We start from the raw sequence: 144,179 nt of genomic DNA on the forward strand, positions 1-144,179 counted from the left end.
AAATGACTTACTGTACAAAAGACATTATATGGTGAAACACTTCCTTGACCTACGAGATGAATGTCTTACAAACTAATAATGGCTAAAAGTTTCTTATTGCTTTAGAACGTGTCCATTTTAGTCCAAGTACTTACAGACACCAGTTAAGTGGAGTATGGTAGAGAAGTCTCCTCACCCACTGTGCACCTTGTCCTGAGTACCCTGTTCGACAGCCCTTGAGCCTGATAGTGTTCAGTTTCTCCAGCCCTTCAGCCAACCTTGCTGTAACCATTTTCCTGGCTCCCCACCAAGACACTACAGAGACACCTGGGGGAGACAATTAGAGGAAAGCATTGAGATTTGGTCATTTGGATGTTAAGTTGGATAAATCTAGAAGGTCTAAGTCAGTTGGAGACTTTCTTAATACTCCTATCCAGGGGTAGAGTTTGAATCAGACTGGGCAGGTTTCTGTCCTTGCCATCCATAGAACTTGATCATATTGTTAGCTCCAGAGCATTCTGCCCCATCTGCAGGTCATTCTTGACCCCTGGGTCAGTGGTGGGCAGTCTTGGCTGTCCCTCAGTCACCCATGGGTGTTTTAACTAGATAAGCCCAGTTCTTTTCCTTAGAGATTCTGATTTAGTCTGGGACTTGTGCTACAAAATCCATGTGTCAGGGTTGAGCTGAAGACCAGGCATCCAGTTTAATGTAAGGCGAAAACTTCAAACAGTTATAACTGATCAATTATATGATCCTTCCTGTGAACTCATTGTTACTGAAAGTTTTCCAGCAGAGGCCAAATTTGTGAACAATTACTTCTCTGTCTCCATCATAAAACATAACTATACCCTAAAGCACCTTTCTACATTATCTCATTAATCTGAGCAAATGTCCTGTGGGAGATGTGTCATAATTATTCTCATTTTGCAAATGAGAAAAGTGAGATGCAGGGAGTGTAAATTATTTTTAAGATCAAATAGTTAAGAGAAGATAAGGGCAGAACTACTGTGAAGGTAATTCCTGATCTATTACCCTGTGTGGCCTCACTTCTGAAGACACACCCTGGTTCAGGGAGATGGCTGAGAACCTAGGCCACTTGTCAGTCCATTCAGGGACCCTTAGATCAAATTGGAGATCAGAGCGGGCAGGGATGGGGTCACCACAGCCAGAGACTACTGCTGTGGGTTTTCTTTGCAAATCCCTTCTGCTTACCCATCTTAGGCCCTTTATCTCTTCTGCTCAGTAGTCACTGAGGAAATAATTATCACCATTTATGAAGGACTTACCATGTATTCAGGATGTTGTGAGCTGATTTATATGTGGTCATTTAATCATTACAACCATCCCAGCAGGAAGGTATTAGATCCATTTCACAGATACAGAAACTGAGGCTGAATGTCTTGCCCAGGATCACATAGCAAGACCACGAATCAAATTCAGATCCATTTGTTGTGAAAGCCTTTGCCCGACAAAGAGGTCACTCTTTGGGCAGTAATGTTTGAAGGGCAGGTAGGATCTGTAGGAATTAGTTGCACCTTTGGAGTCTCCCATTATCTCCCCGTGTACACTGTGGGCATTGTGTGGCTAGCCCAAGGGAGCACCAAAAGATGACATTTCATTGGGGTATCTCCAACGGGAACCGTTGTTAGATATAAGAGGCTCTAGGATTCCTGGAACTCAACTGGCTGTTAGGGTGATAGCAGGTACGGATGCAACATGCTCAGATGGAAAACGTAGTATGTGCACATGCAAGCATGTGTGCGCTCACACACACACACACACGTGTGCACACGTGCACGCACACACACATGATTGTATGATGTAGAGGATGTCAGGAGCATGGGGTTCGGGCCCTGTCTGCCACTGTACATTTAAGAAAGTCCTGAGAGGAAGTAGAGAAGACCTAGGGCTTTTTGAGGACATGGTTTTACTCTTCAGATGAAGCCTTAGATCTTCTAAAAAGCCTTAAGATGAACTCCTCTTCACCTCATCCTCCAACCTTAAGCACTTCTTGGCAACCATGAGTCTCCTCAGGCCATATTCACATCACCAGCCCCTCTCCTCTCTCTGAGTGGCCTGGAGCTTCCCCGATGGGATCTGGGGTTTGCAGCACTGGCACGGAGGTCCATGGGATGCCATAAGCTTCTGCTCCTGGGGGCATTTAAAGGCCACTGCCACCTTTCAGAGCTCAGAAACACAGGAAAACCCAGACTTCCAAAGGGCACCCTGGTCTTCCCTTCTATCCCTGGGAGTATAGCCTACATCAAAACATGAAGTGGGAAATTGTGTCCACTTTTGGTGCTAATTGTACTTTGAGTCCTGAAAGGTGTCATTTGGTGTCCTACTCCCATGCTTTCTACCACTGATTGTGACATGTGTGTGTCATATTCTCTGGCTGGGTCCTCCCCAGAGCACAGAAGCCTTTAGGAACTAGGGGCTCCAGAGAGGCAATGCACGATGGCACAGACCTTTAGAGCAGGCAGCTGTCTTCAGGGGGTGTTAGTTTAGGACATGGCTTTGGACTCAGACAGACTTGAGTTTAAATACTGACTCTGACCCAAGTAGCTGTGTGCTCTTGGGAAGGTCACATGCTTCTCTGACCTTTACCTTTGTTTCCTCCTCTGGAAAACAAGGGCATTAATGCCTGCTGTGCAAGGGCCTGATAGAGCCTGTGCCCCGGACCTGGCAAGTGCTGAGCGGCACAGAGATGGTGTGACTTTAGTGGCACTGAGAAGGACCCTCGGGCCAAAACAAACCCTTTCCCAATCAGCTTCCTGACATGATCTGGACTCTACCCACCTCAACCTCAAACAGGAAGAAAGTTCTCGCTCTGCTTCTTCTTTTTTTTTTTTCTTGTAAGGTTTAATTTATCTGACACAGAGAGAGAGATGTGCACAAGCAGGGGGAGAGGCAGGCAGAGAGAGGGAGAGGCAGGCAGAGAGAGGGAGCAGGCTCCCCGCTGAGCAGGGAGCCTGATGTGGCTTGATCCCAGAACCCTGGGATCAGCGACCTGAGCCAAAGGCAGACACTTAACTGACTGAGCCACCCAGGTGCACCCTTCCTCTGCTTCTTGAATAGCACATGCTTTCTCCTAATGCCAGACATCTATCCCTGTGTTCCCTCTCCCTAGAACTTTGTTCTCCTTGTACCTCCTCCCCATTCATCTGGTTAGTACCTGCCTCTAAATGTCTTCAGATGTCTCAGCCATGTCGTCACCGGTGTGACTATTTTATTAATGTGGGGAAGACAAACATTGTTTAAAGAACAGAAGCTTCTCGAAGGTGCCCATCTTACTCACTGGAGCCTGGCATACACTGCGCCTCAGTAACTATTTGTTGAAAGAATGAATGAATGAGCGATGCATTCCTTTAACTTAAAGGAACATGTTTCTCACAGGGCTAGCGCCCCCTAAAATGTTAAGTTATTCTGAGGGCATTCTGTCCATGGTCAGATACGTTGGGACACTTTGGATAGAACAGAGTTAGACGGTTCTTTTTCTGTGGGACTTCTCAATACTTCAGTGTGCTAATGTGCGTTGTGAATTTCTAGGAGGAGGGTCAAAACCAAACAAGGAGCCATATTTGTCGTTTATACCTCATTGTGAGTGAGTTTAATCCACACCTTGTGAGTGAGTGAGTGATGAAGAAGTAAAGAAGTTGTGGGCTCTGAAAACGAGGAACTCTGCCTCTCGGCCGCCTGCCCCCAAACTCAGAGCTCACGGACTCCTGGGAGCAAAACCAAGTCAAGTCTTATGTGTCTGAGGCAAGGGGACTGTTCACAACTCCCCCCTCACAACGGAATCTTGGCCCAGCAATCCCAGCCTGGACCTGAGTTCTCTTTACTGCTGTTCTTAAAGACTTCTTACTTGCATCAGCTATGGAGGGATTTTATCTGTTTGTCATCTTCAATAAAAAATGACTCCGGCAGCATGGTGGAAGGTTGATGTGTCCCAAGAAACAGAACTGTTCTCTCTCTGGTTTTGTTTTCTTTTATTGCTTTTGAAATCCAGCGTTCCTTCTCTCTTGCTGGCTTGGGCTACAGGGCAGTACAACTTTCCCTGAAATGGAATATCTATTTGGAGATGATTGAAAAAACAAAGCTGGCTAAGGGAAGGGTCAGGCCAGTCCTAAAGAGAATTACAACAGAAATAAAAGGGTGACACATAAGCCAGACGGGTATCCGAAACTTGGCTGGTTTCTATATTCCGAATGCTGACCTCTGGGACACGGTGTTTGAGGATGAGTTTGGGGCAGTGCCCGACGCCTCACGGTGCATGCAGCGTGTCCACGAGGTTGGAGAAAACAGAGCCGACACGAGCCTCTGAGTCCTAGTGCTTCCACCATGCCCCACAGTAACAGGCATAGTATTTATGGGCACGGCAAAACTGCTGGGGAGGAAGAGTTTGTCTCCAGCCCTTCTTTTCCACATCTCGCTGGGAGACTCCGACTGCTTCCTCACCGAAGGTTCCGTTGCTATTTCCCACCTCGGCCTGCTGGAGGCGCTAACTTCTTTCCATCCCATACATTCAGGGTCCTGATCCTGCTTTGAAAACGAATGGTTTAAAAATGCGACTTCCTCCTAGGTAAAGCATTGAATTTTCACAGGGGTCTTCCGGCGGACACCGAACAGTGGGCAATCAGGCACTGGGTGGATATTTCAGGGTAGATGGTCCTCCGGTTCCCTTCGAGGCCTCCGCAGAGGCAGCTGTCTGCTCCGGCTTGGTCGGGCTGGCACGGTGACAGGTCTTTGCTGTGCTGTAAAGGGTGAAAGGGCAGCGGTGCACCAAGTGGAACCAAGAATAGAAAACAGCACATGGACGTGGTATTTTGCCCGTGGATTGGGGATTACTGTCCTAAGCAGCCAGGCTTTTTCCAGTGGAGTTTTACACAATAAAATAAATGTGTTCTGCACTTTTAGTGTTTAAATAAACATGAAGGATTTATTTCTAGCCATAATGTAAATTGGTGATGTGGAAAGTTATGGAAAGAAAATGCATGCTAAAACTTCAGACCTCCTGGTTTCTGTCACTGCTCTGCGTGCTTAAACAACACTGATTTCTACATAAATAACTTACCTCTTATATAAAGTCTGTAAGATATTTTATTCTAAGAATATATATATAATATTTTATATAATAAATATATATATTTCCCCCCACTATATATTTGTGCTTAAAATTATAATTGGACACTATGACCCAGGATGTACATTCCTAAAATGTACCTTGGAAGAGTGGCTTTCCATCCATTTTTTTACTTTGACCTGCAGTAATAAATCTATTTTACATTGTAATCTAACACACACACACACCTGAAATAAAAGTTTCATAAAACTAAGCTTACACTTGTTACATGCAATGCACTCTAGTATTTTTTTTTTAAGATTTTATTTATTTATTTGACAGAGACAGAGACAGCCAGCGAGAGAGGGAACACAAGCAGGGGGAGTGGGAGAGGAAGAAGCAGGCTCATAGCAGAGGAGCCTGATGTGGGGCTCGACCCCGGAACACCGGGATCACGCCCTGAGCCGAAGGCAGACGCTTAACCGCTGTGCCACCCAGGCGCCCCTGCACTCTAGTATTTTTATTCTATCCTCCTCAATTTATTTTTCTTCCTTCTTTTTAAAAAAAATGGATTGGGACCCCCAGTTTGAAAAACACTGCCCTAGGGAAACTCTTGCATACATATGTAAAAATGTTCATAGGAGCACTGTTGGAAATAGGGGGAAAAAAAGTGGGAAAATTACATCCAGCCAATGATAAACATTGTGTATAAAGTAATGGCAGGGGTAAAACTTGGATTGGGGTATTAGGAAAGGACTTTTTGAGGAAATGACATTTAAATTTAGACTAGAAGGCAAAGCCTGGAAAATAGCATTATACACTAAGCAGGTCTTGAATAAGCAAAGAACTTGGCACTCTCAAGGAACTGAAGGAGGCTAATGTGGTTGGGTCACAGTGAGCCAACAGGAGAGACACGTGATGAGACTGGGCTGGTAAGAGGGAGATAAATTACGCAATGCTTGAAAGGCAGCATCGAAGGTAGCAGACTTTTTTACAAAGAACAAACCAATGGTTGCCAGAGGAGAGAAGGGTGGAAAGTTGGGCAAAATGGGTGAAGGGGAAAGGGAAATACAGCCTTCCAGTTGCGGAATGAATAAGTCACAGGAACAGAAGGCACTACATAAGGAACACAGTCAATGACATCGTAATAGCAATGTAAGGGGACAGATGTCGGCTATACTTACGGTAAACAGAGCATAATGTGTAAACTTGTCAAATCACTAAGTTGTGTACCCCAAACTAATTGTGTACCAACTCTATTAAAGGAAAAAAGAACACACTTATAATGATGAGCACTGAGTATTATATAGGATTGTTGAACACCTGAGACTTATTGTACACCTGAAATTAATATAACACTGTATATTAATTATGCTTGACTACAAAATAAAGAAAAAAAACCCCCAAAAGTAGCCGAGTTTTATCCAAGTGCAATGGGTAGCCATTGAAGGGCTATTTTAAGCTGGGAAATGACATGATCAACTTTATCTTTTCAATCATTGCCTGACTCTTGTGTGAAGAATGGATTAGAGAAAGTATGGAGGAAAACCAGTTAAAAGGATATGGTAAAATTCTGTGGGGGTTTGGATTGTGGCTAGGGTGGAAACAATCAGAAGTGAATTGATACAGGGGATATTTTAGAGGTAAAATTTATAAGACTTGGTGATGTCTTATTTGGAATTGAAGTTAGGATTGAAGAAAGGAGGTGAGATGGAAGGTAAGGGCTATGTCAAGCACAAAGAAATGTAAAAACACAATTCATTACTAAGTTTTTCTACAAAGGTTACAAATATAGTGACCTGAAGGGGCACCTGTACCCTAATGTTTATAGCAGCAATGTCCACAATAGCCAAACTATGGAAAGAGCCCAGACACCCATCAACAGATGAATGGATGAAGATGTGGTATATGTATACAATGGAATACTACTCAGCCATCAAAAAAATGAAATCTTACCATTTGCAATGATGTGGATGGAGCTAGATTAAAATTTTTCGGATAATTTTTTTGGATAAAGTTAATCGGATAAAGACATTATCATATGATTTCACTCATGTGGAATTTAAGAAACAAAACAGATGATCATAGAGGAAGGGAGGGAAAAATAAAATAAGATGAAATCAGAGAGGGAGACAAACCATAAGAGACTCTTAACTATAGGAAACAAACTGAGGGTTGCTGGAGGGGAGGTGGGTGGGGGGATGGGGTAACTGGGTGATGGGCATTAAGGAGGCCACTTGATGTAATGAGCACTGGGTGTTATATGCAATTGACGAATCACTATATTTTACCCCTGAAACTAATAATACACTCTGTGTTAACTTATTTGAATTTAAATAAAATAAAAATTTTTTAAAAGGGGGGGCATGTCAAGGTTCATGCACACAGTCTTCTAGCAAGACCATCTGAGAAAATTAAGATGTCATTTATTGATGTAGACGACCAAAGGGGGAAGCACACTTGAGTGGGTAAAGATTAAGAGCCTGGTTTTATAAATCTTATGTCTGAGGTGCCTGTGAGCCCTCCAAGCAGAGAGTCAAGTTAGCAATCACCTGTGCAAAGATGGAGCTCCCAAAAAGTTTAGACTGGAGATAAACATTTAAGAGTCAGCTGCCTACACAGATGAGATCATTCTGGAATGACGAACAGAGTAAAAGAAAAAGAGAAAGGCCAGGAGAGAGCCATGAAGAGAGCCAACATTCAGAAGTGGCTTGAGAAGGAGGAATCAGAACAGGATTCTGAGATGCTCTGGCCACGGTCGTGGTAGTAAGCCAGGAATGTGAGGTCTGATAGGAGACAAACGAGAATGGTTTAAGAACTGGTCAATAGTCAATAGTGTCAAATGCTGCTAAGAAGTTCAGTATGATAAGACTGAGAAGCAACTGTTGAATTTAGTTACATAATTGTCACAATAACCTTAGTAAGAGCCTTTTTTTATAGATTGGTGGCATAGAAGAAGGAAAGGACATCGAGATGGTGAATGAGGCTAAGGCTTGTGAGTCTTGGCTGGAAATGAAAGAATGATAGGAATACAGGCAGAGAAGAATGTATCAACAAAGGAGGTATTTTCTATTTGTAGTTTGTTTGAGGGTGGAATATATAAGAGGCTTTGAATATTGTTTGGAAAGTTTGGGTGGAGAATAAGAGGCTGAAGATGCAAAACAGAGAGGATGACTACTAGAGCGAGAGCCTCGGTTGGAAGGCGAACCACAAGTGGCTGAATGGCTTTCAGTTAGAGGCAAGATGTCTCTTCTACTGGGGAAAAAGGAGAGAAAAAGTGTGGGGATCCAGGAAATTCTGTGGGATTGGGGTTGGGAGGCACGGTCTGATGAATGCAATAGTCTCTCTGAGAAACGAATTAAGAAGGTGAGTCAGTTTGGGATGCTTTGGCTGCAAGTAACAGAATATCCAACCAAAAGCTGCTTAAACAAGTAAAGGTCTAGTTTTCTCCCTTAACACAAAGCCCAGGACTAAGGAGTTAGAATTGTTATAATTGAATATCTTCATCCGAGAGGACGAAGATAGCTTTGCATCCTAGTTTGCATTTAGTGAACTTATTGTCCTAAACTTGTACATAAATAGAAATTCTACTTTTCATAATCCACTCTGTGCAAAGTTACAGAAAATAAGAGAGAAAGAGGGGCAGAAGATAACGGGCCCTTGTCAATTCAGGCTTACAAAGGATCAAGGATTGTTGTCAACGGGACTGCCTGAGAATGGTTCTCCCTGGGGCTGTACGATGTTGTAGCACCAGTTGTTAAGTGCATAGTAGAATCCACTGCATACTTCTGTTGGGAGAGTCCAAAACATGTGCAAGAATGGTAGGTATAAATAAACTAACAAGGGAATGTTTGATGCTGACAGCCAGCTGAAGATGTTCACTTAAGGAAAAATGAATGTGGATTTACAATATTCAAGAATCTTTTGGTAAATAGTAGTGAAAATGTTATCCTCCTAGTCTGAAAAAATAAATAAAACATTAACTTTGATTCATGGTTTTTTACTCTAAGCTGTTATGGTTTACCTGTGGGAAGTCAGCGTAGAACTTTTCACCGCTTTCTCCTTGAAATCCAACAAAATATGCAACCAAGGCACAACTGGAGACACAGATAAAAGAAAAGTATTCACCTGATGCTTTTTCATTCCTGTGCATGGTGAAGATTCAGAGACTAGCTTTCATGCAGAATGGTACTGGCCAGCATGCTTTTTACAATCTTGAATACATGAATTCCAAGATAGAGAGAGAGAAGTTCTGGAACCTTGCCAAAGATAAAACAAGGTACACGACCGTCCACATTTCTTCTAAGTCATTAAATGAAAGTTGTCATCCCTCCCACTGCCACACTCTATATCATAATTCAAAATATCCTGATATAGGGCAAATGCCCTATTTCTAAAACTATGCTTCACTTCTCATGAAATATGTTATAAAGACATGAATTCCAGGGCACCTGGGTGGCTCAGTTGGTTAAGCGGCTGCCTCCGGCTCAAGTCATGATCCCGGAGTTCTGAGATCAAGCCCCATGTCAGGCCCCTGCTCAGCAAGGAGCCTGCTTCTCCCTTTCCCTCAGTCTGCTGCTCCCCCTGCTTGTGCCCTCAATCTCTCTCTCTCTGTCAAATAAATAAATAAAATCTTTGAAAAAAAGTTGTTAAAAAAAAGACATGAATTCCTATCATAAGTTTATGATGCCTTAATTAGAGAAAGCTTCTCTGATAATATTTTGAAATATCCCTTGATCTACTGCCTCAGAGCTTACATCACTGTACAATTCCCACAGTAAGATTTTAAAAAGGTGAAATGCATGAATTTCTTCTATAAAGTCAAAAAAGGGTAATTGCCAGAGGGAAGTGAGAATAGAGGACCAGTAGAGCATTTTCAGGCGGATCAGTGCAGAAAAATTTACTCATATTCCCTTGGAAAGTTTTTGTGTTCCCTTGAAGATTCACATAACACAGGTTAAAAACTGCTGGCTTAGCGCAAATGGGATTCCATGTCACTGAAATAAAATCAGAATTTCATCAACAAGGACAAACATACAATGTCTGCAACAGGTGGTCTTCTGAGAGCAAGGGGCAAAGGGGGTCAGAGAAACAGTAGTTGGGAAGAATGGGAACTCAAACTTTCTAGAGAACAAAAGTAAGATTGCTGGGCCATGCAGACCACCCATTGAAATCTGTAGTTGAGATTTTATTGTGATAGTAACCTGGATTGGTCCTGTGACTTTTATACCAACACTCAGCTGCTCAGGCACCGACACGGGGGAGGTGGATGGTGAAGTTCATTCGGGGCTGGGGTCCTGTAAGTAGAGGCTGTGAAAGAAGAGATCAGGTAAGCCCAGCATATTTGCAACAGGACAATTATAATGATGGGCCCAGGAGTCTAAGCTGGTATGGGGGAAGGGAGGACAAAAGTACAAGCAGAAACAAAAACAAAACCCAAAAGAACCAACGTGGAAGGATCCATGGATCTAAAACCTCAATGAGGCCAAGCAGGAAAGCTGGAAAAGGGAGGTTATGGATGAGAAATGGAATGTTTGAACTTGTGATTTGTGAGGCGATGAATTTCTGATGGTAACGAGTACAGGGTGTAACCAATGGGTGGCTGTTAGAGGAATGGAGATCATTAGGAATCAGGAGGTTAAGGAACTGAGATGTAGGGATGTTATGCCCTTGCATAATGAGATCTTCAAAGGTAAAGGTGGGAGCCACGTAGAGAGGAAGGTCCTTCAGCCGGTGGGAGCAGGAAACAAAGAGGTGATCAGCAGACTGTTATTCTGAGGTGGGTAGGGCATGGTGGAGTCTGTACCGTGTGAACCAAAGAGAAGAAGAGTGTAGGGTGAAGTGGAATTGTCTGGAAGTGTCTCTGGAGACAAGAACACTTCTACTTTCCAACTCTGAGGGGTCTGGCGCTTATCAGATTGTATGAGCTCTCTGTACGGGAAACAGAATTCCACTTGCCTTCCTACGGTTGAAGTAACCTTGTGATTGTTTGTAGGTCTCCAGAGTGCTCTCATGGGGTTAATCCTGAAACGTTGCATACCCAACACCGAGAAACAAAATCAAAATGGAAAAGATGCAGTTGACCCTCGAAAACATGGGACCCTTGAACTGCAGAGTCCACTTATTTACAGACATTTTCAGTAAATATATGTTCGGTACTGTAAATGTATTTTCTCTTCCTTACGCTTTTCTTAATAACATTTTCTTTTCTCTAGCTGACTTTGTAAGAATATGGTACACAAGATACAAACTATGTGTTGACTGACTGTTTATGTTATTGGGAAGGCTTCCAATCAACAGTAGGCTATTAATAGTTATGTTTTGGGGAGTCCAAAGTTATATGTGGACTTTCTGCTGTGCAGGGATCAGAGCCCTTAACCCCTGTGTTGCTGAAGAGTTGACTATATTTAAAAATTTATAGTTTCCAAATGCATGGATGCTTATTTTATAGAAAAAAAGTGCAAAGTTGCCAACATTTTTCAATTTTCAGCCACTTCTTTCGTATTCTTTTTTCCTGGATTTAGGCAAGATGTAGGCCTTCTTACTCTATGGGAAGATACTAAAATACAATTAATTTTTTTCAAATTCTACCAAGAGAATAATTTTGGATTTCATGGCCTGTACTTACTTTTTCCTGTACTTATATGGTGAGTGCCAGGCACTATGCCAGGCACGGACTCAATGGTTTAAAAAATAAAGTCCTTCTGCCCTCCAAGGAAATTTAATCTAAAAAGAAACATAGTATAGATTGCCATTGGATACCTCATTAATTTATGTATCCATCCATACATTGATTTATCATCATTTGTCCACTCATCCATTTGTCAGCAAACATTTATTAAGCATCCAATTTGGGCATAGTCTTGCCTTAGCAACTTTGACCATTGTGCATCTGTAGAGATCCATAAACTGTAATTATAGGTCTGATCAGTAAAGTATTTTCTGGTATTCCTTAAGATAAAAAGTACCTCTTATTAATACTTGACATTTGGTAGGAGGCATGCGACTGATCACCAAAATGCTCTAAGAGGTAGTATTATGTGGGTAAGGGCCTGGATTTTTAGGTCAGGTAGATTTGGATTCAATCAGACGTCAGGCAAGTTTAATCTCTGTGCTCTTCAATTTCCTTATCTGTAGATTGGGAATAACACCTATCTCACAGAGTTGTTGGAATTGAGCACGATACTATCCATCTAGCGCTTAGCAAGTAAGTGCTTAGAAACTGACATGATGGGGCGCCTGGGTGGCACAGCGGTTAAGCATCTGCCTTCGGCTCAGGGTGTGATCTCGGCGTTATGGGATGGAGCCCCATATCAGGCTCCTCCGCTATGAGCCTGCTTCTTCCTCTCCTGCTCCCCCTGCTTGTGTTCCCTCTCTTGCTGGCTGTCTCTATCTCTGTCGAATAAATAAATAAAACCTTAAAAAAAAAAAAAGAAACTGACATGATGCCATTGACAAATAATTATTAAGGCAAATAGAAACAGACAAGACTGTATGGCAGCACTCCATCACTTCTTCCTTGCCTTCCTTATTGTCAAATTCAATAACAACCATCCCGAAAAGAAAGGGTATGAAAACACAAACAAGCACACACGCTACAAATCTGTGAACCCACAGGCAGAGGGGAGAGCCCTGATAGCCCAAGGGATTCCTGTAACCTCTGTGACAAAAGGCTTTTTCCATTTTACTAAGGAATGAGCTGTTCAGAGTGCCAGTCATAAAATCCGATTGTCTAACAGAATTTGAATTACATTGGCAAGATGCTTCACCTGGGGCTGAGAAAGCCACTGTTTCAGATCTGGCAGTGTCAGAATTTTGCCAGGTTTAAGTTTCACGTTTTTGCCATGTTTGCCATCTTGGCTTTGCCTGATCCATGAGTGGAGGTTGTTAATTCCTATAGGTCAACCAATGCATTAACTTCCTGTTGAACAGAGGATTTTTAACCGCCTGTGCATTGGCTGTGAAGCAGTTAAAATGTTCTGATGCCAGGTCCCACCCCCCAAGGTTCTGATTTAACTGATCTGGGATGCAGTCTGGGCATGGGGATTTTTTTTTAAGATGCCCACATGACTGTGATGAACAGCTGGGCTATAGAATCCTGGTCCTAGAGCCTAAGCTCCAACTTAAGCCACAGAGGAGTTCCCATCTATACTGTGAGAAGCTGATGGTGCCTGTACACACCCAAAACACTCTAGCCACCTGCTATCCTCCAACCTCACTGAGACACCATAAAGTTCATGTTTGGTCAGCAAGGTGGGAAAGTGCAAGACTAAGTTTTTCTATCTTGTTGTTCAGCACCTAGGAGCAGCTCAACACATTATCATTCTTAGGCGTTTCTCCCAGGCTACAATTACAAAACTGCCGTAGGCAATGGCAGCTGCTCTTGTCATGTGAAAAGCCATCAGAGTCTCTTCACAAGCTATGATGAAGACAGGACATCGTGTGCACTGGGAGGTCCAGATGAGTGGCAAGGGCTAGGGAGAGGAGTGTATGCTTGCTTAGGCCACGAATGGGAGCCGTCTTGTGTCGCTCAAAGCTAGTCACAGTTCTTTCTATGGTTTACAGTGTGGAAAGCTGCTGATGCTCAGGAGAGTAAACAATTGCTTGAGTGGAGAGTTCAGATAATTGTGTATGTAGAAATCTCTTCGGAGACTTGAGAGTAAGCAGATTCTTAGGCATTGCTCGCCTTCCCATTCTGATTCATTAGGTCTGGGACAGGGTCAAGGAATCTATACTGTAACAGGTGCCATAGGTGGTTTTCATGCAGGTGGTCCCCTGATGCTTGAGGACCCTAAGCAAATTGGTTGTCAATTATATTTAAAAAATCCAAAATATGAAGTTGCATTCGAGGAGCATACAGTCTATTTGCTGTTAGAAGATGTGTGTATATGAGTGTAAGAAACAAGGACCTTGTAACAGGAAATGGGATATGATGACTGCTATACGGAGAGGCAAACCAAGCATGTGGGAACTGAAATGAGAGAGATGTCGCATTTGGCTGAGAGGATGAGCAGCAACTTCATGAAGGAGGTAGTACTGAATTGGACTTAGATGTATGGATAAGCATTCTATAGGTGGTAATGGGATAGAGCAGAGAAGAATATTATTGTACTGGAGATGTTAAGTATTTCCTGTCTAGCCACAGTCCCTTCTAAGGAGACCTGGTCCACTCAAAGCCCTAGCTGACTGGACAGTAGATCATAAGGTCCCATCCTCTGGTCAGCATTGATTGGACCAGGTATTGCCATTTGATTAGGTGAGCTCACTTACAGGCTTGCTAGCTATCTGTCCTTGATATCCTCTGCTCACAAAAATATGCTCTTCTCTTGGGAATAGAGAACTGGGAAACTGAGAGACTGAGTGACTTAAAAGAAAAGTTATGTCAAGGTAAATTGTTTGGAGTTATTAGAAATTATTTTGGAACATAAAAAACCCAATCTGTGTTTTAGAGGAGTTTTACATTATTATTCAGTACATTAAAATATACGACTTTATTAAACTAGGCTTAATGAAGTATAATGAAGTGGAATGGAGGATGGATTAATGATGACAGGACAATTGGGAAGTTACTTTGACAATCCAAGGAAAAATTAATAAGAATGACTAGTATTTATCTTGCATTTATTAGATTGCAGGAATAGTACTTGACAGGTATTATTTCAATTAACCCCAACAACAACCCTATTAGGTAAACACTGTTGGTATTCCCATCTGAAATGGGAAATGAGACTCAGACAAGTTAAGCAACTTGCCCAAAGCTATGGCTTATAAGTAGTGGAGGCAGAGCCAGAGCCTGAACTGATCCTGATTTCAGAACCTCTGTTTTGAACCAGTGCTCTATGCTCCCCAGATTGCCAAGTGGTAAACTTTTGGCAATGGTGACAACAGGGATGGAAAGAAGGGGATGATAGCAGGAGGCAGCATCCACTGCAGCACTGGCATGTATACAATCATGGGCTGTTGGAGTGGAAACAGATCTTAGAGACCATTTAGTACCATAACCTTTCTACAGACACTGAAAGGAGAACACACTTCTCCTGTGAGTTCATCAGGCTACAAGCAAAGACTTAACATGAAAATTAATGAAGAGGAGAAGGGAGAAGGAAGAATCAACAATACTTCTGAGATTTGGCATCCAGATGACCGAGAGAGTAGAGGTAGGGGCAGATCGTGATGCTGAGTTCCATACAGATGGAGATGGCTAAGCTTAAAGATTGGCTGAAGTCACAGCAGAGGGTGAAATCATTGGAGAGACCTGAAATAGAGAAATGAAAGTCAAGACAGAATGAGAGACAATGAGAGAAATAAAATAATCCATAAAAAGTATAGGGAAGGAATAATAAGAGAGATAGGAGGACGTTCAGAGAGTATAGGGTAACTAAAGACAACATAAAAGAAGTTTCAGGAAGGTGAGGATTCAGTTTCAAATGCTACAAAGAGCTAAGGGAGGACGCAACTGAGAACAGTCCTTTGCATGGTGACGAGGCCATCTTTTTTTTTTTTTTAAGATTTTATTTATTTATTTGACAGAGATAGAGACAGCCAGCGAGAGAGGGAACACAAGCAGGGGGAGTAGGAGAGGAAGAAGCAGGCTCACAGCGGAGGAGCCTGATGTGGGGCTCGATCCCACAACGCCGGGACCACACCCCGAGCCTAAGGCAGACGCTTAACCGCTGTGCCACCCAGGCGCCCCTGACGAGGATATCTTTATCAGTCAGGGTTTGTGGTGGCAAACAACATAAACCAACTCTGACTAACTTCAGAAAAGGGTATATTGAGGTGCGCCTGGGTGGCTCAGTCGGTTAAGTGTCTGCCTTCGGCTCAGGTCATGATCCCAGGGTCTGAGATTGGCCCCACATCAGGCTCCCTACTCAGTGGGGAGTCTGCTTCTCCCTTTACCCCTCCCCCTGCTCGTGTTTTCTCTCTCTCTCTCTCAAATAAATAAAATCTGAAAGAAAGAAAGAAAGAAAGAAAGAAAGAAAGAAAGAAAGAAAGAAAGGAAGAAAGAAAGAAAGAAGGAAAGAAAAAGAGAAAGAAAGAAGAGAGAAGAGAAAAGAAAAGGGTGCATTGGAAGAATATTGGATAACTCAAAACAGTAAGAATGAGAACCAGACTAAGAACATTGGCAGAAACCAGAGACGCTGGGAATTAGGGAACATGGTTAGGGTTTTGCCCAAGGAACTGTCTGGTGAAGAATTGCTGTGGGGTCCACCCCTCTGACGTATTCACTGCATTAACCAGAAAGTTCAACCTCATCTCTGCTTCTATGAATAATTTCTAACTGACTCTGTGCCCTTGCTTCATTCTCTCTGAAATCAAAGTTCCTTTTGCCTTTTTGACCAACCCCATTGGCCAGACCTAGATCGTGTACTCACACTCTCACAGGGAGAAGGACAAGTCTGATCATCTTCAACTTGAATAAAGGGTCAAAGAAATCTGCATCCACTAAGCCTCATGAATGGGAGAGTTCTCACATATGAAGGTGTTTCTTTGCTGCATATCCCCAAATGGTCATCACATCACTTGGGACATCTGAGACCAGGATTGCAGAAAAGGCTTTAGTGGCAAAGATTGTTTAAAGAGTGAATGAATACTGAGCAAGTTTTAGCTATAGTTATAAACTATTCCCCAAAATGGGAGAACATAGTTGAAGCAAGAAACCCTTTAGAATGGAAAACACAGGGACAGTTTGTAGGTTCAGGGAGAAGGCATTCATTAGAGACAGAGAAGCGATAAAAATCTCATTGGCCCCTGGATTTTCAGCACCTAGGATAGGAAGAATGAATGAAGGAAAAGGAGGGAGCAAGGATAGAGAGAAAGAGAGAGATGCAAGAGAACAAAGATGTATGGATATACGAAGTCTGCTGGGGAGGAGAGAAGATCCAGTTGATGCTAGGCACGTATTTATTGGGTTCCCATCAATTTAATTTGTGACTTTCTTTAGCAGCCACATCCCAACACTGTCATGGATAATCGTGGCCCTAATCTCTGCCCCGGACTCAGCACATTTTCTATTTCTATTTCCTTTTTTTTTTTCTTCTCCCATTGATTTTACAATAGGCACCATGCCCTGATTCTCAGCCCAGTCCAGCTCAGCCTGCAGTCCATGAACTAAGCGTAATGCATTCTAATTTGCTCTAATGTTATGCTGCTGCTTTTTGAGTGGGGCAAATAGATCTGCCCTGGTACCATTTATATGGTCTGGTTGGGCTTCTCAAAATCTCCAGCTCTCATGTATTAAGTCTGGCAAGGTTTAGAGGTGCAGTAGGCACTGAGGAAGAAAATGCAGCTAAGTGGCCCTGCAAGAGATTACATCCAAGACTTTGATCTCTTCATACAGTGTTCAGCACAAAGGGAAAGGGTAGTCAATTGGCGTCAGTAGCTCCTTCCCAGAATATCTCATGCAATCCAATATAATCAAGTCTAAAAAAGTGCACTTTTTCTACCTAGCTCATTTTCGCCAAAATGTTCATAAGGAAGATTTAATTACATGGCAATGAACACCAAGAACATACAGCCTCTGTCCTTTGTTGTGGCTGTCTTCTCATGTAGACTTTTCATTTGCCAAACAGCTTGATGTTTGATGCCCATAGAAAGATTTCTTTGAGACCTAAAGAATAAAAGATGCCCCAAATATGAGAACCTGTGAGTTCTCCATTAACCTAACACACATTCTGTCAATTGTGAAATGGAATAAGAAACAATAGGGCAAGTTTTAAATGATTTCCGAAAAAAGCTGAATACCGCCAAGAGACATGGCAAAGGATATAAACAAGCGGTGGAGATATAAAAAGGTATAATAAAATTTAATATAGCTCATATATATTTATATAATATATATATTTATGTAATATATGTATACTCCCTCCCAGATATATATATATGTGTGTGTGTATACACACACACACACACACACACAGATATATAGTGTCATTTAGCTTAGAAATTCTTTTTTTAGTAAATTAATAACTTGGGAACAATTAGTACAAGGATAATGTATAATAAAAAGAGACTGCAATGATATAAATGTCCATCAGTTGGGTTTGTTGAATAACTCACATACAGCAGCAAATACTATGGGATACTATGGAGCCATTAATAAAAATGATGGGGTGCTACATTTATCGACACAAAGAGATGTTCACAATATTAGGTTAAGTAAAAATGCCAGTGGCAGAACAGTGAGCTGCCATTTTGAAAAGTTTGGAAGAGACATACTACAACATGGCAGGGTGAGAGGAGAAGCTTGCTTTCTTCTTCCCCTATGTCATTGATTTTTTACAATAAGCATCCATTGCTTTTATAATCAGCATAACCACTAAACTATTCCACTCACACCTCCCATAAAGCACAAAGAAATGAAAAATATTTCTGTGAGCTAGTAAGAATTTATATAAAAGGTAATGCTATTGAATCCCCCTCCTTTTCCTCCTGGTATGGGATTTCAAGTTCAGCATCACTGTGGCAGTGACAAATGGGGGATGGTTTGGTAGAAGCACGATGTTCCAAGAACTTTGTTGAAGAAATTCACAGCTGCGAGGATTTGAGGAAAGTCTAAAACGCTGTCTCCTTTTATGGTGCTGTTGTGTGTATGCCTGCATGCCCCTACTCATAGCTTCTCAGGCAGCGTTTCCACTGAACCTCAGAGCCTCTGAGTGAATGTCAAGGGTGTGGACTCCTTTCACATTCCCTTCCTCCCTCCCAGATCCCCAAAGGAAGTCCTCCTTTTAGAATGCTCAGCTGCACCCAACCCCAGTCCTGGGAAAACCTTAAGTACAGGAGCCTCTCACCACCTCCTTTCTCTCCATGGGACTCTGTTACTCCTTCCAGTCCCCTCTTTCACTTCTGTCACTTGAAGCTAATGTCCAACTGGCTGGTTTTAACTGTGGTCTCCCACCACGCATACCATACTCTTAAAGTCTTCCTTCTCTCCAGGCTCTGGAATAACATTACCTTCTATTCCCATCTCCCCTTTGGACTGTGACAACTTCTATCATGTCAGGGCTAATTTCTTAGTTAGGAGGAATTGAAATCACGCCACAGTATAGATAACAAATATCCTGACAAGTATTATGTCACAGGGCTTAGCTACACCTTAGAGAGTTAACCTGGAGTAAGGAATCTGTCATAGTGGAATTTTAGTCAGAGTTACAAACTAATAAGGAAGATATTTTTAGTGGTGGTTAAGCTCGTTAGCACCAATGGAAGTACTAGAACCTTTGTTTTCCTGTTGCCCAGTCCAGGGTCCTTCCAGCTATAGTTTGCTACCTCTTCTTTTCTCCTTTGTTGCGATTCAGAATTCTTAGCGCCATGTTATAATGTAAAGAAAACTCCAACCTTCACCACTTTAAAGGAAAAAAAATATATTGCTATAGAATATGCCTATGAAGCTGATTTGAACGGTGTTTTTAATCATCGTGGTGTCTCGGGCTTATTACCTTACGGTATATCCAGTTTAAAGCAAAAAAGAAAAAAAAATTGAGATAACATTAACCCTAGCTATACTGTTTGATAGATGGTGAGCTCTGGAGCCAGACTGCCTGGATTGAGTGACCATGTTACATGCACTAGCTAGCTCAGCCTCACACTAGCTATGTGACCTTGGGCAAGTTTACTTAACCTCCCCATGCTTCCATTTCCTCTTCTGTAAAGCACGGCCAGTGAACAAACCTACCTTATAGGGTCATTGCTAACATTAAATGAGTTGATGCGTGTAAAAATACTTGAGTGCCTGGCACAAAGCACTCAATAGATGTTCTCTGTCATAATTTAGCAGTTGGAGAAATCAAAGTACGGGGCATAATCTATATATGCATTTAGTTCGATGCTCAATAAGCAAAAAATTTGTCAAATATATTGTTGGAAATAGGAAAACTTCTAAAAGAACAATAATAAAATGAATGCTTGCATTTCCAGGCATTACAATATACAAATACAATTGATCAACGCAATCAATAAAACAAAGAGATTATTCCAACAGTAAACAGAACAATGGAACACTACAGAAATCTTTGAAAGCAATCCCAAACACACAAAAATTGAGTATCTGACAAAAATGACATTTAAAATTTGAATCTGAAGAAAAGTTAAGCCACCCAATAAATAGTTGTAAGACAAATGGTGAGCAGTTAAGAAAAGTTGTCATAGGGGCACCTGGGTGGCTCAGTCAGTTAAGTGTCCCACTCTTGGTTTTGGCTTAGGTCACGATCTCGGAGTTGTGGGATTGAGCCCTGAAGCCGGGTTCCTCGCTTAGTGGGGAGTCTCCTCGAAGTCTCCTCTGCTCCTCCCCCACTTGCATGTACTCTCTCTCTAAAATAAATAAATAATCTTTTAAAAATATTTAAGAAAATTAAAAAAAAAAGTTGTTATATATATTTTTTATAATTTACACCAAAATCCAGGTGGATTAAAAAGTCAAACATAAAAACAAAATAAAAATACAAAAAGATGAAAAATAAGTAGAGTTGATGAAGATAACTATAAATCAGCCTTTAAGGTGAGAAAGGACTTTATATATTGAAATTAAAAGGAATAAGCTACTAAGAAGCAGCTTAATTTGAATATGCAAAAATGTGAAATTTCTGTATATTAGAAAAATTAAAGATTTAGGGGGAAAAGTTGCAATTGAGGTTAAGAGCCTTAATATATAAAGTTCACTTACAAGTTAATAAGAAAATATAGTGCCCACTGAAACAGAAAATGGATAAAGGACATGGGAAGTCAATTCCCAAAAGCAGAATCTTAATGGCTAATACATTAAAAAATTTAACTGGACTAATATTTAAAGGAAACAAAGTTTCAAAATGAGATACTATATTTCTCTTATAAAATTTTATTAAAAATTACCAAATTATAATTCTTATTATCTGTGAGAGTTGGAGAATAAATATTTCACTGTTTTAGGAGTGTATTTTGCTACAACCTTTCTCTGGATTTTAGTGGTAAGTGTTAAAGGTCTTAAAAATGCTTATACCCGGGCACCTGGGTGGCTTAGTCAGTTAAACGTCTGATCCCAGGGTCATGGGATTGAGTCCTGTATCAGGCTCCCTGCTCAGCGGGGAGCCTGCTTTTCCCTCTGTGATCTCTCTCTCTCAAATAAATAAATGAAATCTTTAAAAAAAAATAAAATTAAATTAGTTAAAAAAATGCTTATACCTTTGAGCAGTAATTCCACTTCTTAAAATTTATCTGAGGGAAATAATCAGGAATGTGACCAAAGGTTTATCTGCAAAGATATTCACTGAACATTTCTCATAATAGAGAAAAATAGAACAAAACTAGGGATTGGGTAAATAGATAATGGTTTTTCCATATGAAGAATTATATGTAGTCATTAGAAATAATGTTTGTTATAGGAGACTACATAATGATATGAAAAAGTGCTCACAGTATATTAAGGGAAAATACTAGCTTATAAAACAGTATGATACCAATATTTTTAATATGAAATTTTAAAAGGTCAGAAGGATACACTTTAAAGTCTTAACAGTTGTTCATTTCTAGGTGATAAAACTGAGCATTCTTTTATTTGTCCTCTTTATACTTTTTCTTTATTTTCTATATTTCCTACAGCGAGTGTGTACTATTGTTTTAGTTGAAATGTTAATTGAGATAACTGTATGCTCACAGAAAATTGTAAGAAATAATACAAGGAGATCCCAGGTACCCTTTATACAGTTTCCCCCAATGGTAACATCTCACAAAAAATACAGTATCACAAGCAGAAATATTGACATTGATGCAATCCACTGATCTTGTACAGATTTCTTATTTCATCGTACTTGTGTATGTGTGTTGGGGGGTTCTACACAATTTTATCATATCAGTAAGTTAGTGTGTCCACTGTCACAGCCAAGATACAGAACAGTTCCTTTATAGTAAGAAGCATCCCTCCTGTTGTCTTTTATATCCATACCTACCCCCCTCTTCTCCCACCCTCCCTCTTGATCCCTAACCCTGGAAACCACTGATCTGTTCTCTGTTTCTCAAATTTCTTATTAAATAGGGCAAATAAATGTTTTGATTTGTTAAATAATTTAAACTATGGAATGTTAAGTGTTCAAAATTTTAAAGTGTATTAAATATTGGAATGTTAGATGTTAACATTTAAGTGTTAAGTAAATAGAATAATACAGTATATAGCCCTTTAGGACTGGCTTTTTTTATTTTTAACTCAGCATAATTCCCTAGAGATTAATCTAATTTGTTGTGTGTACCAATATTTTCCCTTGCTTGCTTGCTTGCTCGCTCACTCGTGCACTCTCTCTCTCTTTCCCTGCTGAGTAGTATTTATGCTATGTCTGTGTTACAGTTTGTTTAACTATTCATCTGTTGAAGGACCTCTGGGCTGTTTCCACTTCGGGGCTATTATGAGGAACATTTGTGATGAACATTTGTCAACCATGAACATTTGTGTACAGGTTTTCATTTGGACATAAGTTTTCATTTTTCTGGGATAAATGCCCAGAGTGCAATTGCTACATTTTATGGTATTTGTGTGTTTAGTTTTCTGAGAAATTACCAAATTGTTTTCCAGAATGGCTGTTCCATTTTACACCCTCACTAGCAACGTTAAGAGTGATTTAGTTTCTCCATATTCCTTGCCAGCATTTAGTGTTGCCTCTAACTTTCATTTTTACCCTTCTGATAGATGTATAGTGATATATTATCATAGTTTTAATTAGAATTTTCCTGGTAGCTACTGATGGCGACATCTTTTCATGTGCTAATTTGCCATCTTCGGTGAAATATCTGTTCATGACTTTGACCATCTTTTTGGATGATTTTTTTTTTTTTAGTGTTGAGTTTTAATTTTATATATATTCTACATACCAGTCCTTTGTTGGATATGTGGTTTGCAAATATTTTCTCTCAGTCTGTAGCTTGTCTGTTTATCCTATTCACATGGTCTTTAACAGAGCAAAGGCTTTTGTCTTTCTTTCTTTTTCTTCCTTCCTTCCTTCCTTCCTTCCTTTCCATTCCATCCTTTCCTTTCCTTTCCTTTCCTTTCCTTTCCTTTCCTTTCCTTTCCTTTCCTTTCCTTTCCTTTCCTTTCCTCCCCTTTCCTTCCTTTCTTTTCGCCTGTGATTGTCCAGTTGATTTTAAAATCTGTCTAAAGAGGGGTGCCTGGGTGGCTCAGTCAGTTAAGTGTCTTGACTCCTGACTTTGGCTCAGGTCATGATCTCAGGGCTGTGAGATGGAGCCCCATTTTGGGATCCACGCTGGGCGTGAAGCCTGCTTGGGATTCTGAATCTCCCTCTCCCTCTGCCTCTTCCTCTCTCTCTCAAATAAATAAATAAACAAAATAAATAAATAAAACCTGTCTAATGAGCATTTGAAACATTAGGTATTTTTGATAGTGCTGACATAAGATTGCTGGGTTATACAACACCAGTTAATGTCCAAAGGACCACACTGTAATATTTGAGGTTTCCCATTTGCCAGACAGAAATTATTTGCATCTCTACCAGACAAGAATCTATAAGCTCACCTCCACTCTTATGGTTGTAAATCCCCCAGACAATAGAATGTCAAGCTCAGCACTACAATGTAAGAGCACTGAGTAACCCTTTTTGCTTCTTCCCAAGTTTAATAGTGTGCCAGGAACACAAAATTACACTAGAGCCAGTGAGAATCTTCAGGTTTGAGTTTTCAATGATAGACTTCAATGCACAAATAATCAATGCAAACTTCTTGTTCTTGTTAGAATGTTCTGTTTGGGGCAGACCATCCGCTCTGACCAATCAATGGAACAAAGTGAAGGTATTTTGCTTTCCAAGTCACTTTGAGAAAGTCTCAATAGTCTTAACTCATATCTTCTTGGGCAGCAGTTCAAAACCAGGGAGTGAGTCACGGGGCCTCACTGGTCATGGCAAAACGTAATGACAACTCTCTACTCATTACTCTCTCATTCTAGGTTCCACCTAAAATTATTGGAGTCCTGCCTCTAGGCTAATGGTCCCTGAAACGCTTTCTCCTTCATATCAGAGAACTTCCATGAGTCACAAAGCCCTATGAGGATGGACCAGCTTAACAAACATGCCTGTGTTCATGACCCTTCATGACAGTGACGGACAACCCGAATTCAGATCCAGAAGCTGCAACTTGAACTTCTCTGTTGGCTGGAAAAGGTGCCAGCCTGAACTAAAAGAGGACTCCTCCCAGTGCACAAGCCTCCAGGACCTGCAGAGAACTCTCATTTCTGCTGTCTGGAGCCTTTCAAAGGCGCTATTCTTGCTGGTCTAATGCCTTGCCTTGAGGAATTCAAAAGATCACATTTATTTACTAAGTAGTGCTTCTGAACCATGTTCCTAGAGAACCAAATCCTGAAGGTGGTTCGGTTTCATTAAACAAGGTCTGAACTAACTTCTCTACCCTTCACTCCTACTTCAGTGACCTGAAAGTGGTTTCTGTTTCTAGAAAAGGTGATTTCTCCACCTCCTCACTCCTGACACATAGACCTTTATGTTACGGTCTCCTCTCTTTTATTTTTCAAAACACAAACTACAACATACACAAAGAAAGGAGTGTAAAACACGAATGTACTGCTATTTAAAGCAAAATTATGACGGGAGCATCTGCAAAACACCATCTAATCAAGAAGGAACACTTCCAGGCCAGAAGCCCCAGTGTGCCTCTTTCTTAACAGACTCCTTCTTCCCTTCCCTCCCCAGAGGTAGCTACCATCTTGACATCTGAGTTAATCATTTCTTTACTTAATTTTTTTTTAAAGATTTTGTTTATTCATTTGACAGAGAAACAGAACAAGCAGGGGTAAGGGCAGAGTGAGAGGGAGACGCAGGGGCTCGATCCCAGGACCCTGAGATCATGACCTGAGCTGAAGGCACGCACTTAACAGACTGAGCCACCCAGGCGCCCCCTTACTTTACTTTATGGTTTTACCAATTTTGTAAGCATCCCTAAGTGGCATAGTTTAATTTTGTCTGCTTTTAAACTTTTTATGAATGGAGTCATACCATGTCTCTTGCTTCTTTCATTCATTGTCATGTTTATGAGCTTTGGTTGAGTCTAAAAGTAGTTTGTATACATTCACTGTTATATAGTATTGTGTGATTACACCATGTGTTTACCTTTTTAAAAATTCATTCTACTGTTAGGAAATGCTTATATTGAGGGGCTTAAGACTCTCTCTCCCTCTCTCTCTGCCCCTCCCCCACCCGATGCTGGCTCACTCTCTTTCTCTGTCTCTCAAATAAATTAATAAATCTTTTAAAAAAAATGAACACTTACATTGTTTTCAGTTTTTGGTGAACAGGAATGGTGTGACTATAAACATTCTTGTATGAATTTACTGGTGCAAACGTGCCAATAGTTTCGCCAGGGTAAATACCTAGGAGTGGAATTTCTGGGTCAAAGTATGTGGATACTTCTGACTACTAGACAAAGCTTAAGATGTTTGCTAATTTACCCTTACCAGCAATCCCCATTGCTCCAGGTGAGCAGGGGTATTTTTAGAGTTCTGGAGGAAAGGCCTATGTGGCTGGTGATTTCACACAGTATGCCTTTTTCCTTTGGTCCTGCGGATCCATGCACACTGAAGTAGCCAGGTTACCTAAACTCCCGATTGAGCCAAAGACAATAAGTATCAAAGTCATCTTCATTGAGCAGGTGGCTGTATTGCCATAATATCACTGAAACATTGCCAAAGAAAGGATATTATTTTGACCACAAGATAATTTTGTAAAGCATAAAAATATTTGTTGCATTGAATGATATCAGCACAAAACAAAGGACAGGATATTTATCGACAATTCTGCCACTCAATAAATCACACTGCTTTTCTTTTTCCTTCCAGACCCAGCTCAACTCGCTACTTCAATTGTTTACATAACTGTAGTCACTACATGGATATATTTTGTCTTTTGCTCTTCCCCTAAACAAGATAGCATGAGCATTTTTTTTTCCTACCTTGCTACAGAAGCTTTCTAATAATATTTTATTCATGAATGCAATATTCTGCCAGTAGTCGCAGGTATAGGGGGGACAGCTGGGGTTTTAGTGTCCCCCAATCCCATCCTTCATTCCCCACAAACAAGCCCAAATAAATATTCTATCTCAGGGAAAAAAACATATACTCTGTCTAAATGCAGCTTTGAGCCCCCTGGCCTCCCTCCAACAAAATTATATCCTAAACCCTTACCATGTGGAAATGCTGGCGTTCTACTGACTGCCAAGGGCATGCCATAACTGACTTTAGCGTTCCCCTGGTGGAGAGCCTTCAGATTGTTTCTGATGCCTTGAAATTTTAAATTGTGCCCATTCATACAGCCATTTTCCTTCCTTTAGGTTATTTTCTTAGCATAAATTCTTAGAAGAGGGCTAATGAGGGGCACTTGGGTGGTTCAGTCGGTTAAGCATGCAACTCCTGATTTCAGCTCAGGTCATGATCGTGGGGTCCTGGGATTGAGCCCCATGTCGGGCTCATGCTCAGCCGGCTGTCTGCTTGAAGATTCTCTCTCTCCCTCTGCCCTTCCCCCCACTTGTGCACTCTCTCTCTCCCCCTCTCAAATAAATAAATAAATCTTAAAAAAAAAAAAAAAGAAGAGGGTTAGTGAGTCAGAGATGAATGTTTTCTCTGGATCTTGATATATAACACTAAAACACTTCACAAAAGTGGTGTTTCAGTTCATATTTGCAGTAAGGATGTACGAAAGTATATACTAGTCTGTATGTGTATAAACTACATGAATCAGGATTCTTAGTCACAAACTAAGGAATTTATTGGTGCAGAGAGTAAGCCGTGGAGACTCCACAGCCATGAAGGATACCCGCAGCACACTATAGAGAAGACTGTGTTGCTGTCGTCGGGAGAGAGTACCACAGCCCATCTGCTGCGTCTGGACAGTGGCTGATGCATCAACTGCTTTCCTTTTATTTCCCTCTTCTTCTTCTTTTTTTTTAAGATTTTAATTATTCATTTGAGACAGAGAAATACAAGAGCATGAGTAGGGAGAGAGGCAAAGAGAGAATCAGACTCCCTGCCGAGCCAGAAGCCCGATGTGGGACTTGATCCCAGGACCCTGGGATCATGACCTGAGCCAAAGGCAGACACTTAACCATCTGAGCCACCCAAGCACCCCTTATTCCCCTCTTCTATATCAGACTCCTAATTGGATATATTTGTAGGTTACATGTCAACATCCCTGTTGCAAATGAACTTGGGAAAATGAGTTCCGTATTTTTCCTTCAGAGACATGATCCATAATTTGACAACTTTCCCAAATACAAGAAATTTGTTCAAAATATACTGGTGGTCACCAACATGAGATATGTCTGCCTCACCTTCCATAGTTGTGAACCTTAGATAATTAAATTGCTTTTGCTAATTGGTTATAAAATAATTCCTTTTTTTATTTTTCTGATTACTATTTAAATTTCCTTTCAAGCGTCTGTGTACCGATTTTATATTCACTCACAGAAACTATCAGTCCATCTTCATCTGTTAGAAATATTGGAAATATCTCTATCAGAAATATCTGTGAATCTATTTATTAATGTATTTCCCATAGCTGTGTAGAAACTTTGTTTTACCGTAGAGATTAAACTTAGTTGTCAACATTTTCATCTTTCAACATTTCAATGTCATAATCATTTCTATGCTAGGTGGTCAGGTAGGCTCAGTCTGTTCTTTCTGCCCCTTCATTGCCATGATATCATTTATTCTAAGAGGTGGCTGGTCTCTTGATCTATGCCCAGAGAATTCCAAGTAACACCAAAAAAGGGAAGAAAAAATGAATCTGAAACACCAATATTTGTTTTCTGCCTTTGTACATGTCACGGCTCTAGTTACTTTAGGAAACATGAAAACGTTATGCCTGTAAGTGGCTGAGATACTTGTGTCTCAGGTGGTATTTTTTGAACAAGAGAGACGGATGTGACTTTGACATTTTTCTCCTCTCTTCATCATGGATTGATGAAACAGGCAAGGGAAATATTTATTCTTTATGTCTGATCTTTCATCCAAAGGATGTTAGTTTACAAACATTGACCTCAAACTGAACCAAAACCCTAATTCTACACTCTAGAAATGGCCATTTTACATATGCAGGATAAACAGCTAAGGTATTTTATTAAGGTTATAAATACTTTACCACCAGAGTCATAAATTGGATAGTTCTCAGTTTTGGCCCCTTATTATTGTTATCTCCTAAGCCCTTTATACAGAATTGTACAATCAAGTCACATTTTCAAGAGCCAGGGCATTACGCAGTGCTCTTTGGGGCAGTAGGCCATGCTCTTTTCTCCTCCACCAACAGAAGTACAAAAAGTGCAGGTTACCTCATAGACCATTGGGCAAATGCCTAAATCCTTCTGGATCAATGTGCACATGCTTTCTGTTGCATAGGGATTTGCCCTTGCTAATGCTGCCCGTGGTTATAAAGGTCTGTAGAAGCGCTTTGATGGATGAATGGTACTTTCCACTACTTGGTGAACTGTGTGCTCCCATGGATAATAAAAATAAATACAACCAACATGATTGCATTTCAGAGAAGGGGTAGTAGAGCAGGGAACAACCAATCAAAAGTATCTAAAGCACCAAATTATGCCCCTGAGGAGTCATCTTGCATATCCTTGGTTCTGTTTCCATGGTAGTAAGGATTGCTTGGGATATTCAAAGGCAATTTAAATGCATTTAGGCCACAGCTTACAAGGGGATAATCTTAGGAAAATCAGAAGCGAGTAAACATTAACAGCTAGTAAGAGAAGCAGTATTAAAAAACCATACTCCATCTTGCTTGCTTTTTTATTTAGTGAAAAATAAAAATTTTTTGACATCTGGAAATTATGTCTGCTTCTAACTTGGGCTTGGGATGACTCATTTCGAGAAAGTGCCACCATTTCCATATGCTAGAACTCAGAAATTTGAGGCTGCTTGTTTTTTAAATTTAATTTTTAGACGCAAAGGTATGAATTTGCATTCTTCTCCCCAGGCCAGCCTCAGGAGTGTGCAGACCGGGCACAGAAGGACCTCCCCCGCCCTCCATCTGAAAATACAACTCCTCACTGACATGTCAGCATTGCAGATTCATTTCTTTAAGCTCTGGTGACTTTCCAGCTTTCCAGAGTCTCCAGGGGGAATTCAAAGGCCCCTTGGAGAAGCTAGCTGAGACTGGCACCTTAAACATCACCAGTTGTGATCTGCTAACACCCTGGTAGGAACTTGAAAAGGGGACTCAAGATGAACAGAGGAGAAGGAAGTGCAGGTAGGAAAGACAAAATGCTTACTTCTTAATTTTCCCCCAGGGCATTGCTTGATCTAAAACATGGGACAAAAGCTTCAGGAAGCTTTGTTTATTTTATAATTTTGTTTAACAAATACTTGTGTAGCGCTTGCTAGACCTTAGACACCATTCTGTGCGTTTTACAAATCTAGCTCCTTTGTTCCTCATGACTACCTTAAAAAGTAGGCATTTTTTTATTATTTCCAGTGGAAAGATGAGGAAACAGGCACACACCTTCAGGTAAAGGTCCGAAGGGTCCCCAAGAGCCAGTAAGTGGAGAACCAAGATTTTTAGATCCAGGTCCAAATACGGCTCCAGAGTCCCCGCTCTGAACCACTCCACACTACTCATACACAAACCACGAAGTTTTTTCACCTCTCTTGGAAAGCTTTGGTATTAGCGGATGTGGATGAGGAGAGAGGTCAGTTTAATGGAACAGCTAGCCCCCAGAATTCAGCTTTCAGGTGGGGAATGTATATTACAGAGGACTCACGGGAGACTTGGGCTGCTTTGTGTAACATTTAGAGAGCCAGAGCAACTCCCGCCTCTGTATTCATCTTTGAATGGAGATTTTGATGTTGATCAGATAGGAATTCTAATTTTCATATAAAAGAGAGGTTGAACTCCCCCAGGAGGCAATTGGGCATCAGCTTGATAGCCTGTGAAGGAAACCACTTTTTGTGCATTTGAAAGCAGAGAATAGTGGGATGGGAGAAAAAAAGGGGATTGGACGTATTTTGTGGAATCTGAAACTTCTCTTAGCATCATGGGAATTGTCTTGGTCTGTGCTGTGCAGGTGGCGTGACCCCCTCTCTACGAAGGATGTGAGTTATTCACTATTTCTAACCGTACAATTGCTTCATTATGTCCACACCCACATTTTTCTGTTTACAGCCAAAGAAAAGGCCCATTGTTGATACCAAATCACTACCTGAAACAAGCATATCATCATTCACCTAAAATATCTTAGACTGTTCTGGGGAACAGTATTTTATTTGACACTGGAAAGCAATTTTCAATCATCCATTACTTAAGAAAATAATGTTATAATGTTAAATCTTTCTAAGTATTAAAACAACCTAGATATTCAAATGTGTTAAATCTTTGAAGGAATTACAAATAATCCTCCACAACCCTCAAAATTTGTGTTTTACTTTTTAAAATGTTATGTGTTTTTGCATATTCGTAGTTTATCCACAGAAACCTGGGTTTCTGGGCATTGAAAGCTGCGGAAGACTGAAGTGGTTGTAAGCCATTGTTCAGAGACCCTTGCATTCCAACGTCTGGATGGGGAGTGATTTTGGTCCCCCAGGGGACATTTCTTTGGCTGTAAACAGAGAACTGGTGGTGGGATGTTTTTACAGGCATTTAAGTGGGTTGTGTGTAGAGTGCTGCTAAAGATCCCACAATGCACCTGACAGTTCCCTACAACAAAGAATATTGAGACCACAGTGTTCCGAGTGCTGAGATAGAGAAACCCTGCAAGAGAGATTTTCCAAACCTTATTTGTAGGACTTTTTACATAGACCCTTCATTTTATGTTGCTTGCCTTATAAGCCCCCTGTATCCACAGCTAGTCCATCTATCTTGGAACTTACCAGCTTGTGATGGGTGCCCAGGACCATCAGGAACTCCATATTCACAGAAGGTCCGAGAAACACTATTTCAGGGCTTAAGCTTCCAAATTGCACTAAAAACAATTTTGCGAGCTTGCCCAAGAGCCTAACTTTCATGTATAGCTTAGAAAAAATATTTGCAAAGTTCTAGTATTGGAATGAACTTTCGGAATGTACTGGCTTGAAAACTGGGTACGGCCTCAATCGCCTTCCTCAGTTCACATCATCGGATAACAGTTGTGTCTGTGTTGTTCACGTTCACGCTCTCTAGCTCCCGGGAGTACTAAAGAAGGAGTCACTGAGGTTAGGATGTTCTGGTGGCAGAGTAAAAAATATCAAGAAGTGGTGGTACAATGATGGGCTTTGGACCCTAGTGTCATCACCTTTGTGGTCTTCCTGGCTCTAATTCTCAGTATATTCATCTGAAGATACCAACTTGTAGAGATTTGTTTGAATGACATGAAGTGGTTTATTCAAATCATGTGTTCCAGTGTCTGAGCACATAGTAGATGTTCAGTTAATGCTAATTTCTTCTCCCGACCTATTTTTCTTAGGGAGAACTCCTCCCTTGTTCTCCTAGCTCATCAAAATGAAATGACCACCCATTTCACATGGAGCTTTGTGTCCCCTCTAGGTAGATGCAGACCTCAAGGGGTGACCACAGGACTTGAGGAGCATAAAGTATTTTTCTGCAACACAGACTCAAACCAGCATGCACTTATAATTCTCAAAACTGGAAAATGAAGCCTTTTTTTGAGGAACTTTTTATATGAACATATTACTAGGCATGGAGGAATATCCAGACAGCTCAGATGTCCTAGTTTCCATTCGTTTTTCATTGAAATTAAGAGAAAATATCAAAAATCCTATTTAAATCATCTTGGGCATGTTATTTATTGAGTAATAAACACAGATCATCCAGTAGAGGGCAGTGCTGACTTATTTATGAATGCCTTCACTAGAAAATGCAAAATTTAGTACAAAACAAAAGCCTTAAATTTTTTTTTAAATTGAAGTATAGTTAAGACACAATGTTATATTAATTCCAAGTGTACAACATAGTGATTGTATCAATCTATCCCTTATGCTGTGCTCACCACAACTGTCACTGCACAGTAGCACCGTTACAGTATCATTGACTATGTTCTCTAACCTTTGCTTGTATCTCGTGACTTATTCACTCCATAACTGGAAGTATGTAGCCCCCACTCCCCTTCACCTATTCTGTCTATCCTCTGCCACTCCCCCCAACCCCCCACCACTGGCAACCGTCGGTTTGCTCTCTGTATTTATGCGTCTCTTTTTGCTTTTTGTTCTTTGTTTATTCATTTTTTAATTTTAGTGTTTTTAAAATTTTTTTTAAAGGAAGCCTCTGAGAGACAATATGCAGTTTTACCTAAGATGCTTTGAATTCAGCAAAAGTGCCTTTGTTACAAAGGAGAAGCATGGTCATCAGCTTTGCTGTTTGAACATCCAAGTTTCTTTGCTGCCTCAGCTCAGGTACCGATGAAAAGTTTCCTTGTTTCCTTCCTTCCTTCCTTCCTTCCTTCCTTCCTTCCTTCCTTCCTTCCTTCCTTCCTTCCTTCCACCCATTTATTTGACAGAGAGAGAGAGATAGAGCTCAAGCAGGGGGAACAGAAGAAGCAGAGGGAGAAGCAGACTCCCCCGCTGAGCAGGGAGCCCAACTCAGGGCTCGATCCCAGGACCCTTTTTGTTTTTTTGTTTTTTTGTTTTTGTTTTTGCTTTTTAAAGATTTTATTTATTTATTCGACAGAGACAGAGACAGCCAGCGAGAGAGGGAACACAAGCAGAGGGAGTGGGAGAGGAAGAAGCAGGCTCACAGCAGAGGAGCCTGATGTGGGGCTCGATCCCAGAACGCCGGGATCACGCCCTGAGCCGAAGGCAGACGCTTAACCGCTGTGCCACCCAGGCGCCCCCCCAGGACCCTTTTTGAGTGCTGAGTCAAGACTAAGGTAGTATAGACACTCTGTCCCACTCTTCTGGGCCCAGTCCCCATCAATGTTCCTTTATAGACTTCAGCATGAGGCTTGTGCTGGGGAAGATGACTCAGAGTGTCAGTGGTGCCTGCCATCCCTAACTGGTCCTCAGGCTGGTCTGTGGCTCCTACAAAGAGAGGGGTTTGAGGCTGGTAGAATCTGGTGGAGTTAAACAAGCCTTTGTGAGGCCGAGCAAATAGAACAATACAGAAGACATGGGGGAGGGAGGAGACTCATTCCTCCCTTCTTCAGGAAACCAGTGACTACCTACAGAATGGAAACCTTGGAGATAGAAGCCTTGACACAAGACTTGATGTTCTTGCAATAGTGGGTTGAAGCAGTGAGGTTTCCACAAATGATTCTGTAGGAGTCAGTCATGGACAAGTGGGAGTAAAGGCAAAAGATTAGGATAGATGAGTTGAGGTTGTTGCTGACATTCTGCTTTGTAAGTCCATATGAATTTCCTCTTTGGGGACACTCAACTATAGTTGGGAGACACCATTTTTTTTATAAGTACACCATCATATTTTTAAAATTGAGATATAACTGACATATTAGTTTCAAGTGCACAACATAATGATTAGATATTTGTATATATTGCAAAATGATCACTGCAGTAAGCCTAGTTAATGTCCATCACCATATAAGGTTCTGATTTTTTTTGTGTGATAAGAACTTTTAAGATGTACTCTATTACCAACTTTCAAATACACAATACAGTATTGTTAACTATAGTCACTATGTTATACGTGACAACTCCATGACATTTATCTTATAACTGGAAGTGTGTACCTTTTGACTACTTTCACCAATTTTGCCCACCTCACACCCTATGCCTCTGGCATCACCAATCTGTTCTCTGTATCTATGAGTTGGCTTTTATTTTTCAAGATTCCACATATAAGTACGATCACATGATATTTGTCTTTCTCTTCTTATCTCACTTAGCATAAGGCCCTCAAGTTCCATCCATGTTGTCACAAATGGCAAGATTTTATTCTTTTTATAGCGGAATAATATTCCATTTATGTGTATACCACATTTTCTTGATCCATTCATCCATCAATGGACACTTAGGTTGCTTCCCAGTCTTGGCTATTATACATAATGGTGCAATGAACATGGGAATGCATATATCTTTTCAAGTTAGTGTTTTTGTTTCCTTTGGATAAATACTCAGAAGTGCAATTGCTGGATTATATGGTAGTTCTCTTTTTTCTTTTCTTTTCTTTTTTTTTTTGGTGAGGAATCTCCATACTATTTTCTGTATTGGCTACACTGACTTACAACCAACAATGCACAAGGGTTTCTTTTTCTCTACATCCTTATCAACACTTGTTATTTTTTGCCTTATTGATAACAGCCATTCTAATAGGTGTGAGGTGATTGCTCGTTGTGGTTTGATTTGCATTTCCCTGATGATTAGTGATGTTGTGCACTTTTTCATATACCTGTTGGCCATCTATAAGTCTTCTTTGTTAATGCCTATTCAGATCCTCTGCCCATTTTTAATTGGATTATTTGTTTTATTTTGTTGCTACTGAGTTGGAAGAGCTCTTTATATATTTTGGATATTGTTCCCTTATCAGATAATATGATTGGCAAATGTTTTTTCCCATTCGGTATGTTGCCTTTTATTTGTTGATGGTTTTCTTTGCTGTGCAAAAGAATTTTAGTTTGATATAGTCTCACTTGTTTATTTCTGCTTTTGTTGCCTTTGTTTCTAGTGTCAAATCAAAAAAATCATTGCCAAGGCCCATGTCAAGGAGCTTACTGCCTGTTTTCTTGGAGTTGTATGATTTCAGGACTTGTATTCAAGCCTTTAATTCATTTTGAGTTAAGTTTTGTGTATGGTGTAAGATAGTTCAGTTTTATTCTTTTGCGTGTAGCTGTACAATTTTCCTGACATTAATTGAAGAGATTGCCCTTTCCCTGTTGTATATTCTTGGCTCGTGTCATAAATTAATTGATCATATATGTGTGTTTTTTTTTTTCTGGGCTCTCTATTATGTTCTATTGATCTATGTGTCTGTTTTTATGCCAATACCATACTGTTTTGTTTTAAATGGCTTTGTAGTATAGTTTGAAACCAGGAAGCATGACACCTTCAGCTTTGTTCTTTTTCTCAAAAATGTTTGTCTATTCGGAGTCTCTTGTGGTTCCATACAAATTTTAAGATTGTTTGTTCCATTTCTGTGAAAAACTGGCATTGCAATTTTGATAGGGAAATTCTACTAAAAATTCAAAGAAAAATTAACACCAATCCTTCTCAAGCTCTTCCCCAAAAAATGAAAAGGAGAGAATACTTCCTAACGCATTTTATAGGGCCAGTAGTACCTACATCAAAGCCAGAGAAAGACACCATAAGAAAAGAAACCATAGGCCAATATTTTTTATGAATAGTGATGCAAAACCTTAACGAAATACTAGCAAACCAAATCCAACAGCATATTATGAGGACTATACATCACTTATACATCATCAAGTGAGGTTTATCCCAATAATGCAAGGGTGATTCCACATAAGAAAAGAAATCAATGTAACGCACAGCATTAATAAAACGAAAGGAAAAAAACCATGATCATCTCAATTGATGCAGAAAAAACACTTAACAAATTCAACATCATTTCATGATAAAAACACTCAGAAAACTAGGATTAAAAAGAAACTTCCTCAACATGATAAAGGGCACTTATGAAAAATCTGCAGCTAAAGTCATAATCAATGCTGAAATACTGAAAGCTTTCCCTCTAACAGGATCAAGACAAGAAAGCCTGCTTTCACGAATCCTATTTAATTTTGAACTGGAATTGTTAGCCAGGGCAGTTAAACAAGAAAACAAAACAAGACAAAACAAAACAAAAAAACAAGAGCCATCTAAATTGGAAAGGAAGAAGTAAAACTTTCTCCATTCACAGATGATATGATCCTATATCTCAAGAATCCACAAAAATACTCTTAGTGCTAATAAATTCAACAAAATTTTGGGATACAGGATCAACATGCAAAAATCAGTGTGTTTCTACACACGAGCAATGAATAATACTAAAAGGAAATTAAGAGACAATTCAATTTGCAATAGCATCAAAAGGAATCAAATAACTAGGAATGTATTTACCCAAATAGGCAAAAGACAGAAAACTACAAAACACTGCTGAAAGAAATTAAAGACAACATAAAGGGAAAGACATCCCATGTTCATGGACTAAATCTTAATGTTGTCAAGATGGCGGTACTACCCAGCACAAGCTAACATTTAACGAATTCCCTATCCGTCTTCAAATGGCCTGTTTTACAGAAATGGAAAGTTGATTCTTAAATTTATATAGAATTGTGAGTTGCCTGGAATAGCTAAAACAGTCGACAAGAACAAAATTTGTGTGTAGTTTATAACAGATTAGGATCAGAAGGCTAAAAGAAGGTAAGGCTGTTGGAGCTTGTCACAAAGACTCACACTAAACAAATATCACTTAGATGTTTGCTATACCACAAGAGATACCAGGCATTGGAGAGACAGCAGCTGCTGTCCCCAAAGAGTCTGTGTCAGGGATTGGCAAACAACAACTTGGGGGACAAATCCAACTCTTAGGTTTTTTTTTTCCAATGAGGTGAAATTCACAATTTAAAACAATTAATAAACTTATTTTTTTTTTAGAGCAGTTTTAGGCTCGCAGCAAAATTGAGCAGAATGTATACAGTGTTCCCATATACCCCTTATCCCCACACAGACACAACATGCCCCCTCATCAACATCTTGCACCAGATGCTACATTTGTTACAATCAATGAACCTACACTAATCACATCACTATCACCCAAAGTCCATAGTTTGCATTAGGGTTTACTTTGTCATTGTATATTTTATAGGCTTTGAAAATGTATGTTCTATAGTCTGACAAATGTTTTGACAAATTCTATAGGTATGACAAAATCTATCTATGATTATGATACAGAGTATTTTCACTGCCCTAAAAGTTCTATGTTCTGCCTGTTCTTACCTCCCCCCACACCCTCAAACCCAGACAACGAATGATCTTTTTACTTAATAGTTTTGCCTTTTCCAGAATGTCATATAGTTGGAATTATACAATATGTAATCCTTTCACATTGGCTTCTTTCACTTAATAATATGCATTTACGTTTCCTCCATGCCTTTTCATGGTTTGATAGCTCATTTTTTTAAGTACTGAATAATATTCCATACTCTGTATATACCATAGTTTATTTATCCATTTACCTACTGAAGGACCTCTTGATTGCTTCCAAGTTTTGGCAATCATGAAAACAGCTGCTATAAACATCCATGTAAAAGTTTTTATATGGATGTACATTTTCAGTTCATTTGAGTAAATACCAAGGAGCATGATTGCTGGACTATATGGTAAGAGTTATGTTACGTTTTATAAGAAATTGCCAAACTGACTTCCAAGAATGGCGATACCATTTTGCATTCCCCCTGGTAGTGAGTAAGTGTTCCTTTTGCTCCACATCCTTGTTTGCATTTGGTATCATTTGTGTTTTAGATTTTGGTTATTCTAATAGGTATATAGTTGTATCTTATTGCTGTTGTACTTTGCAATTCTCTAATGGCGTCTGATGTTGAACATCTTTTCATATGCCCGTCACCTATATATCTTCTTGATACACATCAGTTCAGCTCTTCTGCCCATTCTAAAATTGGACTGTTTTTGTATTGTTGAGCTTTAATGGTTCTTTGTCTATTTTGGATAACAGTCCTTTATCAGATATGTCTTATATAATACTTTCTCCTTGTCTGTGGCTTGCCTTTTCATTCTCTTGACCCAGTCTTTTGCAGAGCAGATATTTTCAATTTTAATGAATTCCAGCTTATCAAATATTTCTTTCATGGATTATACCTTTGGTGTTGTATCTAAAAAGTCAATACTATACTCAAGGTCATTTATGTTTTGTCCTTTGTTATCATCTAGGAGTTTTATAGTTTCGCATTTACATTTAGGTCTATGATCCATTTTGAGTTATTTTTTGTGAAGTGTTTAAGGTGTGTGTCTAGATTCATATTTTTTTTCCATATGAATGTCCAGTTGTTCTATACCATCTGTTGAAAAGATTGTTTTTTGCTCCATTATATTGCCTTTGCTCCTTTGCTGAAGATTGGTTGACTATTTTTGTGTGGGTCTATTTATAAGTTCTCTATTCTGTTCCATTAATCTGTCTATTCTTTCAATGCCAAACTATCTTGATTTCTGTGGCTTTACAGTAAGTCTTGAAGTCAAGTAGTGTCAGTCCTCCAGCTTTGTTCTTCTTCAGTATTGTGCTGCCTATTCTGGGCTTTTGCCTCTCCATATTAACTTTAGACTCAGTTTGTGAATTTCCACAAAGTAAGTTGCTGGAATTTTTATTGGAATTTCATTGAATCTATAGATCAGTTAGGAAGAATTGACACCTTGAAAGACTATGGACTCTGGGAAACAAACTGAGGGCTTCAGAGGGGAGGGGGGTGGGGGACTGGGATAGGCCAGTGATCAGTATTAAGGAGGGCACATATTGCATGGTGCACTGGGTGTTACACGCAAATAATGAATCATGGAACATTACATCAAAAACTAAGGATATACTGTATGGTGACTAACATGACATAATAAAAAATTATTATTATTAACAAAAAAGCCATGCATGAACTCCTGACGCACAGAAGCCATGAGGCAATAAATGTAAGTTATTTTAAGCCAAAAAAAAAAAAAAAGGCAGAACTGACACCTTGCTGAGGGTGTTTCTGGAAGAGATTAGTATTTGAATCAGTAGACCATGGAAAAGCCACCCTCAACATTATGGGTGGGGCATCACCCAATCCAACCAAAAAAGCAGAAGGAGGGCAAATTTGTTCTATGCTTGAGCTGGGACTTCCATCTTCTCCTGCCCTCAGACATCAGTTCTTGGTTCTTGGGCATTTGGTCTTGGGCAGTGACTTACACCATCAGCTCCTTTGGTTCTCAAACCTTCAAACTTGGAGCAAAATACAGCACTGGTTTTTCTGGTTCTCCAGCTTACAGTCTTCTTGGTCTCTGTAATTGTATGAGCCAATTCCTATAATAGATCTCTTACACACACACCCATAACTTATTGGTTCTGTTTCTCTGGAGCCCTAATACACTCTTCTTTCTTAGCATATCAATTATACTTTTTTAAAAAAAGATTTTATTTATTTGAGAGAGAGAAGAGCATGAGAGGAGGGGAAGGGGCACTGGGAGAGGGAGAAGCAGACTCCCCACTGAGCAGGGAGCTGGATGCAGAGCTTGATCCCAGGACCCTGAGATCATGACCAGAGCCGAAGGTAGACGTGAGCCACCCATGTGCCCTCAATTATACTTTTTTTAAAAACTTTTTTAAGTGGTTGCCCTAGAATTTGCAATATACATTTATAATTAATCCAAGTTTACTTTCAAATAACGTTATTTTGCTTCACAGGTAGTGCTAGCATAATAACAAATTATTCCTACTTTAAAATAATTACAGATTTACAGGAAGTTGCAAAAATGGTACAGAGAGGTCCTGTGTACTCTTCACTCCATGTTCCCCATTGGTAACATTTTACATAATTTGAGAACAATAACAGAACCAGGAAATCGTTATTAGCACAATTCATAGACTTATTAAAATTTCACCAGCTTCACACATATGTATCTGTGTGTAGGTGTGTGTGCGTGTGTGTGTAGTTCTATGCAATTTTATCACATGTGTGGATTTGAGTAACCACCACCACTGACTAGAACGTTTATTGCTATATGTAAGGGGGAGTTTGAAATGAGGCATTTAATGAGAGAGAAGGGGGCAAGGACAGAGACAGCGAAGGAGAGAGACAGAGAGAGGGAGAGAGAAGAGGATATATAGTGAATTGTTCACATCTAAGAGACTTAAGATAATGTGGAAATCAGCTATCTAAAGAGACAATCAATTCAATGATATGCAGAACTACAGGTGGCCAACGGTGCAGTGAAATTTTCCTAGCAAGGAATCCCATAAGATTACTAAAGATAAGGAAATAATTTACATGAGACACAAGATTATTCAAGTAAGACCTTGTCTGCCTGCAGAATATGAGAATAGTAAACAACAACCCGAATGCTTCTATGATGAGTACAGGCAAACAGATGCAGAGGAATGCAGGAATGCTTCCCTTAAGTAGGGTATGGATCAAGGAGCACGTGTCCACCACAGCTAGGCTGCGAGATTTCTGTACAGGGGCACTGGGGGCCAGACAATTCTCCGTTGGGTGTGCCTCTATATGCTGCCCAGATCTTTAGCACTCCTGGCCCGTGGCCACCTGGCACTATGAAAACAAAGCATATCCAACTAATTGCCAGAAGTATCTAGGGGTTGTGATACTATGCCCAGCCAAAAACCACAAACACCTTTCTCTTCTACAGGAAGAATATTCTTCTCCCTGACTTCCTCACTCCCTGTTTCCACTCACTGGGACTTTCTTTTTGTTTTTTGTTTTTTTCTCCAGAGACTGACAATAATGAAGGATCTGGATTTTTTTTTTTTTTTTTGAGGATCTGGATTTTAAAAGTTATTTTTACATGTGCTTTTATTATGGAAAGTGACAGCTTTCTTACACATCACTGCCTTCCATCCCGGCTGATCTATCCTGAGTAGGCCTGAGCCCATACCATCAAAAGTGACGATTACCAAAAAGAGAGAAGGGGGTACCATTCTATCACAGCTGAAATTTAAAACTAAAGGTACCAGTTATACAAAAGGCCTTGGTTGGGACTTTATTCAAAGTCCCATTAAAATAATGACATTAAGGGAAGACTGATTTGTTAAAATGTAGTAACTCTTTTTCTATCAACTTAAGAACTTCAGGGACGGAGTGCCTGGGTGACTCAGTCCATGAAGCGTCTGCCTTCCACTCAGGTCATGATCTCAAGGTCCTGGGATCGAGTCCTGCATAGGGCTCCCTGCTAAATGGGGAGTCTGCTTCTCCCTCTACCCCCCCCCCACTCGTGCTCTCTCTCTCTCTCTCAAATAAATAAATAAAATCTTCAAGGAGGTTTACCTTTCAGGGCAAGGAGGATTCAATTCAATGTGGGCTTATCATTTGTTGTATTAACACTAAGCTAACTACTGCAGACTCTTCAAAAGAAGCATTAGCTTTGCTACTTGATCTCAAGGAGCTTAAAGTTTCATTGGGGTAATAATATATTAACCCTGAAAATAATTAGAGATATCAGATAGTTCCCATCAGAAGTAATTACAAAAGAGATGAGACTAGGGAAGAGGTGATTATGGCTCCGGAGAGCCACAAACATCTTTCTGGAGGAGGATGGGAGTGGGGAGCTGGGGTGGAGGTTTGCAATAGGATTGGAAAGGGAGACTTAATTATTGCAAGTAATATTCTTCAATGCATTTCAAGACAAAAGAAAGTGGAAACTTGGTAAGCAGACTGGAAAACAAAATGTTGAGGAGGGGAGCCGATGTCTCACTTTCATCACTGTTTTAAAGTTATATTTGGCTTATGCCAAGGAACAGCCTTTGACATCAGAACATACAAGGTATTCCAGGAATTAGAGAGGATGGAAGTTCTATTGCACCAACACCCAGAATGTTCTCCATTAGACTCTCCATTATCCTCAGCCTCGACCTAATTTCTATGCACTCTAACTAGGTCCCTAGCAGGCTCGTGGATCAAAACCCCTCATTTTTAAATTCTTAATTTTAACGCTTGTAGATGTTTAGAAGGAAGCAATGAAATGTTTTGAAGCTCATTTCTAGTGGAAATGAATCAAGACTAGTATCTTGACATTTTGTGTAGTTAGTGGTGTTTTGATTATATTCTCTGTTTTTACTGTGCCGTTTACTTTGGGAGGTAAATCATGGCTTGGGAACAAGGATGTTTAGCACTGAACTAAGATTTGTTTTGTCAAAACAGATAGTCAGCTAAGAGTAAGTTTGTGTGCTGTCAGAAGCACATTGTAAGGTGTTGAAATATAGCATATGGTGTTAGTCTTTTTTCTCTAATTGTGAAAGGACCCCGTCCTGAGGGACCATTGCCTTGGCTTGTGGGGACTTGTGTAGCCACTGGACGTCAGCACTGTCCTGGCTTCATGAAAGGATACAGAGATGTGAGTAGAGGGAACAGCCGATGCTCTTTCCAAATGGGAATGAAGAAAGGGCTGAACAGAGAGTGTTTCCCTCCTTGACTCTGGCAGCTATTTAAGTTTCTCTGTTCATAATGGAAATAATGTAGCTTATATTTGAGTCCACTTTTTAAAATTATTGGACTTCTATAAATGGTTGAAATTCTGTCTGTTCCTGAATGGACGAATCCAGGAGAGGCCAGGGCTCCACTGCTCTGTCTATGGTGCCATATGAGCTTCTGGGGAGTCCCTTCATTTATTCATCTATCTTTTATTTGCTTTGCACACTTTGGATCCAGTTTTGAGATAAATTCTGCTCAAAATAGGAAGAGGCAATCCTGACAGATGCTACTGTGACAAGAGCTTGCTGAGTATCTTCACCAGAGGCAGCAGATTCTGAGGCTGGGTATTTCTCATTGGTGAATAGAACTAATGAGGACAATTAGGCACTGCAAAGATATTTGCTGTAACGGTTGTTTTTCTGATCATAATGACTGATTCTTTAAATATATAATTGAATTCCAAAATGAATTATGTTTCTATTCAGGTAAAAGGAAATTCATGATGTTGAAATTTGTTTATTAACCTGTTTTCATTTTCCAAGGCAAGGATCGCTAGTGAGATGAAATGACCCTGTGGTTTTATTATTGTTTGTGTATTAGTCCCGGGTTCTCCATAGAAACAGCTTTGTTCCCCTTTCACCCTCCCCAGAGCTGGAGTTTCTGATGGAGAATTCAGAAACACATCCATGGTATGGTCTGGCTTGGGAGACTAAATCTAATTCAATCCTTACATTTTACAGACGGTAAACAGGCTCAGAGGAATCTCTTGGAATTTTGTCACTGGAGTGAGACTCAGTGTAGTATCTTTAAGCACCGTGGTTTAAAAGTCATTTATCATCAGAAAAAGAAAACCCATATTGCAAAGGTCACAACTAAAGAGGACACCTCTTGAGCAATATCATACCAAGTTGTAATTGAGGTAAACAATCCATCAAGATCCAAGTTTAGCTAGTGTAGGTCTTCCTCGGAGAATCAGACCCATATCACAACAGTACCTGATGCATCATAATTGAAACATACTTATTGCTCTCACGTGCTAGGGTAATTCTATAGATCCAGACTATAGAAGTTTATGAACAAAGTCCCTGTCTTTCAGGTTGGACTCTAGGAAGTGATAATTATAATGGAAACAATAAATAATTAAAATGACAATTCTCATAATCATAAAAGAAGGAATATAATTACTGTGTATGAGCTGCTGTGTCCCTCGCAGGCATTTTCTTATTTAAACCTCCCTATTCTTTGTGGGTACCTAAAGATAAAGAAATACTTTACTTAGGTTGCTCAGGGAGGCACCAGCTGGGGTCAGGTCTGCAATCCTGCTCCTAGAGCTAGTGCTCATGGGCAATCTTGACTGAAACTGCCCTTTCCCATCCAGGAACCAGGCAAGTGTCTCTTGCAACTGCTTTCCAAATCTAAATCGACAAGATGGCAACTCAGATTCAGGGTTCATTGGGTGTGGTGGGTGTGAGGGCATGGCGGGGGTGGAAAACTAATAGTCTGTTCCCTTCATTTAGTTAAAGAAGGAAAGAAAGATGAGGATGGTGGGAATCCCGGTCATAGGTCGGAATATCTGTGCTCTTCTTTTGACACAACCCGAGCCTTGAAACTATATTCCTTGCTCAAAACAACTGTTAGAGAATTGTTCTTGATAGGACAAACCTTGTGGCTGCTGTACTAACGGCAGTCTCGCCAAATCTTAAAGTCCTCCATGCCTTCTGTCCCTACTGCAACCCTTCCTCTGGCGCAGACCCCAGCGAAGAGGGGGCGCGGCGTGCGGGGATCCCCAACATCCTCCGCACAGCGCCGCCGGCCGGCGGAGGGTGGAGGGGGGATGAGGTGGGGGGCGGTGCGGAACGTGGTGCCGCACTGGGCGCGCCCGGACCGCCCTTCCCGCCTGCCCACTATCTGGGCGGAGCCGGGGCGGGGCGGCTCTCGGGCCCTGCGGGAGGCGGCCGCGCTGAGTCTGGTGCGCTGAGTCCCGTGCGCTGCTGCGCGGTCCGGACGCGGTCAGTCTGCCTCCCGCCGAGCCGGGAGCGCGCGGCCGCGATGAGCTGGGAGTTGGGGCTGTGGCTGCTGGCGCTGTGCGCGCTCCTCGCGCTCGTGGTGCAGCTGCTCCGCTTCCTGCGGGCGGATGGCGACCTGACCCTGATGTGGGCCGAGTGGCAGGGGCGACGCCCAGGTGAGGACCCGCGGCCGCGCCTCCTGAGGGGGAGGCCGGGCTCCCTGCGGCCGTCCCCGCTATCACCTCATCCTTCCGGGCGGCTTGGAGCTTCGGCGGCTTTCCCTGGGGCTGCCTGGGTGGGGACGAAAAAGCCGGGACCAAGGAGGCGGTCCTGCCCCTCGGTCTCTCTTGGGGGTCAGCGAGGACTTGGCCGCTTGCCGAGCGGAGAGGGCTCTGGAATGGGCGGGGCGCCCTAGGGACTCGAAATTCTTACCCCGCTCCCAGGGGTTCTGCTGCTGCGTCCACGGAGGACACCACTTTGACAAACAGTGTGGGTCCCCTGAGTTTGTAAGGAAGCCTCCTTTTGAGAACTGGAGCCCGGTTTATCTACTTCATGAAGCTGTTCCCTCTCCCCGAGTGGTGAAATAAAATGAGAGTGTCCGGAGTTAGCCCCCTACTCACGTACTGGGATGAAAGTATCACCCTCGAGAGAACTGGATTTTGCCCGGGGCGAGATCCTTACTGGCATACTGGGGGCCGTTCTGCCTCTCCCACTTTCATCTGTGCCCTGGTTAAAATTTGGTGGGCGTTGCCTAAGCACATTCTTTGTGCTAAAGCGATGTGACACGACCTCTAGCCTTTACAGCGACTCTTACAAAGTAAGCGTTATTAATCTTATTTTCCCGATAGGGAACCCAATGTTCAGAGACATTAAATGACCTACCCAGAGCTAGGCTTTGGATCCATAAGCGCTAGGGTAAGTGGGTTTCCCTGGAAGTAGTTTCCTGTGTGAAAATACCCAAAGCATGTGAGGTAGTTTACTTGGAAGTGATGCTAGCAGTGCAGAAGACAGACTCTGCTTTCCAAAGGGGGCTAGGAGGGAAGGGCAGCGATATGGCTGCCAAGGGTGTCAAAACAGGTTCTTGAGGACCAAAGAAAATCTTAGATGATACGGTTTTGTGTCCCTCCAAAGCTCAACTCTACCGCAAAAACCTTATTCCTTAATATTTCGTCTTGTTGCATTTTCTTGGGGATAACGTCTGGAGTGCTGACATTATTGAGTTGGTGGAAAATACACCTATGCAAGGTCAACACTACAAAACTATCGCAAATAGATGGTTGTGATTGTCAGACCTTCTCTGGATCAGTCCTTCGCTTGTCTGACGGCTGCCTTGTGGCTGCTTTGTGGATATTTCCATTCGATCCTGAGTGCTTTTGTGTTAACTTGGACTTGACATTACTAAAAATAGGTTTTTTAAAAAATTTAATTCTGCAGAAGTTATTCGATCCATTAGTTATGTCAAGTGCTGAAGAGGAAAAATGTTGACAGTGTCTGAATGAATATCTAACAGCAAGTTAAATTTAAGTTATTATCACATATCAAGCAAAAATTAAAAGTTGACCAAAAATAGTTTTTAAGAAATTCATTTAATCTTTTCAGTATTTTACTGTTGCTGGAAAAATAGTTTTGAAGGATTTTCAGATACATTTAATTACACTGCTATTATTATTATGAACTTCTAGAATAGGCTAATTTGCATACTAATTCAATACCTTATCATTTATCTAAGTAAATAAATTACATTAAAAGTTATTCTGCAAATACAGTTATAAAGTTAAATGGTAATGGCCTTTAAATTTTAATTTAACTTTTAATTTTTTAATTTAGTCTTATAACTGGTGTTAAAATTTCATGGAGGAGTTTTTAGGACAAAAATCACTAGAAAGTCTACTGGGGGTTGGGAGGGTGCTAATAAAACAGAGTTTAAGGCACATGGAGATACACTCAGGTTCCCATCAGGTTCCCAGAACAGTTTAGACTGGAAAGATGGGCAGACTCTATTAAGGTAAAATATGTATATATATAATATATATTTTTATAAATAAGTAAATCCTCCCTGTCTTCTCCATAGGTGTATTGTTTTTGTCACCTTAGAAAATAGACAATATACTCATGTTACGAAACCTAACGACACAAAAGGATATATAGTGAAAAGCTGCCCCCAGCCACCAAGTATGCCTCTCTGGAGCAACCAATGTTTCCCACCTTTTATGTATCCTTCTAGAGAATTTCTCCGTGTTTCCAAGCATATATCTCCCATGGTGAAATTGAAGGGTGACTAAATTTAGATGCTGCACATAGATCCAGAAAAATCCATGGCACGAGTCCAGAGTGGGAAGTCTCCAGCAGCAGCACACCAGAGGAAAACTCAGGTTTTAGTTGGCAGTAACCTCCATGTGAGCAGACTCTGAAATGACTGCCAGAAAAGACTCCGCAAGCCTTGGAGGCATGTCGCGTATGAGGCAACACATGGCAGTCCACAGCAGATGTCTTCTGAATGGCTGCTTGTATGTGTCAGCCTCTGTGCTGGACCCTGGGACACCCCAGTGCCTGAGCCAGCCATTGTCCAGACCCCACGGGAGTCCTGGATTCTTCTCGGGCCAGTTCTCTTCAATAGGAACATTGACAAGCTAGAGTTTGTGGAGAGGGGTGTGAGCCAAAGAGTGAGGAAACCTGATGCCATGTCATCTGAGGGAAGGTCACAGACGTTGGAGGTGTTTATTTAGCCTTAGAGAAGCAAGAGATGAGAGGATTTAGGAAAGACATGTAAGCTGTCTTTACATACACAAAGGATTGTCACGTGCAAGCCAGGCTTGATTTATTCTTTCTGTTACCACAAGGCAGAGCTGCTGCCAATGACTCCACTGCTACGGGGCAGCAGATTAAAGGTGGACCACAGTATGGGAAAGAATCCTTGACCCCTTGAATGATTAAACTAGTCCAAGGAAGGAGGGGGTGCTTTGGAGAGAAGTAGCTTCTGCATCCTGTGAGGGAATTAAGTAGACATTAGTCAACAGCTTGAGGAGAGAATTCTCAAACTGGGTTGGGGGTTGAACTCTTGTGGAGTTTCCTTCCAACTCCAGACTCTGCTTTCAGAGACTCAGTGGGGGAGCCCTTCATGTCTTGCTAGATTCTGTGGAATTGGTAAACAAAAGTTAGTGCTATTAAATATGCAAGTTTTCTACTCCAGGGTGTGAAGAAGGGGGCCAGGACTGCAGGTGTACCGGGCCTAGGGGTTTTCATCATTGGTTTTAAGTCATATTTGCTTAGTCGTGTAAACATGAAATTTTTGTGAGCCTTATGCTAGTTAGTAAATAGTTACAAACAATTATATTCACTCTGTAGTCTGAGTACTGCAGAACTTTGGAACGATGAGCAGTGAGTGAATACATGATTATCTGAATGTACATTCTGCTCTTCCTGATGGAGTCCTCTGTTGTGCATTTCAATACAAGTACGTCATACGATAGGAAGGCATTGTAGCCTAGACATAGTATTTGGGATGTTTCCAACCTTAGTTCAGATATTTACATGAAACCTCTTTCCTGAAGACAAGTTGCATTTTCTTGAATGGCTAAGAAACAGTTGGGTTTTAAAAGATTGATCATATTAAAATGTGGGCATCACAGGCTGGTGGTCCGAGTGTGGGCTTTGGAGCTAGATGTGCCTGGGCTTATATCCCAGCTCTGCTAGGGTTGTGTGGTGTTTACTCAAAAGTTACAGATGGCGTTCTTTCTATATTCCGGTCTCTGTGCTAGGCACTGAACAGTGAACAAGGCAGACAGGGTCTTAAGGGAATTTCCAGTCTAGTGGGGTAAATTAATGTCTGTAATCCTCAGTTTCCTTTTTGTAAAATTAAGATGATTCTTATTTCGTAAGTTTCTTGTGAGGGTTCTAATAAGGTATTTGTTTAAGCACATAGGAAGTAATAAAAAGTATTAAGCCTACAAAAAATTATAACTATAATGTTAGGAACCCCTTTGCCCCTGGCTAGAGGAATTAGAACAGTTGTTGGGTGAATATTCTTTGTGTTGCTGCTGAAAAGTCTATTTGTTAAACACTTTTAGCAATAAGTAGACATTTTATTAAGCACTGAGTATGTGTCAGACACTGCTCTGGATACTTATTTTAACTCATTTTTCTCAACAACACTTTGAGGGAGATTTTATTATTAAGCCAATTTTCCAGTTGTGGAACATTAAGGCACCAAGTTTTCACAGGAGGGCATTTCCTTGCTGTGTGTGATGGAGCCAGGATTTGACCCCTGGCAGTCTCCAGAGCTGGTACTGTTACCCCGACAGGTTTTAGAATGGTTTGACTAAAACAGTAAACTGATTTCCCAATTTTAATTTTTATGATCTCAAATCAGAAATGTGTGTGGTGATTCCGTGTTTACTGGTGTGTGTGTGTGTGTGTGTGAGTGTGTGTTTAAGATTTTATTTACTTATTTGAGAAAGAGAGAGAAAAAGAGAGAGCAAGCGTAAGCAAGGGGAGGTCAGAGTGACAAGCTGACTCCCCACGGAAGAGAGAGCCCATATGGGCCTTGATCCCAGGATCCTGAGATCATGACCTGAGCCGAAGTCAGATGTTTAACTGAGCCACCCAGGTGCCCCTACTGTTTTTGATGAACAACACATATTTTAGTAAAGAAAGCACACAGGAACGTTGTACCACAGTCACTCTCTAGGAATTCAGATAGATGGTGGCTATCATGTCCTGCAGGGCAAGTGAGTTTTTCATTGGAGAAAAGAAGAATAAACCAGTCCTCATTGCTTTAGTGCCATAGCATTTTTGCAGTCTTTTTTTTTTTTTTTTTTAAGATTTTTTAAATTTATTTGAGACAGCATGAGAGACAGCAGGAACAGGGGGAGAGCAACAGAGCGAGAGGGAGAAAAAGTCTCCTTGCCGAGCGGGGAGCCCGATGTGGGACTCGTTCCCAGGACCCTAGGTTCATGACCTGAGCTAAAGGCAGATGCTCAACCAACTGAGCCTCCCAGATGTCCCTGTATTCACACTTTGTTAAAAAAAAATTAGGAGGTGCTTTCTGAGGATATTTAATTTAAAAAATTTTAAACCATTTTATTGAGGTTTGATTAGCATGTCAAAAAACTGTACATATTTAATGCATACAACTCAGTGAGTTTGAGGTAAGTGTTCACCTGGGAGACCATCACCAGGATCAAGGCCATAAATATAGGATATTGAAAATTTTAAACTCCATACATTGTGTCCTTCATATGTGTAGTGGTATGTTTAAGACTATCTTTTTGGTAATCTTTGAATTGTAGGTATAATCCATTCCTTATTTCCTGCTCACTCCACACTTGTTTCTCACTAGAATGGGAGCTGACTGATATGGTGGTATGGGTGACCGGAGCATCGAGTGGGATCGGTGAGGAGCTGGCGTACCAGCTGTCTACACTGGGAGTCTCCCTTGTGCTGTCAGCCAGAAGAGTGCAAGAGCTGGAAAGGGTGAAGAGAAGGTGCCTTGGTGAGTAAATCTAAAATGGCAGCAGTACTTCCTAGAAATAAACCAGAGTCCAAATTCAAATACGATTTTGAGAATTTTAGAGGAAAAAGTGGGATTTTCCCGGGCTGTCCACTCTGGTTCCAAATGTCCCAAATGCTCAGATCCAAATCCTCTTCCCATGGGCATCACTTCATTAGCTGCCCTTGCCTTTTTCTTCTCTTTTTCTGACACCTTTCTAATTACATATTTGTTTTTTTTTTTAAGTTTTAGTTTTGTTTCCAGCTAGTTAACATACAGTGTAATATTAGTTTCAGGTGTACAATCTAGTGATTGAACACTTTCATACATCACCAGGTGCTCATCAGGACGAGTGCACTCCTTAATCCCATCACCTGTTCCAACCCCTCCCCCCAGCCACCTCCCCTCTGGTAACCCTCAGTTTTTTCTCTATAGTTAAGAGTCTGTTTCCTGTTTTCTCTCTGTCTCTCTTTTTTCCCTTCACTTGTTTATTCTGTTTCTTAAATTCCACAAATGGGTGAAATCATGTGGTATTTGTCCTTCTCTGACTGACTTATCTCGCTTAGCATTACACTCTCAAGCTCTATCCATGTCATTGTAAATGGCAAGATTTCATTCTTTTTATGGCTGAGTAGTATTCCATTGCTTAGCCGACTGAGCCACCCAGGCACCCCTCCCTTCTAGGATTTCGATGGTTTCCTGTCTCATATTTAGGTCTTTAATCCATTTTGAATTTATTTTTGTGTATAGTGTAAGAAAGTGGTCCAGGTTTCATTCTTTTGCATGTCGCTGTCCAGTTTTCCCAATACCATTTGTTGAAGATTCTGTCTTTTTCCCATTGGGTATCCTTTCCTGCTTTGTCGAAGATTAATATACCATATAATTGTGGCTTTATTTCTGGATTTTCTGTTCTGTTCCATTGACCCATGTGTGCCTTTCTACTTTTCTTTTGCACTGACTCTTGGTATTAGGGAGTGACCACCAATTCTTTCAAATGCTGGTGGGTTTTCAGTGACCACATATCTTTTTATTTTTGTCCTAGAAAAAGAACAGTTTGGTTATGTGTGGCATACAAGTATGTAACCATAGAAGTTTAATTAGAGAGGATGCTTCATTTTGCTAAAATGTCAGATATTAAAGTCATATGGGATGCTGTAAAATTTTTGTTATAAATATGAAAGAACAAAAAAAATGAAAGAACGGGCATTGAATTAGGTTTTAAAATGCAGCTTGAGGTAATATTCATATTCCTATTACAGAAACAATGCTAATTTTTAATTTTTTTTGGTTTGGGTTTTGGTATAGTTATATTCACATGAAAGCAGTCTCAAGTAATAAAGTTATTATTTCTCATAGGACATTTAGTACCTAAATTAAGATATTTTGAATTTTGAAGCAGACCATTTTTTTTGTCATCTCTCTACCTGTCATTCTTTAAACATTAACCACCCAAAAAAGGAGTCAGCAGCCACATCCACAAGGCCTCTTTCAGACGTCGATTTCAGAGGCCTCTTGTGTTTTGCGTGGGAACACTTCTGACGGTAGTCGTTTCTCCAGCTGTTGAGACTTGCAAGTCTTGTACTGGCAGAAGGGAACCATGTCAGCATTTCTTGACTGGAGTGAGGCTGGTTGTTTTCCTTTCCTCTGTCCGATCATTGGTGCAAGCATTTCCATTTCTTTTAAACAGTTCGTGTTTCACAGTTTAGACTTTGCCCATAAAACCTTTCTATCTCTTTTATTTTCTCTCCTTGTTTGTTTTTCTTATTGGCATTACTTCTTGTATTTCAAGGTTAGAGCCTTATTCTTTTGATGAACAGTAATAGAAAGGGCCAGTATAGCTCCACGTGTTTCTTGATTGGGTATATCAGGATTGTGTCCTGTTCCTTGTTTGCTTCCTGGAATCCTTTTCTCTGGAAGGAAGCTTCTATGTGTCATCTGACTGGGGAACTCTGAATGTCTTACTAGTACAAGGCATAAATTGTTTTTCGTTTTAATGTGAAAGAGCAACTATACTTTGTGCACCTATCATAAGACAAATGTACCTCTGTACTTCTAAAGTATACTCTAAAATTTGCTTTTTTTTTTAGCTTGTAGCATAATCTTGATTTCTTTTAGAAATCTTGATTTCTTTTAACACTGTTTCAGTGTTAGACAGTGTATGTTCATGTTGAAGAGAGCCGTTCTACTTCCTGTAGACCCAGCCAGTGTTTTGTCTCAGGAGATGTTGCCTCATGACCACCAGTCCTCTTAGTCAGTGAGTTTGTTGCCAAGTCCGGTTGTAGGGTGGGTGTTAAACTTAATGCAGTAGCGAGAAGCCTGATTGAACTATCTCATGATGTCTGCACTAATTTTTAAATGTCTTTATCTAGAGAATGGCAATTTAAAAGAAAAAGATATACTTGTTTTGCCGCTTGACCTGGCTGACAGAAGTTCCCATGAAGCGGCTACCAAAGTGGTTCTCCAGGAGTTTGGTAAAGTAAGGAGCCATTTTAAATCGATAAGTCTTGCTTTGACACAGCTATGAAAGAGATTCCCATCTTTGTGCTGTCACTGAAAGGGCTTTAGGTAAATGGGTCCATGTAGTGAGATCAGTGCCCACGAGTCTCTTACACTTGAAGACCTGGCTTTATGTGATTCATCCTTTCCATACCTTAACAAGTACTAATTCCTCCATCTAGAACAAAAGAAGGTAAAAATTCACCATGCCTTTTATTTTTGTGACACTTATAAAAAGTCACTTAAGATGGGAAATTAATTCCATAGGTGAATTCTGGTTTTTATTTTCTCTCTTTATTGATGACTTCTGGAAATTCACCATTCCATTGATTTTTTTTTCAAGTTAATGATACAACCATCCATCCCTGAGAATTGCATCAATCCATTTACAGGTCATCCCCAAAGTGCCCCTTTTCTGATTTTATTTAACTAGATTGACATTCTGGTCAACAATGCTGGAAGATCCCAGCGTTCTTTGTGTGTGGATACCAGCCTGGATGTCTTCAAGGAGCTAATAGAACTTAACTACTTAGGGACGGTGTCCTTGACAATGTGTGTTCTGCCTCACATGATCGAGAGGAAGCAAGGAAAGATCGTTACCGTGAACAGCCTCCTGGGTATCATATCTGCGCCCCTTTCGAGTGGATATAGTGCCAGCAAACATGCTCTTAGGGTAAGTCTGTTCCAACTCAACTCTGATGGTACTCATCTAAATATGTGTATGGGGGATATGACCATTACTGCAAGAGGTCACAGGAACTGGGCAGTGATGTAGGGAGACAGCAAGAGAGACCCAAGGAGACCTTTGGTAGACGACATCCCCAGAAGATGCTAAAAAAGACTTGAATCTCACAGGCTTCTTCCTAATTCAACAAACATGTATTGAGTATCTACACTGCCATGCCATGCACTGCAACAGATCTTGGGAATATAAAGATAAGAAACGGTCCCTACCCTCAAGAAGTGTTTAGTCTAGTCAACCTGTCACCCTTATCCTCATCTCTACCACATCTTCCTGGCTAATTTGGGGTCTACCCCTCATTTCTTCCACACACACTTGAAGTTGTACTTGTCATTCTCATTTACGTGGCTTCTTTTTCCTTCCCTGTTGTAGTTGGTATTTGTTTTATCTGGTGTAAATATATATGCATGTCAGAAATAGGAGCTCGCCACTGGATGAGTAGCTCTGGGCTTCATATCCCTACTGGGACTAGGCTTGACTCTATTGACCATGGCATCACTGAAAGAAAAGCTAGTCAAGGCAGAGGCTAGGAGAAAAGTTTGATTTGGTTTGCATAAGTTACTAGATGTAAATATTGGAAAGAAATGAAGTTTTAATGTTGGCTTAAGAGTAGATATGAAGAAATATTATTAAACTGTAACATGGAGCAAATTAGATCCTAAGGCCAATAGGAGACACATAGTTTATAATTAATGCTGTTGAAGGTCAGTGTAAGGAGAATGTTGCACCGTTGGAATAATGAGATGCAGCAGCCAAATGGTCCTCACAGTTTCATGAGGATCTGAAGCTGGTTCTTTAGGGCATCCTCTTTCTGCTGGGGAGAGCAGACAGTTGCAGAGTGGTGAACCGGATGCTACACTGATGATGTCCCCATATTTGGTGCTGGGGTAATAGTCACTTCTGCAGAGCAGTTGGGCAAGTCTGGGGCAGGCAGATAAGGGACGGCAGCCAAGTTTCTCATGACATGCAGGGTGCTTTCAGTAAAGCACAACCTGTGTTATCTGGCCTGCCTTCCAGGACTCACTGTTTTATTACTGGATTTGATCCTCTGAGACAATGTGGCAGGTTGAGACTCTAGTTAGTTAAACCGGTAGCTGAACCCTGCGACCAGGAAGCACTTTTCCAAGAACACTTTTCCTTCCCTGATTCACAACAAGCTCTAGAGTGAATTTGTTTATCACCGAGAAGTTCACACTCTGTACCAGATGTGATTTCAGACAAGGAGATGTATTAGCATCTGATGTTTTGGCTTTCATGGTGCCCTCATCCTCTTTTACTCTAGAGAGGCAAAAGGTTAAGGGTATGAGAGTTCTTGAATTTACAAAGCCTTTTTTCCTGTCCATCTGAGTCAGGCACTTTATTAATCTCCGACAGTGTGAATCCTCACAGCCCCTGTTTATTAGTGGTCAGCATTGGGAGCTGGTAACTGTTTAGTGTTGGTGAACTGTTTAACTGTTAAAAATGAACACACTCTGGGCTGGCTGTGTAGACTCTTTAATAGTTAATTCAGCTTATACCAATGTAGTCTTGGAACATTTCCTAATTTAGAAAAGAGATGAGGGAAAGTAGATGTTTATTCCGTATTTGGTTTAGAAATGGCCAATATCTTTAAGTCTAGAGGGTTTAGCTTGTTTTTACAAAAGCCATCAAGTAAGCAGTCGTATTATTTTTTTAACCAGGCATGTACTCTCTTGCTAACCCTAAAAATAAATGTTTGCTGAAATGAATTGTCTGTTAAAATAGTAATGTAAATAGAAAACGTTGAATTCTTCCTCTCTGATAATTTCTGTTAAGTATTACTAACCCCTCTCGCTCCCTCTTGTGCCAGCACTGGCACTTTAGGCCACTTTGAGGGATAAAAGAGGCCCAACCGCAGTGATTCTCAATGGAGAACACGCACCTCTTTTGGAGTGGGGAGCTGGGGACTGGTGTGAGGAGGGTGGGTCGGAATAATCTCCAGGGATAGTTTTTCTTTTTTTTTTTTCTATTTTTTTTTTTAAAGATTTTATTTATTTACTTGACAGAGATAGAGACAGCCAGCGAGAGAGGGAACACAAGCAAGGGGAGTGGGAGAGGAAGAAGCAGGCTCACAGCGGAGGAGCCTGATGGGGGGCTCGATCCCACAACACTGGGATCACGCCCTGAGCCGAAGGCAGATGCTCAACCGCTGTGCCACCCAGGCGCCCCAAGGGATAGTTTTTCACTTGTCCAGCTCCCACCATAAAAAATCACTGATGGCATGTACCACCACTGCCAAAAGGGGTGAACTGTTCCTACCGGAAGGTGATGATACCTGAACATGCCTGTGCTAGATTGCCCCCAGTCTTACAGTTAAAAATGTTTAATAAGGTCACCCAGTTATATCTCCCATCCTTTACTTGGCATTTCAAAACATATTTTGATAGTGTGCCACTATTGCCCCCCATAAAAATTTGAAGAAAAGTAATTTCATACTAAGAGCAAATATGAGATATGTGTATTTCATTTTATTTGTTGCTTTTTTTCTTTTTTTTTTCTTTTTTTGCCTATTAGGGTTTTTTTAATTGCCTCCGAGCTGAACTTGCTACATGCCCAGGTATAGTAGTATCTAACATTTGTCCAGGACCTGTGCAATCAAATATTGTGAAGAATTCCCTAACTGAAGAAGTCCAAAAGGTAAAAATATCTAATTGGAGAATAATTAGAATGCTTTAGTAGTTAGATATTGATAATGCATCACTGTGTCTCAGGGCTTAGAATTTTTTCTAACATGCATGTTATTACCATGTTATGAATTATTTACAAAACTTACCTCATAGCACTAGGAACACTGTTAAGATTAGCTGATGGTGCTTTGGCATTCAGTTTTAATAAAGGCTAAAGAAACTGAGAAGATACTGCTTATAAGTAATCCAGTATTATGTGGACGGTCAATATTCTTAAAGCCCAGCTTCTGTCAATTCACAAATTATAGCAACATTGAAAGGTTCTGTGTGGCTGAATTTTAGTACATTAAATCTTACTAGGATTTTCAAGAGGGGCTATGGTGAAAGAGCTTAGGAAAAGCTTTGCCGAATTGAGATAATTTTAGGTTAGCCTCACCTGTGCTAAGCACAGGCCTGTGCTTCCCTCAGCTCATGGATTATATGTAGTGAGTTACCCAGTGGATGACAAATGTCTTGTGAATCCAGTATCAGTAAATAATCCAAAATCCCACTAAAGACCATGAAATTTTTCTTCTTCTCCATGAAGATCGATTTCTACTGAGATGTAAATCTACTTCTGCTTGTATGTAGAAGTTTTACAGATACCATGTATATTTTCCCATTTTCGGTGGAGGCTCTAGGGTGAAACAGAATGAGCGTGCTGTTATAGGAATCAGGTGACTTGGACTGTAGACCTGGTTACTGCTAATGAGCTGTGTGAGCACAGCTGAGACACTACCTTTCTGGGCCTCAGTTTATGTATTTGTAGAATGGTAGGGGCTTAACGAGATGAGCAGTACCAGATTTGTTCACTACCAGAAACTGCTTTTATCTTCTTCCTCCATTTTATCCCCATGGACTCCATGTCTCATAGAACTTCTCTTGCTAAGTGGATTGATTTGTTTAAAAACTTTTATTGCTAAAATGACATATAATTATTAGTAAATACACTAAAGATGATCTAAGGAAAAGCAGAGAACCTTCATCTTTCATTTAGCCTGCACAGTCTTATCTGGTATGTGTATGATTTCTCTTAGGCTTGTGGAAATATAGCTTATAGACACCCTTCAGTAGCTATGGGGACTACAAAGGGGCATGAGGTCCCACTGAGAGAGTCACTCCAGTAGATGACCTCTATGTCCTTTCTAGCTTAAAAGTTCTGTGAAATGTCTTGGATAAACACTCAGCATTCACTTAATATTTTTTTTAACATTTCTTAGACTGTAGGCGTTGATACTGTCCAGTCCCACAAGATGGTGACCAGTCGTTGTGTACGGCTGATGTTAATCAGCATGGCCAATGATTTGAAAGAAGTTTGGATCTCGGATCACCCTTTCTTGTTAATAACATATTTGTGGCAATATATGCCGACCTGGGCCTGGTGGCTAACCAACAAATTAGGGAAGAAAAGAATTGAGAACTTCAAGAATGGTTTGGTAAGACCCATTTATACACTTCTTAATATGTATCAGTCTTGTAGGAAAGTATGAAATTCTCTAGTGCTTGAAAACTTCTCTTACTAACCCTCCACCAACCTTATGATGTAAATACAAAAGAGATAAAAAGCATTGTGTCCCCCATGCATATCTGTTGGTTTACTATAAATTACTGCTGGTCTTAGAGGAAGAAGTTTCTTCAAGGTAAAATCAAGTCAAAGATTGCCATTTTATCTTTTACACTTCTGGATTGACCAGTGTATGGGTCAAAATACTCTTTCTCCACTGCTTTTCACCACAAGTTCCTAGCTGGTACGGTCTCCTTGGGTTGATACCTGGCCTCCCCTCCCACTTCTCCCCAGGATGAGGTGTACCTCAGTCCCGTGCTTAACTCTGTCAAAGCACTTATTGTACTGTTAAAACTCATGCTCACTGTCTGTGTAGTGCTGGTCCTTTGGCCTCATTCTGGAAGCACTGTGCACATATGTGTCGAAATGTCCGTGTCTGAAAAAATTCGGTGATTATTCATTCTTTTAAATGAATGGATACTCATTCTTACAGAAAAATGAGGAATAATTTGAGCTATGTCTGAAAAAAAAGTATGACCATTGCAAGAGTTTAACGTATAAAGACCACAGAAAATGTAATGAGTTAAGCCAAAAAATATGGCTATGATAATGCAAAGAAAGGCCATTTCTGTGGGTGGTTTTTAATGTTATTTTTTCAGTGACTACTACCTTCTTTTAGAAATAAGTTAACAGGGATTGATATATAAAGAGAATTATTCAGTGGAAGCATACCAATGTATCATTGTATAACCTACCACTATTTAAGCAATCCACAATTTGTTAGGCACTTAATTTGTTCCCAGTTTTTGCAGGACAGTGAACATGAATCAGTGAAAAAAGCAAACAACCAAAATGCTTAAAGAGACTTAAAGGTTATAAAACTTTCACGATGCACTAAACAAGTCCAGAGCTTGAAAAATCCTGAAGGAGGCTATTCATTTGCTACCAAGTTGTAACGTGGGCGATTTATATGTGTTTTGGTAATGTTGGGACGTAGTAGTGTGGGATGGTTCCAAAGGTAGAGCTTCAGCAAAGATTTACATCTGAATTTTAAACTCGGAGGACAGCTGATAGAGTGGTGTTGTGCCCAGTGATGGACAGGAGTTGAGAAGAAAGGGCTCCATACTAGGGAGGTGACATAGCATCCTGGTTAAGAGCATGGAGCCTCGTACCAGGTTCCCTGGGTTGAAATCCCAGCTCTATCCTGTGACCTCATGCCTCAATCTCAGGCAAGTTCTTCTCTGTAAGTCAATCTCCCCATCTACAAAATGGACATTAATGATGCACTTAGTCATAGGATTGTCATGGGGAGTAAGTGAGTGAGTATATGGAAAGCTCTTAAAACTCATCTTGAAGGGTTATGCTCGTTAAGTATTCGTTCTTAATGCTTTTGTTTTGATGGTAGCAGGATATCTAGCTAGCAGATAAAGATGGAAGAGTTCAGCAATAAGGCAGAGAGAGAATACATTACAGAAGTGATTGGGTTCAAGGGAAGAGGGGACCAGGGGCTAGAGTTCCGGTGCCAACATAGCAGTTGTGCTTTTTGGAGTGTCCACAATAATGTTATTTTGTTTTGTTTGTAGATTATCTAACTGAAAAATATAAACATTACTCAGTAAATCAAGCATTTGATTACATTGAGTCTTTACCAAAATGACAGACTTCCTCTTCCTACCACTACCTTTAATATGTTATTACATGATCTTTTTTTTTTCTTAAACATTTTATTTATTTATTTGAGAGAGAGAGAGCATGAGCAGAGGGGAGGGGCAGAGGGAGCGGGAGAAGCAGAGTCCTCACTGAGCAAGGAGCCTGACGTGGGACTTGATCCCAGGACCTGAGATTATGACCTGAGCCAAAGGCAGATGCTTAACCAGCCAAGCCACCCAGGTGCCCCTGCTTATTACATGGTCTTATTGCTAATCACTTTTTTATGATAAACTGGGCATCCTTTCATTTCCCAAGAACATTTCTGAGATAAAATACCTTGTTCTTTACACAAAATGATATGAACTGAAAAAAAATTGTTCCTCACTTTTTTACTCCGTTTTCTCCTCCTTGCTTTTTTCTCCCATTATTTTATATATATATATGTATATATATATCTCCTTTTTGAAATTTGCTTATAAGGCCAATATAGCTTTTCTCAAACTAAATGTACTTATTGGTAATACTTGAATTATTTCTGTTGTTTAGGCTAGGAACATTATATCTGGAACTGTGTTTTTATGAATATATATTATTTCTCAGGATCAAGAACAACAGCTGCACTGAATTGTTATTTATTATTTTGTCTTAGTGCAAATTCTTAGAAGCGGTAAATGCATATCTTCCCAAATGAAATGTCACATCTTAAGGATTATTGAGTTGCCTTGGTTTACTCTTTAAGCAATGTACTGGAAGTTCACAGGTCACTTTAATCTGTCAGATACTTCAATTCTAAATACTCTGACCTATTCTTTGTATTTATTTATTTTGTTTAAGGATTTATTTATTTTATTCATCTATTTATTTTGAGAGAGAGAGTGAGCAAGCATGAGCAGGGGGAGGGGCAGAAGGAGAGAGTCTCAAGCAGACCCCTGCTGAGTATGGAGCCCCAATGTGGGGCTCAATCTCAGAACCCTGAGATCATAACCTGAGCTGAAATCAAGAGTTGAAGGCTTAACTGACTGAGCTACCCAGTGCCCCAATTCTTTGTATTTATTACAGGTATGAAATGCTGGTCATAGTAATAGTAGAAATTTCAGCATTTTAGAAATGCTAATCAATGCTATTCAATGATTAGCAGATGCTAATCAATGATATTTATACCTGATAGAGGATATAATGATACTAAGTCCTACAGAAATATTTTTGTGTAGATCTAGAATTCTGGCTATGATTTTTATTTATTTATTTGACAGAGAGAGACAGCCAGTGAGAGAGGGAACACAAGCAGGTGGAGTGGGAGAGGAAGAAGCAGGCTCCTAGCAGAGGAGCCTGATGTGGGGCTCGATCCCAGAACGCCGGGATCACGCCGAGCCGAAGGCGGACGCTAAACGACTGCGCCACCCAGGCGCCCCTATTATTTTTATTCTAATTTAATCATTTGCCCATGTTTTATAGGGATTCTTAACAGTGAATCATAATGATATAGTTCCTGAAAACAGAAGGAATTTGTAAAAACAAAAAACAAAAATAAAAACTAGGGTAAATAAAAGGAGGGTCTGATTCATATTACTGTCACTTTGTTACAGGATGCAGATATCTCTTACTTTAAAACCTGGAAGACAAAACATGACTGAAGGAGGAGTACTTGTATTTTTTAAGTCACTGGCGGGAGAAATGAAAACAACAATCTTCTTATATACTGAAGACTAACTTCTGACTTCACTTTTCAGTAGATACAAGTTTTCTTTCAACATGTAATAATTAACAAAAGATTGCCATGAATCTTGCAATAAAGATATTAACATATACTGCATTCTTGGATAAAAAAGCATTTTTTGTATTTTTTTTAATTAATTTCAGATGTTGAGTTTAGTGATTCATCAGTTGCATACAATACCCAGTGCTCATTACCTCAAGTGCCCTCCTTAATGCCCATCACCCAGACACCCCATTCCCCCACCCACCTCCCCTCCAGCAAAAAGGCATTTTGAAATACTCTAGCATATATGCTTAAAATCTAGGGTAGTAGAATGCTAACCAAAGAATTACAGTAACCCATTAAACATAGATGTATGGAATACTACATGAAGCAGAGTGCAGGATAATGAGCAGATAATAAAGAAGTATCTGAAATGGACCTGCGTCTAAGGTACTCACACTCTTAGAAGAGCTGACGGGTACAAATGACTATAATTTGAAGCGGTGGGTAGGGCTCATAGCAGCCATTATTAGGCCCCTGTCACATGCCGTTTGCTGTACTGAGGTGCTTTGTATGAGTTAATTCACTTATTTCTCATAACAGCTCACTAAGGTCTGTGGTATTATCCATCTTTATAGAGGAAGAAACAGATGCTCAAAGCAAGTAGGTATTACTTTCCCAAAGTCACAGAGCTAGTAAGGGGTAAAACCAGGAGTAAACTCAGCTCGGGAAGACCCCATTGGCAACACTTTACTCTAGTTATTAATTTTACTTTTTTTACTAGCAGTATTACTTTAATCTTTACCACTTGACAGTAGAAAACATACATAGGCCACAACAGAAAATCAGCAAATATTCCTTGACTGTCTACTCTCAAGAGGGGTGTAACAAGAAAAACATGCTCCTTTATCATAAGCAGTTAGTTTAGCTATAGCCAACATACATAAAAGAACTAGAATAGTTGTTGGGTAAGTTGGAGGCCCCTCAGGTAGCTATCCTTACAAAAGGGGGAAGGTGACAGAGGTAGACCTTGGGGTACAGCAGCAACAGAATAATGAGGGTGCAGTATGAGGATAAAATAAAATACGCAAGAGGGCTCTTGCACAACCAGTGATGAAAATGGGCATTATGACTAATTGAATACACTGCATCTGGGGTAAAAATAAAAAAGATGAATTGTTGGAACAAATCTAGAATGCTACAAAACAACATTGTCACATGGCATGGTATAGACTGTAAGCACAAATAATTCAGAAAAGGGAGAGATCTGAATATAGAAGAGTGCGAGGTGACTATGATAAGCACTACACTATGGAAACCCCTCCGTAGCATATAGAAGGGTGTGAAGCCCTCTGTGGAGAGGATGATTTGCACTGAGCCTTGAAAGGGTGGAATTTAGAAAAAGGTTTCAAGAGATTGGAGCGCAGGTCAGTTTTGTTTTGTCCCTAAATCTCCAGACCTTGGTGTGCTTGCCAGTGTTTAGGGTTTGTTGAAGACTATGCCAGGCTTCCAGAATGTTACGAATGAAAACTCACAGAGAATGAAATTAGCATGGTATGAGGATGAAGGAACGAGTTCAGTTTGCTCAATTACTCCAGCCAATGAAGGGTAGAAGGGGCATAAATAAGTTAAAATGATCTTTAAAAATTCATCTGCGGGGTGTTTTTCTATGGCATGTACAACCATATACTTTTCTGCGTATAAACCCTCTCTTCTTTGATCTTTTTTGTGAGCGACCCAAGATGGAAAGGCAACTTTTTGTCAAAGTTCATTTTGTCAAAGATGTGGTCAAGAGCTGTGAAACCAAGTGTTCACATATTGACTTTTAAAAAAGTTTATTATTTTGCCCTGACCTCTCATTTCCTAACCTTTATCTCGAACGGCCCTTCGAAATAGGAAGGAAATGGTGTGCTCATTCTATTAGTGCTGAAAGTGAGGCAGAAACGGGGTTGTGCAAGGTGACAGACAGCTGGTGAGCTGGTTAGAAGAGTTAGCAGTAGAAGCTATGGCTTTAGGATTTGCTCAACTACTGGGTGCACCAGTAAGTCACGTGAGACCTCAGTCACAATCAGTTCCTACTAAATAAACAAATATTCTATTATTTTTAACACATTACTATTTTAACACTGAAGTATAGTTGATGTACTATGGACAATTTGATGTGTTTTGACATATATGGCCATACTTGTGAAACCATTAGACAATAGAGCAAACATATCCATCAGCCCCAAAGTTCTTTTGTGCCCTTTGTAATTACTTCCCAGCCTATCCCACCCCAGGTAACCAATGATGTACTTTCTACTACTATTTCTATTCCATTACTATTTCGAATACTATAGATTTGTTTGCATTTTCTGGGGTTTATATAAACGAAATTGTCGTTTATACAGATACTGCTGGTGGGAATGTAATCTATAAGCAGCAAAAGAATGAAAGTTCTTATCGTGTTATGAACATTTTCCTGCCATTTCTTTCCGCCTTTAGTTTAGATACCTAAGACACTAGTAACCACTAGACATTTGGGGTAAATCATTCTTCAGAAGCAGTACGTTCAATTGAAAAGAAATGCTTAAGGAGCCAGATCTAGGGAATGGCCTCTAGCAGTCATTATGTTGTATCCAAACACTGTTAATCCTGATGAACAAGATAAACCCATTTCCTTTCACATGTATCAAAAAGATACTGGGAAAGGAAGGAAAAAGATTTTATTGGAAGAGGTTTTATTAAAGTTTTTAAGGTTTCTGAATTGAAGTATATGTAAAGAAAATGAATAGATTATATGAAAACACTCAGGCCATATTAATGTTAAAACAAAACAGCACAAAGTTTGAAAATACTATAAAATTTAATATTTCAAATAAATAAATATACATTATACAACCTTCAATAGGATCCATTATCATTACATAAGAACACTGATATGTGTGTTTATCTTCTAGGTATGTAAAAATTATACTTGTTGACTTCTGTAAGGCAAGCCACCTATGACATTTAAGAAAGCATTAATAAATTCATTACCTAATCTTATACAAATATTTTATATTTGCTAAAGCCTACCACAATCCATAGGGCACAAATATTGGCCAACTATTTCTAACTCTTATGTTAGACAAAGTTTGTTTTTTAAACATTAAGATAGCTGATAGAATCAACTTTACAGAGCTTAGCTTTTCTCAGGTATCTGACTTGGAGGAGGAGAGAGAGAAGTCCAGTGAAGTTATGAGGAATCACATTACTTTTCTAGAATGAGAAAATAAAAACATCTCATTTGATGACAATACACTCACAGGTCAAATGGGCTCTAATACAAATGTATGTGAAGAGGTTTTGAAGAATAAATTGGATATCCCAGGGGAGGATCAGCTGCTTGTACTGTAAGGTTTCTTAAAAGTAGTGGATGAGCTTGTATACTATATCGTTCCTCATCATCGTTTGTGGCATAAAGCAATTCCCATGACAGATTGGCCCACTGACCTCTAACAGCTTCAGCATTTAACTTCCCAACTTGGATCAACAATTCTTGAAGGGTAAGTACTCTGCCAGTGTAAACTCCCTTTAAAGTATAAAAGGGGGGTGGGGGAGGAGAAGAAAAAGTTATATTCAGGCCTTTACATTTTATTTATAAACTTAGAGAAAAATTCCATTGTAGTTAGGCAAACTTACACAGAAAGTGGTGTATTAAAATATACACATGAGTTACTTGCCTTCAGAATCAACCATCACCTCTATTCAGTAGCTCTCTGAATAAGCTTGAAATGAGAGACATTCATTCAATAACCCAAACAGCAAAATCCCGCTCCTTCTCTTTCCTTTCCCTCTCTATTCCTTACCCCGTCTCGCCTCAACAATGCATAAATCATAAATAGTAGTCAGTGGACAATCACACAATAGGCTCTTTTTAAAAAGTTTCATTGAGATACAATTCACATTCCAATTTACTCATGTAACGTGTATAACTCAAGTCTTTTTTAGTTTATTCAAATATATACAACGATCTCCACAATTTTAGAACACTTTCATGACCTTAAAGGAAACTTGCGCTCTTTAGCTATTACGCTCCCATCCCTCCATTCTCCCAGTCATAAGCAACCACTAATGTAATTTCTATCTCTATAGTTTTGCCTTTTATGGAATCATCATGTGAATGGAATCGTATATGGTCTTTTGTGACTGGCTTCTTTATAACGTAGCATAATATTTTCAAGGCTCATTCACGTTGTAGCATATATCAGTACTTTATTCCTTTTTATGGTGGACTAATATTCCATTTTATGAATAAACCACAATTTACTTATTGATTCATCAGTGAATGGATAGTTTGGTTCTTTCCACCTTTTGTCAGTTACGAATAATGCTGCTATAAACATGCATGTACAAGTTTCTATGTGGATCTATGCTCTCATTTCTCTTGGGTATATACCTGGGCGTGGAATTACTGAGTCATATGGTAACTCTAATCATTTAATAAACTGCCAAAATGTTTTCCAAATGGTTGTACCATTTTACATTTCTGCCAGCACTGTATTAGAGTTCTAATTCTCCATATCCTCACCAATACTTATTATACGCCTTTTTTATTTCAGCCATTGTAGTATGTCGTAGGAAGTAATATCTCATTGTGGTTTTGGTTTGCATTTCTCTCATGACAAATGACATTGAACATCTTTTCATGGGCTTATTTATTGCCCCATTTGTATATCTCCTTTGAAGGAATATCTATAGAGATACTTTGCTCATTTTAAAATTTGCTCATATTTTATTATTATTGCATTGTAAGGGTTCTTTAAATATTCTAGTAACAAATCCCTTATCAGATATATGCAAACATTTTTTCCACTCTCTGAGTTGTCTTTTCACTTTCTTGGTTGTATCTTTTGAAGCACAAAAGTTTTTACTTTTGATGAAGTCCTATTTATCTATTTTTGTTCTGTTTTGTTTTCATGCTTTTGGTGTTATATCTCAGAATCCACTGCCATATTTGAGATCATAAAGATTTACTCCTATGATCTTTTCTATGATTTTTATGGTGTTAGCTCTTATATTTAGGTCTTTGATTTATTTTGAGTTCATTTTCGTATATAGTATGTAGTAATGGCCTGCAGTTGGTTGAATGGTATCCCTCAAAGAAGATATATCTCAGTCCTAACCCATGGTACCTGTAAATCTTGTTTGGAATGTGTCTTTGCTGATGTAATTAAAAATCTTGAGATGAGATCATCCTGAATTTAGGTGGCTCTAAATCCAGTGGTTGGTGTCCTTAGAAAGGGATGGGAGAACTGACATAGGGGGATATAGGAAAGGTGTCCATGTGAAGACAGAAACAGATTGGAGTTATGGTGTCACAAGCCAAGGAATACCAGAAGTCACCAGGAGCTGGAAGAGGCAAGATTCTCCCCTAAAGCCTCTAGACAGAGGGTGGCCCAGCTGGCATCTTGATTTCAGGCTTTTGGTCTTCAGAACTGACAGAGAATAAATTTCTGTTGTTTTAAGCCACCCAGTTTGCAGTAATTTGTTGCGGCAGCTCCAAAAACTAACACAGGGTACGACGACATTCTTTGGAATGTGGCTATCTAACCATCTCAACACCATTTGTTGAAAAGACTATTCTTTCCCCTTAGAATGGTCTTGACACCCTTGTTAAAATCAGTTGATCAGAGTCACATGGATTTATTTCTAGATTTTGATTGTTTCATTGATTTTTATGTCTATATGCTGTTGCCATACTGTCTTGATTACTGTTGGTTTGTACTAAGTTTTGAAATTCGTGTTAATCTGACAATTTTGTTTAAGATTGTTCTGTATATTCAGGGTCCTTTGAAATTCCATACGAATCTTAGAATCAGCTTGCCAATGTCACACAAAAGCCAGCTGAGATTCTGATAGGGATTGTACCGAATCTGTGAATCAGTTGGGGCGTATTGTCATATCATTTTGAGCCATGAACATGGGATGTTTTTTCATTTTATTAAATCTTAAATTATTTCTTTCAACAATGTTTTATAGTTTTCAGAGAATACGTTCCGTGCTTTTCTTGTTAAATTTCTTCCTAAGTATTATTAAGTAGAACTGTTTTCTTAACTTCATTTTTAGATTGTTCCTTCCTAGTGTATGGAAATACAATAGATTTTTGTATGTTTATCTTGTATCCTGTAACCATGCTGAACTTACTAGTTTTAAGTTTTTTAGAGGATTCCTTAGATTTTCTATATGCAAGATCATGCTATCTGTGAATAGAGATAATTTCACTTCTTCCTTTCCTATCTTTTTTTTCTTGCTTAATTACCTTGGCTAGAATCTCTAATATAATGTTTAATAAAAGTGGTGAATGAAATCCTTGTCTTACTACTGATCTTAAGGGAAGCATTCAGCTTTTCACATAAGTATGATGTTAACTGTGGGTTTTTCATAGATGCCTTTATCAAATTGCGGAAACTCCCTGCTATTCCTAGTGGAAGTATTTTTAGTACTAAAGGGTATTGGATTTTGTCAAATGTCTACCGAGATGATTACATGGTTTTGTTGTTTATTCAACTGATATGCTATATTACATTAATTGATTTTTCGGTGTTAAAGAAACCTTGCCCTCCTGGGATAAATACCACTTGATCATGGTGTATAATTCTTTTTATATGTTGTTGGATTCAGTTTGCTATTATTTTGTTACAGATTTCTGCATCCATATTGATAAAAGATATTAGTCTATAGTTTTCTCTCCTTGTAATGTTTTTATATGCTTTTGGTATCAGGGTAATACAGGCTTTACAGAATGCGTTGGTAAGTGCTCCTGTTTCTTCTATTTTTTTTTTAGAAGAGTTTGTGAAGAACTGGTATTATTCTTGAAAATACTTTAGAATTATGTAACAAAGCCATATAGTTCTCAGATTTTCTTTACAGTTAGTATTTTGATTACTAATTCAATCTCTTTAGTTGTTATAGTTCTGTTCAGATTATTTCTTCTTGAGTCAGTTTTGGTAGTTTCTATTTGTAGGAATTTGTCCATTTCATCTAAGTTATATAATTCACTGGCATACAAGTGTTCACAGTATTCCTTTATAATCATTTTTATTTCTATAAGGTCAGTAGTAGTGCCCCCTTTTTTTAATTTTCTATTTCATAATCACCTTTCTTATCTTTATTAATTTCTTTCTTCTGTTTCCTTTAAGTTTTGTTTACTCTTCTTTTTCCAGTGTTATAAGGTGGAAGGTTAAGCTATTGATTTGAAATCTTTCTTCTTTTTAAAGCTATGAATTTTCCTCTAAAGACTACTTTAATTGCATCTCGCAAGTTTTGGTATACTGTGTCTTGTCATTCATCTCAACAATACAGAATGATATAGAATATAATAGAAATTATATTCTAATTTCTTCTTTGACCACTGGCGACTTAGGCATGTATTGTTTAATTTCCACATATCTCTTAGTTTCCTAAATTTCTTTCTCTTACTGATTTTTAATTTCATTTCTAAAATGAAACATAATAGTTTTTGTATTCTGATTTTGTATTCTGCAACTTTGCTAAATTAGCTTATTATTTCTTAAGTTTTTTGGTAGAGTACTTAGGGCTTTTTATATATAATATCATGTTGTCGGCAAATAGTGACAGTTTTACTTCTTCGTTTCCAAATTGGATGACTTTATTTCTTTTTTCTTGCCTAACTGCTGAGGCAGGACTTCTAATACTATGTTGAATAAAAGTGGCAAGACTGGGCATCCTTGTCTGGTTCCAATCTTAGAGGAAAAGCTTTCGGCTTTTCACCATTGAGTATGATGCTGGCTGTGGCCTGTCGAATATGACCTTAATTTGAGGTACTTTCCTTCTATATCCCCTTTGTTGCCCACTTTGTTTTCTTCTTTAAGCATGGTTTCTTTCAGTCCTTTGAACATTTTTATGATGGCTATTTTGAAATCTTTGTTACATCTGACATCTAGTCACTCATAGGCAATTTTTCCCTCCTGGTGTATGGGTCTGACTTTCCTGTTTCTTTCTGTCTTATAATTTATGTTCAATACTGGACATTTTATATAACACCACGGCAGTTCTGAGCATTGACTTTTGCTCCCCACCCCCATCCCAGGGCTTGTTATTTATTTGCTTTAGTTTAGTAAGTGGCAGGATGACTTTAGTGAAGTTAATCCCTACTTCCCCCACAAGTGTGAAGCCTTTGATTTTGGTTCCTCAGGGAGTGCAGCCTTGTGAATGTCCACAGTTACCATGAGATGGCAGTGGTTTTAGCAGGGCTCTCTTCATCTATTAATTGCTCACAACCAGCTGCTAAGCTCCAATGATTGCCAGGTGGTTGCTTTATGTTTTCAACAATGACGTGGGAAGTAAATTGTTTCACAGACTGATCCAATTAAACATGGGCACATTTTTTGACCCCACAAGGGCTCTTCTCTACTGTTTCTTTCCCTGGTTCTGTTTACCTATTCAGCCTACAGTTTAGTTTATGTCTCTAACAAATTTACCAGTAGACCCTTAATTACTTTTTACCACAAGCTCCTTTGTTTTTGAGGGCATCTTAGGTGTCAATGTAGCCACACTGCTGCAAGTAAAATAATTTCCTTTGGGAGAAATTTAGAGTTCTCTCTTTTTTTAATGGTCTGTTTCTCCCACTGGGCAAAATCTCTTAGCCAGAGCTAAGGGGGTATCTGGGGGTGAGACAATGGCATGCTTCTGTCTGAGAGACTCCTCTGCTTTAGGAGGTAGAAGAGGAGCAGTAACCTCAGGTCTTCTTGGCTTGCCTCTCCCAGTGTGGAACCTCCACCTTCCAAGGAGGTAAGGGTGGTCAGGGCCCCATTATTCTCAATGGCACCAAGTCCAGAGTAAAGCCTCTATCCAAAGAGATGGGTTGGCCAGAAAGGAGTTCTCACCTCTTAACTACACATGCCCAGAACCTAGCCTCCCAACAGGTAGCGGGAGGTAAGATAAAAATGCTGAAGCCCTGACTCTCCCAGGAAAACAGTCTTCCAACTAGGAGCTGAAGTGAGAGGGAACCCTTCTTGTTTATATCAGTCTGAGGAGTTTCTGTCTTGCTGAGTTGGGAAGGAATGGGTCTTGGTTCAAATACTGCAGTCTCTCACTATTCTTATGGGGCTTTAGTTGAAAGTTTTGAATAAATGTTTCTTCATTTGCATTTGCCCTTAGGACCATTTCCAAATTTTTAAATGGTTGTTTTTTAAAAACAACTTTCATTATTTTTGATGGGGAGCACATCTATGGAGCTCCTCAAGATGCAATGCCAGATATGAAACCTACAATGAGTGTGTAACATTGAATCACATTGTGCACACCTGATGACAGTTTAAGTGTAATGAGAACAGCCACTAATTTCTTTTTTAAAAAAGTTATTCCCTATTTGGAGTCTCTGAATTTTCACAGGTCAGATTTGCTTCAGATAAAACACTGATGTCAGAAAAAATGAATCCTTTGCCACTTATATATTAATTTTTCATCTAGGAATCAAATCCAAAGTGGTAATTCATGACTCAAATTTGGCATAGGAATATAAGCCATTTAGTCAACTATGTAATAGCAAATTAAGTTTACTTGGTTATCTTAGAGGTTATTGCACAACGGCTACACATTTTTAATTAGCTCATATTAGGTTTGCAAAAGTAAATAATGAGTCATTCTAGGATTGTACTATGTTGGCCATAAAGTCATTATTACAAATGCCTTAATGATATGATTAACACATCCATACCCAGAATGTTGTGTCTCTTTCACTTAGTTCAAATACTTTAGTTCTTTAAGGTCAATATATGAAAATGTTTAAAAACACATTTTTAACCTTACCATATTAGGGTCATATCCCAGAGAAAACAAGTATGGTTTTTCTTGTAAAATTGCTTCCTTCCACTTTTCATCGGACACCAAACCAATATACCAGTCAGTTTCATATTCTTCAAGGCAGTTAGTCAGCTCTTTAAAGTCTTCTATTGGACCTAAACTTGCTTTATCAATCATTAGTTTCAGAGTATACCTTAAAAATGGAGAAACAAAGAATTTTAGAATTTTTAATAAAATTTATAAAATCAATTTTATAGGTAATTTTGTTCAATATTTTTAAGACATTGTTCTAAAATCATACATATTTCAGATAAAAAGTTCAGGGAGAAATGATGGAGTGAAGTGAAAGTGAAGAAACCCAATAAGCCATATGAAAAATAGGTTCTCCACATAAACAAATAAAAAGTAGAAATTAAAATGTACTCCTGATATCACTACATACTAAGCTTTTTTTTTTTTTTTCATTTTTAGGAAAGTGATTATTTTTTATAGTTAGAAATGAAGAAGTATCTCCTCCTAGGTTAAAAAAAAATCAGTATTTTTCTGCCAGTTACAGTTTATGTATAATCAAAATGAATTACCTGAAAGCTTTCAGTGCTAGTTGGAACAGTTCTGGCTTTTCTGTGAGCCAATCCAAGGCAAGAGACCAAGGCAAAACACCACTGTAAACTCTCAATATATGACCAGGACTGGGAACCATATTGTCTACTCCAAATAAACTAAAATAACAAGTCATTACTGCATGAACATAAAAGTCTTTTAAAACTCTGTCCTTTGCAATTTCTTCCAATACATTTGAGGCATTTTCTTCTGTATGAAAACATTCCAACTGCCTTAAAACAAACTGGTACCACTCTTCCGGAAATAATGAGCTCATCTCCCTCATTTTGGAATTAGGCAAACAGTTAGATGTCCACTCTTCAGGTAAGCTTAACAAGTGAGAATGAGAACAACTGAATTCCACGAGAGGGATATATGTCACATCTTTTTGTTTTCCTTTATCAACAACAGGGTAACCCAATATAACTGACTTGTAAAGACTGTTATCAGGAACTGTGCCTATAGAATGATCACCAAGCCCCTGTGATTCTACTGATCCTGGAATAGGCAAATTTATACCTGATACAACTTTTAATTGATCTTTTTCTTCTTTTCCTTTTTGGATAGTTGGCTCATCACCAAAAACATTATCATCAGACCAGTCATCCAAAATTTCTGAATTTAAACTATCTGTGTCTTCTGGGGATTGGCTTTGTGGTGAAGCATTCAAAGCAGGCAGAATTATTAGAGATGCTTTCCCTTTATTTTCAGTTCTGTGAACGTCCTGAACGTTGGGTCTTCTGGAACAGTATTGAACAAGTATCCACACAAGTACTTTAATAAGGTCACCTTTAAATTCTTTTAAATTATCATGAGAATCGATTATGCCAGATAGAACATTCCTGGCATCAGAATAGAGTTTTACTGGTAAAACAGTACAGGGTGTCAAGACATTTCCAAAGTGTTCATTAATAGAACATATTCTCGAATATTCTTGTTCAAAGGCACTCTGAAAAACTTCATCAACTCTTTGAGCTTCAGCAGTATGACAGGATGTCTCTTGCAATTCTAACCCCTAAAGAAGAAATAAAAAGGACTTGAGTTTATGATCACTTATTACACAGAGAAAAGCAACTATTTTTGTATATGCCATGGATTGGATTCTCATAATGAAAACATGGAAAATGCAAAAAAAAAAATTCTTAACTCAAGAGCTACACCTTTACTCAAACTTATTGGCACTTTAACACATTTGATGCTGCATACAGAAATGAAAAATTATGTTACCATTTTAAAAGAAATTATAGAAATGCCACTAGAAATTGGCAGAGCAATTAAATTGACTATGACCATAATTTTGAAAGACTGTATGTATGGTCAAGGTTTAATCATACTTACAAAAAAGTTTTTTTTTTTAAAGATTTTATTTATTTATTTGACAGAGAGAGATAGAGTGAGAGAGCACAAGCAGGGGGAGTGGCAGAGGGAGAGGGAGAAGCAGGCTCCCTGCTGAGCAGGGAAACTGATGCAGGGACCAATCCCAGGACCCTGAGATCATGACCCAAGCTGAAGGAAGATGCTTAACGAACTGAGCCACCCAGGTACTCCAAAAACCTTTTTTAAATATAAAATTTTTTTGGAGGGCAAAAGGCAAAATTGGAAGTATACAGCATATACAGTTTTGTATCCTACTTTATATGGCAGCATTATTCTACTGTATGATATGCCATAATTTATTCAATCATTTTCCTGTCCTAGTTTTTTAATTTTAATAACATCATCATCATCATCCAGATTTATGTATTTGATTACTGTCTTCTCCAACTATAATGTCAACTCCATAAAGCAGCTTTCTTTTGGTTACTACTCTACCTGCAGTGCCTAAACCAGCACTTGACACAGTACTAGTATGCAACAAATATATGTCAATAGAATGAATATTATGTGTTTTTATTTTTTACTTATTTATTTTTTAAAGATTTATCCATTTATTTGGGGGGGAGGGGTCAGAGAGGGAGAGAGTCCCAAGTAGACTCTGTGTCCAGTGTGGAGCCCAATGTGGGGCTCAATCCCACGACCCCAAGATCATGACCTGAGCCAAAACCAAGAGTCTGATGCCCAACCAACTGCATCACCTAGGCACCCCTGAATGTGTTTTTCTGTGAATTTTAAACACATTATTTCTCTATACGGAATACTTGAAGAGGATGCACCAGGTCACTACTATTATTATTGCTATCATTGTCTACGTATACATTTTTACAAAATTATCAGTGCCTTAACAAAAGTCAATGCTGTCAGGTTGTATTAGGATCCAGAGAAAGAACATGGAAAGTGAACATCAGAAGCCATTTTTAAATATGGCTTTACCAGGTGTTTGCACACAATCTTGAGTAGATCACTTATCCTGAGATTCCTCTTCTCTTTCAAAGAAAACTAATCCTTACACATAGGGTTGTGAAGATTTAAATAATAAAAGTGCTTTGTTGGGGTGCCTGGGTGGCTCAGTCAGTTAAGTGCTGGACTCTTGATTTTGGCTCAGGCCAGGATCTCAGGGTTGTGAGATCAAGCCCCAGGTCCAGCTCTGCATTGAGCGTGGAGCCTGCTTAACATTCTCTCTCTATCTCTCCCTTTGCTCCTCCCCCCCAATAATCTCTCTCTAAAAATAAATAATTTTTTTAAAAAGTGCTTTGTAAACTTTAAAGCATATAACATATAAATTTTGGTAAGATAATAAGTATTGCTAAGCCACCTTGTGTCCAAAAAAATGAAAAGAAAAAAAGACTGCCATCGAAAAGTATATCTATGTATATAATAGAGCATAAAAGATCAATAAAGGATTCACATTATTAGGCATTATAAAACATACCATTTTAAAAACAGAGCCTAAATGAAGCAATGAAAATGCCCTCAATATTTTTTAAACATTTTTTTTTTATAATGCTCTCAATATTTTACATGAGATTTTGCCGTCTCTTACTTATACAGGTTAGACTAGGTTCTCAAACTTTGGGTGAGTCAGAATCACTGGAGGGCAGTTAAGACACAGGTTGCTTGGCCCTCCTCTAGTTTCTGATTCAGTAGGTCTGAGGTGGTGCCCAAGACTGTCCATTTCTAATAAGCTCCAGATGTTAATATTACTAATCTGGGGAACCGAATTTTGAGAACCACTGGGCTAAAGAAAAAGCTTTTTAGTCACCAGCAATTTTATTCCATCTGTGCTAATACAAAACATTCATTCATTCACCACTATTCATTCACCACTATTCATGAAGGGCCTATTATGTGCCAGACACTGTTTCAGGGGCTTAGGATATATCCCTTCAAAAAGAGATCCCTGCCGTTGTGACAATTACATTAGAGAGTAAAGGGACACAGACAATCAACAATGAAAATAAGTAAATTATATAGTTTGTTAGAAGGTATACGTGCTAGAAAAAGAAAGTAAAGCAAGCCAAGGAGGACTGGGAGTGCCAAGATGCATGTGGGAATACAATTTTAAATAGGATAGCCTGAGAAGGGACATTTGAGCAAAGACTTGAAGGTGGTAAGGGAGTTAGCCTGTAGTTATGTGAAGGAAGAGCGTTCCAGGTAGAGAAATAGCCAGTAGGCTGGAGTAGAGTGAGAAATTCAAGTAGTGGATGAGGCTAAGAGGAAACAGAGAGCCTGACCACTTAGCACCTCGGCTTTTATTTTATTTTTTTTTAAGATTTTATTTATTTATTTGACAGAGAGACAGCCAGCAAGAGAGGGAACACAAGCACGGGGAGTGGGAGAGGAAGAAGCAGGCTCCCAGCGGAGGAGCCCGATGTGGGACTCGATACCAGAACGCCGGGATCACGCCCTGAGCCGAAGGCAGCCGCTTAACGACTGCGCTACCAAGGCGCCCCCTCGGCTTTTATTCTGAATAAAAAAAGAGATCCACCGTAGGGTTTTGAGTAGAGAAGTGACATGAAATGAGTTAGACACTGAAGATTACTCTAGCTGAAACAGACTATCGGGAGGCACAGGCAGAGAGAAGCAGGGAGACAATCAGGAGGCTACTGCAATTACCCGGGAACGACAGAAAGCTTACTTAACAGTAGGGTGGTGTGAAGTGGTGGGATATAGGATATGGCTTAAAGACAAAGCCAACAGGATTTCTTGTTGGATTGCATGTGGGGTATGGTGGTAAACAGGAGTGAAACATCACTGGACTAAAGCCCAAATGTTTTGGGGCTGAGCAACCAGAAGGATGGCGTTGTTACCAAGGACTGCTAGGCTCTGGGGCAGTCTGATGTTAAGAGGTCAAGGAAAAGAAGGACACCTTGGTGGCTCAGTGGGTTAAATGTGTGCCTTGGGCTCAGGTCATGATCTCAGGGTCCCGGGATCAAGCCCTGATTCCAGCTCCCTGCTCAGCTGGGAGTCTGCCTCTCCCTCTCCCTCTGCCCTCCCCACACGTGCTCTCTCTAATAAATAAAATCTTAAAGAAAAAAAGAGGTCAAGGAAAAGAGAAGGAACCATCAAAGGAGACTGACAAAGACTGACCCATGAAGCAAGCAGAAAGAAGACACTGTGTCAAATGCTGCAGACAGGTCAAATAAGAGCATGTCTGAGAACTGATCATTGGATTTGTCAATGTGATAGCCATTAGAGACCCTGACAAGAGCAGTTTTGGTACAGTAATAGGTAACAGGGTCAAAAACCTAGAGTAAGTTGAAGAGAGAATGGGAAAAATGAAATTTGAGATTATAAGCAATTCTATTAAGGCATTTTGCTTTAAAAAGAGGAGAAAGACAGTGTAGCAGGAGAGGTTTTTTATTAAGCCGAGAATGCTTATGTGATATAGGAGTGAAAGAATATTACTGAGTCACACTTTTGAGATGCTCAACTAGATAAGGATATAAAGAACAGGCCTGGACAAAAAGAGGACAGGTATATTTGTTACTACACTCTACCATACAATCAACACTAGTCTACCTATCAATATGTGCATACTGAAATACACTTTAAAAATCCCTACGTATTTTCACAGGTAATTAACTGATACTCTTAAGTTGAGCTATTAAGTGTATGATGTGTCTGTAACAGGTAAAATTTTACACATGTGCTATAAAAATACTAGAGAGGTTTCAAATGTACATTGACCTTAATGTTAATACAGCAGTAAGTATAACCACATTCTAGAATCATTATCCATATTAAACGATCCTGAAAACGGCCCAAGTAATGAGACCCAGGTAAGAGGAGACCTAAAACAAATTAGAAAAAAAAAAAGTAAGTAATATTCAACCTGTTTTATTTTGCCATGTGAATCTTCAAAATTGATAAGACACTTGGAACTGATTCATAGCTCCTTTTATTCTCTCTTTATGTCAAGAATAGAAACAATTATTCATTGCATATCAGGGGGCATTAAATTAAGCTCTTTACAGGAACAGTAACAGTTAAAAGAGAAAATCTATAAGTAATACTACATAAAAATTCAAGCATATACGTTCCAGAGAAACAACAAATTAGAACCTACTATATAAAATCCTAAATACAGTAGGAAAAGTATTAAAAGTATAAACGTATTAAATGTAAAAAATGTATAAAAGCCAACCTCACATTAATTATTTATTTAAAGCATTTTGGACATTTTTTAAAAATAAACATGCATATAAAAATGTTTTGTGGTGCTAAAAATTTACTTAAAATGCCACTACCACACTGTACAAAAACTTCAAAAAAATTAGTTTTCTCTCAACGTCATGTCTCTGAGATCTACCCATGTTGACTGCAAATAGCTCAAGTCACTCATACCTACAGAATTCACTATATGAATATAGCTAAATTTGAATATTCATTTCCCATTAACAAACACATTCCATTTATTTCCAATTTTTCTCTATTACAAATAATACTGCAGTGCCTTCGTGTAAGTCTGCTTATACAACGTGCTGTACAGTAAAGAGTTAACATAGCTGAACTCACTGCTACCCTTTAAAAGTCCTGCTTGCAAAGTTGGTTGATGGCTGGCATCTGGGAACTTGTGTTTTGGGAGAATTCTCACCATCCTCCCTGATAAAAATCTCACTGTGTCTAAACAGTTTGTACAAACAATACAGTTTATACTGAACACCTGCTTTCCTTCTGGGAGTCTGGAATCTTGGTACACACTAGGCAGATGATGCTTACATGACCATGCCCCAGTAAAAGCCCTCGGCGCTGAGTCTCAAATAAGCTTCCCTGGTAGTCACCATATCACACAGGTTGTGACAACGTGTGGCTGGGGAATTAAGCATGTTCTGTGTGATTCCATCGGGACAGGACATCTGGAAGCTTGCACCATATTTTATCCCATGTAACTTTTCTCTTCATTGATTTTGTTCTGCCTCCTTTCACTATAATAAATCTTAGCCATGAGTACAAATATATATTGAGCTCTGCGAGTCCTCTTAGTGATTCATCAAACCTGGATATGGGCCTGGGGAACCCCAAGACACATGTGCAGAAGTTTCCCTAGAATCAGAATCTAATTAGAATTATAGAATCTAAAACTGAATCCCTAAGCCATGGGATCCATACACCTTTACAACAGACTATTTACTCTTCAAGGTGGTTATACAAATTTATATTCCCTTCCAGCAGGGTGTGAAAGTTCCTGTTCCTCATACCCTAGCCAATACTTGGTAATGTCAGACTTTTACATTTCTGCCAACCAGACGTGTGTGAAATGTTATCTCATTGTCCCCCCCCCCCCCCGCAGGGATACTTTATGACACACTTCTTCGCTGAGTGTATACACTCATTGATTTGATAATAAAGTATAATTTCTACCTCAGGAATTTATTACTTTACATGTGAGACAAACCTCACAGGTATTTTTATAAGTGGCATACTATTATATAATAAACATTAATTAGAACTGGATGAAAAGATTAAAAGTGTAGAATATTTTCTATGAGAAAATGATTATTCATTAAAAAATTTATACTACAGTTTTTCCTAAATGACTTCACATATTTTAGATAACAAATAGATAATTAGAAAAGTTCAATCCAAGAAAGCATTTCATTAAAATTCTAATTTGAAATTTTTATTCTGCCTGGAATCAGTTTGCCAAGATGTTACTGGATATTTCTAAAACAAGTTTCAAGGGCTAAGGCATATGGTAGGAGACAACACGCTACTGTCATCAGCTTCCGCATTATCTAAAACCAACCTCGAGAAGTACAATATAGCTGAGTTTGTAGTTAGCACACAATGAAAGCATTAACTTATAAAATTAGTTCATCCTTATAAAAAAAAATATTTTCTTGTTGATACTTGTATAGTACTTCATTTTGGGAGGATACTGATCATTGACCACAGCTTTTGTTATCTTGCCCTGTAACCCTGCCAGAGTGCTTACGTTGCTATACCGTAACTAATTAGATACGAACAAACTCCCTTAAGCCCTTCAATCTGATATTATGTAAAGCTAGTTTTTTTTTTTTACTATTTATGGATCTAAGCCATTGCATCTATTTGATGTGAACTCACTATAAACTCATGCAAATTTTGGGAGATAAGGTGTTTTCATGGTTCAGTGGTGGGCCTATAACCTGATTTTTTAAAAAATTTTTATTTATTTATTTGACAGAGAGAGACAGCGAGAGAGGGAACACAAGCAGGGGGAGGGTGAGAGGGAGTACCAGACTTCCCACTGAGCAGGGAGCCCGATGCAGGGCTCAATCCCATGACCTGAGCCAAAGGCAGATGCTTAACAGCTGAGCCACCCAGGCGCCCCTATAACCTGATTTTATTCAAGAAAATCTTTTTTAAAAAATGTCAAATCACCTTAATGAAACTGCCTCTTACTGTTTTTATTTTATGGCTTTGCTCAAATAAGGAGCAAGAGATGTACTTCTATTTCCTAGTTAGTCCTGCCATACCTCAAAGTATTAGAATCTATATAATGGCTGGATCAAGACTTTTTCTCTATGTTCATTTTTTTTTGTATTTTAAATATATTAGTGAGGATTTTTAAAGCACAACCCGTTTACTTACCTAAACTTCCAGTGGCCATTGCAGCCTGCAGTGCAGTGGTCAGACTTGGGACCATCTGGTGGTAGTACACTGTGTCTGCACACACGCAGGCCGCGGTGCCCACTGCTCCTGGCCAAATCTGAACAGGTCGGGGAAAGCCCACCAAGAACAAAGGAAGGGTGAAGAGGGGGAGTAAGGGAGAGGAGAGGAGTGCAGAGAAAACGATGAAGACCAACACGAATGGAGAGAAGACAATGTTGAGTATACATAAAGTGGTGGTTGACTTCCGACGTTTTTTCTCAGTCCACGATGCCAAAAGTACAGTCACAGCAAACTGCAGTTTAGAGATGAACTGAATCAGACGATCACGCATGATACCAACCTGCAGAGATGTAAAAATGATTTCTTTTATTCTTAAAGACTTCATGAATTTTTAAGATCCTATAAGGAAAACTATAATTTTATTATTGCTGCAATATTTTTGAGGAAATAGCTCTTATATGAGATTCCTTGTTATAATTTTCCCCAACCCACCAAGTAATAAATGAGCCTACATTTTTAAAAGTTTGGGCTCCCTTAGGAAAAAAGTGATACCAACGAGAACTAACAGAGTGCTAGGATATCTTAAGGTTGACTAACTTTTGCATTACATGCTTGTTAGGTCAGGAGAACCAGAAGTAGTAAATAGTTAAGTAACTATCCTTAATTCATCCTTATTTTAGAGAGTGTTTTATAGATTAAGAAACAGAAGTCATAAGAGAAGCCTTAATAAATTGAAATCATGTAAGTATGTTCATACGAATCATGCGAAGTATGTTCTTTAACCAAAACAGAATTAAATCAACAATAGAAATAAAAAATAATAAAGGAATCTTGAAATTAAAAGACACATTGCTGGGGTGCCTGGCTGGCTCAGTTGGTAGAGTATGCAACTCTTGATCTTGGGGTTGTAAGTTTGAGCCCCATGTTAGGTGTAGAGATAACTTAAAAATAAAATCTTTAAAAAAAATTAAGATAAATAACCAATGAGTTAAAGAAGACATCACACAAAAAAACGAGAAAACATTTGAGATGAATGAAACAAAAACACAACATATCGAAACTTGTGATTCAGCTAAAACAGTGCTCAGAGGGCAATTTATAGCTAGCTTTAAATGCCTATGTAGAAGAAATATCTTAAATCGATAACCTAATTTTCTACCTTAAGAAACTAGAAAACAAAGCACAAACTGAATCTCAAGTAAGCAGAAGGAAGGAAATGATAAAGATTAATAAAATAAAGAATATAAAAACAATAGAGAAAATCAATGAAACCAAAAGCTGTTTTTTTTTATGATCGATAAAATGGACAAACCTTTAGCTGCACTGACAAAGAATAAAACAGAGAAGACTCAAATTACTAAAATCAGGAATCAAAGAGATAACTTTACCACCAATCTTACAGAAAAAATTTGGAAGGATTATAAGAGAATACTATGAATTGTATGCTGATAAATTTGATCACTTAGATGAAACCAACAAGTTCCTTAAAAAACATAAAACAACTCAAGAAGAAATAAAAAACTGAACAGACCTGTAAGAAGTACAGAAATTGAATTTGTAATTTAAAAGTTACTCACAGAGAAAAGCTGAGGCTCAGATGGCTTCCATACTACAAAATACTACATACTACAAAATATTTAAGATACATACCAAATATGATCAAACATTTAAGAATAATTAGTATGAAATTCCTAACTCATTCTATGAGGTCAGTGCTATTTTGATATCTAAACCAAACACACGACAAGAAAAGAAAGATACAGATATATACAAATACCAACCACACAAAAACACTAGCCAACCAAATCCTGCAACATATAAGTAGGGTTATAGATCATGACCAGATGGGATTTATTCCTAAAATGCAAAGTCGGATTAACAACCAGAAATCAACGTATAACACCATGTTAACAGATTAAAGGAAAAACCACATGACCATTTCAGCAGACACAGAAAATAGACAAAATCCAACGCCCTTCATGATAAAAAAGACTAACCGGAAATAGAAGGGAACTTCTTCCACCTGATGAAGAACATCTACAATAGGGACGCCTGGGTGGCTTAGTCAGCTAAGCCTCCGCCTTCGGCTCAGTTCATGATCCCAGAGTCCTGGGACTGAGTCCTGCACTAGGCTCCTTGCTCAGTGGGAAACTTGCTTCTCCCTTTGCCTGCTGCTTCCCCTGCTTGTGCTCTCTCTCTCTCTCTGACAAATAAAAAACCCTAAAAAAAAGTTTCTTAAAAAGAACATCTACAATAGCTGATGTCATATCTAATGGCAAAAGACTGACATCAACTTAATGGAGAAAGACTGACTGCTTTCCTTGTAAGATGTCTGCTCTTCTATTCAACATTATACTGGAGGTTCTGGCCAGGTCAAGTAGGTAATAAAAAGAGAGGAAAGACATTTAGCTTGAAAAGGAAAAAGTAAAAATATCTCTACTATCTCTAATTTGCAGATGATGTGATCTTATACACAGAATGTCTTTAAAAATCCACTAAAAGTCTACCAGAACTAATAGAAGTGAGGTTCTAGGACACAAGATCAATATTTTAAAAAATCAATTGTATCTATACTCTAGCAATAAACAAGCCAAAAAAAGGAATTAAGAAAATAATTCCATTTATAATATCATCAAAAAGAATAATATACTTAGGAAAATTTTAATAAAACCATAAGACATGTAACACTGAAAACTACAAAATATTGTTGAACTAAAGATCTTAAAAATATATAAAGACATGTCATATTGATGAATGGGAATAATTAATATTTTTAAGATGGCAATACTCCCCAAACTGATCTACATATTTGAGGTAATCTCTATCAAAGTTTCAGATGCCTTCTTGCAAAAACTTAAAAGCTGAAACTAATATTACATCGTAATGCAGGGGCACTGAAGAATCAAAACAATCTTAAAAAAGAACAAAGTTGGAAGACTCACACTTCCCTATTTCAGAACCTCTACAGAGTATAGTAATAAAGATAGGATAGTACTGGCATAAGGATAGACATAGATAAATGGAAAAGAACTGAGAGCCCAGAAATAAACTCTCACATTTGTCATTTGATTTTTGACCAGGGTCCCAAGAAAAGTCATTGCGGGAAGGGTAGTTCTTTCAATAAATGGTGTTGAGACAACTGTATAACCAACCACATATTAAAGAATGGATTTGGAACCCTACCTCATATCATATATAAAAATAAACTCAAAGTAGACCATAGACCCAAATGTAGGAGTTACAGTTTTAACTGTAAAACTCTTAGAAAACACAGGGAATCTTTATGATTTGGGAATAGGCAGTGTTTATTAGACATGACCCCAACAATTCAAGCGACGAAAGAAAAAAAGAGATAAACTGAACTTCAGCAAAATTAAAAACTTTTTTTGCTTCAAAGGATATTTTCAAGGAGAAAGATAGCCTACAGAATGGGAGAAAATTTTTATCGTATATATGTCAAGGAACTTGTATCCAGAATATATAAAGAACTCTTAAACTCAACAATAAAAGGGCAAGCTACGTAAAATGGACAAAGGATCTGAATAGACATTTCTCCAAAAAAAAAAAAACCACACAAATGGCCAATAAAGTTATGAAAAGATGCGTAATTAGCATTCAAGGAATGAAAAGCAAAATTACAATGAGATAGCAGTTCACGCCCACGAGAATGAGTATAATGAAAAAGTCAGAAAATAACAAGTACTGGTATGGATGTAGAGAAATCCTCAGACATTGTTGGTGGGAATATAAAATGGTACAACCACTTTGGAAAAATGTTTGGCAGTACCTTGAAGTGTTAAACATAGACTCACTATGAACTGAAATTCCAGTCCTAGGTAGATAGAGTTAAAAGAAATGAAAACATATGTCCAAAAAACAAATGTTCAAAAACATGTACACAAATGTTCATAGCAGCATTATTCATAATAGTCAAAAAGTGAAAACAACCTAAAAATCCATCATCTGGTAAGTATATCAACCAGAGAAACAGAAAGTATATTAATGGGTACTGGGGCTAGAGTGGGGGGTGGGTGGGATGGAGAGTGGAAATAGGGAAGGCCATTAATGTGCATGAGGTTTCTTTTTGGGATGTTGAAAATGGTCTAAAATTAGACTGTGGTGATGGCTGTAAATTTCTGTGTACTATTGACCTGTGTATATGAAATACATCTCAATAAAGCTAATAAAACATATGCTTACCAGTAAGAGTCTGATTCCTGTATCCAGGCTTCTGTTCCACCACACATCTGTACTGGAGACCAACAAGTGTACTACTGATACAATGACTGTCTCCAATAAAGCATTTTCTGTATTCTGCCATACCTGCAGTACACAAATTATCCACTTTATCAGGGAGAATTTGATAAATTTAAGTAAACTGTTAGAATAAACAAAACTGCAATTAAACTCAGCAATACAAAAATATTATTATTAAGTGCTTATTAGGATTACCATTCTAAACGCTCTCGTGAATCCAATGGAGACAGACAGAGAGTGGAGTCCTTGTAAGGAACTGTCCAATGAAAGAAATGCTATCATAGCAAAGGGTGACACTACGACAAACAAAAAAGAGACAAATTTAATTAAGGCAAAGTAACCTCTTCTACCATATATTATTTTGGCTAATATGATTTTTATGAGTACATTTAAGCAGTTAACTGAAAAAACTAATAAACAAACCAAAACAGAAAAGAATAAATGCCTGTATGCTGTATATTGCAGAAACATGGGAATTCCACATTTTTGTATACTTCCTAGATATAACACAAAGTTAGTAGATTTTATCTTCCTACCTAGATTTAGCAAAATCCGTCTGACAACACCAATCTTCACAAGTCTTGTTTGCTTCTCTAAGAATAAAGTCACAGTCTGCACATCCTTTGGATAGAAAGGGTTTCGAAAAATTCCAAAGATACAGACGCTTTGAATTTCTCTAAGTATCCACAGTATTATAAGCAATATCACTAAAACATAGCCAACAATAGCCTGAGGACTGTTTTTGGAAATCTGTGAGAAACCAGCAAAATGATGCAGCAAACTAGTTTCTATGAGAGCCAAGACTAATACGATGATGTAGAAAAGGTATTCCTTCCAAGTAAACGGTTTCTCTGAACGACTGGGTAAAGCCTTAGATTTGGTTCCAACTCTGTGTCTAGTCACACTGCGTTTGAAGACAAGACCCATGTCACTTAGGTTAAGACTCAGTAAGAACCCAAGTCCAGTCATGAAAAGAACCACACCAACAGTGCTGGGAATGAAATACGATGTTACAGCTGTTCCAGCAGAGATGATGAACATTATTAATAACCTGCAGAGAAAAAGAAAGATTTGCTCAAAAAGAAAAACTGCACTTTAAGAACAAGTTAAGCAGAACTTTAACATTTAAAATAATTACCGTAGGTGTGTTGACATAGATGAGCCTCCAAGGCCAAACTCTAAAACCTGCTCCATTGCCCATAAGAAAAGAGCATCAGGTGGGGGCAGAGTTCCGAGTGCCCACAGAAAGGGTAAAAATATAAACAAGATGTGTAAAATCTGATTCATTTGTTCTAGAGCTGGTATATTTACCGTAAACCTATAAGAAAAAGGAAACATTTAAATCATACCAAATAATATACAGAAGAGGATCTTCCCAGGAAAAACAAAACCCACTCCCCGAAACAAAGAACACTTACAAAAAGATCCTAGTCCCAAACTGCAAAAGATCAACATTTATAAATTGTGACTATTGCCCTTCCCCCTTATCAGCAACTACCCCTACTCAACTGTGTATGAGATTAGCACTTAGAAAATATGTGGATTCAAATGTGAAAAGAAGGAAGAGTAATTAAAAGTAGTTGACTGAAAAAAAATTGAATTTAGGGACTTATAAAACTGAACTGAGCCCAGAGTAAAAATATTTCACCCTGAATTGTCTAAACTACTTGGCTGAAATTCTACTAATGATTCTTGAGAGTTTAAAATTTTCTAATTTAAGACTGTAAGTAACTGGGAAAACCAAAGCCTTATTGATGTTCTTACTATTAGTAGCTAGCAAAGAGAGCTCTTCTTGTTCTCCTCCTTCATTCCCCCACTCCCCCCATACTGTCTTAACCCCAGGTCCCAGAATTTGAAGTCAGTATAATTAATATCAGAAGTCAGAAACATTTGGTTATGAATGTGTCTCTGTGGGTTAGCCTGGGAACTTAACTAGCATTTATAATATTGTTTTTATTTTATATAAATAGTGGTATGGATTTGAAAATGCAAACTTGTAAAATACAATCTCATAAATCAGAGATGGCTTCTATAAAGTGGAGAAATTAGTTCTTGGTATAGCACTTACCAGTTAAATATACTAGTATATGGTTTTAAATAATTTAATAAAAACTTCAAGCATAGAAGAATAAGCACTATATTACTAATTTTTTTGGAATAAAGCTGACCAAACACTGTCTGGAAACCAATAATGTCCTAATACTTATGTTCCAAAGAAAACTTGCAAGAGAAAACTAAATCTCAAAACTTACGGCATAATTATACTTGAATACCTGAGCTGCTAGGAATCAAAGTCAAGGAGAAGGCACCTTCTGTAATAATTACCCACTTAAGTGTATGTTAACAGCCCAGAAGCAAATGTATAGCAACTATGGATATAATAATGACGTGTTTGCTCACACAGATATCAGGACTATGTCAGCTAATGCACTCTTGTCTCATAATGTATGTCCTTCAAATTTTTATAAGCAGAGAATTAATGAACTCAAGATTAACAATGTGATGCTAAATTTGAGGACAATACTTTTTGTAATGTAGTTTTAAACTACATTTCATTCTGGGAAGAAAATACTCAAGTACCAAAAAGGAAAATCAAACCACACATCAGAAACTGCAGGAAGGTCAAGGAAAACACGTAGCTCTGTAGTTATTTTTCTTGTTAAAGACAACATTTCTCTAATATATTCAAGGATAGTATAATTTGTGTAAAAATAATGTATAGTCAGGAAATATTTTACCCAAATTCCATTTAATCTCCCCATATCTCTTTGTTCTTAAGCAATGACACAGAGAATCTATTATATACAAGAATATCAGACACAAATACAAGCATATGCAATTTAAGCAGCCAAACATTGTGATCACTTTCCTGTATGACTCAGACTCAAATAATATGATTGTTGTGGTTAAGTCTTTTATATGGAAAATATGTTTAAATTCTATTTCTGATAATGTAACGTGATTTTTCTAGGGCAAAATATCTAAACCCTCAAGAAAAAAACTTTGTTTGAATCTAACAACCATAAAAACATTTCAAATTCTGTATACTAAGATCCACATGCCCAGAAAAAAGATGTTTATGGTGGCTAAGATGATATAAATATGCATCATTCATTGAAACAATTCCTGAGAGTCTATGAACTAAGCACTACAGGTTTAACACTTATCTTTAATAAAAATGCACAGAAAAAGTCATTTAAAATTGTTAATACACAAGTGTGCTGGGTAAAATAAAGAATGGGGAAAGAGAAAATATTATTATACTGTGAGGCTTGTCTCTTCGACTTTTACATTCTCTGAAATTAAGACACAATTTGATATATATGACAACTGTCCAAACTTGAACAGTGCACACATTTCATACATTATTTACAGTATTATACCTACTATATAAAGATCATCTTGATTCTTATTTTGTTGACCAAATTTCTTTTTTTAAAATTTAAATTCAATTAGCCAACATACAGTTTATCATAAGTGGGAGGTAATTGTTCTGCACAAACATGTCAACTTTTTCTATAAAAATTGATTTGGGCCTGATTTTGTCTTCTCCTTTTAGTTGAAAAAAAAAAAAAACCTCTTTGTAATGATCAAACTGTAAACATTAAAACTGTATATTAAATCCAACTAGAATGCAGTAAAAAACATTTATGCTCTTTCATTTAGAAATTAATAATGCAGAAAGTCAAGGTAACCAAACTATAAATTAATAGTTTTTTTTTTAAATAAAAGAACCTAGGGTATCATTTTAAATGCAAAGATGTATTATAGCAAGTATATTTCTGATTTCAAAAATAGCACAGTGAGATAGTAACTCAAGAATATAAATTCTGAAAATAATCATATAAACTTAACTCTTTCTGAAGGGGGTGAAGGTATATATGTATACATAGAAATTCAAATTTACTGCTGACTTTTCAAAGCCAAGTATTTAACTGTAGTATACTTTACGGCTAGTAATTGGTAGTGGTACTAACAAACCCATTATAAATGAATTTCCCATAAACGAATTCTCCCCTTACATATTTGATTAGGTGAAGAACAACAACGATATTATAGTGTCCTCTGGTCCATAAATGTAGCACAATTAGAACAGATTAAGATTTAAGGAATAGCAAATGGCCCCCTAAGAATAGGTCAGTTTCAGTACAAAAACTGGCTAAATATTTTTAAATGTCTTGTCTTATTTTAGGCTGCCATAACAACATACCACAGAGCAAGTGGCTTAAACAACAGAAATTTATTTCTCATAAGCCTAGAGGCAGGAAGATCAGAGTGCCACCACGGTTGGGTTCTGGTGAGAATGCTCTTCCTGGCTTAGCAGACAGCCAACTTCTCTCACTGCAACCTCATACGGTGAGAAAGAGAGAGATCAAGCTCTCTGGTCTCTCTTCTTATAAGGGCACCAATCCCATTAGAATAGGACTACGTTGATGACCCACCCACCTCTCAAAGACCCCCATCTCCAAATACCAGCACATGGGGGTTAGGGCTTCAACATATGAATTTTGAGGGGACACATATATTTATTCCTTAACATTCCACCCCAGTCTCCCAAATTCATGTTCTTCTTACATGCAAAATACATGCAGCCCATCCCAACAGTCTTAACAAATTCCAGCATCAAATCTAAAGTCCAAAGTTTATCTAACGACCATCTAAATCAGCGATAGGTGAGATTCGAGGTACACCTCATCATGAGGCAAAAATCCCTCTGCAGCTGTGAACCTGTGAAATCAGATAATTTATGTGCTTCCAAAATAAAATGGTGGGACAGCCCCAGAATGGACACTTATTCCAGAAGGGAGAAACAGGAAAGAAGGGGTGACAGGCTCTAAAGAAGTCCAAAACCTAGCCAGGCAAATTCCATTAGATTCTAAGGCTGGGAAAGAATCCTCTTTGGTTTCATACTCTGCCCTCCAGGACTCCAGGGTAATAATAATCACCCAAACAGCTCTGGGTGGGGGTCTCACCCCCAAGGCTCTGCAGGGCAGTACCAGCCCAAAGCTTCCAGTTTTTAGTTTGTTGAAACCAAGGAAGTAGCCCTGACAATCTCTGAATCACTTTTGGGATAATTTTCCTCTCTTCTTAAACACATGTCAAATCTAAGAAGTCTAATAGTCTTAGTTCATTTCATTTTGTCTCTGACCCCTTTCCCTGAAACTGGCAGTATTTTTGGTCATACAACCCCATAAACTATTTAGTAGTGGTCCAGTCACACTCTTGTTGCTCACTTCACAACATGCTTTCTCATTTTTCTGCAATATGGTTAGGCCCCAAAATTTCCAAACCTTCAAGTTCTGGTTCATTTTTACTTATTCGTTCCTCCTTCTATTCATCTCTCTTTTCATATAAGCAGTCACGAGGAATCAAGCTGTTCTTTCAACCACTTGTTTAGAAATCTCCTCACCTCTATATCCAATTATATCACTCTCAAGTTCTACTTTCCACAAAACATTAGAAAGTGGTTCAGCCAAGTTTTGTGACACTTTATAACAAGAATCATCTTTCCTCCAGTTTCCAATAACAGGTTCTCATTTCTAACAGCTCACCAGAAATACCTTTAAGTCCATATTTCTTGCATGCACCTCAAAACTCTTCCAGCCTCTACCCATTACCCAATTTCAAAGCCACTTTCACATTTTAGGTATCTGTTACAGGAGCAACCCACCTCTAGTTTCAAAATCTGTCTTAATCAGCTTGGGCTGCCGTAATAAAATACCACAGACTGGGTGGCAAACACAGAAATTATTCTGGCGGCTGGAAGTCCAAGATCAGCATGCCAGCATGGTCAGGTTCTGCTGAGAACTCTTCTTGGTTTGCAAACAGCAGCCTTCTCATTGTACCCTCATACAGTGGAGAGAGAGAGAGATCAAGCTCTCTGGTGTCTCTTCTTAAAAGAGCACTAATCCCATCAGATCAGGGCCCCACCCGCATTTTCCTAATCACCTCCTAAAGATCCCATCTCCAAACACCGTCACACTGGGGGATGGGCTTTAACAAATGAATCTGAGGGGGGACACGAATATTCAGTTCATTAACAAGCCTGCACATTTCTACCTGGACACGAACCTGTAAAAGAGAGAGCCGCGATCTACAGAAACAGAGAAATAAGTCAGATTTAGAAAAGGTAAGCAAAAGGGGTTATCCAACAATTTTGTAAACAGTGTGGTAAACAATTTAGTTTAAAAACTCTATTCTCTATTTTTCCACTATAACAAATAAAAATCAATATTCCTTCTAGTTATTACAACAAAATTAGAAATAAGTTATTCATCTTATATTCAATCTGTACATAATATTTATGTGTATAAATTTCAAACTCTTCATTAGACCCTCATAGGAAAGTTCCATCTCTTTTCATAGGTCTCAGCCAGGCTATCTTACAGATTCATAGCTCGTTACTGAAAGTGAAACACAAAATTGAAATTTTGCTTATTTATCTTACCTTATAAAGGGTTTTCTTTTTACTCTTCAATAAGGTTTAATTACTGCTTTAGTATGAATGTTTAACAGAGATTACTCCTAAGAGATTAATCATCAGAACAGCCTATCATCCAATGGTTTGGTCTTGAAGACTTTCAATTCATAGATTCATTTTTTTAATACTAAGAAGAGCTCATACTACGTATGCTTAAAAACAAAGCAAGTTATAAAGTATCTGATAGCTTATTACCTGTGTGCAAGATCTACAGAAACAAAGAAAAAAATATAAAGAGGTCTCATAAGAGGAGTGATTTCGTAAGTATCCTGGGTTTGGAAAGTCGCAGTCTCTGCAGCTGTGTTTACAATTAATGAATATTCTCCTATACATAATGTCATCCATCCAAAGAGAAACAGTAGAACAGCGCCTCCCGTACTGCCATATAGCAGGGATATTCTCTTCGGGAGCAGATACCATGTTCCAAGACCACACATTAACCCAGCAAGAAAAGAATGAAGAACTGTATTGGCTACGTATTTCTTGCCAGGAATTAGAAATTTAATAGTCTCAGTACCAGCACAACTTGTAAAGTCATGTTCATCTTCCTCTGCTAAGATATCTGTGGTTAGCATTCTTTCTACTGTCATCGACTTGTTTCTGGCATATAAACTTGTGAACTGGATGAAAAATGCAGCGAAAAGCATTAGTCCACCTGAAAGTGATGCTGTGTAATAGTCTTCCAAAATGCCCAACTGATACAAGAGTGTTCCTAATCCACCCCAAACCCATGGCATCAGAAAAAGGATAATTTGATTCACATATATATAAGGAGGGGCACAATAGCCTAATTTGAATCGAGGGCCTCCAAGAACAGTCTGCGGAAAGCGCTTCAGAAAGAAGTCCTGTTTGTAGTCATTCAGCAGAGGCACATCTGGACTCATCCTTCTCATTCAGGATTATTCTGAAAGTCACATCCTCTTCCGTAACACAGCAGTCTCTAAGAAAAAGAAAAAAGTCACTACTTGACAAGGTCTTACTTAAGAGATGGCAAGGGAGGGGAACACCATATTTCTATTTTTATCTCCTTAATTCCTTCAAGGGCAGGATTTAGAACTTCACCTCTTTAGCTCCTCCCCATTGCCTGACACACACATGGCACTAAACAAATAGTTGTGAAGTTGTTTTTTACTTGAAAAGGAATCATATTAATTATTAATTTATCTAGAACTTAATATTTTGGATTAGATCTTAAATTAACTAACCTTTTTAGATTTTAAATTCAAAGATAAGTTTAAAAAGCCAGACTATGGACTCTGAGAAACAAACTGAAGGCTTCAGAGGGGAGGGGGGTGGGAGAATGGGATAGGCTGGTGATGGGTAGTAAGGAGGGCACATATTGCGTGGTGCACTGGGTGTTATACGCAACTAATGAATCATTGAACTTTACATAAAAAAAAAAAAAGCCAGTGCTATCAACTCAAATCTGCCAGTGGTTTAACTAATTGTGTCTCCCTAAGAGTTTTTGATGTTTGTTTTTAAACTTTCCCTCTATTATAAGGGTCAGCAAAATTTTTCTCTAAAGGCTGAAGAGTAAATATTTTAGGCTTTGTGGACCACATGAGCTCAGCTACAATGACTCAATTCTGTTGTTGTAGCAGAAAAGCAGCCATAGATAATACATAAATAAATGAACATGAGTGGTTGTGTGCCAGTAAAGCTTTATGGTATTTTTACCTGTACCTGTGGGCCAGATTCAGGCTGTGGGCCATAGCTGGCCAAACCCTGGTCTATAAAATGAGGATATTCTCTTTATTCCCTTGAATTGGAATGAAAATAGAAGTGGAAAAAGAAATAGAAATACTGTTAGTCACATCATTTAGCAATTATAGTAAACTTAGGATTTTCTGAGAATTTAAAAAGTCAAATCCTGCTAAAATAGTAACATTTCAATAAAAAGCCATTGGCAGCTCAACATGCAGTAGAAAGAACGATAAACTGGAAATCAAAAGACTCCAGGTGTCTGACTAAATGCTTATTATTAACTATGTTACCATAAACAAACCATTTTCTGATTCAAATTTTATCTTCTCTGTTAATCAGCTTCTAAAGTCTACCCAAACTAGGAAAACATGAAACAATAATAGGACTTGTATGTGCAAAAGTCTAGATTATTTCTATCTAAGGGCCACAAAAATCTAAGTATCGGAGCGCCGGGCTGGCTCTGTCGGTAGAGTATGTGACTCTTGATCTCAGGTCATGAGTTCGAGCCCCACTTTGGGTGTAGAGATTACTTAAAAAAAATATTTTTTAAATATCTAAGTATCATAGATTCTCTTCTTTTCGAGTTTTCCTTTTCCTAGGATATACTCAGTAGCTTATTCTGAAAAACAGTTGCCTGACACAAGATAGCTAGCAAAGTATTACTCAGGGATCATATATTCGGCTGGAAAAAAAAATAAGTTTAAAGCTATCTTCATAAAGCAAGACACGTAGGCCAATGAAATAGAATAGAGAACCCAGAAATAAATACTCACATACATGTTAAGATATTTGACAAGGGTACCAAGACCATTCAATGGGGAAAGGATGGTCTTTGCAATAAACGGTGCCAGGAAAACTCAGTATTCACATGCAAAAGGATGAAATTAGACCCTTAACATCATACACAAAAATTAACTCAAAATGGACCTAAGTGTAAAGACCTAAAACAATAAAGCTCTTAGAAGAGAACATAGGACAAAAGCTTCCAATACTGGCTTTGGCAATGACTTCTTGGATATGACACCAAAGGTACAGGTAACAAAAGGAAAACACAAATCAGACTTCATGAAAATTTAAAAATTATGTGCATCAAAGGCACTTATCAACAGAGTGAAAAGGCAACTCACAGAATGGGAGAAAATATCTGCATATCATATATCTATCTGATAAATATATATATCTATATTATATATCTATATATCTATATATCATATATATATATGATATATAGATATATAGATATATAGATATATATCCATAATATATAGAGAACTCCTAAGACAACAACAAAACAAACCAATTCAAAAACTAGCAACTGAATTGGACAAGCCCAAAAATTATAACTGAATAGACATTTCTCCAAAGAAGGTATACAAATGGCAATAAACACATGAAAAGATGCTCAACACCACTAATCATTAGAGAAATGCAAAGTATTACTCAGGGATCATATATTCGGCTGGAAAAAAAAATAACTATAACAAAATACCACTTCACACTTATTTGGATGGCTACTAGCAGAAAAACAGAAACCAACAAGTATTGGTGAGGATGTGGAAAACTGGAACCCTTGTGCTCTGCTGGTGGAAATATCAAATGGTATAACTGTTGTGGAAAACATTATGGTGGTTCCTCAAAAAATTAAAAATCAGATTACCATATGATCTAGGTTTTTGATTTTTCGTTATATATTCCCAAAGAATTGAAGCAGTATCAACGAGATAATTTGTAACTCATGTTCCTAGCAACATTATTCACAATGAGTAAAACATGGAAAAAACCCAACTAGCTGCATGTTACTATCCCTATTCATTTACCTTTTAGTACTTTGGAATCTTTGGTAGAGCTTAGTTTAAATGTTACTAATTTGATGGAATACTCTGTGATTATATTCCAAAGTGAAATATTCTGAAGATCTGTTGTTAATGTGGAAACAGAAAGATACTGTGATATGTTAAAAAGTAAAATAAACGCACTGATGATCTCATTTGCATTTTTTAAAAAAAGAGTACACACACCTATGTGTATACATGGCTGTGTATTGTTTGTGTAGGTGTGAAAAGTTCCAGACAGCATACATGCTAGGGTGTGCTTGTGTGCCTGTGTATTTTACACAGAACATTTTGATACCTCTTCAAATTACCAAATAATCTCTAGACTTCTCAGCCCCATGCCCTGCAAACACATCCTGCCCTTTTCCTTCTGGATGCTTCTGCTCATGCCCTCTCTTTTGCCTAGGATGTCCTTTCTTCCCTTCCCTAATTGGTATTCTTGGTCAACTTTCAAGATTGAATCTAATCCTTTCTTTTTTTTTTTTAAAGATTTTATTTATTTATTCGACAGAGAGAGATAGCCAGCGAGAGAGGGAACACAAGCAGGGGGAGTTGGAGAGGAAGAAGCAGGCTCATAGTGGAAGAGCCTGATGTGGGACTCGATCCCGCAACGCCAGGATCACGCCCTGAGCCGAAGGCAGACGATTAACCGCTGTGCCACCCAGGCGCCCCTGAATCTAATCCTTTCTGAAAATTCCCCAGAACACTCTCTTCTCTCTGCATATCAAACATTCCTTGTTCATACTACTCATCTTGTAACATGTATCAACACAGGGTACTTCTTGTCCTGTTCAACTCTTCACGTGTTATTTTTTCATATGTATATCTTTTCTCTACTAACAAGTTATATGTGGGCAAGGGCCAAATCTTGAGACACTTCCAATTCTCCATAATATTTAGTAAAACACCTTGGCATGGAGAGGAATATAATACATTAATGGCAGAGCTTAAATAAGATGATTAAATGAAAAGAAAATATTAAACACTGCTGTTTAAAAGGGAAGTTGGGAGTATTTACTGTTTTTGAAAACCTCTTCCTGCATATCCTGTCCCACTCACAACAGTAAACTCATAAACTCTTTAGTCTTAATTTTTTAAATGTTTAGAAAATATCTTAATTTATTTTTAATATGGAATAAATAACAGCATTTATTGATAGTATTATTGGCTCAGAGAAGATTTTGCCTAGAGCAGTATATCCCAAAGCAAAATAGGAACAAGATGGGCCTGAGGGAGAAAAATGGCTGGGTTTCTGCAACTGAAAAGGAAATGGCTAGAGAATTTTAACAAGTCAGAGATCCAATTTTAATTTGCCCTTATCCTATGCAACATTTTAACTTCCTTCAGTATCAGGAAAGAGAAGCTAGTTCATATTGGGAGAGAAAAGCAAGAGATAAAATAGCAGGTACAAGAGTCAAAATGAGGCAGGAGCAATCAATAAAGAAGTGAGAGCACATCTGGAATTATGAAGAGAATGTTCATACTTGAGTTCCCTCAAGACACCTTAGAAGCATGTGGGAGGACACTTAGATGGTGATTTGAATTATTTTAATGTGATATTAAAAGAAAGGCTGAAGGATACAGAATTATTTGCCTTACACAATGTTTCTTAAAAGGGGGTCCATGACAGCTATATGCAAAAGAATGAAACTTGACCACTCTCTCACACCATACACAAAGATAAACTCCGAATGGATGAAAGACCTCGATGTGAGACAGGAATCCATCAAAATCCTAGAGGAGAACATAGGCTGCAACCTCTTTGACATTGGCCACTGCGACTTTTTTCATGACACATCTCCAAAGGCAAGAGAAACATAAGAAAAAATGAACTCGTGGGACTTCATCAAGATAAAAAGCTTCTGCACAGCCAAGGAAACAGTCAAAAAAACTAAGAGGCAGCCCATGGAATGGGAGAAGATATCTGCAAATGACACTACAGGAAAAAGAATGGTATCCAAGATCTACAAAGAACTTCTCAAACTCAATACACAAGAAACAAATAATCAAATCAAAAAATGGGCAGAAAATATGAACAGACACTTTTCCAATGAAGACATACAAATGGCTAACAGACACATGAAAAAATGTTCAAAATCATTAGCCATCAGGGAAATTCAAATCAAAACCACATTAAGATACCACTTTACACCAGTTAGAATGGCAAAAATTGACAAGGTAAGAGACAACAAATGTTGGAGAGGATGTGGAGAAAGGGGATCCCTCTTACACTGTTGGTGGGAATGCAAGTTGGTACAGCCACTTTGGAAAACAGTGTGGAGGTCCCTTAAAAAGTTAAAAATTGAGCTACCCTATGATCCAGCAATTGCACTACTGGGTATTTACCCCAAAGATACAGACGTAGTGAATAGAAGGGCCATATGCACCCCAATGTTCATAGCAGCATTATCCACAATAGCTAAATTGTGGAAGGAGCCGAGATGCCCTTCAACAGATGACTGGATTAAGATGTGGTCCATATATACAATGGAATATTACTCAGCCATCGGAAAGAACGATTACCCAACATTTGCAGCAACATGGACAGGACTGGAGGAGATTATGCTAAGTGAAATAAGTCAAACAGAGAAAGACAATTATCATACGGTTTCACTCATTTATGTAACATAAGAAATAGCAGGAAGATTGGTAGAAGGGAAGAATGGGGGTGGAGAGACTACAGACTCTGGGAAACAAACTGAGAGCTTCAGAGTGGCGGGGGTGGGGGGACTGGGATAGGCCAGTGATGGGTATTAAGGAGGGCACATATTGCATGGTGCACTGGGTGTTATATGCAAATAATGAATCATGGAACACTACATCAAAAACTAAGGATATACTGTATGATGACTAACATAACACAACAAAAAAATTATTATAAAAAAAAAGGGGGGTCCATGGTCAAAGAAGTTTGAGAAATAACACACTTGAAGAGTCACAGTGGATATCTGCAAACTGAAGACTTTGAGACATCTCTGAAGTTTAAAACAAAACAAAACAAAACCACTGCAAACCTGCTTAAAATGTATCATTTGAATTTTCCAAACTTACTTGCACAGGGAGCCCATCTTTCCCACAATATCTAGTAACAGGTTCATGTGTATAGTGTTCTGTTTAGACTACTTTCAGAAATATTGGCCTGGGCTTCAATTACGATCTTAAAGATTTAGCTAAGCCAAGGAGAATTAAAGAACTGTAGGAATCAAGTAGGAATCAAGAGGAATGTCAAAAACAAAGGTACACAAGGAAAAAGATTATGAGGGAAATTTGACAGGTAGCAAGTATATCAGACTGCTGAAAAGCTTATTTCTAGTATGGGTATTTTCTTTCTAATATTTTAAGGATAAAAGAGGATTGTAGCACAGATACTAGAAATTCATTAAAGCAAAAATTATGATAAACTGGTACTGTGTGATTTTTCATTTAATTACAGATCCTGGAATATTTATAAAGTATTTTCTTTATAGGCAGTAACACTTAACATTTACACAGAAAGACCTTTTAAATCCAATTTGGATTACTAGAATGGAAAGTAAAATCAGAATAATTAAAACTTAGTTCCAGGGGTGCCTGGGTGGCTCAGTCGTTAAGCATCTGCCTTTGGCTCAGGGCATGATCCTGGCGTTCTGGGATCGAGCCCCACATCAGGCTCCTCTGCTGAGAGCCTGCTTCTTCCTCTCCCACTCCCCCTGCTTGTGTTCCCTCTCTTGCTGGCTGTCTCTCTGTCAAATAAATAAATAAAATCTAAAAAAACCAAACAAACAAACAAACAAAAACTTAGCTTCTGAATGAGATTTTGGTATACATTTTCAGAGACAATTTCCAAACACACTGAAGCATTTATATGGCTGCTGCCTCCAACATGTTAAAATGAAAAATGTCTTAAGTCTTAGGGGAAAAGAAATGCCGTGAAAAGAAAGGTTAAGGGATAAAGATGGCATCACAACATTGATTTTGGCCATATGCTTTCTTCATATGCTACTCTGAAAGTGGGCCAACAAAGTAGCCATAGAAACACTGCTTTGTTTGGAATTTGAGCCATGTTTCTTATGCATTATCCAGAAGGGTGAGAAACAGATCAATTTGGCAATGTACTAGGAGGGAATTCTTATTTTTCAACTTTAACACAGGAATCAGGCAAGATATCAACCTGAAAAATCCCTTAAAACCAGAACAAAACAAACAAACAAAGATAACAAAAAGTAGCAGTTTGGAGGGATTACAATAAATTTATAGTTTTCTTAGTTTGGCAATCAGAATTCCTAAAAGAAGTTTTAGCCAACTGCATGATTTTTATTTAGTGAAGTTTGTTTTTAACCTATCATATTATTTTTATTGATTGGTTAATTTCATTCATTGAACCAACCCTTCTTTTTTCTGTTTTATTAGATTCAGATTTTCTTTATAAGAACACTTAACATGAGATATATCCTCTTAACAAAATTTTTTTTTTTTAAGATTTTATTTATTTATTTGACAGAGATAGAGACAGCCAGCGAGAGAGGGAACACAAGCAGGGGGAGTGGGAGAGGAAGAAGCAGGCTCATAGTGGAGGAGCCTGATGTGGGGCTCGATCCCATAACGCCGGAATCACGCCCTGAGCCGAAGGCAGATGCTTAACTGCTGTGCCACCCAGGCGCCCCCTCTTAACAAATTTTTATGCGTATAATACAGTATTGTTAAGTAGCAACACGATGTTGTACCATAGATCTCTAGAACTTATTCATCTTGTACAACTAAAGCTTTATATAGCAAGTCTTCCTCCTGTTTCTTCCTCCCCCAAGCTCTTGGCAAGCTTCATTCTACCCTGTTTCTACAAGTCTGACAATTTTAGATACCTCATATAAGTAGAATCACGCAGTATTTGTCCTTTTCTGACTGGCCCTTTTCACTTACCATGATGTCTTCAAGGCTTATCCATGTGATCACAAATGGCAGGATTTCCTTCCCTTTTAGGGCTAAATAATATTCCATTGTATGTATATAACACATTTTCTTTATCCATTCATCTGCTGATAGACACTGGGCTGCTTCTGCTTTTTGGCTATGGTGAATAACGCTGCAATGAACACAGGAGGGCAAATACCTCTTCAAGATTCTGATTTCAATTCTTTCGGATAAATACCCTTAAGTGGGATTGCTGGATCATATGGTAGCTCTATTTTTAATTTTTTTGAGGACCTTCCACACTGTTCTCTATAGCACATGCACCATTTTGCATCCTAACACTTTACATGGTTCTAATTTTTCCACATCCTTGCCAACATTTGTTATTTTTCTTTTTTTCTTTTTCTAATAGCCATCCTAACACGTGTGAGGTGACACTGAATACATACGTATTGATTGGGTACTTCTGCACTGTGCCTCAACTGTATTTTTGTTATACTTTCAGGAAACATACTATCTCCTATTTGCCAAATTTTATTAAATCTTTGCTCTCATATTTTTAATTTCTATGAGTACATCTTTAACCCCTAGATGTTTCTTTTTATAGAATCCTATTATTATTTCATTAACATAGTCCATCTTTCTGAGAATATTTACTACACGTATGTGTATATGCAGATAAATATCATTTAATTTCTTTGTAAATCGCCTTTTCGTGTCCTTTGCCTCTTTTCTTTTAAAGTGTTCACTTCTCTTATTAATTTGAAAGAACTTTTGATATATGAAGGATATTAACTCTGACATATGTTATAATCTTTTTTTCTCCCCCCATGCTAACTTGCTCTTGAAATATTGTTAGCAGATGCTGGTGAGGATTAAAGAGTTCATTCTGACAGTTGTTAATATAGACAAATGTGTTGACCTTCCTTTCATAGAGAAATAGGTAAATGAAAATTTAGCACTTTCCACACATTTAAACTTTTAAATACCTATGATGTACTAGGTAACGGTAATAAGGCTGCTCTCTGATCCAAAGAAGTTTATAATCCAGTGTGATAGAGATCATTCCCCTCTCTAATTATTACTGGCAAAAGTAACTCTGGAACTATTTTAATTTTCATTATCAACAGAATAAATACATAAAGTTTTTCACAAATAACATAAAATTATTAAACAAAATTAACTTGTCAAGAAAAAGTAATTCCTGCTTGTTTAAAAAATGCCTACACAGACTTTGTCAGTAATATATAGAATGTCTTCATCCATGTTCCTAAAAATCATTTTTAAAAATTTGAAAGGAAATATACTGAAGTTCTACTTTTCTAAGCATCACACCTTTACTAATTTGGAAAACAAAAAACTTCAGGTCTGGAAAAGAAAGAAAATGGCTTACCTGAGTACTCTAAAAGCATGTTATGACACAACTCAATTCTCATTTGCCCTGGATTAAATGATCTGTTCCTGTCAGAGTAGTCCTAATAAGAAAGCACCTACGGACTTCTTTGATAACCAAGTGCTAACTGTTGAGGATATTAGTAGGAATCTAGAGGTGCAAAGATAGCTATTCCTATAATTCTGAAAATACTCTATGAATCTTAACTAAACGCCATACCAGGTGTTTAGTTAAACTAAATTATTGAAGAGTTAAACTAAATTCTTGAAGAGCCTCTTGAAAGACATTTAGTGCTAAAACATGAAAAACACATTTCATGTTATAGTTTATCAATTATGTAGTAAGCATTCTCTTATACCCACCAATAAAAGGAAAATCTACTCAAGCACCTAAAAAGAGTCCTGAAGTGAAAGAACAAGCACAATAACATCTCTTTGATCTACAAAATGTTATTTATTCAAATTCAAGATTTTAGGAGGGTCTTTGAATCCTTTAAGAGTTTTCCTTATATTCACAGGAATTGGTTTGTAGAGAAGTCTGACTGGATGGAAAGGGTAAGTAGATTACTCAAAGGATTTATTTATTGCAGATATTGGGAAAGCTTCACAGGTAGAATGATGAGTTGTCAGTGCTATGACTCACCCTTCTCAAATGTACAACACTAGAATATGAATTATTAACATTCCATTATTTATGCAAAAACTAGATGGTAGAAAATGGCCAAAAGCCACATCAGCGTATCACAAATATGCAGCAGGCCCAACTGACACCTCTTCTCTCCCAATCTACCCTTTCCACACTGCATACATATTACCAATTATAAATTCAAAGCAATGAACAAGTTTTACCATTCACATGGACTACCAGAAATAAACCAACTTACTTTACAGAAAAGAAACTGAGAACCGGTGAAATTAAGTGACTTAACCAACACACCATGTCAGTTGGTGGCTGACTGAGTTTTTCAATCATCCCAAGCCATTACCAAATGAAACAGAATTTTATTTTTGAGGCTAGAGAAATAGAAGGATAACTTGGGAAAAAGAGTTTTCAGGGAAAAGTGGGCCTGAGAGGAACCTCCAAAACGTCAAATGGGAAACTTCTGTTAGCCAAGCCAGTGTCAGGACACTGGCATGTAGGATTCCTTGATAAGAGATAAACACAAATGGGAAAGTGTCTAGAAGAAAAGGTTCTCACCATCAAGAAAATGAAAACAACCCACAGAATGGGAATATTTTTTTGCAAATCATATATATGATAAGGGACTTACATCTAGAATATATAAAGAACTCTTACAACTCAATAGTGAAAAAACCAAATAAGCCAATTTAAAAGAGACATTTCTCCAAAGATAATATACATTGCCAATAATCACACAAGACAATGTTCCACATCATTACTCACTCGTTAGAGAAATGCAAACCCAAACCACAATGAGATATCACTTCAAATCCACTTGACTGGTTATCAAAAATAGTATTAGTGAGATTGTGGAGAAAACAGAATCTGCAAGTTATAAGGTAAAATGGTGCAGCTGCTTTCAAAAACAGTCTGGCAGTTCCTAAAAAGGCTAAACAGAGTTACCATATGACCCATCAATTCTATTCCTGGGAATTTACCTAAGAGAAATGAGAACATAAGTCTACAAAAAATTTGTGCATGAACATTCATAGCAGAAATATTAACAGCGAAGAAGTGAAAACACCCAAAATGTCCATCAACAGATGAAATAAAATGTGATATAGCCATACAATGGAATATTATTAAGCTATAAACAAGAATGAAGTACTGACATATGCTACAACATGGATGAACCTTGAAAACAGAATGCTAAGTGGAAGACAATCACAAAATGCCACATGTTGTATGCTTCCATTTATATGAAATGTCCAGAACATGCAAATCCATAAAGACAGAAAACACATTAACGTTTCCCTAAGGCTGGTGGAGATAGTAACAAGGGTGGGAGGGAGTAATTCCTAAAGGATACAGGGCTTTTTAAAGGGGTGATGAAATTTGACTGTAGTAATAGTTGCACAGTTCTGTGCTATATATACTAAATATACTAAAGACCATTGTACACTTTTTAAAATCTTTAATCCATTTAAAAATATATAAATTCCAGTTAGTTAACAGTGTAATATTAGTTTCAGGTGTTGAAATATACACTTTTAATGAGTGAACTGTATGGAATGTGAATTATATTTCAACAAAGTTCTTACAAAGGAAAAATAACCAGAAAAGTTCCCCAGAAAAGTGTCTGTTAATAACTAGTAGGAAATTAAAGAGTGGCTGACAGGTGTCCCAGTTAAACTACTAAAATGGCAATATCTGGTCATGAGTCTGGCTCTGGATCTATGATAAGGGTTTGGAGATTTGGCATGGGTAGCAGTGGACACTCAATAATATAAAGGACGGTCTTTGCCCTAATTGTAAAATGATTCATAAAAACAAGAACTCACCTAATATTATACAGCTGAATAAAAGAGAAATGATTGGTAAAGAGCAGATAAGCAATACACAGGTCTGACAAATAACCTCTGATGTTGTAGATTTCACTGATGTAAATATTGGTCCCCGACAGAGTTGTGAAGAGAGGCAGCAGATGGGGGTAAAGAGTTATTCATGTTCAGGGGGCCAGAAGTCGACCAAGTTGGGGCAAACGCGGTTTAGTTGGAGGTAAGGAAAGAGTACAGTACTATCTACGGGAAGCAATTTGTACAGTTTATTGGGGTAACAAGGACATCACTAAATCAAGACTCTGAACCGCAATTGTCTCTTAGAAACAAAATGCCGTAACTCAACAAACTAAAGCAGTCTTTCGAAAGAAAGTTAAAGTCACATCGGATTGATTCCTCTAGCCATTGAGTTTACCTTCCGTCTAAAAAGTGCAATAATCGCACCTGAAGGTTTTATAACGAAGAACGAGAAATCGGTGGCAATTAAAACTGCAAGAACAACGTGGGTCTGCATAGGCTTGGAAGAAGTCCCCAAGTGGGTGTCGGGGATGGAACGTACCTCGAGTCACCCTAGGGAAGAGGCGATGCCAAGGAATACCGGGAACTGCATTTCTGCAGGTAAACCCGGTTTGGGCGATCCCGCCCCGAGGCTGCCTGCGACCCGAACGCAGAGACAGAGAAGCTCTAGCAGCCAGGCAACCAGCTCACCGCGATCGTGCCCGAGCCTTCTCCGCGTTTCCATGGCTAACGTCAACTCTAGCGGGCGCCACCGCCGCGGAACCGAGATCTCGCTCGGGGGCGGTTCGGGCGCTCGCCCTGGGGCGCATCTCCACCAGCCGGCTAGGCGAGGCGGAGATGGGGAAGAGGCGCGCTTCGTTCACTCCAGGCGTGGGCCCACACTCCCCTGATTAGGGGTCATAGGAGTCTCTCCGCCTCTGGCCTTGCCTTGGCGAGGGGGAAGGGTCTTAGCAAGCCCTGAACTTTCACCCGGGGCCGCGCTCCTACGTAAGAGCGCCGTTTCCCTGGTGACGTGACGTGTCTGCGGGAGTAGGTAGTGCTTTCTGGCAGATTGACGTGCGGCCGCCATTTCGCGAGCTTTGGCTTAACCGGTGGTCTGGCAGCGGACCCTGGAGTGTAGTGTGACTCCAGCCGCTCGCGGTCTCGTAAGTTCCATTAACCACATCCGTACTTTGGCCATCACCACCCAGCACACCGACGGTAATAAATGCTTTTAAGTAATACTTCGTACGTCCTCTTCGGCTTGGAAGATTTGGAACTGAATATACGTGCCAGCCATTGCCCTTTATTGCATATTTTTTCTCCCTGAGATTTGTGGCTGCGTTTTTAAATGCAAGGAACCAAAATGTCCATCATTGAATCATGCCACTAAGAAGGTTATCTGTTCATTAGTAAAATAAGGCGAAGTCCATGTATCCTAATTGGAAAAAAAAAAAAAAAAGCTGTGGCGGACTGTTAATACTTAGAGGCAATTAAGATCCAGGCATCTTTACAGGGTGGCCGCCGAGGCCCAGTTTTGCTAGTTTAAAGTTATACGCCCTCAGCCTCCATTTTCCATGAAGTTTGATTTCTTCCTCATGTTCTGGACATCTTCCAGATTGCTACTTGGAAGTCCACAAGGTGGGCCCTTAGAGCATTAAATTGGTCTCAAATGATTTAGAGGCTCTTTAAGGGAACTCTGAAGCCAATTTGTCAGTATTAAGGTACTTGTGTTTCCCTAAGTGAGTGACACTCGAGCAATTTTGCATACTTGGGACTCCCGAGTGCTTAAGGACTGTCTTGTTTGGATCTTACCTCAAGACTATAAATGTGGCCTTTTTGTTTGTTTTCTGGCTTTACTGGAAATGATGGCTTCTTAAGCATTTAGGTTTCAGGCCATAATAGGAAAACTTTTTGTGTGTTAATATTAAAAGAAAGCCAAAGCTTATATACATACATAGCTAGACACTACTCTATTCAGAGGGAAAGTGTAGTTTATTGTTAAGTATATGGAAGAAAACCCTGTGCAATTTCAATGATGTACATATACTTGTCTTCAAAGACACAATTAGTGGGTAAAACCTTTCGTAGTTCGGTCTGGCGAGGAAATGGACTCTTAATGTTTCCCATACTTTGGGGGAAGACATAACCTTAGTCATCATGCGTCAGGGTACTGCATTAAGCATCTTTGAGGCATCTGCAAATTACTAGGAAATAGTGTGTGGTTAAGAGTAGAGGCTCTGGAAGAGTAGAGGCTCAGGAAGTCCTAGGTTGTTGGAATCCTGACATCACAGCTCCCTACTTGTGTGACATAGGGGTTACCTACTCCTCCTGGTGCTCAGTTTCCAAATCTTGTAAAATAGACTTAATAACAGAGACAAAATTTATCACACAGGCAGTTGGGTGTATTGGATTAAATAACTAGATAGGCACAGCTTAAGTGCTTAGTGAGAATGAGCTATTTTCTTCAGGTAGAGAGGCTATATTTTCATCATCCTAAATGACTTCTAATTCGATCAGAATTAATATTTTTTATTGTTGTAATACCTGCTGTAGATACTTGGTTGTTAAATTTTTCTTTTTTTCCAGTATGTTTGTTACTTTGCACTTGGAATAAAGTTAGTAAAGCTTATGTTGCAAGGCCTTTGGTTACTTGTACATAAAAAGTATTCATTCAACATTTATTGAAATAGTGGATGCTGTTTGCCAGGAACCACACCTATTGCTGCAGATACAAAGTCAAATGACACATGATCCCTATCCTCAAGGAATTACCAAAATATAATGAGACTAACAAGGACATCAGTAATTACAGAGTGTGGATAAACAGACACTGGAGCCATAGAAGCGCAGAAGTGGGACATAGGAATCATTCTAGGGAAATTCAGGATGGCTGCAACGGAAGTATAAAAAAATAAGTATAAGTTAGCTGGATGAAGATGTGGGAGAAGAGGTTTTTCAGAATGGGGACCATCATTCATTCATTTAGCAAATATTTAGAGCATAAGTCAGGTACCAATGAGCCCTATTTAATCTTAACCTTATGGAGGTAGCTTATTGTTATTCTCATTTCAAATATATGGAATCTGAGCTTCAGAAAAGTAAAATAAACAAGATTTGGAGTTGAGTTTATATCTGTATGTCTTCAAGATCCATATTTTTTTCTGTTAACCCTGCTGATTGATGTAAAATAAAACATTACCAAAAATCTGTAGCTGCTTCTTTAGCCAGAGAAAATGTTTACCCAGCCATCATCACGGCATACGTGTTTTTGTGTAATGGTAATGCCCAGTTTCAAGTCACTCCTCTTGCCAAAAAGGAAAAAACAAAGGAATCCAAAATTATAAAACCCTTACTCTGCCCCATTGTCCACAGACCACTGACCAGAGGGCTCTGAAAATAATACAGAGCCGCAGCACAGGGTAAGATGATTTAAAGTGGAGAAGTGGCTTCAGGGAATTTGGAAGCTGAGCAAGGCAATAGAAAAGCTAAAATTTGGTAAAGATTTGGGTCAGGGTGGGGAATGGGTGGCGGGGTGTGAGGGGGGTAAGGAGACCAAAGAAAAAGATAAGCCTAAGCTTCAAGCTGTGTGACCACAGTTTGAAGTACTCTTAAAGTAAGCATAGTAGGAAGAATAGGTTTGGAAAGAAAGATAATCCACTTTGAGACATTATGTGTTTTAAGGGCTTGAGGGATAGGTCCAGTTGCAGGTATAGGATTGGACCTTGGGAGACAGGTCAAGACAGATTTGGAAGTATTCTACATTTTTTAAAAAAGTTATTTGAAATAATGAGATTCAAAGAGAATGCCAAATTTTGGATATTAGTGAACATGAAGAAAACCATTGGGAGAGAAAAAAGGGACTATAAAATGAGATGATCAATTTTTTACATGGCTTGTTGAAATTCATCTAACTTCTTTATGTTACAAAACATATGCATATAAATGTGTATAAAGACCATGCGAATGGGCATGTGGTGGGTAGCAATTTTAGTATGTTCACAGGCATATCGGTAGGGTGACATTTAGTTATGAGGATATTAAAGACAGGGAGTAGTGTATTATGGTAAGTGAAATAAGTCAGAGAAAGGTAAATACCACATGATTTCACTTATATGTGAAATCTAAAAAAACAAAAAGCAGAAACAGACCGACAGAACAAACTGATGGTTGCCAGAGTGGAGGGGGATGGCAGGACGGCAAAATGGTGAAAGATAGTGAGAGATTCAGGCTTCCAATTAGGGAATGAATAAGTCACAGGGATAAAAGGTATAGCATAGGGAATATAGTCAATGGTATTAAGGTAATACGGTGACAGGTGGTAGCTGCACTTATAGTGAGCATAGTATAATTTATAAACTTGTCCTGGTCTCTGTGTTGTACACCTGAAACTAATGTAACATTGTGTATCAACTATACTTCAGTAAAATAAAGACAAGGAATGACCAATTGTTAATTACAAAGTTTCACATTGAAACTTCCTTTAATATAGAATAAAATTTCATCCTAGGTAAATATTCATAAGTAGAACTATAAAATAAACAATGTATGATGTATTCATAGCTTGCCATTAATTAGTTTTAAACTTTGTTGTAAAATGCGATATATTTTAAATTACAATTCTGAAAAGTTTATATTAATTTCTGATGAGTGTAGGGTGACAAGGATAGAATTTTTTAATTTTAAGAATTTTTAATTTTCTTGTGTAGATACTAAATTTCATTATTTCACATCAATAACTTCACAGATTGGATTTTTTATTTTAGGAGTGTTTTAATTAATATTATTTTAGAAAGTTGTCACCACTGGAAACCTATTTTAGGTATTTGTTTAAAAAGAGTACAGTAGAATTATTGATAGACTGAAAATCACTAAATTGGAAAATTTAAAAGGCTAGAGTTTCATTTTTTAAATTAGGTTACATTTTTTAAGAGTTTGTGAATATAACTTTCACTGAAAGATCAAACTCTAAATATCTACATGCATATTCACAATTTGACTCTTTACAAAAATGAAGGTCCGCGTAGATCTGAATTACAACAATTTCCCCTTATTTTGGCACATGTAAATAAGAGCTGACTGTGCAGATGAGATTTCATAGTCTCTATTCCCAATGTCCTACACTAAGATTGGAATGTAAATTAACCTCTCCTATTGACACTGTTACCAAGGAGATGTCTTAGTAATACTAATTTCTAAAGCTAGAGCTGAAGTTTTTAGATGTCCTTTTCCTGGCATTTACCTGCTAACTTCTATTATAGTACTATTAGGATCAACTATTTAGGATCATGTGAATGTTATCTTCACTTTCCTTTAGAATGAATATATAAGGAAGTGCAATGAACAAGTTTCCTGATAAAATTTTTGTTTGAAAGTGTAATTGAATGTTTTCGTGGCGGGGGGGGGGGAGGGTGGAGAGAGAGTTTAGTGTAATTTGTCTGAAGGTAGAGGAAAATTTATATACCCTCTCACAATCTTTTCAGACTCAAGATACCATTGCTGTTGAATGGAAAAGTTCACACTGGTTAGAATGACTTCCTACAGCTTACATTGTGATGCCCTCTTTAGGTTAATATATTTAAAAATATGAAAACTGGAAGTTATTCATAGATAAATATTTAAGGGAAATTAAACCACGTTTAGCAAAACACAAAACACAAAAACCTTGTACATAAACTATATCAACAACAAAATTTATACATAAAATATAAATAACAGCGATATCAACAATAACCAATGTTGGTGGGATAGTTGATTGGAGGTACACTGAAACTTAACTTGGCTCTGCAGTTCCCATTGATAGAGAAATTTCATCTCTAGAAATACACTTTACAGATATCCCACCTTTATAGATTTCTCACCTAAATATGCGGCGATATTTGTACAAAGATGTACTTACAACGTAGCAAAACACAAAACATTCTTCAATAGGGAACAGGTTAAATAAGGTGTATCTACATGTATTGCTATGCAAACATGTCTAACTTAAGTAGAAAATTTAAAATTTGCAATTTGTATGATTTAAACGTTATAGTATGATGATATGTTAAAACCTAGATGTATGCATGAGCATGCTTTGTATATGCTTATTTTTGAAGGATACATAAGGAAGTATGATAGAAGTTAACCTGTAGAGGGGAACTTTTACTTTTTATGTTACTCTTTGGTGTTGTTAATGTATTTTTAACAGTTTGTATCACTTTTATTATCTTCAAAAATAAAATTACATACAAAATTAAACTGACAATCAAAAATATCTCTATACCCTGCCCCCCCAAACCCCACCATGCCACTATATAACCAGAAAAGTGGTATAGTGGATTTTTGTTTTTAGAATATATTTTTATCCAGAGAATGATTGGAATATATAGTTGCTAGTTTCTATGAGTAAATGATTACAGTATTGATGCTTTCACAGGGAGAGAAATGCTGTTATTTTAAAATATTATATTACAGTTGAAAATTACAATAAGTTATTTGGCATATCAGTACATCAGAGACTGCTTAGAATCTGGACCACTCCAGTGATAATATCTGTAGGAATCCTTAAAGTGAGTTCATTTTATACTAAGTGAGAGCCTTTGCTGAATTTATATATATGTTCTGAAGATTACTAGAATTTCTTTGTAGTGTTGCATATAAAATTTTAATTTTTAGTATATGTGTAAATTTTACATGTATTAGTGTTATTTATACAGACGTGTGTATGTAAACTATTTGTACATATGGGAAGTATATGTTATATATAACATAAAATATATGGGAATCCTATTTTATTGAATGAGCAATAACTAAATGTTAAATGGAAGAAATTTTCATATGTGGCTTATCTTTAGCAATATAATTTTATTTTATTTTTTTTTGGTTAAGATTTTATTTTTAAGTAATCTCTACACCCAACGTGGCACTTGAACTCACAACCCTGAGATCAAGAGTCCCACACTCCATTGACTGAGCCAGCCAGGGGCCCCTAGCAATGTAATTTTAAAGTACAACAATTTTGGGGGGCGCCTGGGTGGCTCAGTCAGTTGAGCATCCAGCTCTTGATTTTGGTTCAGGCCATGATCTTGGGGGTCGTGAGATGGAGCCCCATGTTGGTCTCCCCGCTGGGCATGGGGCCTGCTTAAGATTCTCTCTCTCTCCTGCTGCCCCTCCCCCCTAAAAAAATAAAGCACAACAATTTTTAATAAAATTTATTCCAGTAATTATGCAATTTTTTTTTTTTACCAGAGCTGCTTTTTAGGCTTATAGTTGTTTTTTTTTTTTAAGATTTTATTTATTTATTCGACAGAGATAGAGACAGCCAGGGAGAGAGGGAACACAAGCAGAGGGAGTGGGAGAGGAAGAAGCAGGCTCATAGCGGAGGAGCCTGATGTGGGGCTCAATCCCATAACACCGGGATCACGCCCTGAGCTGAAGGCAGACGCTTAATCGCTGTGCCACCCAGGCGCCCTAGGCTTATAGTTTAAATGAAAACCAATGAATAGAAATGAGTATTATAATTATTAGAATTAGAATTATTAATCCTGCTGAATTAAAATTCTGTTACGAATTTCAAGCCAAATATTGGATTCATGTTTTTACGTAGAAATTTTCCTCCTAAAAGACTTTGGAGTTAGAAAACATATGTAACAACAAAGAGCAGCACGCAAGAAAGAGATGTATGAACTTGTGGAAGCTACGGTATGGTAAGAAACAAACGGGGGGTGAGTGGGGGAATGGGTTAAATAGATGATAGGGATTAAAGAGGGCGCTTGTGATGAGCACGGGTATGTACGCGCTGAATCACTAACTTCTACACCTGAAATGAATATTACACTGTATGTTAACTGGAGTTTAAACAAAAACTTAAAAAAAAAAAGAAACAATTGATCATTTTTGTGGTTTTATATAAAACTAGCCTATGGACTTTTTCCCTGTGAATCTTCTCCCTTCTAACTTTTTCTCTTGGTAATAATAACGAATAAAATTTTAGAGACAAGCTTTTTTTTAAGGGCAGTTAGGGCCTGTCCAACACATGTAATAAAAACCAACCAATATTCATCTTCCCTGCTGAAGAAATCAGATGAAAATAGTTTTATTCTGAATTGCCCTGTGAGTGAAGAGGCATACATTTTGAATTCCCCAATTCCGTCAGTGTGCCTGTGCAACTTGTTCCTCTATCAGTGGTGTGCTCAAATATACTCTGGGTAGAACACTGGACTGTGAAAACCTTAAAGTTATACTCTATAAAAAGACTTCCTTTTTAAACCTTTATCCCTTTCCCCCCAACATTTTCTTTAAAAATATAGCGCATCTTAAAATGCACTAACCTGAATGTGATGTGGATTCCTCCAGGAAGAATTTTTATTCCTTTTTCTTCTGGTGCACATGGTGTGAATAATGTTTGCCTTATGAGAAAGTGAACAAGGAGGGCCCTAAGCTAATTTCCCCTCCTTTTAATTATAGCATTAATATCCCATCCATTACTGCCTCCTCCCAAAGAAAAGGACTCATTCTGTTCAGAAACAAAAGCAGTCCTACCTGAGAACACTCTAAAATACTTTGTACTCTTTTCATAATCCCTATTTACTAGACCAATATTTTCCTCACTCTTTATCAAAGCATTAACTCGATAAGTGATTTCTTCCTTCTTGGATAAATGGACATGGGAACTTCAGATTATAATGTGGAAATTTAAGAAAACGGTGCTCTTAGTGTAAAGGAAATTTATGCAAATTTTTAAGGTGTGTAAGTTTTCTAAACACACTTTAAACATACAAATGAACTTTATTTATTGTTAAGCAGGCCTTCACGAAACATGATTATCATTGGAAAACTGAATTCCGCTGACTTTAGTATTGACCACTTTTCCTGGGACAGTGATTTCTGACAGTGTTAACATTAGGTAATTTGTCACCTTATTCAGAATTCATTAACAATTTAGTTTCTGAGTGCTCTTTCTTTAAGGTCAATTAAATAAAAATGTGAAAGCCAGTATTGTTAAGATTTCTGCTGCATAATAGTCAAATTATTTTATGTTTAGCCCCTTTGATTAAAAGTAATGGTTAAAGATGTTGAAGCCCTGGAAGGTGATTTTGAAGATGGAGAAGTGCTGGAGCTACCCAGGCAGCAATCAGAAACAATTAGGAAAAATGTACCAAATGTTTCATTCTTTCTCTAGGCTGCATGACAAATTACATTTAATATTTCAGGCTGTTGCATTTTAAAATAAAGGCCTCCAACGAAGCAATTTTCAAGACTACTCCAATCAAAAGATATTGCTTAAAATTTTCTTATTGCCATAGAAATGAAAAGAGTGATTGTCTATGTTGATTAACTTGAAGATTGCTTTGGGAAGAATTTGACAGTTTTGTAACAATCCCATTATAATTTACAACCCATGAAGAAGAACTGAATACTACACTGAATATCAGGATAGTTTAAATCTTCCTTTTTATCTGATAATTTTATTCTAGTACTTTATCATCAAGAAAGTACCTTATAATATGTGTTTTTAATACATATATAATTGATTTTTATCATGATTCTTTAAAATTATTCTCAATTAGATCAAACAAAGTATATAGCATAAATGTATACCAAAAATATTTGTTGATTCCTACCATGCAAAGTTTTGTCAGTTTGGTAGGTACAAAGATGAAAAAGAAACATTATTTAGTGTCAAAGAACTCACAGTTTAATGGCTAGAAAATTCACAAGAAAAAAACAAAATAAGACAAAACCTAGAGCCAATGACATTTTGGTTATGATGAGTTGAGAATGGCTGATACTATTTTGTTTGCTTATACGTAAATGCTAAATAGAGGTTATATCTATCCAATACTACAAAAGACGGCAAGTTAGGAAAATGACCCCACAATAACTATTTTATGTTTAGAATGAAAGGTTGTAATTGAGTAAAATTACATTACACCTGCCAATGTATAGGAAAATGTTTATGTACCAAGAAAGACCTTTATGCTGGCAAGATTCATTTTTTATGGACCTTCTGATTTGCAGGCCAATTTTTTTTAATTGTTTTAAAATAGTTTAAGCCAATCTAAAATGCACTATCATAAATTAGCAAACAACATAAGATTCAGTTAAATGGCATTCTCATTTATTCATTCATGAATTTATTTAGTAAACATGTATTGTGTGTTTACCAGGTGATAGCTTGTTAGGGAATTAGAGATGCATGGAAGGATAACTCCCTCCAGTCATGGGTCACTGTGGTGAGACTGCTAGGGTAATACAAATTGTTATGATCCCTTTGGAAATAAATTTAGTGATATTTATCAACAACTCTACAAAAACATGTAAACTTTTTCACATTAATACCTTCCTATGGAGAGTATTCAACAGAAAAAAGGATTTATGAACATGTGTGTTTATTGCATATTTATAGTGTAAAATTGGAAGCAACTTGAATGTTCAAAGTTTCAATAATTAAGAATATATTAGTATTTCCCTTTGGTTGAATATAATACAGACATTAAAATGATAATTTGGGGCTTTGTAATGTCATGGAAAATGCTTAGATGTGTAATACAGAAAAAAACAAAAATTATATATAAAGTATTACAGTTCTGTAAAAATATACAAATGAGAAAACTTCTGGATTTTAGAAAATAATAGTTGTATTAACATGGTTAGATGATCGTTTTAGCATTTGTTTTTGAAATGCATATTATTTAAAAGTAGTAAAACATTTTAATGCATAAAAGTAGTTTTCAGCTGAACCCTTGTGCATTGCCTGTGGGAGTATAAAATGGTGCAGCTGCTGTGGGAAATGGTATGGTGGCACCTCAAAAAATTAAACATAAAATTACCATATAATCCAGAAATTCTACTTCTGGGTATATACCCCAAAAAAGTGAAAGCAGGGACTTGAAGAGATATTTGTGCACCAGTGCTCATAGCAGCATTATTCATAATAGCAGCATTATGAATTATAAAAGGTAGCAGCAAACCACTGTCCATTGATGGATGAATGGATAAGCAAAATGAGGTATGTACATACCATGGAATATTATTCAGCCTTGGAAGGAAATTCTGATACATGCTATGACATGGATGGACTTTGAAGACGTAATACTAAGTGAAACAAACTAGTCACAAAAAGACAACTACTGTATGGTTCCATTTATACGAGAGTAATCAAATTCATAGAGACAGAAAATAAAATGGCGGTTGCCAGGGGCTAAGAGAAGGGGGAATAGGGAGTTATTATTTAATGGGTACAGAGTATCAGTTTTGCAAGGTGAAAAGAGATCTAGAGATAGATGGGGGTGATGGTAACACAACACTTTGAATGTACCTAATGCCATTCGTCTGTATGATTAAAAATGGTTCAGATGGTACATTTTATGTGTGTTCCACCACATTTGAAAAAACAACAAAAGAAGATAAAATGGTAAATTTTATGTTCTGTGTATTTTGCTGCAATAAAAGGTTTTTTTAAGTGGTTGAAGCTATGGATAGATTTCTAGATGTGCATCAGAAGGTGAAAAGACTTCTAGCCAGTCAACAGATTTAAAAATACAGTACAGTGAAAAAATGAAATGTATAAAGCAGTTAGAAAAAGAATATTTTATTTTATTCTTTTATTAAAATTCAATTAATTAACATAACGTATTATTAGTTTCAGAGGTAGAGGTAGTGTTCAGTGATTCATCAGTCTTGTCTAATGCCCAGTGCTCATTACAACACATGCCCTCCCTAATGTGTATCACCCAGTTACCCCATCCCACCCATCTCCCTTGCAGCAACCCTGTTTGTTTCCTATGATTAGGAGTCTCTTAAGGTTTGTCTCCCTCTCTGATTTTGTCTTGCTTTATTTTTCCCTCCCTTCCCTTGTGATCCTGTTTTGTTTCTTAAATTCCACATGTGAGTGAGATCATATGATAACTGTCTTTCTCTGATTGACTTATTTTGCTTAACATAATACTCTCTAGTTCCATCCACGTTATTGCAAATGGCAAGATTTCATGTTTTTGATGGCTGAGTAGTATTCCATTGTATATATATACCCCATCTTCTTTATCCGTTCATTTGTCGAAGGACATCTGGGTCCTTTCCACAGTTTGGCTATTGTGGACATTGCTGCTATAAACAAGAGGGTGCAGTGATCCCCTTCGGATCACTACATTTGTATCTTTGGGGTAAATAACCAGTGGTGCAATTGCTGGGTCATAGGGTAGCTCTATTTTTAAATTTTTGAGGAGCCTTCACACTGTGTTCAAGAGTGACTGTACAAGCTTGCATTCCTACCAGCAGTGTAAAAGGGTTCTGTTCCATTGATCTTTGTGTCTATTTTTGTGCCAGGTGGAAAAATAATTTTGAGTATAACCAAATTCTCTTGTATTATGCGCAAATTTATTATTTGACGTTTGTTCTACTTGCTCTTCATGCTTTTCTAAGCTCGCATATGTTGGTAGTAGCAAAAAAATGTAATTGTCAGATTAAATGAACTTTTAATAAAGTTCAATCACAGTTTTAGAGGTGAAGAGAGATGCTTGTGTTAGAGGGAGAAACCAGAGGTCCAGAGAAGTTAGGATTTTATAGATAGATGATAAATCTGACTGTAATGGATCCTTTGACTTTTACTACAACGTTATTTAAGTTGTATACCACCTCATGCAGGCCAGATTGTAATCTTTAAAAAAATCACCTTATGAAACATTCAATAATTTCTTTCCTATCAAGAAAGTCTTATATCAAACATGAATTTCCTATGGTATAGCTTTAATTTACATCTTTTACTCCTGCTTTTGACTTTCTCAAGCAATTAACTTCCTCAAGCAATTAACTTCACAGCTTTTCTTTTCCCAGGCCATAGTTCCTTTGATCCTAAGAGAAGTTGCATTTTCTTTACTTTTTTTTTTTTTAAAGATTTTATTCATTTATTTGACAGAGACAGCAAAGAAGGAACGTAAGCAGGGGGAGTGGGAGAGGGAGAAGCAGGCTTCCTGCTGAGCAGGGAGCCTGATGATTCAGGGCTAGACCCCAGGATCCTGGGATCATGACCCCAGCTGAAGGCGGATGCCTAATGACTAAGCCACCCAGGCGTCCCACACTGTCTTTACTTTTAAAACTGTCTTTTTTATGAATTGATGACCAAATATCCTTCTTGTATTTCTTCATTACTCTTTAATTGTAGAACTCAAAACAGAAAGGATATCATTTTCTACATCTTATGCATTGTACTATGTCAGAACACTTTTGGTTGCAAATGACAGCAGTTGAATTCCCCGAAAGATTTATTAGCTCATGTAATTGAGAGGTCCAAGGGTAGATCTTAAGACTGCATCGAGAGGCTCAACGACCACTGTCAGGACTTTCTCCACTCTTGGTTTGCATTGATTTATTCTTCAAATAGATTCTCTCTTAGTGGCTTTACACTCACATCCTCCCAGTTAAGCAATTGCAGTGGCAGAAATAAATCACTCTCCCAATGTCTATTATCTCAATTTCAGGTCCTGTGTGCCTACCCCTATCATTGGCAGCCCCAACACTAACAGAATTGAGGAGGAGTTTCCCAAAGGAATCTGAAGAAAGAAGGTAGGAAAATTATCTGGGCAGACAAAAAGAACAACTCCCGTAGTTTACTATACCCACTTTACAGTGAAGGCACTTTAAAAATTCTTAACATCAACGTTCCTGTTCAACTCCATTAAAATAGTTTAAATAATTTCACGTACTGCATATTTGTCGCCTTTTTGTGCCCAACATTTGAATCCTTTTGTTTTGTTTGGCACTGTGGCAGCCTTACTGGGAAAGCGGGGTCCCACCTGGGAAGTTGCAAAATATTTACGCTTATTTTAAACTCTTATAACTAAGGTTTGGCAGGCAGTATAAGTTTGGCCATCTTCCTGGGACTTTCAGTGTAATCATGGGAAGCAAAGAAGCAGAAATCGAGTTCATTCTGATGGCAGCAGGAACATCCAGAGCCCAGTAGCACCCATGTAGCAGCAAGGCAGTGGTGCCCTAATTAAATTATTCTTGTGTCATGACATTGCCTGTGATTGTGGCCACTCAGCTTTCCATGGAACTCATTCTATGAGCCTGGTTTTCCGGTTTTCCTATTGATTGTGTGAGCTATTTACATTGATAAATACTGTTAACTAATTTACAGACCTTAACATATTTCACCAGTTTTTCCACTCACGTCCTTTTCCTGGTCCAGGATCCAATCCAGAATCCCATATATTACACTTAGTTGCTATGTCTCCTTAGTTTTCTCCAATCTATTATAGTTCCTCAGTTTTCATTATTCAATGCCCTCGACACTTGTGAAGAGTTATTGGCTAGTTACTTGTAGAATGCCCCTTAGTTTGGGTCTTTCTGATATTTTCTCATGATCAGTTTATGTATTTTTGGCAAGAATACCACAGAACTGACTATCAGTGCATCATATCAGGGTATCGATATATCTTATTATTCGTGATGTTAACTTTGATCACTTCAAGTGGTGTTTACCAGGTTTTTCTATTTGTAGTTAAAATATGTTGTGTGAAAATTCTTAGAGGACATTCTAATATCCTGGTTATACTGCCATCTATTAATTTTAGTATTCATAGATGATTACCTTTGGTATTTTGCCACAGTCGTCAGTATTTTTTACATGTTCCAATGTGTTTCTTCCCCACATCTCCGAGCAATTCTCCAATTCTTAGTAGATTGACTAAGTGTATACAAATTTAACTCACTTCTGACACTATCTATCTGGAGATAGCATCAGACCCCACATATTGAGAGTTCAGTCTCACAAGACTAGCCCTATTTCAGACACCAGCCTCAAGTTCAGGTTGTTACCTGTGCTTCTGATTGATTGGCTATAAATTAGAGGTTCCCACAACCCTCTCCTCAGATTAGATTAATTTGCTAGGGTGGCTCACAGAACTCAGAGAAATATTTACTTATGTTTACCAGTTTATTATAAAAGATAAAGGATAGAGATGAAGAAGAGGTACATAGAGTGAGGTTCGAAAGGGTCCCTAGTGCAGGAGCTGCTGTCTCTATGAAATTGGGGTGTGCCAGCCATCCTGCCATGCGGATTGTGTAACACCCTGGAAGCTCATCAAACCCTCCTGGAAGAGTTGCTACAGATCTTTAATCTCCAACTTCTACCCCACTTCCCCTTCTCAGAGGTCATGAGTGGGGCTGAAAGTTCTAACCCTCTAATCACTTGGTCTTTCTGGTGACCAGTTCCATCCTGATGCTGTCTAGGAGCCCCCACCTTTTGTCACCTCATTAGTATAAACTCAGGTGTGCTTTAAAGGGGCTCCTTATGAATGAAAAAGATACTCATCACTCAGAAAATTCCAAGGGTTTTAGGAGCTTTGTGTCAGAAACTAGGGATAAAGACCGAATAGATTTCTTCTTATGCCACATAATCTATTGAGTGCAGGAGAAAATTATTTACTCTGATTAGTAACAAAGATTTGTAAATGTGAACCTGATTAGAAATTCTTTTCATCAGTAAGTTAAAGAAATGGTGGAGATGTTTGTAGAAGTTACAGGAAAAACTGTATGCAAATGTTAAATGTGGCATTTTCTACTTCTGCAGAGAAGAGCACAGATGTACAATCCAGTTTTATCTCTATTTATTTGTAGGGTCAGTATGATTCTCAATGGGAGCAAGGAACTTCTGTGTTGACTCTTAGTTCTAATCCCACTTTTCTCTTTGTGCAGAACAAACCTGGGTCCATAGCAAAGGATGGGGAAAGCTATGTAAACAACAAAGAACTAGAACTCCCTAAAACCCTAACCATCTTATACTTGATGGGAAGATAATAAGCTCTTTCATTTTCTCAATTCAAAAACCCTTCCAGGTTGTGATTGCCATAAGTACAACAGATAAGTTACTATGGATACATCACACTTGATTACATTATCTGATTATATAGTGCACAAACACTCTCAAATTTAACATCCCCAGACATTTTCCCAAGATAGAGCTAGCCAGATCATAAGTTACTTTGCCTTTAATTCTCCTGTACTTCATGTGCATGAGTTTGGCTGTTTTTCTTTTCATTATAATATCACTTTCATATGGTGGGGCTCCCATTGCCAGGACAACCAGTGTAGTCATGAGACTTTACCAAAACCTTAATCCTGGTAAGTAGTATCCATAGCTTTCTTACTCCTTAGGTTGAAAAATGCAAAACATTCCTTACTTCTGTTGGGTTTCCCATTTTGTCCAACTTTCCTCAAAGTTTCTATGTATATACTTCTTGAATTTACTAATCAAACTCATTTTATTTCTACTAACCTTGATAAAACCAATCTTCAATACACTAGGTTCCCTTTAGATTAATATAGCTTTACTCAGCATTTTAGACACTAAACTCGTACATGAATTACTTTTGTATGTTTAGGAAAGACATGAAAATCTTCATGTAAGAACTTCTAGATTAAGATAGGTGAATGAATCACTGTCCCCCAATTTCTAACAAAATAACTAACAACTACAAAAACAGGAACAATAAAAAAAAAATCATCATCAAGAATCACAGAGAAGGACCTAACTGTAAACTTTAAATACTGGCTGACAGTAAAGGAAACAAAAATTCTGGAGCATGGTGTAGGGCTATAGTTAATAAGATTTAATAATGAAGAAAAAGAATTCTTTAGGCCTTTGGTCCAAAATACTAAATTACCTCCAATTGAGGGAAAAAAAAGTCCACAGTGGAGTTGGGGGTGGAGTGGGGCTGGGAGCTTAATGAACTGGATGCACAATACTGTAGATTGCTGTGCTGCACAATAGGTTTGGTGCTTAGTCAAGCACGGTTTTGAAGAGAGTCTTTTCAACTAGGAAAACTGATTTGTGCAAATCATCCACAAAATTCTTGGCTCAGATCACAGATGAAGATTGGTTTAAGGACAGCCTTTTGGGCTGATATTACATCTAAATGCTCTGAAAATTCCTCTGGAATGACATTCACTAGTAGCTACACAGACATATGGTTTACTTTATGCAATCCTAGAGAAATTTTATCTTTGCAAGTTTGACAAGTAGTCAGCCTAGGTAAGCTAGGCTGAAATTAATTTCCAGAAAAGCAAGTGCTGGCCTGTATGACACTTCTAAATATCTGGAGTTAAAGATAGATTTCAGTGTTTACATGATTTCAGACTTTAGGAATATGAACTAATTGTGCAGTTAGTTTTTTTTAATACTGATAATGAGAATGAATAGTTATACTTATTTTTTAATTAATTTTTTATTTAAATTCAATTAACATATAATGTGTTATTAGTGTCAGAGGTAGAGTTCAGTGATTCATCAGTCTTATATAACACCCAGTGCTCATTACATCACGTGCCCTCCTTCATGTCCATCACTCAGTTACCCCATTTCCTCACCCACCTCCCCTCTAGCAACCCTCAGTTTGTTTCCTACGATTAAGAGTCTCTTATGGTTTATCTCCCTCTCTGATTTCATCTTGTTTTATTTTTTCCTCTCTTCCCCTATGATCCTCTGTTATGTTTCTTAAATTCCACATATGAGTGAGATCATATGATAGTTGTCTTTCTCTGATTGACTTACTTCACTTAGCATAATACCCTCTAGTTCCACCCACGTCGTTGCAAATGGCAAGATTTCATTTTTTTGATGGCTGAGTGATATTCCATTGTGTGTGTGTGTGTGTGTGTGTGTGTGTGTGTGTGTGTGTCTTCTTTACCTATTCATTTGTCCACAATAGCCAAACTATGGAAAGACCCTAGATGTCCGTCAAGAGAAAAAATAGTTATAAATGGAATTTAATGAATTGAAAATTAAATAAGTGACATTGGAATACCAGAATTCTATAGACATTGCAGGAGTAATATGCAAAAACTACTGTGAAAGATTTTATCCATAATTAAAGTTCTTGTATTTGTGAACACTTTTCTTTTTTTTTGGCCGTGAGACTAATTTAAAAACATGGCTCCCAGAATTGAAGTCTGTATTTAATGCTGCAATCACAACTCCAACCTCACATTAACATCTTGCTGTAGAAGAAAAAGGTGTCAGGTGTCAGTTCCAAACCAGGTGAGTAATGAATTATAAAAGACCAGCACTGGTGAAGCATTACAAATTTGCATCAGCCTTAGGCCTGAAGTATAAAAAGAATCCAGAGAGTTTTAGGAGAGCCTAAGAGGAGCTGGGGCCCTTGTGAAGGAATACAGTTACTACTGAAGCCTAAATTTTATTCTTCTCCCTCTCTTTGATAGACTGCCAGTGTCTTCCATTGGCTAAACCCAACTGCCAGATAGAGACACAAAGAAACCTGGTTGATGTTGTCCATGAGTCATTCTCTAGAGTCACAAAGCAGGAAAAAGGTGTAGTGTAGATCTGGAAGGGCAAATGGAAACTAGCACATTTTATTTCAGTAAAAGTGCAGCTGATTATATTTCTGCCTGTTAATTTTTCTTTTATCTGGTCTCCTTCATTTAGGTTATGTGGCAGGTCCCTGAAGTCTTCTAAGTTTGTAATTTCTAGGGGAAATAATTTCATAGATCTTGGGGTTTGGTACTGATATGGTTTTCTTTGTCATACTGATATTGAAGATTTGATAACGGTATATAATTGAGTTTTTGGTGTCCCAGATGGTGAGGTATACATCTTTTTAAGTGTAAAAGAACAATAAGAGTATAATGTCATGAAATAGAAGCGATCTACCATATGGGAGGACAGCTCTTTGATTTATGTCATTCTTTTTGTTACTTGTGTATTGTCTATTCTTTGCCAGAACATTATTAATGTGCTTACCCTCTTTAACATGTAGGCCATTTAGGGGTGCCTGGGTGGTTCAGTCGGTTAGGCATCTGCCTTTGGCTCCTCCGGTGATGATCTTGGGGTCCTGGAATTGAGTCCATGTCGGGCTCCCTCCTCAGCGGGGAGTCTGCTTCTCCCTCTCCCTCTGCCTCTACCTACCCCCCACTTGTGTGCGCACATGCTCTCTCTCTCTTAAACAAAAATCTTTAAAAAAAATGATATATAGGCGAGTCAGCTGTGGTAAGCTTGATCACACATACAGGTGAAAAAGTGATATATATCAAAGGAATAGTATGAGTTTTTAAAAACTTATAAGCCCATAAACTTTAAATATTTTTTTATAATCTTATACCATCAGTTAAATTAGTAGATTTTAGAATTTTTAAAAAAATCATTTTTGTTCTTTCCCCTCCAAAACCATGGAAAGACTCATTATAAACATAATAAATAAAATTACAAAATTCAGTGAGAAACAAAACAGTATATTATTAATAACTGATCTCAAGGTAAAATAACTTAAATGTGTAAGATCCAGTAAGGGAGGTAAACTTATTTATAACCAAATATATATAAAATTACTTGAGATACCAATATTCTGCTTTGTTTTCACTTGATTTTCCTCATCTAGGCTCGTAATAGTATTCTTTTTTTGATCTTTTGAATATAATTGAAAGTAATAAAAAATATGCAGGATCTAATATTAGAAATAACTACTTTACTTTTTGAGTTACAAGATTTTTTTTTCATTTTTTGTTTCCTCCATGAAAATAAAGCTCTTTAAAAATTAAGTTTGGCCTTTATTATCCTTAATAACTGTTTTTGATGATTTCTTTTCTAAATATTGAAGTTAACTGGAATTTTCCTACAGTGCACTGAAAAAAACCTGGAATTAGCATTATATTCAAACAGTTTTGTGATACTAGGAAATCTTTACTGTTGCTGAAGTCTGTTGTAGCTGTGGTTTAAATCCTTAATAATGTCAATATTTGTCAGTTAATACTAAGTCTAAAGAGAATAAACAAACATTTAAAGCATTTAATAACAGAAAAAAGGATGATGATTATATGGCTAACATTCTCATCCTTTTTGAAAGTTAATAGCCCAGCCTGTTAACATTAATAAATGTTTAGTCTTACGCATTTTCTATTTATAGATGTTTTAGATGTGGTTCCATAGATATACATTCACTGAAAACATTACAGGTCACATTCTATACACTTTTCCAGCTACATTTCTGTAAAATTGTAAATCATGCACAGCTATCACCCTGAGGCACTATAAATCATTGAAAACAAAATTTTATTTATTCTAGTTACTAAAGCAGGAAGGTATAGCAGTGTATTCAATAAAAGTTTTCCCAAAATGTGAAAAAATCTCTTCTGATTGACTGCCAGCTAATTAAAAAAAATTAACCCATTCAGTCATTCCACAGTATTGTATTCTATGAGTTACATGTGTTCTTTTAGGTTAGTTTTCTAAGTTTTTATAATTGTACACTTGCATCTTTGCCACTAACTCTAAATTAGCCTTTCTTGTTTTTGAAGAATGGGAAGTTTGACGTATATAGTGTATTGATTGCTGTAGACTATAATATTAAATTGTTAACAATTATATGAGACCTATGTGTTGTATTTTTACCTGCATGTATATGCATATGTGGTATGTACATATGAAATTCACAGATGTACATTATGTTGTTGCTTAATAACTCCAAAGGTGGCAATTTAAAGACTATTTTGTTGCTAATAGTGGCTTAATACCTAAAACTGAACAGAGTCCTTCACAAGGTAAATTAACCAGGGAAATATGCCAATTTTGACTTCATTTCCATCCTATTGAATGACTGCATTCATTCTCTTTATATTTAAAGCTCTTCATTCTACTGTTCCTCAACACTCTTTATAGAATTCCAGCTTGCTTTTCACCTTTTAACAGTTTAACATAGATGGCTGGATCAAGTCCATTGTTCCAATTGTATGTAGCTTAAAAAGCTCTGCAGTATTTTACTCTTTCCATTGTATCTGGCTTCTCTGAGTGCTCTGCTTACTGCATTTTACTCCTACTCTCTCTGTTTTCTAAAACCATTTATGCCTATTCTTTCTCAAGACACTTGTTCATCTGGGAACTCAAATTGACTTCTCCCTATTCTATTTCCTTAACTAAAAATGCGCCATTAAGGTTGATTGAACTCTTTTAAAGCACTTCATAAAAGTAAAGTGAAAGACCATAAGAAAGTAGGCTACCAGTGTTTGTAAATACCTGTTTTCAGCCAAATTGATGGGAAGAAATAAGAAATAATTGGACACTTAAAAATGTTATTGATATATTTTTTACAGATTAACCTCTTTTGGTTGTTCTTTGAGAAACATACCTGCAAAACATTTTGCGGAGGAATGGGAGAGGGGGCATTGTGTTATAATTAAAGATGGAACAAATAGTACAGCCAAATGGCTAAAATTATCTAAAACATTTTCTAGAAGAAATGTTTTACAGTAAGCAAGATATAAAACATACACGTCCATGATTAAAATCTACAGCTTTTAAACCACATTTTATTTTTTTTCTATTTAAAATACAAATATTTTTATTTAAAAATAAATGTAACCAAAAATGGTTTATAAAAATAGTAGGATCATCACTAACCTTTCCCCCCTCTCTTTGTAATGTTTAAAAAATGAAACTCTTCTGGTATGAAATGTATTTATTTAAGCATTTGTAAGTTACTTAGAATTTTATTCAGAGCCTATGGAAATACTCTTACTTTTAATGATACAATATAAAGAAAAATTCATTCTAATTTTAAATTTGGCATTTCAGACTCACATGTATTTTATATGGAAAATGATGATGTTGATGAATTAGCTTTTTGATATCCCTAAGAGACCATATAGTTAAGGAAAGGCCTAATAAATAAAACATAAATGATCAATAATTTGATTTCAGATAATCACCACTTTTGAAGCTACTTCACTTCTGAGTTCCTTTGAATATTCTATTTTCAGGTTATAATATTTCATGTTTTAGCTATAAAATCATTCATTTGATCTTAATTATAAGGAAAAATCCTCACCAAAACAAAATTTTAAGATAAAAAAATGCACGAATTTAGTTTGTGAAATGTCTTTTCAGTAGTTCGCAAAACTTTTTTTTTTTTTAAAGAGGGAGGGAGGACAGGGGCAGAGGGAGAGGAAGAGGGAGAATCTTAAGCAGGCTCCACACCCAGCACAGAGGCTGACACAGGCTCGATCTCACAACCCCGAGATCATGACCTGAGCCGAAATCAAGAGTCTGATGCTTAACCAACTGAGCCACCCAAGTGCCCAGCTTACAAAACATTTTTATTCATCAATGAAAGAAAAAGAGTTATAAAGAATGTTATAATTCATACTTTTATAAAATAAAAACTTCTAGAAAGAAAATATTACTAAAAAAATAACTCTGTTCTTCTTACTGACCTAGTCTTAAAGGCAACTGTGAACTAAAATTGTAATTTGTATAGTTTTTCTTTAAACATATTTTGATAGAGGCACCTGGTTGGCTTAGTCAGTAGAGCATGTGACTCTTGATCTTGCAAGTTCGAGCCCCACGTTGGGTGTAGAGATTACTTAAGAAAATAATAAAAGTCCTAAAAGATATTTTAATAATGAAGGCAAGTGCAGAGAGATGGATAAGAAAAGCAGGTAGGGGGGCGCCTGGGTGACTCAGTCATTAAGCATCTGCCTTCAGCTCAGGGAGTGATCCCAGGGTTCTGGGATCAAGCCCCACATCAGGCTCCCTGTTTGGCTGGGAGCCTGCTTCTTCCTCCCCCGCCCCCTCTGCTTGTGTTCCCTCTCTTGCTGGCTGTCTGTTTCTCTGTCAAATGAATAAATTAAAAAAAAAAATCTTAAAAAAAAAAAAAAAGAAAAGCAGGTAGGCACTTGAATGTCATCCAGAAGCTCTAAGTATTATAGCAGAGGAATTTAAAAAACCAGCCAGTTTCTACCTTATAAAAAGGATTGACTTGATCAGATTCATTGAATAACCAACAGAACTTGGCCATAAGCACTTGTTTCTATTCTTACAGAACTATAAATAATTTACTTCTTTTTATGTAACATTTAATTGAAACTAAGAACCTAAAGCATGACTAACAATAAGATCTACTGTTTTAAAGTAAATACTTCTCATAATGTATGAAAGATATGAATAAATAGTGAAATGGCATGTTACTTAAATATAAAGATTATTTGAAAACTGGCCATGGGTGCCTGCAAACATACACGCACAGTACACACTAAATATTCTAGGTAAATATGTGTTCACAACTATAGTTAATCTTGTGCCAACAATCAGAGAAGTCTCGAACTATAACAATAGAAGTAAGTAATAAAATTATTATTGAATGATTACTTTATTATAGTCAAAATTCATATATACATATCGGAAGATCACTTTGACATCATTTATATTAAGTTCAGCATTGTAGGCTCCTAATTTTTAGCTTTCCAGGTTGTTTGTGGAATTGTTTTTAATTTAAAACAAGTCATGTATTCATGCATATGACTGCATGTAAAATTAATCTATCAGGACATTTGCTGGGAGCAAAGAACTAATTTTACTGTAGAAATTATGCATTTTCCCTAAGCTAAATATACCGGAAGAGAATGAATAAATAGTTTACCATTTTTACGTACATTAGGGCTCTACAACAGCTGATTACATAGCACATTAGTAATAATTAAATGTCGATTCACTTGTAGTAATTGAAAAAGTGATGAATTTGGAGTTGAAAAAAATCTAGGAGTTGGTATGATATCAGCTCTTTTCCTTAAGCCAGTTTCTTTATCTATAAATGGAGACCATACATGTCATATCTACTTCACAGAGTGGGTTATTAGGATAAACCATGTAAAATATGGGCTAGTGGTTTGTAAATTTAAAGCATCACCACTTGCCTGTTTTGTCATAATCAGTTGTGAAGTATGTTACAAATAACTCTATAACTTGAAATTCCTCAGTTTGTGAATTATTTACTTGAATTATTTAGGGCAGTTCTAAAGTCACTCCTATAAAAACATCCCTCATGTTCAATTACATTTTTTTTGTTTTGTTGAGCAGGAAAGGAATGAAGTTCTAGCTATTGTTTAATGAGCTACACATAACCAATGTGGCTTAAGCCATCTAGGCATTCTCAGGGGAGTATGTTGTCTATCATGTTAGTGTCATCTGCTCTCGTGGCAGAAAAAAATTCAGAACTGTGTAAATTATGTTAGTAATCACCCCCTTCATTGCTTTACATGAAATTATTTGTCACGTATTTATATTAAAATGTTCTAAAGGTTGGATCTGTGTCTATTTTCTGTAGTACCTAAAATGCCTAGATACATTTTCAAATTATTTTTAGTGTTACTATCAAATTATGTTATTACCAGGGCACCTGGATGGCACAGTCATTTAAGCGTCCGACTCTTGATTTTGGCTCAGGTCATGATCTCAGGGTTGTGAGATTGAGCCCTACATAGGGTTCCATGCTGAGCATGGAAGATTCTCTCTCTCTACCCCTCATCTCCTCTCCCCCCTTTAAAAATAAAAAAAAAATTATGTATTACAAATTAATTTACTTTCAAGAAGAAATTCAGATGTAATTAAAAATTTATAAAAGAAATGATATCTCAGAATTTAACACAGTATAGTACATAAAAATCAAATGATAGATCTCAAATATATTACAAATGCATAGGAAAAATGGCTACAAGAAAATATGCTAAATGTTAAGTGGATGCTGAATAATGAGTTATGTTTGTCCTGCTTTGTATTTTTCTAATTCTTGAAAATTCCTTTTCTCTAGTGAAAGCCAGTTACACTTATTTTTCCCATCCAGTTTATTATTTTAAAAGACAACTGTCATTACAAAAGCAACATATATTCAATATTTCATTTGTACAGAATCATGAAAGAAAAAGAGCTGATGATACCAAGTTAGTAACAGAGAAGGGCAGACACTCATTAGAGTACTGTGAGGAAAGCAATTGTCAAAACTAAAGGGCAACAAAGACATCTTCTGGACATCTTAAGAACTGCATAGTTATTTTTAAACAAAGGATCTTATTTTCACCCAAGAGTAATAGTTGTTTAAAAACCACACATTAAGAGGTATAAAATCAATCTGTATTAGTTTTGAAATTTTAAATATTACATGATTACATCACAAACATACAGCATTTAAAAAAGAAAAGATAAAAATTGTTGCATACACATTGGAATTAGTTTCCAAAATATTGTTAAGCCTATGTCCAGATAGATTATAAAATACAAATATTTTAGTAAAAATTTATTTTCATGTAAGGAACATCTAAAATTGTATGAAAACTACATGTGATGTTGAACCAATACTTGGAAAATCGGCTCATGAATCATAGCCCACTTATATCAAAATATGGTTGTCAAGTTAGTCATTAATTTAAAGAACTGTATTTAATAAAACAATGAAATTCAAAACCATATTTGATTTGTGATCTGTCCTAGTACTATACAGCATAATATTTTAGAAAAATTATTTCCAGTGAAATATAATTAATAAGGGTTTCAAATTTAAATGTGTCCACTCAATTTGAACATGTGTTCTTTTTAGCCTAAAACTGCTTGTGAAATTATATTACTATGGGCACAATTAACAAATTTTGTATTTGAAATAGTACTTTTTTATTTTTAGAGCATGAATGCCTAGTTGCACTGACAGTTATCCACCTTCAGGAAGTACTACTGATGCCATTAATTTGCATCGCTAAATAATTCTTAGGGCAGATCTGGTTTAAGGGTATTTTTTTTTCCAATTATAGTCCTAAAAACGAATTTGTAGTTCAATGAGCAAACTCAACTTGTTTTAGTAATAGTTGTGTTTGGTAAGAAATGTATGCTCTAGTTTTAAGTAACTCCAAATAAATATTCAACAAATGACATATGCTTTTTTACTAGAATTACCTTTTCTTAGTATCTTCATATGATAGGCCATAATAAGATTTTGTAACTAAATGCTTCCAATACCAGGACTAAATATTTGATTCTCTGGACTTTGTTTTAAGTCACTTCTATCTTTTCAAATTGTATGATATAATGGCTCATGATTTTTCTAATATAGAAATTCAAATGAATAATTAAGATAGCCATAACAAAAGTTTAAGAGAGGTGATATTAAATAAAATTCAACCAGGTTGATAGAGATTATCTTCAAATGGAACTGAAGTTCTTCAGTAAAATAAGTAACATGATTATCTTAGATAATTTTTTCACTGACACTGCTAGTTTTTGTACAACTACTAAACAGAAATAGGTTTCTTGGTGTATATTCGTTTCTCTAGGCAGTTACATTCGATTTGATCTTGAAAAGTGGCTGCCAGGAATTCTGTCGGAAATAAAATATTTGAGTCAGATAATTATGGCTTATTTTCTTAATGGTCAGCTAATTTAAGGTAATTCTGCAGTAAATAATTTCTGTATTTTATATGTGTTCAATTTCAAAAAGACAGTACAACAGAGAAAATGACCCTATTCTTGGACATCTAAAACTCAGGTTGTCCTGAGGACTCAACAGGGAATTCAATATAGCAAAAGCCAGGCCTGCACTAGATCTGCTGCTGCGTAGGTCATTAATGGATGAATTGGAGCTTGGCTACAAAGAAGCTGGGGGACAGATAAGGATTGGAAGTCTAGGTGGACAGATGTTGAGCAACAGAGTAGATTCTTAGCGAGAAGTAACAGGTTCTTAGGCACTGAGCTGGCCTCTAGGGCTAGGGTCCAGACCAGACGAGAGGCTTGAAGAATTTACAAAATTCTTGGTCTTTGTGATTTCACAACAGATAAATTGAATTTGTCTGTTGTTCAAAATATAACTGAACTGCTTTGCATATTTAATGAGAAATGACATGGGAGAGTGCAATTATAAGTGTTTATTTCAGTGTTCCTTCATACAAGCATTAGGTGAGCACTATTCTACCTTGACAGCCATTTCTAAGCCTCTTTGAATTATGATGTAAATACACAGGACTTTGGGAAAGTTTGGTGAATATGGGAGAAGAAGCTGTATGCTATCTGACAGTTTTTTCCAGCTCTTAGTAAATAAATAATACTATATAACAATATTTCCTATGTTTATACACGACTAGCAAATTTGGGGAGTTTTTTTTAATGATGAGAAATGGTATTGAAACACAGAATAGTTTTACCTTCCCTCATCTGGGTTGCTCTGGTACGTTTGTGCAGTTGGAGATGCCATACTCTGATGTGATAAAAGAGATGGAGAGAGGTTTATCCCTCTGAGTTGCCGAAAAGCTATTTCTGCATGGATGCTCCGAGGATTATTTGTCAGAATGCCTGCATTCTTGTTTTTTTTGTCTGAAATTAAGAATTGTGAAACAAGGAGAAGCATTAAGTAATAAAATGAATGAAGTAATAAAGCTTGGTGGCCCTTCAACTGAATGTGTGCTGTACGTATTTCATAATATGAATTAAAACATTTTAAATAAAAATATAGAATTGGAATAGATTTTTAGCACTTAATGCTACTTAAATTTCTCTGAGTTAGTGAATCTATTTGATTGTCTCTCGGTAATTTTTAAAAATATAAATACCTAGAGCTGTGTGCTATAATAAATGTAGAGATAATGTGACCATAATTTTCAAAATAAAAATTGCGGCAACATAGTGTAAAAATAGGAGAGAAATTATAGGACTTTTCAAGAAAAACCTAAAAAAATAGTCACATAACAAATCCTAAAGACAGGCATCTGAGAAGGACATAATGGAGACGAATCCAAGGTTGAACTTAGTGCCAAAGGAAAAAAAAAAGAGAGAAGATATTGATGACGTTCCTGAAGATAACATTATACTGTTAAGGAGGCTAATAATTTGGGATGTCCAGTCCTACTGATAGTTATATCTACTGGACAAAAGCATACAAATTCTCACTGTGACTAAAATCTTAAAGCTGTACATATGTAGAAGTATGAAAAATAAGTTAAAAAATAACATCTTAACAAAGTAAGTTATTTTGGGTTTAACTGAGTTTCCTTTAAAAATAATCACACAGAGCAATCTACCATTCTTAGTAGGCTCGTAGATCATTTTATAATTACCGTGATGTTCAATTTTATTGTCTAACAGTGGTCCCATGCAAAGTGGGATGTTATAAGGAATGGAAGAGGTGAGCCCTCAGAGGAGTAGCTGCCCCCAGTTTTACCAAAAGATAGCCAGTGAAGATTTGGAATATGGGAAAAGGTTTAATCTAAGCCTGAATTAAAATGTATATTATAGAAGGAATCATTTCCATGCCCTGTCCTTTTAATATGCTCACTGCTCTAGAGCTCTACCTCTTGAAACTCTTTTCTAGTATTAGCTTCATTGTTTATTTGTGGTTTCAAGGATAAAGTCTGATCTTCTCTTTGTACCCCAAGAATCTGTTGTCACAGATATTTTGAAACCTTTGACTTTCTACTTTTATCAGGACATACTAATGAATTGGTTTCATATGCTATGAAATACATAGAATGAAACAAAAGCTTTGAAAATAGATAATTCAAGAAATAATTGTACAAGTATTACGAAGTTCACATTATGAGCAAATGTTTAGTTACAACATATTAGTAGTTCAGCAAAACCCAAAAATACTATAGACTCTAAAGTGAGAATTACCACATGAAACTTGAACAAACATGCAATTTTAGGAAATGTAAATTTAAAAATGCAATTTTAAGTAGTATTAGAAGTCAAAGAGATTTTGGTTTCAAATGAAGTGTTCTGTTTGTTTGCTTTTACATTTACTTTGAAACTGTCAAAATACCTTCCACTTCAGGAGTTACAGTGAAGTCAGATCCCAAGTAATGGCTAAATGCACCAGGCAGAATTACATTTGTTATCTTTATGGGAGGAGCTTTCACTTGGCCAAATGATCCCCCGTCCATTGGAGAGCTGGTAACAGGAATAAACTACATAATTAAAGAAAAACAGTTAAGAACAGCTCACCTCCAAAACTCAGATCAATAGATTTAGTTTCTTATTGCAAGCCCTATTTGATAATCAACTTAAAATTCTTTAGTTCAGGAGTTACATGCCTAAACTGAGTTGGTATGAGGCAGAAACTGTGCAAGTCTTTTGAACCCTTAACCTCCCTCAGAACCTTATGTTCTGTCTTTTCAGACTGCATCGTACTCATCAGTAGTGTGAAGGCGCCTCTCCCTCTCCAAAGAATCTTAATGAGGTAAGTGCAGAAAATGAGAATTAAGCTTTCTTCCCTTTGTTTCTTTTTTACTGAGCAGGAGTTTCTGGATGGTGACAGTTATATCTTCCACATCTTTATATTCCTCGCATTACCTCATCAAGTGCCTTGCGGTTAATTAGTTTTTCAAAAACAAACAAGTAAATAAAGGGGACTCAGGAAAGCATCTTATAACAATCACTTTTAATGAATGTGCTAACTCTCTAAATGGTGTTTACATTTTAAGTTATTTGAGGATTAAGGGGCTTTTAAAAGAATTTCAGGAATCAGCAAACAGAGGAGAAAAGTATTTTAGGCTGGAGACGCTTGGTTTCCCTAGAATTTTATGCTTGCTGTCTTCATTAAGACTGACCTTTTTTATACTTTAAAAAATATGAATACTTTATACTGAATTCAGGATATATGATTCAACTTATTTAGAGATACAGGCTTTTGCCATTTGTGTAAAATGACCGATTTCCCTGTTCCAGTGAGTGTTACCAAGAACGCAGCTTTGTAATGAGCGCTAAAGTATCAGGCCTTTTACTAAAGCTGGTCAATCTCAAATTCCCTAACTAATTCCTTTGTAGGAGAGTTTCTTCCCGTCACTAATGTAGAATGTTGTCAAATTTTCTTCTGAAACCAAAAGCACCAAAATGTTCTGGTTTAAAGGACAGCTATAGAGTTCATTTATTACCTCTTTACTTGCTGTTAAAAAAGAAAGAACAGCAGTAACTGAAAGAAAAATAAATTAGACTGAACTGATAAACTTGAAAAGGATTCTGTTTTTGTGTCTCCTGAATAGCTAGAAGAAATAGTGGCTCAGGTTTGTTCTAGCCATGAAAATAAACATTATTATTGAATCTTAAAATAGACTTCTCTAAAATAAAGACTTCGTATATCCCTTTTATTTTATTAACCCTGTATAGATGAATCAAAAAATATTTTTTAATAAAATGCTTATATATAGAAAAGTGGAAAAATAAGTTCTTATATATGGCACTGATTCAAATGGCTAGAATGTGTGTCTAGATTCACTCAAGACACATTATAGCAGTAATGGGGAAAATCCGAATTTACTATTTGAAAAATAGAAAAGAATAGCCAAGAAGCTATAATGAAATACTCATCAGCTAAAATTTGAATATATATAGTATCAAGCGTCCAGTGTGCTTTGGGAATCAGGTTGTATTACAGAAGGGATGGAGAGTGTTGGGTAATCCACTGAGTTAAGTGAAAGCATCTATAGTAGTCTTACCTCTTTTCTCTTTAATATGCATTTTAAAAGTAATCTTTGTTCACTGACTAATGTCCTTGCTCTCTGGCTTTCACTTACATTAGACGTTCACTTACCTTCTTACTGCCCTACCCTAGTTTAGGTCTTCATAGTCTCCCTCTTAGATTATTCTAAAAGCCTCTTAACTGGTTTTGCTGCCTCCAGCCTCTTCTTTCTCAAACCTTGCAAAGCACAGCTCTAATAAGGTTACTTCTTTATTCAAAAACCGTAGCTTTTCTGTGTTTAGTCTCTGTGTAGGATGGTCTCAAAGAATCCTTGTGGTCAAGGATAGAATTTTCTAATGATATGCTTTTGTGGCTTCTGTCTCTCATCTCTTTCATGTCATGGTCAGACACCTTTTTAGAGTTTGCAGGTAAAAGGTGCAATTTTTCTGGCCAAAAAGAAAAGAAGCTTACATCTCCCTTGTTAGATGAACTATGTAGTCTGGAGAGTTGAGGTCAGAATTCCTTCCTTCCCTTCCTATCTGCTAAACTGAAAGAGTTTGTTAGTTTCGGTTTATAGAAGTGATATGTTATAGATTCTTACCCTCTAGCAGTATCTCACATATTGAGCAAGAGGCACACAGATTTTAAATAATTTTCTTTATGCCAAATTACATTACTGTAAAAAGGAGCTTCCCTGGAATTTGTGTGTGTGGATGTGCTCTATTCACCAGATCAAGGTGCTTTTGATAGCAATCACTAAAATAGATACTAAAATAATCTACAAAAACATCATAGTCCAGATTTACCTAGTAAATTGGTTTTAATTTACTAATAATTATATATTTTAAAAGGAAAAGTATAAATAATAGAAGTATTACCGAAGTTTTCTTTGCTTGTAGTTCAGAGAAGTGAAATTCAGCTTTAGCTCTATCATCTGAATTCACAGGAATTCCATCTAACATCTGTAAGTTAGGCAGCCGAAATATGAGCACGTGGCGATGTAGTGTTTTTCTGCAAATCTGAATAGAGTTAAAAATAACAATTTATTCCTTTAAAAAAACTTTTATTTCAAAGATTAACTTTTATAGAGAAGGAAATTTAACACAGGTAGTAAAAATGACAGATAATAGCTAATTCATTATAATAGACAATACAAATATAAGCTCCCTTTTTGAAAGTTTTCCCAATTCCCTATTATGCTAAATGAAGATTCGAACTTTTTAAATTTAGTTTTTGTTTTTTTTATTGTTTTAATTTAAATTCAATTAGCCAACATATAGTACATCATTAATTTCAGAGGTAGAGTTCAGTAATCCATCAGTTGCATATACACCCAGTGCTCAACATAGCATGTGCCCTCCTTAATGCCCATCACCCAGTTACCTCATCCCCCCACCTACCTCCCCTCCAACAACCCTCAGTTTCTTCCCCATAGTTAAGAGTCTGTCATGGTTTGTCTCCCTCTCTGATTTCCTCCCATTCCGTTTTCCCTCCCTTCCCCTATGATCCTCTGTGCTTTCTTATATTCCTCATATGAATGAAACCATAATTGATTCCCTCTGATAGACGAATCTCACCCAGAATAATACCCTCCAGTTCCATCCATGTTGATCTAAATGGTAAGATTTCATCCTTTCTGATGGATGAGCATATATCTACACAAAAGAATATTATACATATATATGTATACCACCTCTTCTTTATTCATCTGTCAATGGACATCTCGGCTCTTCGCATAGTTTGCTGTTGTGGACATTGCTGCTATAAACATAGGAGTGCAGGTGCCCCTTCAGATCACCACATTTATATCTTTGGCGTAAATATCTAGTAGTGCAGTTGCTGGGTCAGGGTAGCTCTATTTTTAGTGTCTTGGGGAACCTCCATACTGTTTTCCAGAGTGACTGCACCAGCTTGCATTCCCATCAACAGTGCAAGAGGGTTCCCCCTTCTCTATATCCTCACCAACATTTATTGTTTCCTGTCTTGTTAATTTTAGCCATTCTGACCGGTGTGAGGTGATATCTCATTGTGGTTTTGATTTGTATTTCCCTGACGCCAAGGGACGTGAAGCATTTTTTCTTGTGTCTGTTAGCGATTTGTACGTCTTCTTTGAAGATGTCTGTTCATGTTTTCTGCCCATTTCTTGACTGGATTCTTTGGTTTTTGGGTGTTGAGTTTGATAAGTTCTTAATAGATCTTGGATAATAGCCCTTTATCTGATACGCCATTTGCAAGTATCTTCTCCCATTCTGTAGGTTGCCTTTTAGTTTTGTTGACTGTTTCCTTTGCTGTGCAGAAGCTTTTTATCTTGATGAAGTCCCAATAGTTCATTTTTGCTTTTGTTTCCCTTGCCTTTGGAGATGGATCTAGCAAGAAGTTGCTGTGGCCGAGGTCACAGAAGTTGCTGCCTGTGTTCTTCTCTAGGATTTTGATGGATTCCTGTCTCACATTTAGGTCTTTCTTTCTTTCTTTCTTTCTTTTCTTTCTTTCTTTCTTTCTTTCTTTCTTTTTTAAAGGTTTTATTTATTTATTTGACAGAGAGAGAGATAGCCAGCGAGAGAGGGAACACAAGCAAGGGGAGTGGGAGAGGAAGAAGCAGGCTCCCAGCAGAGGAGCCTGATGCGGGGCTCGATCCCAGAACACCAGGATCACGCCCTGAGCCGAAGGCAGACGCTTACCGACTGAGCCACTCAGGCGCCCCACATTTAGGTCTTTCATCCATTTTGAGTTCATCTTTGTGTAGTGTAAGAAATTAGTCCAGTTTCATTCTTCTGCATGTGGCTGTTCAATTTTCCCAGCACCATTTATTGAAGAAACTGTCATTTTTCCATTGGATATTCTTTCCTGCTTTGTCAAAAATTAGTTGACTAGATAGTTGAGGGTCCATTTCTGGGTTCTGTGTTCTGTTCCATTGATCTATGTGTCTGTTTTTGTGCCAGTACCACACTGTCTTGATGATTACAGCTTTGATTAGAGCTTGAAGTCTGGCATTGTGATGCCACCAGCCTTGGTTTTCTTTTTCAGCATTCCCCTGGCTATTTAGGGTCTTCCTGGTTCCATACAAATTTTGGGATTATTTGTTCCAACTGTGTGAAAAATGTCAATGGTATTTTGATCGGGATTGCATTGAATGTGTAGATTGTTCTAGGTAGCATAGGCATTTTAACAGTGTTTATTCTTCCAATCCATGAGGATGGAATAGTTTTCCATTTCTTTGTGTCTTCTTCAAGTTCTTTCATAAGTGTTCTGTAGTTTTTAGAGTACAGATCCTTCACCTCTTTGGTTAGGTTTATTCCTAGGTATCTTACGTTTTTTGGTGCAATTATAAATGGGATTGATTCCTTAATTGCTATTCTGTCTCATTGTTAGTGTATAGAAATACAAATGATTTCTGTACATTGATTTTATATTCTGCCACTTTGCTGAATTCTTATGTGAGTTCTAGCAAATTCTGGAGTGGTGTCTTTGGGTTTTCCACATAAAGTATCATTTATCTGCGAAGAGAGAGAGTTTGACTTCTTTGCCAATTTGAATACATTTTATTTCTTTTTGTTGTCTGATTGCTGAGGCTAAGACTTCTAATACTATGTTGAGTAACAGTGGTAAGAGTAGGCATGTCTGTTGTGTTCCTGACCTTAGAGGAAAAGCTCTCAGTTTCTCCCCATTGAGAATGATATTCGTTGTGGGCTTTTTGTAGATGTCTTTTATGATTTGAGGTATGTTCCCTCTATCCCTACCCTGTGGAGAGTTTTATCAAGAAAGGATGCTGTATTTTGTCAAATGCTTTTTCTGCATCAATTGAGAGGACCATATGGTTTTTGTCCTTTCTTTTATTTTTTTTTAAGATTTTATTTATTTATATGACAGAGAGACAGCCAGCAAGAGGGGAAACACAAGTAGGGGAAGTGGGAAAGAAGCAGGCTCCCAACGGAGGAGCCCAATGTGGGGCTTGATCCCGGGACTCTGGGATCATGCCCTGAGCTGAAGGCAGATGTTTAACGACTGAGCCACCCAGTCGCCCCTCTTGTCCTTTCTTTTATGACTGTGCTGTATCACGTTGATTGATTTGTGAATGTTGAACTGCCCTTGCAGCCCAGGAATAAATCTCGCTTGGTCGTGGTGAATAATCCTTTTGATGTACTATTGGATCATACTGGTAGTATCTTTGTGAGAATTTTGGCATCCATGGTCATCAGGGATATTGGTCTGTAATTCTTCTTTTTGGTGGGGTTTGTCTGATTTTGGGATCAAGGTAATGCTGGCTTCATAGAACAAGTTTGGAAGTTTTCCTTCCATTTCTATTTTTTGAAACAGCTTCAGAAGAATAGGTATTAATTCTTCTTTAAATGTTTAGTAGAATTCCCCTGGGAAGCCATCCGGCCCTGGACTCTTGTGTGTTGGGAGATTTTTGATGACTACTTCAATTTCCTTGCTGGTTATGGGTCTGTTCAGGTTTTCTACTTCTTGTTTCAGTTTTGGTAGTTTATACATCTCTAGGAATGCATCCATTTTTTCCAGATTGCCTAATTTGTTGGCATATAGTTGCTCATAATATGTTCTTATAATTGTTTGTATTTCTTCGGTGTTGGTTGTGATCTCTCCTCTTTCATTCATGATTGTATTAATTTGGGTCCTTTCCCTTTTCTTTTTGATAAGTCTGGCTAAGGGTTTATCGATCTTATTAATTCTTTCAAAGAACCAGCTTCTGTAGTTGCATTCATCTGTTCTACTGTTCTTTTGGTTTCTATTTCATTGATTTCTGCTCTAATCTTTATTATTTCTCATCTCCTGCTTGGTTTAGGCTTTATTTGCTGTTCTTTCTCCAGCTCCTTTAGGTATAGGGTTAGGTTTTGTATTTGAGACTTTTCTCACTTCTTGAGAAAGGCTTGTATTGCTATACACTTCCCCCTTAGGACCACCCTTGCTCCATCCCAAAGATTTTGAACAGTTATGTTTTCATTTTCATTTGTTTCCATGAATTTTTTAAATTCTTCTTAATTTCCTGGTTGACCCATTCATTCTTTAGTAGGATGCTCTTTAACCTCTAAGTATTTGAGTTCCTTCCAAATTTTGTCTTGTGATTGAGTTCCAATTTCAAAGCACTGTGGTCCAAAAATATGTAGGGAATGATCCCAGTCTTTTGGTATTGGTTGAGACCTGATTTGTGACCCAGTATGTGATCTATTCTGGAGAATGTTCTATGTACACTTGAGAAGAATGTGTATTCTGTTGCTTTAGGATGGAATGGTCTGTATATATCTGTGAAGTCCATCTGGTCCACTGTGTCATTCAAAGACCTTGTTTCCTTGTTAATCTTTAGCTTAGATGATCTGTCCATTGCTGTGAGTGGGGTGTTACAAGTTCCCTACTATTATTCTATTATTATCAATGTGTTTCTTTAATTTTATTATTAATTGGTTTATGTAATTGCCTGCTCCCATGTTAGGAGCATAAATATTTATAATTGTTGGATCTTCTTGTTGGGTAGACCCATTAAGTATGATATAGTATCTTCCTTCATCCCTTACTACAGTCTTTGGTTTAAAATCTAATTTGTCTGATATAAGGAATGCTACCCCAGCTTGCTTTTGATGTCCATTGAAATGATAAATGGTTCTCCACTCCCTCACTTCCAATCTGGAAGTGTCTTTGGTTCTAAAATGAGTCTCTTGCAGACAGCATATGGATGGGTCTTGCTTTTTTATCCAATCTGATACCCTGTGTCTTTTGATTGGAACATTTAGCCCATTTACTTTCAGAGTAAGTATTGAAGGATATGAATTGAGTGCCATTGTATTTCCTGTGAAGTCACTGTTTCTGTATATTGTCTCTGTTCCTATTGTCTGTATTATTTTGGGGCTCTCTCTTTGCTTACAGGATCCCCTTTAATATTTCTTGCAGGGCTGGTTTAGTGATCACAAATTCTTTTAGTTTCTGTTAGTCCTGGAAGCTCTTTATCTCTCTTCCTATTCTGAATGACATCCTAGCTGGATAAAGTATTCTTGGCTGCATGTTTTTCTCATTTCGTACCCTGAATATATCGTACCAGTCCTTTCTGGCCTACCAGGCCTCTGTGGATAGGTCTGCTACCAGTCTAATGTTTCTACCCTTGTATGTTAAGGACATCTTGTCTCAAGCTGCTTTTGGGATTTTCTCTTTTTCTCTGAAATTTGCAGGCTTCACTGTTATATGTCAGGGTGTTGATCTATTTTTTATTGATTTTTAAGGGGGGGGGGTTCTCTGTGCTTCCTGGACTTGAATGCTTGTTTCCTTACCCAGATTAGGGAAGTTCTCAGCTATAATTTGCTCAAATATACCTTCTGCCGCCCCTTCCTCTTTTTCTGGGACCCCAATAATTCTAATATTTTTTGCTTTATAGAATCACTGATCTCTCTAAGCCTCCCCTCATGATCCAGTAATTGTTTATCTCTCCTTTGCTCAGTTTCTTTATTCTCCATAATTTTACCTTCTATATCATGGATTCTCTCTTCTGCCTTATTTATGCTAGCAGTAAGAACCTCCATTGTTGATTTCATCTCAGTACCCTTTTTGATTTTGACCTGATTAGATCTTATTTCTTTTATTTCTCCAGAAAGGGATTCTGTAGTGTCTTCTATGCTTTTTTCAAGCCTAGCTAGTGTCTTTATAATCATTATTCTGAATTCTACCTCTGACAATTTACCAATATCCATATTTATTAAGTCTCTGGCAGTGATACTACCTCTTGTTCTCTTTTTTTGAGAATTTTTCCTTCTGGTCATTTTGTCCAGAGAAGAATAGATGAACGAGAGAACAAAAAATAAAAATAAAAATAAAAATAATAAAAATGTCAACCATGACCCCAGCGAAATATACACTAGACAAATCAGAAGAGATCAGAAACCAAAAAAGAAAAAAGGGGAAAAAAGAATATAATCAAACAGGCGGACAGAACAGGGTGATATATTTGGTCATGGGTGTGTTTTGGTCTGTTTGTTAGAAGATGCTAGATCCCAAAATTGTAAAGAAAGAAAACTTTTATGTATATAAAATTAAATTGAATATAGTGAAAGGAAGCCAAAAATGAAGAATATATCTATAAAATATAAATGCAAAAATGAAAATTAAAAAAAAGACTTACAAAAAAAGTTGATAAAATAAGAAACTAGTTGACAAGGAAAAAAAAAGAAAAGAAGAAAATGAAAATTTTAAACTGAAAGACTAAAAAATCATGGAAAAAACCTTGAATTCTACTATTTTCCCCTAGCGCTGGAATTTTTCAGTTATGTATGATTCATGAAGTTGGTATTAGCCAAATGTTCCTGCTGGTCTTCTGGGGAGGGCCTGTTCCACTCTGATTCTCAGCGGTCTGTACTTGGGTGGGGTTGCCCTACCCCTTGCTACGGGGCCAGGCTAAATGTAGACTGTTCTGATTGCTCTGTGTGGCTTTTGTTCCCTGATGGCTTTCTGTGCCACTTTAGAAGGTGAAAATAAAAATGGCAGAGCCCCATCTCCAGCAGCAGAGCTGAAAGACTGCAGCCCCCACTCTTCAGTGCTCCTTTAGGGAAAAGTAGTCAATCACTTTTGTCTACCTGGTTACTGACCTCACTCTGGGTTCACCCAGCCTATGACCAAGCGTTTTTTATCTCTGACACTCGGCCCCCTTTCGAGTCTCCAAGCCCTGCAGATTCCTGTTTTGCACACCCTCACTGCTCATTCTGTGGGAAGAAGGAGGGTCTAGCCAGGGCTGTGCCACTTGCAGGGCCTCTGCTCAGGAAGCCATGGCCCAATGGTGTGCACACCCCTGTTTTTCCTCCTGGGGGCGTGTGAGGGTCTCGCTGAGGTTCTGCAGCTTGCTGGGTCCCTGCTCAGAGGGCAGTCACTGGATCCTGCCCCAGTTCATGGTTTATGGCAACCCCAAGATGAAAGCCCACTCCGGGGCTTGCTAATTGTAGCCAGATAACCTGCTCCAATGCTTGGGAACTCTGCTGCACTCAGGCACTCCAGTTCTTTCTGTGACCCCAGGGATCCTGAGACCACACTGGTCCCACCGAGAATTCTGCCCCATTGCACCACCTGAGAGCTTTTTAGGCAGGGATGTCCCTCTTCGGAGCAGACTCCTAAAAGTTCCTATTTTGCGATCCACTAATATATTACTTTCCAGTAGCCAGCTTTTGGAGGTTCCCTCCCCTCCACGGTGTATCTTCTAACAAATTGCCTCAGATTCACTTCTCCACACCTCCTACCTTGCAAAAAGTGGTCTCTTTTCTATTTGTAGAGTTGCAGCAATTCTTTTCTTAGACCTCAGGTTGAATTCACAGATGTTCAGAATGATCTGAGAGCTATTTAGCTGAATTCATGGGACCAGATGAAACTAGGGTCCCCTACTCCTCCATCATTTTCCTCCCTCCTTTGGACTTTTTTTTTAAATCAAGACTACCATTTAGAGGTTTAGTCTCTTTTTAGAGTATATAACATTGTTCATTATAGGCAACCCAATTCATGAATAGGATTATACTAAAAAATTCACTTATAAGTAATTACGTTGAAACTTGTATGTTATTTTCCCATAGACACTATCCAATTTAATTCAATATACATCTACTGAATTGTATGATCCATCACTTTGTAGTTTGTCAGCCTACTCTAAAAAATATTTGTATGTGTGCATAAGAAGGTATACAGAGGGGCTTGTGGGTGGTTCAGTCAGTTAAACGTCCAACACTTGATCTCAGCTCAGGTTTTGATCTCAGGGTTGTGAGTTCAAGCCCCATGTTGGAGCCTGCTTAAAAAAAAAAGAAAGAGGGGCGCCTGGGTGGCTCAGTTGGTTAAGTGTCTGCCTTCGGCTCAGGTCGTGATCCTGGGGTCCTGAGATAGAGCCCCACGTCAGGCTCCCTGCTCAGCTGGGCTCCCTTCTCCCTCTGCTGCACTCCCCCTGCTTGTGCTTGTTCTCTCTTTCTTTGTGACACCAAAAAATAAAATAAAATCTTAAAAAAAAAAAGAAAGAAAAAGAAAAGGGGTACAGAAAGAGTTAACATAGTAGGCCTGAAATTGTGATCTTTAGAAATGTCTGCTTGCAAGGATAGCCCTTGACTTGTGTTTGGCACTTGGATTTTGGAAGTGTTCCCACCATTCCTTAACTGATTAAGTTCACTGTGCCTAGATTTCTTACACAAAAGGTATGATTTATGTTCAACTTGCTTTCCTTCTGAGAGTCTGGAATTTTGGTATGTGGTACACATAGCGTACATATGTGAACAGCTTCCAACAAAATTCTTGAATGCTAATTCTAATGGAATTCCCTAGGTAGAAACAAACACATGATGCTGCATTTTTGTTGCTGGGTGAAGAGTGGAGTGTGTGTACTGTGTGACCCCTCATGGGAGAGAAAGAGCATAAGGAAACCTACATATCAATTCCTCCAGACTCTGCCTGTGTCTTTTTCCCTCATCACCTGGCTGTGTATCCTCACTATGTCATATCCTCAGTATGTCATTGTATCCTAACTATGTCATTGTAATAAACTTAAGCCATGAGTACAATTATATGCTAAGTCCCATGAGTCCTTCTAGCAAATCTCTGAGTATGGGGGTGATCTTGGGGATTGACAACACAGAAAAACTATGTAGCACAGTTTGTGATCATGAAAAAAAGGAAAAAAGAAACAAACTTTCATTGAAAGGGAGATCTGTTTTTTAATGTAGTATATACACATACATTAATGGAGAGAGATCTCTAAGACATATAATGGAGTTAAAAATAATGGACTGCATTCTAGGCCAGAAAGAAAGCTTCATAAATACCAAAAAATTTATAAATAGACTGTTGCCTCTGACTAAAATGCAGTAACAGAAATAATTGACAGATAACAAAAAACACTTCATAGGTTTGAAATTCACACACACACATTCAGACACACACCTCTCAATCATTAACGGATTAAAGAAGAAATCTTCTGGAGATTTTAAGAAATAAAGAACAGGAAAAACACTACATATCAAAACTTTTAGGATGTTATTAAGCAGTATTTTGAAACCTAAAATTTATTCAGTTAAAATATTAGAAATTAATGAGCTAGACATCCTATTTAAGAATTTTTTAAAAATGTAAATTCCATTTTAACAATATTTGTTCTTCCAATCTATAAGCATGGGATGTCTTTCCATTTCTTTGTGTCCTCTTCAGTTTCTTTCATCAGTGGTTTTACAGTTTTCAGAGTATAGGTCTTTCACCTCTTTAGTTACGTTTATTCCTAGGTATCTTATTGTTTTTGGTACAATTTTAAATGGGATTTATTCCTTAATTTCTCTTTCTGCTGCTTCATTATTGGCATATAGAAATGAAACAGATTTCTCTATGTTGATTGTGTATCCTGTGACTTTACTAAATTCACTTTATCAGTTTTAGCCGTTTTTTGGTGGAGTCTTTCAGGTTTTCTGTGTAGAGTTGAATGTCATCTGCAAATAGTGAAAGTTTTACTTCTTCCTCACTGATTTGGCTCCCTTTTATTTCTTTCTGGTGTCTGATTGCTGTGGCTAGGACTTGCAGTATTATGTTGAATGAAAGTGGTGAGAGTGAACATCCCTATCTTGTTCCTGACCATAGAGGAAAAGCTCTCATTTTTTCCCCATTGAGGATGATATTAGCTGTGGGTTTTTCACAGATGGCCTTTAATATGTTCCCTCTACAACTACTTTGTGGAGGGTTTTTTTTTTTTTTATCATGAATGGATATTGTACTTTGTCAGATGCTTTTTCTGTATCTATTGAAATAATCATATGGTTCTTATCCTTTTTTTAAATTAATGTGATGTATTGTGAATATTGAACCATGCTTGCAACCCAGGAATAAATCCCACTTGATGGTGGGATTTTTTAAATGTATTGTTGGGTTTCATTTGCTAGTATTTTGTTGAGGATTTTTCATCTATGTTCATTGGAGATATTGGCCTGTAGTTCTCCTTTTTTGTGGTGTATTTATCTGGTTTTGGTATCAGGGTAATGGTGGCCTCATAGAATGAATCTGGAAGTTTTCTTTTCTTTACTATTTTTTGGATCAGTTTGAGAAGAATAGGTAATAACTCTTCTTTAGATGTTTGGTAGAATTCACCTGTGAAGCCATCTGGTCCTGGGCTTTTGTTTTTTGGGAGCTTTTTGATTATGGATTCGGTTTCTTTGCTCTTTGTTCAAATTTCAATTTCTTCCTGCTTCAGTTTTGGTAATTAATATGTTTCTAGAAATTTATCCATTTCTTCTAGGTTGTCCAATTTCTTGGCAAATAGTTTTTCATAATATTGTCTTATAATTGTATTTCTGCAGTGTTGGTTATTTCTCCTCTTTCATTTGTGATTTTATTTATTTGGGTCCTTTTTGTTTTCTGTTTGATAAGTCTAGAGGTTTATCAATTTTGTTAATTTTTTCAAATTACCATCTCCCAATTTCATTGATATGTTCTATTGGTTTTTGTTTTTAGTTTCTATATCATTTATTTCTGCTCTAATCTTTATTATTTCCTTCCTTCTGCTGGCTTTATGCTTCATTTATTGTTCTTTTTCTAACTCCTTTAGGTGTAAGGTTAGGTTGTTTATTTGAGATTTTTCTATCTTCTTAAGGGAGGCCTGTATTGCTATATACTTCTGTCTTAAAACTGCTTTTGCTGTATCCCAAAAAAATGGGCTGTTGTGTTTTCATTTTCATTTGTTTCCATGTATTTTTATTTATTTATTTTTTTAATTTCCTGGTTGACCCATTCATTGTTTAGTAGCATGTTATTAACTTCCCATGTATTTGAGGTCTATCCAGATTTCTTCTTGTGGTTGGTTTCAGATTTATTTATTTATTTATTTATTTATTTATTTATTTTTAAGATTTATTTATTCTAGAGAGAGAGAGGGAGAGCACAGGGGGAGGGGCAGAGGCAGAGGGAAAGAGAATCCTCCAGCAGACTCCCTGCTGAGTGCAGAGCCTGACACAGGGCTTGATCCCAGGATCCTGAGATCATGACCTGAACTGAAATCAAGAGCCAGCTGCACAATTGACTAGTCCACCCAGGCGCCACTGACTTCAAGTTTCATAGCATTGTAGTCAGAAAAGGTGCATGATAGAAACTTTGATCTTCTAGAATTTGTTGAAGCCTGTTTTGTGGCCTAATATGTAATCTATTCTGGAGAATGTTCCATGTGCACTTCTAAAGAATGTGTATTCTGCTGTTTAAGGATGTAGTGTTCTGAATATATGTTAGGTCCATCTGGTCCAGTGTGTCATTCAAAGCCATTGTTTCCTTATT

General features: G+C 37.8%; 3 protein-coding genes and 2 long non-coding RNA genes across 9 annotated transcripts in view; 2 read left to right on the forward strand and 3 right to left on the reverse strand.

The window, feature by feature from the left end:
* Positions 1-14,720: 14,720 nt before the first annotated feature.
* LOC103672654 lies at positions 14,721-43,882 on the reverse strand. The gene is made up of 3 exons (XR_571205.1): positions 43,742-43,882; positions 43,265-43,331; positions 14,721-15,296 (listed from the first exon to the last, which is right to left on the reverse strand). It is a non-coding gene; the product is annotated as an uncharacterized LOC103672654 (long non-coding RNA).
* A 132-nt stretch (positions 43,883-44,014) lies between these two features.
* On the forward strand, positions 44,015-60,462 carry DHRS7 (dehydrogenase/reductase 7). The gene is made up of 7 exons (XM_040641818.1): positions 44,015-44,261; positions 49,424-49,576; positions 51,943-52,049; positions 52,503-52,742; positions 55,344-55,466; positions 56,716-56,931; positions 60,236-60,462. The coding sequence occupies exons 1-7, from the start codon at positions 44,129-44,131 to the stop codon at positions 60,281-60,283; spliced, it is 1,020 nt and encodes a 339-aa protein (XP_040497752.1). The 5' UTR covers positions 44,015-44,128; the 3' UTR covers positions 60,284-60,462.
* Positions 60,463-63,180: 2,718 nt separating this feature from the next.
* PCNX4 (pecanex 4) lies at positions 63,181-102,557 on the reverse strand. 4 transcript variants are annotated; one of them, XM_008701406.2, is made up of 11 exons: positions 102,284-102,422; positions 89,645-90,389; positions 84,107-84,286; positions 83,505-84,019; positions 83,164-83,264; positions 82,912-83,034; positions 78,691-79,051; positions 75,805-75,908; positions 70,719-71,752; positions 70,144-70,330; positions 63,181-63,901 (listed from the first exon to the last, which is right to left on the reverse strand). In XM_008701406.2, exons 2-11 carry the CDS (start codon positions 90,340-90,342, stop codon positions 63,650-63,652), a joined length of 3,555 nt encoding a protein of 1,184 aa, XP_008699628.1. In that variant the 5' UTR covers positions 90,343-90,389; positions 102,284-102,422; the 3' UTR covers positions 63,181-63,649. The 4 variants fall into 4 exon arrangements, with proteins under 4 accessions (XP_008699628.1, XP_040497754.1, XP_040497753.1 ...); XM_040641820.1 differs by lacking the exon at positions 102,284-102,422 and adding an exon at positions 102,433-102,557 and having other exon boundaries at positions 83,164-84,019; positions 89,645-90,387; XM_040641819.1 differs by having other exon boundaries at positions 83,164-84,019.
* Positions 102,558-115,118: 12,561 nt separating this feature from the next.
* Positions 115,119-144,179, forward strand: part of LOC121105230 — a 51,489-nt gene continuing 22,428 nt past the window's right edge. The window contains exons 1-3 of one of the 2 annotated variants that reach the window (XR_005837702.1): positions 115,119-115,266; positions 130,637-130,697; positions 141,201-141,518. This is a non-coding gene — a long non-coding RNA (uncharacterized LOC121105230). Of the gene's footprint in view, positions 115,267-130,636; positions 130,698-141,200; positions 141,519-144,179 lie in introns of those variants that run through there. The other variant, XR_005837701.1, reaches the window with a different exon arrangement.
* LRRC9 (leucine rich repeat containing 9) overlaps positions 127,808-144,179 on the reverse strand; it is a 113,485-nt gene continuing 97,113 nt past the window's right edge. The window contains exons 30-33 of the mRNA XM_040641822.1: positions 132,794-132,934; positions 130,281-130,425; positions 128,668-128,836; positions 127,808-127,847 (exon numbers count right to left, since the gene is read on the reverse strand). Coding sequence (XP_040497756.1) covers positions 127,808-127,847; positions 128,668-128,836; positions 130,281-130,425; positions 132,794-132,934 — 495 coding nt within the window. The remainder of the gene's footprint in view (positions 127,848-128,667; positions 128,837-130,280; positions 130,426-132,793; positions 132,935-144,179) is intronic.

Source organism: Ursus maritimus, unplaced genomic scaffold, assembly GCF_017311325.1.
Source record: "Ursus maritimus isolate PB19 unplaced genomic scaffold, ASM1731132v1 scaffold_25, whole genome shotgun sequence".
In the NCBI taxonomy this organism is placed as follows: domain Eukaryota; kingdom Metazoa; phylum Chordata; class Mammalia; order Carnivora; family Ursidae; genus Ursus; species Ursus maritimus.

Excerpts from the sequence above, each read along its gene's own strand:
- DHRS7 (XM_040641818.1), top strand. The coding sequence starts at position 44,129 with ATGAGCTGGGAGTTGGGGCTGTGGCTGCTGGCGCTGTGCGCGCTCCTC. Across the intron at positions 44,262-49,423 it reads GTGGCAGGGGCGACGCCCAG|AATGGGAGCTGACTGATATG; the intron begins GTGAGGACCCGC and ends GTTTCTCACTAG. Across the intron at positions 52,050-52,502 it reads TTCTCCAGGAGTTTGGTAAA|ATTGACATTCTGGTCAACAA; the intron begins GTAAGGAGCCAT and ends TTATTTAACTAG.
- PCNX4 (XM_040641820.1), bottom strand. The coding sequence starts at position 90,342 with ATGAGAAGGATGAGTCCAGATGTGCCTCTGCTGAATGACTACAAACAG. Across the intron at positions 75,909-78,690 it reads AATGGCCACTGGAAGTTTAG|GTCTCCTCTTACCTGGGTCT; the intron begins GTAAGTAAACGG and ends AATTTGTTTTAG. Across the intron at positions 71,753-75,804 it reads ACTGCTGTATTAACATTAAG|GGGTTAGAATTGCAAGAGAC; the intron begins GTCAATGTACAT and ends TTTCTTCTTTAG.